The following is a 144,179-nucleotide window of genomic DNA, read 5'->3' as shown; positions in this document are numbered from 1 at the left end:
CCTGGACACCAGCAGTGCCACACGTCAAGTCTGCTGCCCAAGTGTGGCGGGCTAGGTGGTGTTTGGAGTGCAGTGCTACACCCCCCCACACCCCCCAACCCCCCATGTGAAAACTAGCCCCTATGCATATAAAAGCCCACATCATCACACAGAATGATTTAATTTATCTTTGTGAAGCACCTTGCTGACAACAAGAGGCATTGTTGCATACGCAGCTCCATCTTTTTAAACTACAGCAGGGCAGAGACATCCAAAGCAACAGAAAATCAGCAGTATGGTGGGGTACTGGCATTGTATGTTATCTGCACACCTGGAGCAATACATCCTTTCCATTTACTCTGGTCACGCTGAAGGCTGTGTGATTTCTTGCCTTTAGTTTATTGCTAACAGCTAGTATTTCAAAGGCAATAATGGTGTTTATTTATTTATTTAAAACATGATGTGATAAAAATATTAGACAAATTTGATTAATAACAGAGGAGAGGACAAATAAATGTAAACATAGGCAAATACGTTTATTTTCTTAAGTGATTCATTTAAGCTTACTAATATGTCAAGAAATAGCAATGTGCCTTTCAAAATGATGAAGTAAACCCTATTCACAAAAGAAGTGATTTGGTCTATGTACATGTTTACCTGGAAGGGTGTGGCTACTATAATGTATGCCTGGCTGGCAAGCAGAGAGGCTTTTGTTCTGTAGGTCCTTTTAAAAGTGTCCTCTGAGGTAGGTGCACCTTTGCACCGGATTAACAGAGATTTCAGCCTGCTGCTTTTCTCCTGTTTTCGCTCTTGGATATGCAAAGCAACTCCAGTGATGTTTCTTTAGGTACTCTAGATATACCCAGTTTTACCTGAAAGCCTATAAACTATAAACTCTAGTAGTGTGGTTGGGGGTAAACATGTAAATGAGTTTAGCCGCTTACTTGTGAGATACAGAACACGGCATCATTTCAGAGACACCTTACAGTTACCCTTTTTTTTTTCACTGTCATGCCACTAGGGAGGCCTGGTTCCCACTTGGTACATTAGAAGGAAATACACTTGATTTACACCAGTTTAAATAAAAGGGCAGGCAAATTGTCGCCTTGTCAAGTCCATTCTGTGTAAAATTAATTTGCTTCTCTTTGTAGTGGAAGCTATGTAAAGGAGTTGTGTCTCCTTCTGTGGTCCTAACTCAGTGGTTGCAGTCTTTTCTTGTGCGTTTCCTTCTATAGGTTAACCCATTATTAATCCCATTTTGAGATTTGTCATGGACACTTAGATATCACACAGAACCCCCTATTCCCCATGTTGGGCATTATCATCCTACTGGTAACCAACATGCTTGAAACCTTACCCCCCTCAAACCTTCTCCTGTTGTTGGACTACCTGAATATTGTGAAGTGGAATCAATCCCTCCCTTCTTTTTTTCACTTTCACACTTACCCTGCTGCTGTGGTAGCCTAATGTAGTCTAGATGACAAAACTTTTCATTTCTGACTATATTTGTTTTACATCCTCAGGCCCTGTGTCACTCCTTTCCGCATTAGTCAGTAGGAGATGTCAAAAGATTGGCAAGGAAAGTAATTTTTGTCAGGCCGAGACAGAATTAATTACCTCAAATTTTATACCTTGCAACCCTTGTTACGCACTGCTATTCAAGGACTAGTCAAATTATGTTTGCAGTAACGCTGTGTATACAAATAAGGCTGTGCTCATTCCTCTCTTCCTTGTGCTCTTAAGTGCTGCCATTTAATTCAATTAAGCTACTCCTACATCACACGGGAAGTTTTGAAAGAAGGTTGCTGGGTCCTAGCTAGAAGCAAGGCTAAGTGGTTAATTAGCTGACTGCTATCACTTAGCTCTGAAGCAATCACTATTTTATTACTGAGTATTTGTGTCCAACAAACTTTCTGTATCCTGTCTGAAAACGTGCTCTCCAAATGTTTTTTAGCAATAACTCTCCAAATTGCGTGTAAGATTGCATCTGCATTCATTTACATGCACTGGTTTTCCAGGGTTGGAAATGCCTCAGGGACCTGCAAAAATATTTCCTGAGGTACCTTGTAAATAAATGTCAGTCGACAACATTCAGAAACTTGTGGTTTGAGAGCTCAACCAGATAGGAAAAGGATAATCAAAGGGATTGAAAAGGCTCGTGCTCAGCTTCCGGAGCAGAGGGCACCACAGCAGTGGCTGGTGCTTAGTTTACTTTAGGGATTTGACCCTGCCTTGGGTCTACAGGGCAAGGTTAGCCTGAAAATTAGCCTCGCTGGCTAATTGTGACAAAGAGTTGGTCCAGTGGGCTGGTGATAAAAGCGAGTAGAAAGCTGGGTCTGTGGCCAGAGTGGCTTGTTGGCAGTGCTCGGCTTTGGGAACCGCTGCTGTGCAGGAACTACAAAGATAAAGAGTGAAAATGAAAACAGCTTTTAAAGACAGGTGTCAAAGTGGAATTTTCTGTGCTTTCCTTTACTTCTCCCTTTAGTGAAGGCTGGTGAGTTATATAGAAAACGATACTTGGAAGACTCTTTCATACATATCTTACTTAGACACGCTGTTTTTCTGCCATTCTGTCTCACATGTGTAAAAGAAGCCATTAACTTTTGCATTCATTACTAATGACTGCACTTTCTGGACATGCTGGTGTTTGTATCCCCATTCTTCAATGTTTTATTACTTCTGTTTTGTGCTTCCCATATGTTTCCAGGGAGAATTCCCTTCTTTCTTTTACTAGTCTTGTTTCTGCTTGCTCTTTCTCTGTATGTCAATTAATAATGAAGGCTATGCCCGTGCTTCCCCTCCCTATGGCACAACGTGGTTTTCTCTAGCTGTCACTTCTCGTGAAAAGTAGGCCATCTACTGTTGCTTTCTAGTATGGATTACAGGTCGCCCAGCAAATGGCCATATCATGCGTATAGCTCCAGAGGTGGACTTCACAGGTGCCTATTCTCTTGTCTATTTTGCAGGCATATTGTGGTGCAAAAGTCTCCATAGCAAACTCAAATCTTACTTCTTTTTTTCCCTTCTTTGTGGCAGTAACCAAGACATTAGGGTCATGCGTTCAGCTGCCATAAACTTACAGGTTTTCAATTTGTAAAATAGATAGTGTTCAGTGTTCAGGTTTGTTAATCTAAGAGTTTTCCCCAAACGGGTGTTTTAAGCACCTTTCCCCTTTCCCATCTTCTCTGAAGTTAGAGGGCAGGAGATGACCAGTTAATGGTTTAGACAACTACTAGTAACAGTTTTTGTCAGTTTAGCACATTTTTGTTGTATGGTGGTTATTGGTTTGGTTTTTTGGGTGGTTTTTTTTGGTTTTTTTGCTGTGTGGTTATGAACAGAAAAGTGACTTTAAAAATTGAATCTTGGTAGTATACATTATCTATTCTCCATATGTCTTCTGAGTCATATCTGGATAGTATACTGACAAAAACAAGCTCTATGTTGTCAGCACTGTAAAACACAAAGAGTCACGAACAGGGAGCTGGCCCATCATCTGCCTGTTGTACCACCAGGTCAGCAGTTGGGTTCTGATTCCTCAGCTATTTTTGGAGATGCTGCAGAAGCTGAGCATCAGCAGTGCTTAACTTCTTGTTGAATTCGAACTTGCTGTGGGCATAATTGTTTGGACTTCGGTTTGATGGGGATGTTATCGTTAGATTAGGATCAGATGCAGCTATAAAAACAGCTTTTCTGGTCTGTAATTTTAGGTCAATGCTGGATATTTCTTCCTTCCCTTCCGGTGAAAAACTGGCTGAGGGAGTTGTAACGCAACATGATTATTGAAAAAAAATTTCCTTTACTTAGTCACCTATTAGTCTGAAGTCTGTAATCAAATATTTAGTACACGGTTCATTAAGAATAAAGCATGAATATAATATTTTTATTGTGTTCAGTTAACTTTTTTTCACTTTCAATCACATATGATTACTTAATGCCTTGCCTCTCTTTATGTTTTCACACAGAACTTTTCATTAACTTTTTTTATCCCAGCTTTAGGATAACCAGGAATTAGGAAAAAAAATAGAAATTTTCAGGTATATTCCCTTTTCTCAGTTAGAAATGAGATATGATCATAGTTCCATAGTGATTTTTTAAAATTTACCTACTTTACATAAGCACAATTATAGAATAACTCCATCTTCTTGAGTACTTGACTCTTTAAATTGGTCACTAACGGAGAGGCAGTCTTGCCCTGGTGTGATTGCTGTACAAAAGAAAAAGAAGGTAGCTAAAAGTACTTTTAGTAGCTCTAAGAATGACAAAACAAGGTCAATCCTTAGTGCTTTGTGGGTAGAAATATAAGACAAGTAGAGGCAACTCACTTTTCTTAAACAAGACATTTAGGGAACCAACTAAATTGCTGGGGGGTGCATATGAATAAGTAAAGCATCCATCCTTACTGATCTATCACTTGTCAGATGTTGTTTTAATTTGATGAGGAGGCCAATATCTGCTTATACTCTCACTCTCTGCCCAAATGCAACTGGAGAGCAGGACTTAACTCAGGCTGAAGTACTAGAAGTCAACAGTGGCAACATACCAGCTAAGTGCCAATATGGAGCTGTGACAAATTACTTCTTTACAGGCACATAAGAGCCATCTGATTACATGGGAAGGGACATTAAAAATCACCTCAGGTGGCCTAAATCTAAACTTAGTAAGCTAAAACCACACACACACACACACACACGTGCGCACGTGCACGCGCATACACACACACACAAACACACACACACACACACACACACACACACACACACAGATTCTCTCCTCTGAGGTGCCAGTGCCTTCTAGAGTTCAAGAAAGAAGCCTAAGACATATGCTGTGAGTTAGAAGAAATGTAATTCTGGAGGTGTTCAGACAGAACTGATGTAGTCAGTGATGATGGTTCCTCTCTAGTTTTCAGACTTAGACAAATGAATGTCATGAGCTGATATCAGGAGCTGCTTCTTCAGGCTGCCTTAACCACAGGCAGAAATTCTGTACCAGTTCATACTGCACAAGTTCCTTTGACTATGCAACTGCAGGGAATTAAGAATTCAACTGAAGTAGATATGCATTTAACCTATTTTCACACTACCAGATGTTGCTTCTGTAGCAACTCGTGATTTTTTTAACCTCAGGTATTTCTCAGCTTCTCAAGCAATAGAGGCAACGTTGCTCTTTCAGTTCAAAAGCTCAGTTTTAGGTACTCCTGATAATACTTCAGCATCTTTTGTAGAAAAGTACTCATGATTTAGGTGAGACAGTTTTTCCTGTGATTTGCAAGCAGTGCTCACCCATGCTCTTCACCTAAATTCCCATCTAAATCTAAATGTTCCAGAGACAGCTGGGCATTGTCACATACAGTCTGTACAACCTCTACATTCTGTAAATAGATATGTAGGTAGGTAAGTAGACAGAACTGCTTCTAGCATCAGTCACTGAGATGACAAGTGCTTCTCTGCAGAGTCTGGTTTACTTAGCTGACATAACAGGAGCTGATCTGTACGTAACTGTGCCAATGAAGGATCATCTTGTCTACACATTTCTTACAGCCTCTGCCTTTGCTCGAGGATATTGAAGGCTGGTGATAATGCAGTAGAAATGATATCTTGCCAAAATGCTTTGAAACCTTGCCCTACAAACTGTGCCCCCCCCCCCCCCTCCTTTTTTTTTCATAATAGTTCCTCTGGAATTCCCCAGCAAGAAACATACTCTTAACCTTCCCAGTGACATTTTAGTTGTACTTGGCAGCCACGAAGTTCATAAGTATTTTGGCTAATATTCTAGCCCAGCTGGCTATTTCTCTCCCTCTAGTGCACCAAGATTGATATCTACTCTTCTGATCTTCCTCAGACAAAGCTGGTATTATCGGAAAATCACCTTTTTTTTTCCTGCTTACTAATGTGTCAGAATTCAGAGATTCTCTGTTTTTTTTACATGCTGTAGGCTACTCTAGAAATAGACCTTTTTTTCAGCAGATTCTAAAAGCCTCAAGGCCATCCTGTCTTCTATTTTCAGTTTCCTTTCCAGGTTTTAGGGATTACCCTAAACCTACAAAAGACTATGCTTTTTTTTTTTTTTCCTAGTGATTCACTACTGTTTGAAAAGGCAGGGGTATTTTAAGACTATTTACACTGTAGGGTTCTCATCAGGCAAATGCAGTTTTGTTGATTTTGACTTTCCCAAAAAGCAATGTCCAGTGGATTTCCCTGACCCTGTGGTTTCTGTGCTTTCTTACACAGGATAAACATATTCAGATTCTTGTTCCTGTAAATGGATGACAGGTTGGGATATCCATTGTTATAAAAAATTTCTGTAGGTCAAGGTCATGGCTGACTTTGGAGTACTTTGCCCCAATAGTCTATTAGCAGAAATCTTGTTTAAGGACCGAGTCATAAAGGCTTCGTATGGTTTCATGTAAGTGAAGAAAGAGAATGGTTTTACTCTTATGTGGAGAGTAGCAATATCAAGAATATTCTTTTTTTTGCCTTTTTTTTTTTTTTTACAAGAAGCAATTTCAAACAATTTGGTCCACTACAGAATACTTGCTTAATGGATGCTGGAGAGGCCCTGCCATTCTCTATTCCTTTCCTATCTGATACAGATGAGCTGACTGTAGAGAGTGACCTCAGGGTTACTGTAGGCAACAGCGAAACGCGAAAGATTCATTTGTAGAATAAGTGTCTTCCACTGGTCTCATTTCACAGGACAACCGAATGAAACACACCAGCTACTTCCCTTTGCGTGAGGAAAATGCTCTCCACTTGCAGTTATCTCCTGTGCTTTCTGAATTAGTAATGGTGATGTAGGCCCTGATTCAGGGAAACACTCGTGCACTTATGAACTGTAAGGAAATACTCAAACCCTCCTGACCTCCTTTTATTAAGCACACGTGCTGAGTACAGATGCACAGAAGGCTCAGGCCTTTCTCAGTTAGCCTTTTGCACGGGAAGGCGGAGAATACCACCAGTACCAAAAGATTAATTGAAAAATTAAAACCATTGGCCAAGTGGAGAAATCTGAAAATAAGCACTATTTGGAACAAGAAAGCTCTGCACAAGCACATGCAAAATACTGGATCTTGGAGAAACATATCTGCCTGCCTGATGGCTTTGGATGAGTTGTTAGCTGGACACATTGGTGACCTACCAGGATTTTGTCTGGTTTTGGTCTAGATGCATGCTGTGTTTCATCCTGCAGCATCTGTTCCCGTGGTACTTGGATGTCTTGGCTAGATCTTCCAGACCTTGTTAAGAAATAGGACTTGTTGTTCTGCATCACTGCTACAAGGGACATCCCTCTCCAGGTTTTCACCCTTCTTGCCCCACATTTCAAGAGACCACATTCTTCAGATGCTCCCTTTGAACTTCTGTGTCAGCTGCATTGCTATGACACTACAGCTCATCAGGCTGCTAACCTGCACCCTTCCTATATGCTAGGCTGCAACAAACAGCCACTGTGTGTTGCCTCCTCATTAAACTGCCCTTTCAGGTCCAGTTCTCCTGCTGAGCTACTGAGAGAACACCAGTTTATTTCTGTATGGTTTGGTAATAAAGATGATGGTCTACGAGGTCTGACAATAGAAGCACCAGGCCTGTGTGAAAGCTTGTGTGTTTACCATGAAGGAGGAAATCCACTTTCCAAGTTGCATCAGACTTACCGACACAAGTAATAGAGCCTGAGAAGAATGGCTCTGCACGCTCCTCCTGGGTGCTTTTTGTTCAGTACACGACTGAAAAATGACCCTTCCTCTGGCATTTCCTACATTTTGCATTTCTAGCACGTCTGTGATCAAGATGAGTTTTTAAATACTGCCTACTGCTTTGATCACATATGCTTCTATGCTTTTATGTGTCCTTTCATTAGCTGGAAATAGTTTCACAACGTCTCTCTCAAATACTTTGTTAAACGGCTGACTTCTTATTTCTTAGGGTCATCTCAGTGGCGTTCTTTAGAGTGCCAGTGGTATATGACAAGAAAGACATCTTCAGAAATAACAATTACCAGGTTGTCTCAAATTTAATTATTGTCATAGAGTTACATCTTGGCAAATACTTTGCAGTCTCCTTCTGGCTGTGTTACTATCTCATAAAGCTTTATTTAGACATAGTTAGAGATAAGTTTCCTGAGGCTTTCAAAGCTTTTCTCTTTCTCTTTTCTTTTCTTTTCTTTTCTTTTCTTTTCTTTTCTTTTCTTTTCTTTTCTTTTCTTTTCTTTTCTTTTCTTTTCTCTTTTCTTTTCTTTTCTTTTCTTTTCTTTTCTTTTCTTTTCTTTTCTTTTCTTTTCTCTTTTCTTTTCTTTTCTTTTCTTTTCTTTTCTTTTCTTTTCTTTTCTTTTCTTTTCTTTTCTTTTCTTTTCTTTTCTTTTCTTTTCTTTTCTTTTCTTTTCTTTTCTTTTCTTTTCTTTTCTTTTCTTTTCTTTTCTCTCTTCTCTCTTCTCCTCTTCTCTTCTCTTCTCTTCTCTTCTCTTCTCTTCTTCTCCTCTTCTCTTCTCTTCTCTTCTCTTCTCTTCTCTTCTCTTCTCTTCTCTTCTCTTCTCTTCTCTTCTCTTCTCTTCTCTTCTCTTCTCTTCTCTTCTCTTCTCTTCTCTTCTCTTCTCTTCTCTTCTCTTCTCTTCTCTTCTCTTCTCTTCCTTTTCTTTTTTTTTTTAAACCTTCTTTATTAGAAAAGCTATGATAGGCAAACTGATGTCTTTCCCTTCCTCACCTTATTGCAAACTGAGGGAAATCTCCCCTACCTTTAACTATTGCTTGCATTAAATCTTGATAGCCACCTGTGAGAATTCCTTTTACTCTGGCTATTCTGTAACTTTGTGAGTTTCAGAGTGCTAAGGGCACAATTAGGTCTTCATCTTTACCAGAGTTAAAGTTGTTTATCTTGAAATCACACTGGAAAGCAAGCTAGTGAAAACTATAAAACAGGGCATAAATGATACTCTTTTTGTTCAGCCTGACTCATAGTGATTTAACTATCTATTTGGGATAAAATTTATATGAATTGCATATTTGAATTAATTTTATTTCATCAGTTTAACTGGAAATTTTTTTTTTTAAACTATAGTACTTTTAGTGCAGACAAATCTTACTGGTGATCTATAAATAATACTATTTACGTTAATTTAAACTCCCTGGGTACACATACTTCTCAATGTACTGAGTTAGTAAAACCTACAAGCCAAAGTACTTGGAGAAGTTACTAGATACTTCCCAGAGATAAGCAGGGGCTGACTTAAGTGTTTATTGATAAGTTGCTTTGTTCCTGTATTGCAATTTCAATATATCTCAGAGTGGCAGAGATGGTGGGTGATGGTATGTAACAAATCAGGAAGAGGAGGTGAAAGAGTAAAGTGGTATAAGAATCAGGTTGTTAGAAACTGAGAGAAAAAGATCTGTATTTAGGTGTGTATGTCAGAATTGAGGCTCGGAGGCAACCCTGAATTAAGATGTTAGCTCTGGAACAGGCTCCTTGCATCATGTCATGTGCCTGCTTCTGTTTCTAGCAGAGTCAAAAGGATGTTTCTAATATTCTAAATGAGAGTAGGACAAGCCTGGAACACTCCCCACGAAGCTCAGTCCTAGATGGGATGACTTCAAGAGTAATGGCCAGCAGTAAACCACACTGATACTACTTACTCAAGAGTTCGAGTGTGACCTTGGTGTTACTGAGCTCACCTGTCAGACTGAGCTTAAAAGGACTGCGTGCTGCCAGTCCACTGAGTTCATGAGAGCCGCCAAAACAATTGTGATATAAACCAAATGGAAAGTTACTGAAGCAAAATAAAAATTATTTCTGAGAGGTAACTTTCTTTTAGAACAGTTTCTCCTGCTCCACTTCCTTCTTTCCACACAGTAGAGGTCAACAGGGGCAGAGACAACCCTATTGATTTTTCTGATCTCTACAGATTTTTATTGCATAGTACTTAGGCAATTTTCTAAAATTTTCTTATGCTTCCAACATCCCTGGCCTGAGAAAGTTCAGCTTGGGTTTTTATATCAGATATTTAGGTCTGTTTCTTCCTGGAACACACTGCAACATGAAGGATAATGGTATCGGTATCACCCATACAAGTGAGACACGATTAAATAAGGTGGGACTTCTTCTTTCATCTGAATTATTTCAAAGACTTTTTTCTTCAACACTTAATCACCGCAAATGCCTTAACTATTTGTGAGGAAAACTTCCTTGTTGATTTTTAATATTCTTATCTTTTTGTTGAGGCTTGAGAGATCTGAAAACACATGTAGGACATTTAACAAGGGAATATCTGATATATAAAAGCAGCAAAGAAAACAAAGCAAGCAAAAATTTGCATGGAATTAATGTTCTTTTAGAACAGCTGAGACAAACATACCACCCCATATTTGCTTCCTATTCTTAAAAAACATACCATCCAGCAATGCTCAGAGCCTCCGTTCCAAATGATAATGGAAATAATATTAATGTGGGTCCTTATCTGAGACCTGCTGAAGTCAGTTAAAGGCCTTCCATTGATTGCAGGGGATATTAGATCAGACCCTTTCAGAACGTATTTTGGTCAACTCTTGTCCAACCGTTATTTCATATAGGAGAAATGGGGTTTATCTCCCTTCCACACTCCAGGCGTCTATCGGCAGAGTGACATCCAAGCAAGGGATCCAAACACGAGCAAAGCCCAGGCTGTCCCGATGCTGAAGTGCCAAGGGTGTGGCGGTGTTTAAAGAGCCTCAACACAATGACGCATGGGAAAGAAAGACAAGGAGGGGGGGGGGGAAATAAATCACAGAGCAAGACTGGGAGGTAAAGAAGTAGAGAGGAATAAAATCAGTTCTTCGGTTTTTCTGAACCAAAAATAGTCCCGTCATGTTAAGACGTGAGCAGGGGGGAAAGTACAGCCTCGCAGTTTTAAAGCTGTATATTGTTTTTCAGCTCTTACACAAAAGAGAATTTGAAAAAACCTGAAAAACGTTCCGGCAAGTTTCAGAGCAGGAAGGAGGCCATGCCAAATTATCGCTGATGTTCAGCCTTTACAGGTGTGCTTTCTCCTTCACCTTGATGGGAAATCCCCTCATTTAATCTCATAAAATGCAGCAGAATGATTGTAAGCAACTTCCTACCCGGTGTCCTTTTCTTCTGCTTTTCAAGCCACAGCGAGGCAACAGGAATTAAGACCCTGCAGGTTTCAGCACACTGGTGGGACCATATCAGCCCGCACAGCATCACAGGCTCTGGGGTTCTGGAGGGACACTGGCAACCCTGCACAGGGAAACACCTGAAGCTGTTCGCTGTGGCTCTGGATAGTTTTCTCCCACACTTCTAGAGGAAGCTTGCTTTACTCTTAAAGAACCACATTACACGGTGTTGCACTTCAGTAGGGAAGTGCTGACTGTAAGTGCAATGGGAATTTGGTTTATATCATTTTAGAATGAAGATGATTCACAGGGCAAAATACCTTTAAAACGATCATATCTTTTCTCCATTATATAAAAAGAACTAGCTACTAATATCTCCAGCTGCACATTTTACTGTCCAAAACCCAAAATGATCCAGAAAAAACAGAAGGGACAAGCATGACCCTAATGTATCACTTCTTAATCTTAATCTTAATTATCAGATGCCTTCAGAATATTGGATTTTTCTTTTAATCAGAAAATGCCATTCTGCTGCTGTCAAAATACAAATACATTTTTAAAATATTTATTTTTTAAAATATATTTTTTATTTTAAAATATTTTGAATCTTAATGGCAATATCAGCTTCTATGTGTTATTTTAGGGTTTTAGTGTAATTTTATTTTTATTTCACTATTTTAAAAAATCTTATTTTTTAAAAAAAATAAAATTTTACTTTTTAAAGACCTTTAATTACTGTTAATTTGATGTCTGTATTCCATTTAACATTAGAAGTTAAAGAAGAGTTTTTATTGCCCAACTGACATAAGGAAGCGGAAACATTCCAGTATTTTAGTGTTTCAATACAGCTGTTCTGGTGTTTCCCCAGAAACCATGGGGAATTTGTTTTATACAGCTACAAAAATGCAGTTTCTTCTTACCTGGCATTAAGCTGATACTCAGCACCATTTTCTTCTCAGTTTTTATGGGGTGCATATAAGATTAGATATTCTTCTTGTCTCTTGTTTTCATTCCTCTTACTCCAGTCATTCCCATCCTAACGCTACAGCCATAAAGCTGAGACTAGTCCTCTTCCCTGTGTGCTCACCCAACCACCTGCAACACTAGAGTTGAGATATTTTCCCCCTCCTGTAGGAGCTCAGAGTCTGGGAGACTGATTAAAAACCCTGTAGAGCAGGAAAAAACCCAAACCAAACCAGGCCATACTTTACTCTATATATGTTGGTGAGATAGATAGTATTTTTTCATTATTTATAAGAGGCAGAATGGGAGATCAATAATTCAACAAGAACATGCCTTAATTTTGCAAATGTACCACAAAAAACCATATACATCATAATATTTGGTAGCAATTCACATAGACATTGCTGCGACTTGTGCACATGCAATGAAAACATACAGCATAGTCCTCTGGCACTCCAGAAAATGTGAATCCTTGAAGAGCTTATTATAAATACAAAGAAAAATATTCTGTTAAATTGAATTTAGTCCCTGGACTTCAGGAGAGCAATCTTTGATCTCTTCTGGGACCTAATAGGAGCTATCCCATGGGCTGGGCTGTTAGAAGGGAAGGGAGCTTGTGAGAGTTGGTCAACGTTTAAACAGTGGTTCTTCCAAGCTCAGGACTGGTGCATCCCTATGAGTAAGAAATCAGGGAAGGGTGGCAGGAGACCTGTGTGGATGAGCAGGGAGCTCATGCATAAACTCAAAGGGAAGCCGAAGGTCCATGAATTGTGGAAAAAGGGTCTGAGCACCTGGGAAGAATACAGGAACGTTGACAGGGCCTGCAGGGATGTGACAAGGAAGGCTACAGCCCACCTGGAAATGAAGCTGGCAAAGGATATAAAGGATAGTAAGAAGGGTTTTTTAAGTATGTGAAGAGTAAGAGGACAACTAGGGATAATGTGGGTCCCCTGCTGAACGACGGGGGTATCCTGGTAATGAGGGATGCTGAGAAGGTGGAGATACTGAATACCTTCTTTGCTTGGGTCTTCACTTCAAAGACTCCCTCTCGGGACTCCTGGATCCTGGAGGGAAGAAAGAGAGTTTGTGAAATGAAGAGCTTTCCTCTGGTTGAGGAGGGGGTAGTCCAGGAGCATCTAGGTGGGATCAATGCACACAAATCCATGGGCCCAGATGGGTTACATCCATGTGTGCTGAGGGAGCTGGCAGAGGTGATTGCTGAGCCGCTCTCTATCATCTTCGACAGGTCTTGGAGGACAGGAGAAGTGCCTGAAGACTGGAGGATAGACAATGTCACTCCGGTCTTCAAAAAGGGCAAGAAAGAGGAACCTAGTAACTACAGACTAGTCAGTCTCACCTCTGTCCCTGGAAAGGTGATGGAACAGCTTGTTCTGGGTGCTATCTCCAAGCAATTGGAAGAGAAGGTTATGAGCAGTAGTCAGCATGGATTCACAAGGGGAGATTGTGCTCGACCAATCTCATAGCCTTCTATGATGTCATCACCAGCTGGGTAGATGGAGGGAGAGCAGTGGATGTCATCTACCTTGACTTTAGCAAGGCTTTTGATACTGTCTCCCATGGCATCCTGATAACAAAGCTGAGAAAGTGTGGAATAGATGACAGAATGATGGTGTGGGTTGAGAACTGGCTGTTAGGCCAAGCTCAGAGAGTGGTGATCAGTGGAGCAGAGTCTGACTGGAGACCTGTGACTAGCGCTGTTCCCCAGGGCTCGGTGTTGGGTCCAGTCCTGTTTAATACCTTCATTGACGACCCTGGTGAGGGAATAGCATCCACCCTCAGCAAGTACCCGATGATACAAAGCTGGGAGGAGTGGCTGACACGCAGGAACACTGCGCTGCCATCCAGAGAGACCTGGACAGGCTGGAGAGCTGGGCAGGGAGAAACCAGATGAGGTTTAATAAAAGCAAGTGTAGAGTCTTGCACCTGGGAAGGAATAACCACTTGTATCAGTACAGGCTGGGGGATGACCTGTTAGAGACAAACTCTGCAGAGATGGACCTGGGGGTCCTGGTGGATGACAGGTTGGCTATGAGCCAGCAGTGTGTCCTGGTGGCTAAGAGAGCCAATGGGATCCTGGGGTGCATCAGGAGGAGTGTGGCCAGCAGGTCAAAGGAGATGATCCTCCCCCTCTACTCTGCCCTGGTCAGGCCTCAACTGGAGTATTGTATGTAGTTCTGGGCTCCCTGGTACAAAAAAGACAGGGATCTCCTGGAGAGAGTCCAGTGAAGGGCTACAAAGATGATTAAAGGAGTGGAGCACCTCCCCTACAAGGAAAAGCTGAATGAACTGGGGTTGTTCAGCATTGAGAAAAGAAGAATGAGAGGGGATCTGATCAATATTTATAAATATCTGAAGTGTGGGAGACAAAGGGAAAGGTCCAGACTCTCTTCAGTGGTCCGTGAGGACAAGGGGCAATGGCTGCAAGTTGGAGCACAGGAAGTTCCACACCAACATGTGGAAGAACTTTTTCACAGTGAGGGTGACAGAGTCCTGGGACAGGCTGCCCAGGGGTTGTGGAGTGTCCTTCTCTGGAGATATTCATGACACATCTGAATACCTAACTGTGTGATCTGTGTTAGGGGACCTGCTTTGGCAGGGGGTTGGACTTGGTGATCTCTGGAGGTCCCTTCCAACCCCTACAATTCTGTGATTCTGTGAATTTATTTTATTTTTCATTGCTATTGTTTTTCACTTTTTTTACACCCAGTAAATGAAGTATTACAAATGAAATATTTGACTAAAGTGAACTTCACAAGTTAGAACAAGCCTTGAGAGAAAAGATCTAATAATTATTTTTTATTAATTTCCATCTCTTTAGATTTTTACTGTGATGAAAGCTATAATTTAAGATTTTTCACCAAAGGCCTGATCCAAAGCTTGTGAAGGGTAATAGGTGCTATCACAGTTTTATTAAAACTAATTAGCAAGGCTCCTGCATGAGGAGGAGCAAGATTTTGAGCATGGTAACTCAACTGAATTTTGCAAATTCAAGCTTCATGTTTTGAAATTAAAATTCCTGTTCATGCAAGTATAACCTGTGTACAAAGTAATGAACAGGAAACCGTGTGGAAATCTTGTTCAGTTAAATGAAAATATTTTTGTATGTAATACTTTTTTTGGTAAAGATTTTGCAATAGATTATAAAATGGTCTATCATTTCAATTTTCGCATTCTATATATTGATGTACTAAATATACAGGGCATTCTGAATTTAATATTTTAACTTTTCCTACCGTAGTGTTAGCCAAAATCTCAAGGCCTAAAATAAATAATGTGACTTAATTAAAACAGGTATTGTCCTAATCAAAACAGTGTATTTCAATCTGAAAAAAAAAAAAAAAATCTAATATCTACATTTTCCTGCTGATTTGGGATGAAACAAAGTCCTTTCAGGCTGGCATGGCTGTACTCAGTAGACTCTGGTGGGCCTCGTGCAGCTTGTTACATGCCGTGTGGCTTTTTCCTTTGTTAGCAAGGTGTCTCTTTTGCAGTACAAAATGTCTTATGGTGATGCCTCACAAGAGCATCTCTCTGTGAGCGAAATATGTTTCTGCTATGTGAATTCAAGCTGATTCTGACCAGTCAGCAGGAAGGAGAAAAGAGGAAGGACGCTGGTGCGGTTATGGTGTTAGCCAGAGCCTCTGGGGATGAAGGTGCATTTCCCTGTTTTGCCACAAATGGCTGTATTGGCCTCAGGCAAATTACTTAAAGTGCTGTACAGGTCCCTAAATGTTACTTAGGCAGCAAAGTAATACTTTAAAAAACACTGAAACCACTGCTGGTCCTGGACTGAAATTCATCAGGCCCTTAACCTTTGCCTCTCTCTGCCCATGTAAGAAATGCTCCAGCGTGGACATGATTGAACAGCTCAGTGCCTGGCTCATGCCTGAGCTTGCCTGGCCATAAAGCCATGGCACTTCTCCACCTTCCTCCCACAGGGGATGGGGCCCGCTTGGCAGGCTCAACCATCTGGGTCCGAGGCAAGGGGACAGTCAGCATCTTCACTGTAGATGACGGTCACACCTTTTGAAGTGAACCCCCTGACTGTAGTGCCCTGCTTGCTCTGCCCCAGTCTGTGGTGGAGTGGTGGGGTGTGCTCTCAGGTGGAAGGAAGGTGGGAGGGCATGGCAGGAGCACACCTTGTGCACTCACTCCTGTGATAATCAGCTTTCTGTACCTGCTGCCAGGCTACAGCCAGACACAACCAAAACCTCCTGAAATGTGTAGTGGGCTCGACGTGGGGTTCTCAAAGTCAACCATGTCACGCAGTAAATCCACACCTAATGAGCTGCTCTGCTTTCTGCTATAGACACAGAGTGGGAATTAGGTGCAGAGATGCCCAACTGTGTCCCTTTTGTATCTAACATTCAGTTGTTCTGTAGCTCAGGTCCCCACCCAGGAATGAGGATGTGAGTGCTCTTCTACCCATCCCGTGTGTAGTTACTGGGTTTTACCCTGTGGTTGTAATTTGGGTATTATCTTGCTTAAGCAAAGATTTTATGAAAAGGGAAAAAAAAACCTCTCTTTAAAAGATGAATGTTAAGCCAAATTCTATGCTTAGTTAAATACATGTAACAACCAAGATCTTACAATTGTCTTCCTCTACTTAAACTTTTGCAAAAAGAGTCAGAAAACCTGATAATCTGCCCCAATTTTCTTTACTGAAAGGCTGGCAGGTACTGCCCTGTTTTTTTCCAACAAGATGGCTGGGGAAGGATGGGAGCTCAACAATCTGTTTTCAGTGTCTTACAGACTTTTACATTTCCCCATTTTTTCTCAAGTGAACTCTTTGCCACACCTACTTTCTCACAGGTGTATTTAACTGATGTACATTTGACCTCCTTCCTCACCTCTTTTTGCACTCTGCCACTGTCAGGCAGTTAGTATGACTTCTCCAAAACTGTCTTTCTGTCTACATTGTTAAAATCTTTTCTTTTCATCCCGACTCTCCTGGTGGTAACTAACAAAAAAAAAAAAAAAAAGAAAAATAAATACAGCCTTTCTTTTATTCAAGCCATGTTAATTCATCTTTGATAAAAGCTTGAGGAAGACAAGACAACTGGAGTTTTTAAGCCCTATTAGCCAATGAGGGGGAGATAAGGATTTTAAGAGCTGTAAATGTAAAAAAAAATCATAACTAAAAAAGGTTAAGATTTTTTTTTTAATTTTATGCAATAATTCTTTGAGGGAGATGAAAACTGAAGTAGATGTCTGGCATGAGAATACTTGAATGGCTGATATCCAAGTGCAACTGACTTCCCAGGTTAGTTTTTAGCTCCAGAAAGTAAAAAAAAACCCTCAAAAAAGGCTAGGTACACTTTCTGAATACCAGTCAAAATTATTACAGTTGGTTCCTTTGGCATTCTTTGACTAGCTGAGAAAGATTAAAGATAATTTTTTCCACAGTTTCAGGGTTTTAGCACAGATCATGAATGAACGGGATTAAAACCAATCTTTGCTTTCCCTTCCCCCGCCCTTCTCCTTTTTTGAGAAGATAAGGTCTATATACAAAGTATCTAGCCAGGTGCATAGAAAAGCAATATATAGTTTCAGTATGAAAATGACCACCTCTCTACCTCAGAACCCTGCAACATATGCATTATACCACACAATCTGGTGTGTGTTGTGATTGCCACTTCCAGAGATGTGAGAGTCATACAAGCTGACCGTGTCCCTCAGTCAGTTTTGGTTTGGGCCCTTGGTTGCCTTTTCTGAATTGAGCACTGGCTCACTCAAAACCCTTGAACAAGTCACTTGGGGAAATCTTTTCTAAAAAGTCCCACACATTTTGGGTTCTTCTTTTTTTAGATAGCCTAATTTAGACACCTGCTGGTAAGTGTTTAAAGCCAGACAAGCGTAAACAGAGGCATGCAAAGTCAGTGAATACTTTTGAGCCCTTTCAGCCTTTCCCCTGTATGGCTGAATAATTTCTGGTGTGATTTGGGAGGCCCAGATGAGTTACATCAGGGCTAAATTGTAAAATTTAAGTTTGTATGTATAAACTTTGTTGACTTTATTTTTTTTCCCAGAAAAGCTGATCAAGATCTTCAAACTGCCAAGACTAAAGGTGAGTCCTCAAGCTACTCACCTGCCCATGACAATGCTTTGCATCTCTTGATCAAACATGAACAAGATGTACATTTGTTAGCTTCCATACCTTTAGACACTTAAGTTTAAGACTGACCTAAACCACTCACTTCAGACTGTTTATAGCCACAAGAAGTTCTGAATTGCAAATTCATTCAAAGATACTAAGGAAGATAGGATGAGAAGAAAACACATTTGGTGGTCACCTTTTTACTGCTGAACTTATCAAGAAACAGAACATTGAAAACAGAGAAATCCACAAGAAAAAAAAAAAAAGAATCTGACTCATTAGGGGGATGCTCTTACCTTCCCTATTGGTAAAAATGAATCACTTTTGTGTGTGAGAGCTAAGTGAAAAAAAAAATCAACTGTAAATATTGCTTTCTTTTTCCTCCCTTTTATCCTGTTCTTGCACGTACAGGCTGTGGTTGCTGTGAAGAATAAATGACATTTTCTGAAGTGATCTCCACAGCGGCAGAGTCCCCACAGCACTCAGACGCTAACCTGGAAGTTCATTTAGGTCCCCTTACTTTGTTCAGTTGTCCAGGATTTCAGCCAAATAGCATGAGACTAATTTTTAAGATTCAGCTGATCTGCCCTGGTACTAAAAGCCAGAATCTTACTGTCTGGGAAACTCTTGTACTCAGCTAAGTTGCAGGGGTGGTGTTTTGCCTAAGCAGGCTTTTGCATCGTTGATGCAGAAACTTTGTGCTTGCCATTTTAGCTCACAATGCTTGATTATGAGCTTAACAAAAAGTAAAGGTATGATTCAGTGACTAAAGGAAATTCAGCTTCTAAGTTTGACTTCAGTGTTGTTGGCCTATGATATAAGTATGTGATACGTGCCAATGTTCAGTAAAAAGAAAAGCAAACCCGACTCTATTGATTTATTTTTCCCAATAAAAGAAGCTATATAAGCCAGAAATGTGTATGTTTTTTTCTTTTTTTTTTTTAAGAGACTGCTATAAAACTGAAAAATACTTCCAAATAAACCAGCACCAATTTGTTCACATAATGCACTGACATATTAAGATTTGAACAGTTAGAGTCAGATTTGCAACCTCTTATAAATCAGGCAAACTTACTTTTTCCAAGCAGAGCCAGAGACGGTTTTCCTTCACTGAGCATCTGGACTACTGTTTTAAAATTATCTGAGTGTAAATTAATCATGAAAGTGTGGAGCCAGCGCCAAAAGACTATCACCACTAAAGTAAAAACAAGTGTAATTGTCAGATCATTTTCCAACCTCTTGTTGAAATGCTTCAGTAACTCTGCTAGGGAAGTGAGTGAGGTCTTCCAGAAGCTGTCCAAAAGACTTTATCCCCGCTCTGCGTACCATTAACACTTGTATTAACTGAAGTGGTCTTTAAATCAGATCCATAGATCCATATATCAGCTTTATAATACGTCTCTTCAAAATTCTCCAGCACAAGAACTATCCGTCAACCTCTTATTTAACAGGAGAACCAGGATGACTCCCAGGATTTGCAAAAGGATTGAGAATAAAAATAAAAACACATCTAGTATGCATTATGGATGTGACTAGGATACTTTTGGGGGGCCCATATTATCAGCACAGGTAGGGAGGGCACCATCAGAAATCTCCCAAGCACACAATACACCAATATTTACTTCTTTTTTTTCCCCTAACCATGTGATATTGTTGCCTCTCATTCAGTTTGTGAGGCACTCCAACTGGTCTCCAGCTTGTTCCTCTTTTTGTGTTTGTGGTATTTTGCTCCTGTACAGCATTGTGCAGGTTTCTTCTTTGATTTCCAGTGCACTACATTTTGAGCATTCTTCCAATTTAAAAATATTAGCGTGAACTCTGCTCCTTTTCACCAAAATACAAGTTTTTAAAAGTAGGATTTCTATTGTACTGAGCAAGTAATCATGGAGCCATTAAATACACCTGGATTCAAAACACCCATGGCAGAATTGCATCCACTTGAGACACTCTCTTTGGTGGGGAATCACTGATAAGTAGATTTAAAACCAATTTTTTTTCAGCTAACCTTATCTACCTCATAGTGACTATATCAATAGTCTGCACCCCCCTGAGAACACCATGTGGACAAGGACAAAGCTTTACTGCAGTTGAAATACAGTCTATCCTCTGCTTCTTCCTTCTGTGCTAGGTCTATTACCTATCAAAGAAATAAATTAGTTTGAAGTGAGCTGTTCTCAACACACCTTTGTTGCCTGCTTTTATCACTTTATTATCTATAAGGCACTTGACATGGATTGTTCAGTAATTCATTCCAGGATTTTTATAGACTGATTAGTTTATGATGCTCGGCATTTTCACATCTTCTTTTCTCCCTATTTAAAATGATTCTTCCCTTTCTCGTTGTCTGAAGCTCCCTTTGTCCTCCCCAGGTTCCCATAGGCAATCACTAGTTTTTAGGAAAGTATTTTGGTTAGTTCCAAAATCAGGTAATTTGGATACCTCTGAGTTTTGCTAGTTTTGCATAGAGTGATGGTCATCAAGCTCTGTTGGCTAGAATATAACTCACTTCTCTAAATATGTTCTTTAACCTGCTTTTCCTGTGCTCTGCCTGCTACTCTTCTGTCCTTGTCAAAATATCTCTTCTTGCAAGATGCTGATTGCAGTTTATCTTTCGTGTCTGTGTGTGTGAAGCCATGCTTACTTTCATCCTACACTGTGCAATGGATCTGTACATTGTTTTTGTCTTCTAATATGTTCACAGCTACTTTTTGTCTTGCCTTCTATGTTTTGTAGTAATTTAAATCTATTTCCCATCTGAGGTTTTCTGACTTTTCCCCACTTAATCATTCTTGGAAATAATGCTTATGAAATAATATGCCTTTCAAGAGTGCTTGCTGTAGCTGTGGAAATCCTAACCTGAAGGCCAGGAAATACAAGTTTAAGTACTACTTGCAAAATTTCAAAAGCAATGAAAATTAAAACAAATGGGAAAGAAACTGCAATCATTGTTCAAAAAGGAAATGACCTCTTAATCTCTCTCACAGCTGAAAACCTGCATCTGTACATTACATTGCATTAGGAACTAAAAAATACTCGATAAAATACTTATATTTTTAGTCTTATTTTTTTAATATAAGGATATTATAGAAAAAACATGACTGTTAAGAAAACAGTGTTAATATTACAATATTTTAAAACTTTTTTTCTACAGAAGATTATATTGTAGGTTTCGCATAGGGATACTGTAACTATATCATGAGATGGGTTGCACTGATCATGTAGCTGACCTAAAATGTTTGAAAAGTATCATATGTACTTCACAAACAGCTCCTGTGAATACTTATTGTCCCTTCTGTGATCATGCACCTTTCTCTCTTCTGTTTCGAGACCTAGGCTTTTCTAAAGAGGCTGTGTTTTCTTTTAAAAGCTGCCGTGATATGCCTTTGAGCATGTTTCATTTGCTGTTTTGACTGGCTTGACTTCTCATTTCCACAATGCAGCTGAATTACAAGTCTTGCATTAATTTTAATTCATCCTTTTGATAACATTAATAATAAAGAAGTCAGTCTTACCAGGGGTGAGGATCAAGGAGGATTAAGAAACTGAAGCATGTGGGAAGGAATAGAGCAAGAATCACGTCTGCCAGCTGGAAAATGAAAAGAGAGAGGAGTAGAAGGTGGCTCATGAAATAGAGGAGGATGAGGATGAAATTGGGAAGCAGAGCCTTACTGTGAAATGTCAGGCTTTCTGGGAATTCTCAAACTATAAGGCTTGCCTTCAAACATCCCAGCCTTCTCTTAGTGGCACTATGAGTATAGGCACTGCAGCTCTGGTGTTGATTACAACAGAGGAAAGTGCCTAACGTCATTACTGTACTGCATGAAATTGGGAGCAGGTCACACATGGATGCTGCGGTGAGATCATGCAATGTGAATCTGTGCTGGGGTTTGAATTGCTTAGGTACTCCAGGGTACCTAAAGTAAAAGGAGAGGAGCTTCACATGTGGGCTGCCTCATGGCCTAGCTCGAAGACCCTTCCTACTCATTCCATGGGACAGTGGTGGGACAGCTGAAGGAAAAGTTGCTTCACCTTCCACCTGTCAACACATCCTCCCCCAGGATCCTTCTGCCTCTCCTCTGGAGATATGTATTGAGCTTCTTGCCCATGGCCACATGCAGATTATTTTAAATGGCCTGAAAGAGCAGGACAATTGGCTTCAATAATGAAGCAAGTTGAGGACTAGCTATAAATTTATGGATGCCATTGTGGTCACATTAATTTGAAATACAGACCAAGTTGTTAGCATGTTACTATTCATAATGGACCTTTCAAAACCCTGAAGGGCAGTTAGACCCTGGTCCCCTGTGAATGGCAATGAGGGCTTAGATACCTCACTGTCAGCTGTACCTTCCTTCTGAATCACTTGCAGCATTGATAGAAAACTAAATTAGGGAAGAGGTAGACCAAGGAGTGTTTCAGGATGGAGTAGGAATAAAAAGGGGAGGACAGGAACAGCAGAACTTACCCACGTCTTAGGATTAAAGGAGTAGCACATTGACAGATGTGCTATCCACTATTCTGTGGATAGAAGTAATATTTTAAACAAAAGAGCATTTCATGTAATTGCAGGTTTCATGTGTTAAAACCGATTATTGCTTCATTACAGTGTTTGCAGTGTGGCTGGTCAATCTGTAGGTGTATATAGATATCCTCTGGAATTCAAGCAGCTTTTCTCTGACTTCTACTGTGGTGTTTAAAATAGTTTGATGGCTATTACTAAAACACAGCTTTATCATGCGCGCTGTTTAAGTCTGCCAAAATAAATGGGGATGTAAAGGAAAGAGAGGGACAGTGGCTGACTGAGTAATGTTCAAACTGTCAAATTCCTTATGAACAAATTAGCTGATCCTAATCTAGTTGACATTGGGAAACCATCCAGAATTTTTTTTTTTTGGAACCGAAAGAACAGCTTCCTTGGCTCTGATTACATCCTTCCTCACCATAGAGTGCTTGGTATGGCTAACAGAGAGAAGTCTTAGTCCTTGTCTTACACATCCTGCCTGTGCATCAATACAAAGGGGTCTGGGAAAGGGATAAGGAAAACCTCTTCACTGAAGGCAGCCCTGAGAGGAAAGCCTACAGTAGGCTGATGGAGTCGTGAGAAAGCTAAAGCATTGCTAGAAGGGTAAGCTAGTTCTGGGCCATTCCACCATAAAACACCAGACAGGATTTTGTTCCAATCTTTATGTTACTGAGCCTTTCCTGTCCCATCTACTAGGAATAATTATGTGCTCATATTTTGTTCTTGAACTTATTGGACTCAACCCCCTGGCAACAAATGCACAGAAGATAACTTCAGATGTGAAAGGCTTCTCTTGTTGAGTTATGTGAGCGAGCTGTGCCAGTTTTCAATTGTCACGGGAAATCTCTTGGTGTGCTTATGATGTACTTAAATGTGGGAGAGCTCTTCAGAAGTCTGATCTTCAAGTTTTGTTCCAGTTCCAGCATGCTGGTCCACCAGCTCAGCTTTTTGGTTGAAGAATGGACAATTTGTTACTTCAAATACCTTTGGGTTATAGATTAAAAATGAGGTTTGGCTAATTATCAGTGGATGGTTGCTAGATGCTGGGGAACTAAAAGGCCACAACCAGAGGGAAGAGAAGGAATCTCACGTCTTCTGTTCAGAAACAAAGGCAGAGAAAAAGAAAACCCTTGAAAGGGGAAAATTAAGAGTTACAGCAACCACATATTAGAGCTAATTGCCCGGACACTTTACGAAATCTGATTTCAGTGTGGGGGGAACTTAATTTGCTCTTGGCAACAGGGTAGAATGCTTAATTCAACTTAACAAAAATATGTTTTTTGAAAGAGGAAACAAGACTGACAGAATTTTGGCATGTCAACAAAAGGCAAGAATACAAAAAGAAAAGGATTAGTGAAAATGAAGATCAAGAAAGGATCAAAAATATATTGGCCAGAGTCCAGGAAACATTTGTTACATTTTATAAGCAACGCTATTCTTCCCAAGTGTGTAGAACAGAGGAACTAGCTGATCTTTACCTAAAGCGATATTGGCCACCCTGCGTGCTAATGAACAGATGTCCCCATAGGAATCAGAAAAGCGTTGATCTCCGTACTGTAACTGAAATATCATAAACTGCCAGGTCCACATGCATTAAAAACAAATGGAAAAATCAGCAAGGACTTGAACAATTATATTCACTCATAAGTAAACAATAATGTCTGATACCTTCAATATGTCACACTAAACTGGTTTTACATTCAGTAAATGCTTTTCCTGTCTCCTATTCCTATTTCTTACAACATAAGACACTTGAGACACTCCATTATATGACAAGACAGCAGGCTTAAGAGAAGGAGAATATTTTTTCCATACAATGTTCAAGTTTATTGTGGAAAAAACAGTGCCATAGGGTAGCAAGAAGCCCAAAATATTGATTAAATAAAAGAGATCAGACAAATCAGCACAGGATGGTTGCATCAGGTGGATTCAGATTTAGAAACCCCTAAACTGCTGATTGACTACATACCAGCATCACTTAGTACTCAGCATTGTTCCTCACATCCTCCCCTTAGCATTTTTCCCAGCAGCTGATGCAGATACCAAATACTGGACTAGATCAGTTTTAGGTCTGACCCAGTTTGAAATTTTCACAGTGTGTTCTTGCTTCCCTAAGACCTGATTGCCTTTCTGCCATATTTTTTCTAACAAATTATGAAAAATTTACTGATAGCTGTGATTCCCAGCTTAGACTTGTACATGCATTCCTTTACAGAGTCAAACAGAGTCAGACCAGGCTCAGAGTGGTTCAGTTAATAGTTAGCCTCTTTGATGCTATACTGAAATGGACTAGGAGTGTTGACATGGTCAGCAATGGTACAAGCAACAAATAAACCAAGACCAGCTTTATTTTCCATGTGGCTGCAATCACCGATGTATGCCTTGGAGTAGCATAAAAATTCAGAGTAGAATTACTGGAAGAAATAGGTGTTTCCCATTCAAAATTTTCATATTATCTATGTATAATAAGATGCAGAACGAACAGACTGAAGACATTCTTCTTGTAGTCTAAACTAGGGAGTGTATAATTTATTTTATTCAAATAGTTTATCTGCAAAGCAGATTAAACTTGAATAGCATTCCAAAACTATTCAAAATTATTCCAAAACTGTGCAATATCAATTTTCAAAAGCATTGCCTGCAAAATTTGTCTGGAAACCTTGGGACATTTTTTTACCATGATCAAGTGATTAAAGAAAAGACATAGGACAGAAGACTGTGGGAACTGTCAAGAGGAGCAGTAATTATGGAACCAAATCTTTCATTGCTAAACTCTGTCCACATGGCCACTGCTGAATGTGTCAAATTACTTTGATTTGTCTAGAGTCAAACAACCCACAACTCTCCTTCTGACATGGAAAAACTTTTAAATTTTTTCTCTTTTTTTTTTTTAATCTTTTTTTTTTCAGTTTATACTATGTCATTTGGAAAAGGATTCATGCTTGACTGGGAGGAACGTACACATACCTGAAAGAACCTCCACTGAGCTATTTTTATCTAAGCAATGATACTGGCATCAGCAAGTGACTAAACATTCCTGCGTAAGACAAGAGTCACTACTGGGAGGCCATGTTAGTATGAAACATGAAAGATGTAATCTCGTGGCATTCCAGTGATCTACTAGCGTGAACTCTGCTCCCTTGGTCCAGTTCCTAGGAAATCACTACCACCAGAATTACAAGTAATTTGCAGCTTGAGATGGAGCAGTCAAGATCTTGATGCTTTGTACTAGAGATGCCCTTCCTCGATACCAGGAGCAAGAAATATAAGCAATCTTAACCTGCCACACTCCACTAATATGCCTGCTCAGAGGTTTAAAAAGAAGAAAAGTAAAGTACAGGTTTTTGATATGAAAAGCTGCCCTAGCCATTTGTTTGGAAAAAAAAAAAAGAAAAAAAAATTGGAAACTAGAGATTGTTATCAGAGTTTTTTAAAAATGTCAGTGAATCATCTGAAGTCACTTGCAATGACTCATACTGTGGTCAGACTTTTCACATGTCAAGCAGACATTTTTCTCAAAGAAGACCTTCTGGTGTTTCTCTCTCTCTTTTTTTTTCAGTTATTCAGGATATTACTCTGTATTTAGTCTTCTACAGCAATCCATGGTGTGAACACACACAGTGACAGTTCAGTCTGTCAGACTTAGCTAATCACTTAACACTATGTCCTGCACCCCTTCCAGCTCAGCTATTGCAAGCTTCGAAAAGTCAAAACAAGGAAGCTGAATTCGCTTTTAGATTACCATTTTTTGAGGGAGAAATCTCCATGTAGGCACCCAAGAAACAGCGTGATTGCTGCAGGATGAGTTGTGCTGACTTCATCCCTTTCCCAGGCCCTGCATGCAGCTTCTCTGCCTCGTGCAACCTGGACCTCATCCAATGCCCGCTGAAGCCCACTCGCTTTTCACTTCACTTGAGCTTCAGATCTGGATTCTCTTGCAGAGTGTAGCAGCAATATTGTTTGCTGACATGGCCACCTATAACATTGCTGGGATGATTTTGCAGCAATGCTTAAACTCTTGTAAGTAGCAGGGTGCAGTTGTGCTCCAGACATCCTTCTTAGCTCCTGCCTCATTAACCACCTGTGCAATGACAGTTCTTAGAGGTTCAACAGCAGCTAGGTGGGTAGGATTTCACTTTCCTGTAATGCATGATTTAACGTGGTACCATGCTACTTCCTTCAGGATATAAGCCTAAACTCACTCCACCCCATTTTCAATAACACCTGTTAATTATTCAGTACATTTTTTTTTATTTTGACTGTACTCAGTCCCTGGGGAAGTGTCTTGCTGCTGATTTTAAACATGATTTTCCATTTGCCTTGGTTTTTATTCTTCTTTCTGTATTGCACATGCCATGCTTATTTTGGGAATTTTTAATTGTTTGAACTATTAGTGCAGAATTGTACCTAATAAATTTGATCTATCAATGGTCTTCCTTATACCTGCAGTCATGCCTGAGAGATGGGAACATGTATAATAAAAAAGCCAGAGAGTTTCTCTGAACATTTCTTCAGAAATTAAAGTATATTTGAAAAGCATTTTTAAAAGGTGCTGTAGATATTTTAAAAGAAATTTGTAACTGGTTAATTTTAAGGTAATTACTTCATTTTAGAGTAATGCTGATTTGTTGATCTGGGAAGAAATATTTTTTACCAGTACAATATAGTCTTTTACATAGAGGGCCTGATCTTTTACACAGGTTCAGTTTAAAATCAGTAAGATGAAAGCTGTGATGCAGTTTTGCCAGGAGTTGCCCCCACACTTCTCCCTCCTGGCATTCTTGAATTGAAATCCAAGGCTTTGCTTTAGGTTAACTAAGCACATCTTGGGGAGCATCTCCTGGGGCACCACAGCGTCTGTCTCTGCTGGGCAGACCAGCCAGGAGCTTGGGCTAACCTACAGCAGTGGCCAAGCTGACTCCCTGCTGCCCTCGTTACCTTCATCAATGCTAATCTCATCTCCAGGGAGTTTTGTCCTAGAGTGGCATGTGACCGGACTTGAGGAAGCAATCATTTTGATTCTACTCTTCTGGCATATTACAATAAAGCTGTGGAGGCATATATGAAACAGTGCAGTTTATGTATGTGCCCTCTCTTTCCTGTTGTTTGACAGACTTTTCATCCCTTGCTGACTCATTAAAAAAAAAAAAAAGAAAGAGTTGGCAGAGAAGCCACGATGGACCATGTGCCCCACTGGTGATAGCAAAGAAAAAACAATGTCTGGGACTGAAAATTTGTTTCTGCCTTTGTTTCAGAAGATATCTTTCATTATCAGTCTTTGCTTTGAAACATATAGTCTTACGATTAATTATGTTCAGTTTTGGTCATCTACAAATTTTAGAAGTCTTACTTTGGTAAAAAAATATATATAGCATATTACAATGCTTCTAGGACAGTTACTCTTTTTCAATTGGACTTGAGATTTTTGTTTGTAAGCTGGAGAAAATTGATAATGTTTATCAAAATGAAAGAATCAATTTTTCTGGATGCCTATACTACAAGCATGTAATTGTACACTGAATTTGTATATGCAAGTAAGCATTTGAATGTTTAGAACTGATGCATAAACATATCAACGTATTCCTTAGCTATTCTGTACACATTTAATTGCATTTAAAGATGGATTTGAGGCATTTACTCATGCATATGCTTACCGAATAGCCTACTGCATGTTGAATATTTCTAATTACAGAGAGGTTTTTGTGTATGTAATTAATAGGTGGTTCCATAAACTGCCTTCCTACAGATTTGAATCCTTTGTCCTTTAACCAATTCCACCACAATAGCCTGTGCTCAACAGCAATTCCTTCAGCACCTCTAGTGCAAAGGAGATACTGATCTCAAGGCTGACCTGGAGATATTGATGTGCTTGGTGGTCATCCACTATGTGCAGGTTCATTGGCCAGCAAGGCACGTGTTTTTTTTAACTGCTGAGTTCTCCTTTTTGGTCTACTGCAGTATTAATGTAAGATAGTAAGAATTCCAAGAAACACTTAGCATCATAATTATCAGTGAGATACTTGCCACACTCTGAAATTTCTAGTCTGGGAAGTGAAATTAGAAGGTATGGGGCAGGAGACAAACAGGAGACAGACCTCTGGGCAGACAAGACAATCAAATCCTCATTTCCTTAGGAAATTAAGCTAAAAAATAAATTGAAAATGTATGATGTTTGACTTGCAGTGTTTACTTTAAATTTTCAACAACTCAGGGTCTGGGGAAAACTCAGTCCTAATGACTGCCCTGGAACCCATGTCCTGGAAACTAAGTTTTCACTGAAAAAGCAACAACTGAAACAACAAAAGTGTTGCATGGTTTTACTGTTGCAAGTGAAACCTTCCAAATAAAGAGCAGAAAATAAAGGTTTTTTTTCTACTTAGTCCTAGAGAAAGTCAGATGTAATAGAGCAGGGAAATTTTAAAACCACATAAAGATATGGGCTATAAATACATTGTTATTGCATGTTTCCTCTGGTCTAGCCTAAAAGTCCTATAGTTCCATTGGCTTGGGTTCTTTTTACCTTGAAAATAATTTTCAAGACTTTAGATGGTTTTGTATCTTCTTGGCCTAACTTTAGCTTTTCTTGTCTGTCTTTTTTTTTTTCTTGTTTCTAGTATTCAGGGTCTCTTAGCACCTGTTGACTGTCTCATTTCCCACACTTTGTGTCATCATGTGATAATACCAGCTGAAGGGCTGCTTCTAAATCAACAACCACAAAGGCAGACTGTGGTTTTGAAAAAGGCACATCTTGCAGAGGGTTGACATCCAACGCTACTGTGATGCCACCTGCATCTATGTTTGAACTAGTCTCAAACGTAACATGAATCATGCCCAACTTTGTATGACTGTCAGAGGTCCAGTGTAGGACCTTGAAAAGAAAATTACCTGGCTTTATAGTTACTAGCTAGTAAAAAGGAATGCATTTGAGGCACTGAAGTCAATTACCTCTGTTAAGGTGATTTGAGGCCCTAGCCATGTCCTCACATGCCATAAACCCTAATCCTTAGCTCTTGTCCCAAAACTGAAGTCCCAAACTCTGTACCATATTCCCATCCTAGCTTGGGATCCCAGTGGCAGCTGTATCCCCAGTTCTTTTTGCTTGTAGCTGCCCTTCATTTCAGTACTCTGAGCACCTTCTTTCCTAAGACCTCATTCCTTGCCTTCAGACATATTGAGTGAAGAAAGAAGTGACATCTACCTACTCGAGAATAAAACTCAGCACTGTCATGACAGAATTCTGATTGGGCAGGGATAGTCAAGAATTTCCTCCTTCTTCCTCAAACAGCCAGATAAAACTAGGATGGTATCAGTAGGTATCTCTCAGTGTTCTATCTTGTCTTGAAGGGTTGAGACTTCTCACATTATTACTTTTTGCTAGAGGGTATGATGATTTTTGAAAGAAAAGTATTCCCCAAAAGACCCCCAAACCATGAGAGACACTGAAAAAACCCAAAAGATGCTGATACAAATTTCAAATACCTTTCTATTATCCTCCCCAGCAGTCAATGCCATAAAAAATAATATTATATTCAAATTCATAGAATCATAGAGTGGGTTGGGTTGGAAGGGACCTTTAAAGGTCATCTAGTCCATTTCCCCTGCAGTAAGCAGGGACATCTTCACTAGATCAGGTTGCTCAGAGCTCCATCAGGCCTGACCTTGAGTATCTCCAGGGATGGGGCCTCCACTACTTCCACTACCATACTGAAAGGTCAGCTACAAGTAAATCTTGATTTTGGCCCTGCCTGTGCTTCAGAAATAAGGTTGATTTTAAAACTGCCTCAGGAGACAACTGTATAGTTGTGACCAGTTTGCCTCCTTCAGAATCATCCATCTTTCCATAAATACTCAGGATTTTAAATTCTCAAAATGCTAACTTGCCTTATTATTTATTACATTTCTTATGACCTAACAATTGTATGCACCAAAGTTGTGGCTGTTCCCTCACACATTGGTTTCATTTGCAGTAAAACCAACCTACCATCAGTCAGGATGGACAATTCCTGTCCATTTCCTCAGTACGTACAGTCAGCTCAGCTAGACATTTGCTAGGACAGCTACCACAGCTAGGTTAGCTGTTCAGATAGCTACCACATCACATATTTACTTGGGGAAACAAACAGGAAACAAAATACACCAGAACTGGGATGCAGGTTGAAACTGTAAAAGTACACATTTCAGAGATCCCGAGGCCCCCAGACTGCAGAACAGTGTACTAGATAAGTTTATGAAACACACAGTAATCAAGACAACTAGAAGGGGGGAGTGAAATGACAGAGAAGTGAACTGCAGATGGAGAAACCTAAGAGAATGGCTGCAAGTTTAGATAAAGGTCACTGAGCTTTTTTACACTTGCAAATAAAACAGGGTCAGAGCTCATACTCATGCACCCTTCTGCAGCTGCTGATACTTTCAGTATTCTAGTACACTTCCAAGCACAGCTTTGTCCCTTGCCAACTAGCACTACTACCCTGGAAAATGTGTGGGCATCACCAAGTGGACCTCATGTTACATGAACCTTTCCTGTTAGGAGGTCTGAATAAAATTAATCTGATTGGGGTGGGGTGGTGGGGATTTTCGGACCTGGATTCAAGCCATGTCATGTGTCTTCTGGGCCAAAGCGCAGTCTCCAGTCTGTTTTACTTTGAAGTATAAATGAAGCCCAAAAGACCTGTTGCAGAGAGGGAGGCAGAACAGAGTGGTCAGGCACTTTTGAATGCAGGCCTCAGCCTTTTTTTTTTATCTGTCTTTGAAGCATTTACTCTTGAGATCAAAATAAAACAACGCAACTAAAAGCCATGCACCAATTCAAGTAAGAACTAATTCAGACACTTTACATAGGAGGCCAGTTTATGTGATAACATTAGTCTCTTCTTGATTTATAGTCTGTAAAATGAGCGGTATTCCTGGACAAGACAGAGAAGAATGTTTGTCAGAAATGAACGATAAACTCACAAAGAAACCCTGTACAGGTAAGTTTAATTCTCATGAAGATGACAGCTGCATCAAGGTTAAAGGTAGTTCCATTATGTCTGAGTGTGGGAGTGAAGTAGAAAATCAGCAGGAACCCGTGTGTGGGTCATAAATGAACACTGAGTATTGTCTTCACTGGTGTTACTGGGAAAAGCCTCACGGTAGTCACTGGCTATTGAATGAAGCATAATGAAGGGCAATACTTCTACTTAAACAAATCACGTATTATTCTTGATAGATTACTTTTTGTCTTTGGCACATGGACCAGAGGTTTCAGTCATCTTTTTGTAAATGTTTTCTTCCTTTTGTGGAGATCACTGTTTCACTTTGTGAGTTTTTTGAGGAGATGGGTTTTGATTTTTCAGAATCAGGTGGGCTGTGAGAACAGAGGTGGAAATACTGAAATAATCTCACTTTTGTTTCGTAGTGGGAGGCCTACAGAGAAGAACAAAAACAAGTCTCCTCAGCCCAGACAAGTTTAGCAAGATAGTCTGAGGTGAGAGTGTAACATATTCTCTGATCATCTGCAGGACACGTATTTGCTGAGCATAGAGCCCTTATTGTTGATGGTGTATAAATCCCCCAAGAGTCGTCACTCTGAAATTGCATAATGAACCACCCAGTGCTCAGTAGAACAAATTTACCCTGATGGAGACAGCTCTGAGAAATACTAGTAGGTGAAATGTGGTGTCCATGCATCAAGCAACAACACTTTCTTGCATACAGCTTTTCTCTCTTTTTTTCTTCTTTTTTCTTTTTTTTTGGATGGATGGTAGCTTATTTTCACTCCTTTATCAGAAGGAACTGCTGTACGTCACGACTGCACCGTTAAGACAATGGTCTTACACAGCTGCCTCCAGAATGAGCACGGTGGTCCAGCTTCCCTTGCCGCTCATGCCTTCCCTGCAGAGGACCTCTAATTCTTACTAGCAGAAACCCTAATAAAGGGTCATTATAAGGTGACATTTGCATGCTCTGACAACTGAGATCGACATCTTGAAGCACACACTTTTCTCCATTCATCGGCTGAGTTGTGGTTGTACAAGTCTCTGTGTACTTTGTTTTTCATTATCCCACAAGTTAAAGAAGGGAAACAGAGTAAATACCAAACAACTATCTATGCACTGCACAGGACTGGTAGAAATGACTGATTTTTAAGTAATGATTTAATCAGATGGCTTTTAAAAGGAGATTATTTTAAGATTTGGAATCTTTATTATTACAAATATCCCTTTTCCTTGAAGATTCAGTCATGGGGAAAATAAGCATAGAAGAATCCATTATTCCCTCCTTCCCTGGGGCTGCAATTATAATGTTAGGCCAGATAGTACCTATTACCTGCCTGCTTCCTGTTATTTTTGGAATGATCTTAAACAGGGTGAAAGTGCTTATTCGGGGTGTGGGAATAGGAAGGCTTTATTTCACCTCTCCAAATATAAACTCTCTATCAAGCCAGCATTATACATGATGAGCTAAGGACCAAACTCCATTGAATTTTATGTATATCTCACAATAATGTCAAATACATTTGGAAGAGACCCTAAAATAACAAGAATACATATCCTGTGGGGATCTGGAGGAGATGTTGCATTATCATTCTCTGCAAATGCTGTACACCATGTGGCAGTGCTTGCAAACAGCATTTTTTTCACTTTCTTACCCTCACAAAGTATTTACTGTTCACACAGTTAAGTGTGTTAGGTCTGTATTAGGCGTAGACTATAAATAGTCACAATGCTTATACCTTGAACAGATTGTTTGTTTGAGCATTCTCGTGGAATAAAACTTGTTACATCAAAGCAACACGTTTACCCATCCATGGGCTAAAACACTGCAACTTTCTCCTCAATGTTGCTGATGCAAAGAGATATTTGAGCTATATTGAAAGTCTGTCTGCACTTTACTTTTTTTGCTACTGATAAAAAGCATTGTTGAGTCAACTGTGGCTTTCAATAAGCAAGAGAGAACAGCATAAAGGTAGCAGTCTGTTTGGGTAAAACTGAACACAGACCTAGTTTTTCAGATTTTGCCAGTACTGAAGGAAATGGAATCATAGAATCACAGAATGGTTTAGGTTGGAAGGGATCTTAAAGATCATTAAGTTCCAATCCCTCTGCCATGGCAGGGACACCTCTCACTAGACCGAGCTGCTCAAGGCTGCATCCAACCTGGCTTTGAACATGTCCAGGGAGGGGGCAGCCACCACCTCCCTGGGCAACCTGTTCCAGTATCTCACCACCCTTGCAGTGAAGAATTTCTTCCTAATATCCAATCTAAATCTCTCCCCTTCCAATTAAAACCCATTCTGCCTTGTCCTATCACTTCAGGCCCTTCTAAAAAGTCCTTTCCCAGTTTCCTTGTAGGCCACCTTTCAGGTATTGGAAGGCCGCTATAAGGTGTCCCCTGTGCCTTCTCTCCTCCAGGCTGAACAGTCCCATCTCTCTCAGCCTGTCTTCATAGGAGAGGTGCTCCAGCACACCACTCATCTTCGTGGCCCACCTCTGGACCTGGTCCAACAGTTCCATGTCCTCTTTATGCTGGGGACTCCAGAACTGAACACAGTACTCCATTTGGGGTCTCACGAGAACAGAGCAGAGGGGCAAAATCACCTCCCTCGACCTGCTGGCCATGCTCATTTTGATGCAGCCCAGGATACGACTGGCCTTCTGGGCTGCATCCACACATTGTCGGCTCATGTAGAGCTTCTCATCCACCATCAATCCCAAGTCCTTCTCTGCATGGCTGTGCTCTATCACTTCATCTCCGAGCCTGTATTGATGATGAGGATTGCTCCAACCCTGGTGCAGGACATTGCACTTGTCCTTGTTGAACCTCATGAGGTTCACATGGGCCCACTTTTCCAGCTTATCCAGGTCACTCCGGATAACATCCTGTTCTTCTGGCTTGTAAACTGCACCACTCAGTTTGCTGCAATCCTCAAACTTCCCAAGGGTGCATTCAACCTCGTTGTTGATGTCATTGATGAAGATATTAAATAATACTGGTCCCAGACAGATCACTGAGGGACACCATTTGTCACACCTCTCCATCTGGACTTTGAGCAATTGATGACTACTCTCTGGGTGCGACCATCCAACCAATTCCTTATTAACTGAACAGTCCACTCATCAAATCCGTATCTCTCTGGTTCAGAGGATGTTGTGGGGACTTTACAGATGTCCAGGGAGACGACATCCATTGTTTTTCCTCTGTCCATTTATGTGGTCACCCCATCCTAGAAAGCCACTAGGTTGGTCAGGCAGGATTTGTCCCTGGTGAAGCTACGTTGGCTGTCATGAATCACTTCTCCCTCTTCCGTGTGCCTTAGCACAGCTTCTAGTAGAAGCTGTTCAATGATCTGCCCAGGCACAGAGGTGAGGCTGACAATCCAACCATTTTGACTTCCCTCAATTATTATTTTCCTTTCTTCCTGTATATATTTTTCTTGTGGCTGTATTTTTGCCCTCCATTCTCATTTGTTTGTTGTTTCCCCAGGTTATTTGCAATAGAAAAACTTCCCCAAAAGATTTAATGAGTTCATTTGGTGCTTTGCAAGCCTGGAGCTTCCTGAAGCTGTAAAATCTCTAACTTACATAGGTAAGTGATGCAGTTTTCTATTATTTCACACATAGCTTGGGATTCTCCTCAGAATGAGTGCATGATGTAAAAAGACAGGAAAATTTGTTACTCTGGGCCTACATCTGAACAGAAGTTTCTTTTTAAATGTATTACAGTTCCATTTGGAACCAAAGGGGAAACTTTAAATCCTGCAAATCTAATGTGCCACCACATTAAAGGCATTTCATTTGAACATTAATTTACTTCAGGAGCCTACAGAAGTTATACAACTTTTACAAACGCAAAACTGCTGTAAAATTAAAACTGGACTTTTAATATATTTACCGTCTTTTGGTTGGTCACAAATATGTACATGTTTATATCCACATTTGACATACCACTGTTTTACCACTATTGCTCTATGTGTCAGTCTTGGAGAAGAACCATGCTGTACTCAGTTGCATAAAAAGATAAATATGATCCTTTTTCCAAAGGGCTTATAACCTGAGATGAGCATTTTTTTTCTGGTTGAAGAATAGCTACTTTTCAACATTCAAGTTTGTTTTGTTTTGTTTTGTTTTTTAAGATCCAATGGATCATAATCAATCTCCTTTTCCTCTGCTTTTTGAGAGGTGATCATTTTTCTTGATATGCACTCAAAGATAATGTGTCAAGCCTGCTTTAAAATACTGGAAAGCGTCATGTCTTCATTGCAAGGTGAAGGAAGTCTTGTACAAGTACAAAGTCTTTGCTAAGCCCCTATATTTTGTAAACTGGCAGGTTCCCTCACCAGCCATGGAAAAAAATCCGGTACCACACCCATGCTGCTTTAAGGTCCTTCCCTCAGGCACAGTTTATTGTCTGAAACACAAACCTCACTACGCAGCACAACACAAGGTTATTTCCCCTGACTAAAGCTACCCCAAGGGCCCCTACAGCCAGGACTCAACGGATCCAGCTGAGTTTCTTGGTCCTTATTAGGACTCACTTGATGTCTTCCCTTTTGGTCAAATGATGGCTCGGGACAGGCCGTTTCCAGCGCTCCTTTCCCACCTCCTCAGGCTCAAAGGGGCAGCCTCTCTTGCTTCTGTTGTTGTTCTCCTCCTCTTTGCTATGTTTTACTTTTTTTGTTGGGTTGTTTTTTTTTTTTCTTACTCAATCTTGTGTTATCACAGATAACATCCATTGACATTTTCTCACTGCCTGAGAACGCAGATAAGACATTTTCTATACCTATTATTATCTTTTGTTGCTCAGATCATGGTTCCTCTAGCAGTAATAGGGTGTCTCTCTGAAACAATTTACTCCACTGGAACTCAATGTACAATTCTGCAGTTTTGTTCTACCCAAATCCTCTCCTTTATATGTATTGTTGGTCTGGTTAGTGTCAAATTGATTCATGAAAGCTGATGCAATTATCTCTATTGACTTTCATGAGGTTTGGACCAGACCCCAGATGGATTTCTATAAAAAGATGACCAGAATCTTTTACTTGGAGAGTAGAAATCTGCTGTAGCTTTTACTGAGAATGACATGAGGATTTCCACATGAGCATAGCTGAATTAAAATGAAGTAGGAATACTTTTTGGTTTCTATTGCTAATAATATTTCTACCGATCCTGCCTGTAACATTTCCAATCAGTCTAAACCCAAGTTAAGCGACCAATACAGAGTGCTGTAAATTCTGATCTCAAATTTATGAAATCCAGCAAAGCACTGAGGTATCTATCTAATGTTCCACCAGAATCAGGCTTCTAAATGGCAAGTAGATACGAAAATTTATTGCTATGGAGTTAAATTAATTCCTGATTAAATCTCATTGAAGTTTATGTACCTTGACAAATAAATTGTACAGATTTAATTCATCCACTTCTAATACTGCTGAGTATCAATTATTAAACTGTGAATAGAACTAATTCCGTTAACTCCTGAATATCCTACCATTACTTTAAGTAATGTGAATAGACTGTGACTCTTCCCATTAAATACTCCAGACTCCAGGAACAGATTCTGCCAAATAAAACAAATTGTTCTACAAACAGAGAAGGGATGAAACCTGGATTCCTCTTTATTGTATCTGTTGTCCCCAACCACTCTTCAGAGCAGTGACCAGAGCTGTCTCTATCTCTCTGTGACATCATCATCGGGCCCATACTATGGCTTACGGGAAACTGCATATACACAGATCATGCTACAGATGTTTTTCCATCTGAAGGAGCATTAATATGAGTCTCTTGTATCTCACCACTGAATTTTATGAAGATTGAAATAATATGTGAAAACTGTTTTTCCATTGCTTCTACAGAAATTTGAGAAAACCCACACCCAGATTACTGAAGCAGAGGGGAAATGAACTTAATTCTTGATTTCCATGAGTGCAGAGCAAAGCGAGGTTTTGTTGCTCCAGGGATCCACTCCATTCAAAGGTGATGTAGTTATGTCAGATGTGTTAGCCTCTTCTGAGGTCTGCAGGAATGACTGGTGCAAGGTACACCTGACTCAGTATGCAGTCTCGTGGGAAATTGTTTTATCCATAGCAGAGGGAGAGAAAGCACCGTTTCTTCCACTGTGTCCATGCACAATTTGGGGAAAATGACTTTAATTCAGTTAATGCTAACTGAATTTGGCTTATACTGCAACACCGTTCTGTCTTTCAGGGAATTCACTGCAGGGATACAAACATAAAAATATGTGGACTTCAACGCAAAGATGAAAGCTCATCACGTCTCCAACCAGCAACAAATTCACGTGAAGTAATTACAATTTTTAGCACATTAAGTGGTTTTATGTAGTTAACGCATCCTCAGCACTATTATAGAAAGTGAGACAATAAACTTTTCAGAAAGGGATACTGTGGAGGTAGCATAATTTTTAAATAGAACAGCTACATCACTTAAACTTTTGACACTAGTATTAGAACACTGATTCATAAAGCCTGAGCCCTGCTTACATTTTTATAAACAGCATGGATATGAAGACTGGGGAGATGAGTAAGATATCTCCAGTTAAACTGAAATCCTGCCATCACCCACAAGGTAGCTGCTGCAGCACCCTAAGACATGTTCCTTTTCGTAACATACGGTGTGGAGACTAAGGAAGCTTGGCCTGGTACTGTTTTTTTAATTGGTGTTTCTCCTTCACGCTTTGTGGGTAATGTTTTCCTATTATCAAGGTCTTGCATATTTTCAGCACCCACCCAACTCTGTGGTATTATATGTATTTTTTAAAGGTCTGAGTGACAAGTACATTGATATAAGTGAATCATCAGTCTGCAGGCATAAAGTTTTATCAGATTGGTTTTCAAGTAGATTTATAAATTTAAGACACTGCATCTGCCATACAAGATTAGCTCATGGAAGATAGGACATTTGTTCTAATAGGGAGTGATAGAATTTTATACTTTAAAAATATGAAGCAAACTAGATAGTAAATGAGCATCTTGTTAAGTAGTTCCTGCTTATCAGATAAAGTAAACAAAACTGAACTAAAAGGATATAATTGTGCGAGATTAGGCCAAGTTTCCATTCCCTGATAGTGTCACTGCTTTATGCTCCAGAGTACATCTGACTCCAGGATACGCAAAATACAAGCAGATGACAAAGCAAAAGAAGCAAAATAGAAGAACCTCCGAAGTGCATTACTTCCTGTGACTGCAGGATGAATTAGCAATACCTGCTACGGGATTCTTCAGTCTGCAGTCCATGAGAATTGAGACATAAAGAGGGATTGGAGAATTTAATGTAGAACTACCCCTTTAAAGTGAAATTCTGAGGGGAAGAAAGCAGGGAATTCAGTCTAAAGTATAGTATCAGTCTGAACAAAGCCACATTTATTATTTGTCTAACGATGCTCCCTGTCACAAATAATATTACCACGTATGTCTTTCCAGCCTGACATATCCCAGTTTTACAGATGCAGTTCTGAGTCCCATGTGCAAATGAATGTGATTCAGAAGAACTCTGCAGGTAGCAGACTTCTGTGGGAGATGAGCAGAGTGTTTCCCTGACCCAGTGGCCGTGCCATCAGGATACCTGTAGTTTACCCCCTATGCATCACATAAAGGTAACCGAATCTCAGGCTGCAGATCCATGCAGCATGGACGAGGGGCAATGCTCCACAGTATGAAGGGGCAGCAGGCTGTGCACACCACCAGTAAGGCTGTACTCAACATGAGCCTAAGGAATGGAATGCAGCCGGGATTTCTCTGTCAGAATACCCCACAACTTGCCCACACCCTGTGTGTGAGTCCACACTTCAAATAAAATGGATACATATTCATTGAGTTTGCCATGGCTTCAATTAATAAATGAGTATCATAGAATCATAGAATCATAGAATGGCATGGATTAGAAGGGCCACCAACCTCCAGGCCTGGAGCTACACAAGGTTGCTCAGGGCCCCATCCAACCTGGCCTTGAACACCTCCAGGGACAGGATGTCCACCACCTCTCTGGGCAGCCTGTTCCAGCACCTCACCACTCTGTAAAAAAACTTCCCCCTAATATCTAATCTAAACCTTCCCTCCTTTATCTTTAATCCATTCCCCCTTGTCCTGCCATTGTCTGCTCTTTTAAGAAGTTGATTCCCCACCTGTTTATATGTTCCCTTCGGGTACTGGAAGGCTGCAATGAGGTCCCCCCGCAGCCTTCTCTTCTCCAGGCTGAACCAGCCCAGTTCCCCCAGCCTCTCTTCCTAGGGAAGGTGCTCCAGCCCTCTAATCATCTTTGTGGCTCCTCTGAATCCTCTCCAACAGTTCTACATCTTTCTTGTATTGCAGGCCCCAAATGGATGTATCCAGTATCTTCTGGATGTCTTCTGAAAGACTGAGTTTATTCTTCTGCTGGAAATCCTTGATGTGTTTTCCATGTGTTATTTCCCCCCACTCCCCTCTAGGGCAGGGTTTTGGGGTTTTGCGGTCAGTAACCAGAAAACTAAGTCCGTAGCACAGAAAACAAACCCAGAGTATTTCTAAGATAATACTTAGAGCTTTACAAGCTGCCTTCCCAGAAAACTAACTATAATTACAACTCCTGCCAGCAGATATGTGGCAGCATTTGTTTTTAATTTAAGGTCTATATGAAGAGATTGGTAGTGGAATGTCCTGGTCAGATCTGTATCACAGGTTACTTTATCCAGAAAAGTGAGAGACTTTTTAGACTGCTTTGGTTTGCATGTGTGGATGCTTGTGTAATGTTTTTTGAAAGGTATTTTCCAGAATCTAAGTTCTTTTTTTCCATCGAGGCAACAGAAAAAGAAAGATCCCGCTGGTGTTACTGGAAGCTTCACTGCATCCTTACCTCCAATAAATATACCTCACCACAGACTTTATTGGTGAAGACTCAGTCTATGGTGGTAGCCAGGATCCGTGACAAACTTTTTAAAGTGCTTGCTAAATTTATGTGCACAATCATGTACAATAGAATGCTGCTACTACATATATATGTGAGTCATTATTATATGCTTTAGCACAAACACATGCATCAGTCATAATGACAGCCTTCTGCTTTGTCTCTTCCCTATGTCTGTAGCTCCCATTAATTTATCCTGCCAGTCACCTGTAATAATTAAAAGTAGATTGGATCACTAACATGAAGATGTCCATACCTGGCAGAACTTTTATATAGATTTAAAATACTAAATTTAAAATTCTTGTCATCTACTCAAGTATCTGAACTGTTTGAATCGTGTAAAGGTTTTGGCTTTGTGATTCTTTCTTCTAGCAGTGAATTTTACAGTCTAATTCTGTGCTGAACGAACAACCTTTATCACTTTAAAATCTGCCTTTTTTCAGTCTCAAGGAATTTCCTGTTTTACTATAAGGGAAAAAACAATGGCTATTTATGAGCCATCCCCAAGTACATACTTTAGTCATGTACTGCTTTATACATCTCCCCTGTAAGACAAATTCTGAATCCCTTTGATCTTCCTTCATGCAAGAAATTTCCCATGCCCCTGATGATTCTCATCACTTACCCCACTCTGTGTCACCAGCATACTTCACAGACTAACAAGAAGTGAATGCCACTCTCTGTTGTAATCAAATCTTCTTTTTTTTATTTTTAATTTGCATTCAGTGGCAGAAACAATTGATCAGGGATTTGCAGTGGCTACAGCTACCAATGCTCTTGGCAATTGTGCTTGAGTTTGAACTCCAGATCTTGTGGCTGCCGTGTGGCTGAAGGTGGTTCCCGTCCTTGCAGAGACCGGATTTCCCTTTCTGGGTCAACATTTGGGTCACTGCAGGTGAGAAGCAGTCTGACAGCCAGCATGGAGGCAGCAGGATAACAGTGGAATTTAGAATTGAGACCAAAATGTTTCAGGAAGTATAGGCATAGCTAAAGTCACAAAATACTGTATTCCTTATTCTAACAGTGAATTTACGTACTTGTGAAGAACAAATGTGTTCCTCACAAATGTGGACTTGGCTGTGTCAAGTTTACAGTTAGACTTGATAATCTTAGAGGTCTTTTCCTACCGAAATGACTCTATGTTAAATCATCCAAATAGGCAACATTTCCACCTCAAATGGCCATTGCATTACCATTTGCCATCCACTGCCACCTAGCATAGCTAGATCCTGTTGAAATTGTATAAAGTCTTGACTAACATAAATCACTAACTTGCAGGCAAAACTTGTTGTTCTGCACACTGATCCATACTGAAAGAAATAATAAATATATTTAATGAGCTCATTCATACTGTGGAAAATTGGAGGTGCTTGCTATTTACCATATGTACAAAATGATCATTTATTAATACTCTCTGCTTTCTGAGTTCTAAATCAGCTTCTGATCTAGACGGTGTCATTTTAAACAAAAACAGACATGAATTTATTGGCTGCAGTTCTTTTGATCTAGTCAGATCATTTATCAGCTGGAAAAGCGCTTAGTGACATTGATCATATCTGCATTTAAAAACTTAACACCCAGAGCGTACATCTGGAATTATGCTGGGGTTTTTTCCCAGATGAGGTCTTGCTTAACTTAACTTACTTACAGAAACAGTATTGAAATAGACTGACTGTTTCTTAAGTAAGAGCTTTAAAACCTCTGGGTAACTTCAGTTGAATTAAAAATAGCATAATTTAAAATGATCTTTTGACTTTCTGCTCACCTAAAATTAATTATTAAATATTTTATGAATTGATTCTTAGTGTTACAAGAATAATTTAAAAAAAAAAAGTAGTCCTGGGGCTAGCAGTGCCCAGGAAACTGCTGAAAAAAAGTCAGCATTATCAGCTGGTTTTAGTTCACTTCTTAATGCAGACGCCTTCAAGTAATATACAACGACAGTGGGCAGGAAGGAAATGAATGTTCATAGAGTTTACCAGAAGTGACCTGGTTAGTCATTCCTAGGTCAGGGCTGCTGGAGCCAGATTCTCTGATGGCGCTCCAACTGCTGCAGGAGGAGTAGCGTTTAGCTATGGACTGCTTTGCAATCAAACAAGTACCTCCAGTGAACCTTGCACTCACTTACAAATAGTGCTGAAGAACAGCTAGGGCTTGAGGACTAAAACTTAGTTATTTCCTTAAAACATCTACATACATCTCAGAGTTAAGGAAAGGCAAGGAATGGTTGGACTCGATGATCTTCAAAGGTCTCTTCCATCCTCGCGATTCTGTGATTCTCTGAATGATCACAGTGTATTTAGAACTCTTTGGAGATGCTGCTGTGATATGAAATACCTGTGCTTCTGCATGAAATTGTTGTTCTTGGCTTTTTTTTTCCTCAGGTCTTCACCTGCTACACTTTAAATAAAGAAAAAGAGCAGCCTTCCAAGTTCAGTGTTAATGCCATGGAAAGACTACATAGTGTATCATCTCCTATGCTGGGCTTAGATCATCTTTATACTTTTCACAGAATCATAAGGTTGGAATCACAAGGTTGGAAAAGACCTTTGAAGATCATCAAGTCCAACCATTCCCATCCTATGATAAACCATATCCCCAAGTACCTCATCAACCCTTTTTTTGAACACATCTAGGGGAGGTGACTCAACCACATCCCCGGGCAGCCTGTTCCAGGCCCTTTTACAACTCTTATTTATTTTATTGCTTAAAATACTAATTTCAAAATCTGGAAAACTATGTTACATTTAACTATCAAGCAAGTGAGTGTGGGTCATACCTGTGGAGGTTGCAGTCACTGAAAGCCAAGAGTGGTTACACAGTAAATGGGAACGTGAAATTCAAACATGCAAATATCTATTTGGCGATTTGTGTAAAAAGCATGAATAGAATGGATAAAGGAAACATCCTTGCAAGAGAATGGTCAGGTGTGAAATATGTCACTACTTCAAAGGAGAAAATGCTAAATTTACATGATCAAGATTTGCTTGAGTTTTTAACATTTGAAAAATGGAATCCAAGTAATATTGGAAGCTAGAAAGAGTGCCATTCCCAAAGTGAAGCTGTTGGGGGCAGAATGGCAGGATGCTGTGAAGGTTGCAGCGCTACACTATCTCAAGGTACCTCACTAAAGGCTCAGGTAGCACACGCTGGATTCAGGTTTTGAATTCTGAAGTGTGTCACCCTGGCCACTTATTATTAAATCATAATGTATGATAGCAATTCTTCACTTTTGTATCTTTGACCCATATCAAGAGATTGGGACAGATAAAGATCAACACAACTTCTGTCAAACCTCTGCTGTGGAGAGCATGTGGGTCACTAAAGGTCAAGAGGACACCAGCATTAACTAGAAATCTTTGTTTCCAATTCTATTTTAATCTTAGCACCATGTGAAAGATACTACTGAGATCCTAAGTTTGTGCAGCTGCATGTGCTGATCCGTACAAATTAGTCAGAAATATGCAAATAGTATAAGGAAACAATCTGTACATTTGCATAAAACTTCTAAACTAACACAAACTTTGGCTTATGTTTAACACACCCTGCCTCTGACAGTGACCAGGAAGGATGTGGAGTTGCAGATAGTGACAGTTTTGGCATGTGGACCATGATGAGACAACGGTTATGTGGTAGTTAGAGCAGTGGGGTATGTGTGTGTTTGTAAGGACGTGTCGCTACGCGGTGGGATATCAGAGGACACCTGGGGCATGCAGGTGGCTGGAGGATGCTGGATTGCTGGTGTTGTCAAGACCAGATAAAAAGATGGTAAATAAAGTATTAAAGGTTTTGAAGATGGAGACATCTGACATGAGAAATATTAATGGAAGGTCTGCTTTGTAGGTCCCAAGCATAAATAAATGCAGGTATCTGGAGAACAATGAAGGGCATAGAAGCAACTGAATGTGTCAGAGCTGGAAGCACTGGAAGGGCCTCTCCACTCTCTGATGCTTACTTACAGTCTTCTCTGCTTGCCTTTCTCTCTCAGACCCAGCAAGAGGAACGGCTGTAGGGATCTTCCTTAACTACCTGAGCCTCTGGCACTGCAACAGCATTTGCAGGATGAAACTTGGGTGTAGACCATAGAATCACAGAATATCCTGAGTTGGAAGGAACCCATCAGGATCATAGTTTGCATTTACTTACAGACACCATTTAATCCTAGCCACTAGTTATCCAGGTCACTGGATTGCAATGGCTACGGGTCACCAACCAGCCTGGTCAAATCGAGCTATTTCAGCCTCAGAAGTGAAGAAAGCTTGTAAGTCATTTCAAAGTCTTTCAACCCTACTTCTGTGGATGTACACAAATACGGGAAGTATTTTGAGAGTGATTAATTGAGCACACCTGGAATTTAGGCCATCCCAGAGTGCTGTGCTGCCACTGACGATGGACCTACTTTGAATACTTTTTAAATACCTCCGCTTAAGTATGTGCACGTGCAGCTGCAGCATTTCACCACATTTTGAGTCTGAGGTGCGAAAAAGGGGTTACACACCCAACACCTAGCCTGCACCCGACCGCAAGCTCAGCCTCACGGCAGGGCCTGCAGCCGGACCGCGGCACTCTGTGTGGCTGCAGAGTCCCTGCCGGGGGCGCAGTGCGGTGCAGCCCCTGCCCCTCGCAGGCCGGGCCTGCTCCACGCCGCCACCGGAGGCCGCGCGCAGAGGCCTCGCAGGGCGCGGCACGGCCGCGGCGGTCCCCTCGCGCTCTCTGAGGAAGCTGAGGGAGGCCGAAGGCGCGCAGCGGCGGCGCAGACCAGCTGCTGACTCCTCTCCTCAGCCGGGCCAAACAACGCCGGCGCAGCCACCAACGGTGACGTGGGCAACAGCCGACGCCAGGGCGGAGCGCGAGGAACCGCGTCCGCCCACCCCAGGACACCGAACGTCCAGAGAGCTGCCGGGCGAGGCGGGATATGTTGCGCATGCGCGATAGCGAAACGAGGGCGGAAGGGCTCCCGGCGCGCCTGCGCAGGAGAATTCTGCCAGGCCCGCTGGACACCAACATGGCGTCCTAGGTCCGCCGTGCCAGAGCCACCGCGGGGCGAGCGAGGCGGCCGTCGTCGCCATCATGTCCCGGCACAGGAACGTCCGAGGCTATAACTACGATGAAGGTAGTGGCGAACAGGAGCCGGCGGCAGAGCTGCGGAAGCCACTCAACCGCCGTTCCCTACGCGCCTGTCCTTTCGCGCACTCCCCCCCGGGCCCGCACGCTTTCCGCCGCCAGGCCCTTCCGCCCTGCGGGGGCACCCGCTGGCGTCCGCGGGCGGTCGAGTGTGTCCAGACACACACGGGTGGAGGGGAGGGCGTGGGGGGCTGTCAAGGGCGGTGGGAGGGGAGAAACAGCCCCCTCCCATCCGCGGGGGTTGGACAAGGCTCCGTGCCAGGCCTCGCCCCGCCTCCTCCCCCCCCCCCCCAGCCGTTTCCCGCCCGAGCGGAGGGTCGGGCGCACGTGGCCGAGCAGCGGGCGCTGCGCAGGGCCTCGTCCTGCTGCCGGGGGGTCCCGGGAGCTTCCCCGTGTGGTGACTGCGGCCCCGGTGCGCGAACCGAGCCGTGGCCGGGTTTACCTGCGTTACTTTAAGCTGCCCAAGTGACCGCTTTTCAGGCCGGTGGGAGTAACTTGAAACGCAGCCCGCATGCAATTGAACCCGCCCTTCTTTAGCCTTGTGAAAAGTTTGTGTCCCCGGTCTAACTAGCAAAGCTGTTGCAGGTGTTCAGCTATTGTAATAGATAAGGGGCAGCAGCTGTTCAATGTAGAAGAAATTGAGTTCTTAAAGATGAAGTTTAGCATCTAAGGAATAATCTTGTATCTGCAGGCAGTGCATTACACCCATTTTTCTAAAAGATTCCTCAGCGTTGTGTGGGGCAGTAGAGAAAAGGACATGTTTCTATTTGATACTGGTATTTGAAAGAATGCTTTGGTACAGGACCAGCTCTTTTGTTACTATCAGTTTATATAAAACAATTTTTAAAAATAGCTGTGCCTGTCTCTGGTCTGTTGCTGTTAAATGTGGACAAATGTGTGTATGTATTACAGGAGCACATATTTAGGTTTTGCACTGTGATGTTAGATCTGCATCACTTTCCCAAAGTTCCATGTAAGTCATGGCATCTGTGTAGCATACTTGGCAGGGTTTACAAGTGCGAAGTGACCTACTAGAGGCAAAATCTTTGGCTGGATTGGAGATTTACTGCTTGATTCTTCATCTTTGAGAGGTTTTCTTCATTGCAGACTGGTTGAAATGTTGACTTCAACAGATTCTCCGCCATCTGTGAAGTTGGGTGCCCAATCTGTAGAATTCCTTTTAATGTTTATACACTCATAGTATCTTTTAATGAGGCTGCTGAGTACCTAGTAATTTGGTGTATCCTCATGAATCTTTAGTTGCTATTGCATTTGAAATTGTTCTGTTACATCATATGTCAGGTTTGATTAGATGTATATATGTGTGTGGTCTTTTCACTTATATCATCTACTACTTTTGTAGTCACATACAATCATTTCTGTCCCAAATGAAGTACATGTTTATGTCATCTTTTCTTTTTTCTTTAATATAATGCCATATGTTCTTTTTATACCACATAAGATTCTGTAATGCCTTGTCTGGCTCAGTTATTTTTCTCCTTTCTAAAATAAATTATTTGTAGTGTATTTTTGTCTCCTTTCCCAGGAAGGCTTCTGAGTCCTTAGATCTTGTTGCCTTTATTTGGCCATATTGTATTTATGGTCTTGCCTTTTTGAGGTATCATGATCAGAACTGAATGTGATACTCCAGCTGTTGAGTGTGTTGGTGATACAGCTGTTGATACTGTGGAACACTTTTGTGGCTTCTAGTCTGTTCTCTCTAATTTCTGTAATTTTTTAGTAATTATTTTTATGGTCAGTGCAAGTTGAGCCATTTTCACTGAGGTGTTAACCATTCACACAAGTCACCTTGGAGTTCCTGACACACCCCAAGTATTGGCCAAACTACAAAAAGTGTTCTTAGCTTGAAAAAAACGTGTGTCTTTTCTCTAGACTTTTTATTAGATTAACTGGTCCTAGCATGGAATCAATAGATACAGTCAAAAAGTAGGTAACAATATGGTCTTTTTAAAAAGACAGTCAGGATACTGCTATAATATGTTTTGTTTATACCTCACACTTCATTTCCAAAGTAGCTTCCTGAGTCTGTCACTCAACTTCCTACACTTGTGCCAACCCTTGTAGGTACTGCTTTTGTTTGTTTGTTTCTTTTAAATTGCAGTGGATTGTAGAGTTAAGTTTGCTTTGATTTTCTTGTTCTATGTTGATCAATAAAGGAAACTTCTATGCTCCAAATTCTGAGCTTTTTATAAGCTGTGGTTCTGTAAATTAATACTGGATTGCAGATTTTTTTTTTTGATGGTAGCTAGGTTTTTTTCTCTATTTTAAAACTACAAACAATGTATGTTATTTGTCAAACTGCCAAGTTTATGCAATGACATCTTTAAAAATATTTTTTCAGGTATTATTAGTGAACATTACAATTTTTTAAAGATTTATGTAATGATAGGATTATTTTTTTTCTTTTTGGAGAGGAAGGATAGTTTAGTTTCTCTTTGTGTTTCCTAGTAATTTATTCCTGACAGGGGTTTTTTTTTTTAATATTGGGAAAGTATGTTGCCATGTTTAAGTAACTGCATAAGATTCTTGCTTGTTGGCTGAAAGAGTTTTGTTTGTTGAAAGGCAATTTTGAATTGTATTTTTGCTTTGCTGAATGTGAGGTGAAAGGTAAATATCCCCAAGGACAGAACAAGGGGAGAAAGCTGAGAAGTAGAAAGGTATGGAGTAGAGATTTGTAATGAAACTGTGTGTGATGAGGACTATTGAGAAGTCAAGCAGAAATACTGAGGGATGTCTCATGGTTCAAGATTTGTGGAACTACAGAAAGTTGTGTTTGCTCAGTAAGGGCAGCTTTCCAAAGGACTTGCTGAAGGAGGAGGTATGAAGCATGGCACCTCTAGGAAATTTTTGTCTTCCCTAATGAATGGAGTATTAAATGTTGAAATTCTGTTCTTGTAATTTCTTACATTGGTAAGTAAACAGTACTTCACTTCTGAAATACTAGAGCTGCATAATTTCTCCAAGTCTTGCATAAAAGCTACTCTTTGAATCACAATATTAAGTATTTAGAAATCGCGCAGACTAATCGTATTGCTTCTGCTTCATAGATTTTGAAGATGATGATGTGTATGGCCAGTCAGTAGAAGATGATTATTGTATTTCTCCTTCAACAGGTTAGTTCAATTGATTACATATAAGAATTGTCCATCGATTCCTTTGCATATATGTTTCTAGAACAAAACTGTTTAAAAGCTAGTGAAACTTTTGAGAAGTGCCTGGTGCCCATGGTTCTTTTAAAGTCAGGTAGCCTTGTACTTTTGGAAGGAAGTCAAGTCTGGGCACTTTTATATTTGTACAAGTGTGTTATTTTGGATAGTCAGAATGTACTTGGTAATGTAAAAACCTGGTTTATGGGAATGCATTGGTACACTGCGTATCTTTTAAAATTGTTAGTAGGATTTAGCTGAACTTAACAGTTGTGGTTCTGTACCTGGTAGTTGATGTCTTTATTGCAATTCTGAGTAAAGGCGGGGTAGGGAGGCTTCCTGTGGGATGCAGCACTTGTCCCCATTGGCTTCTGTTTTCACACAAGACCACATGGAGCTAATAAGCCTTCCAGAATTTGTAGTGTCACAAAGGAGGTGTAAAAAATAGTGATGCTTTGTGGTGAGGTAAGCTGTAATTGGAACAGCTGAGCTCAGCTGAATTTAACCTGACTGTAGAATGATTAGGTTGTCCTCTCCAGTCAAACCTCTGGTAAGATTATCAGTTCAGGGCTTACCCAGGTTTGGTGACTGTTTTTATAGCTGAGTAGGCCCTGAAAATAGTATGGCTGACGTTGATGTGAAGCTGTGCTACTGCAGTTAAACTAGGTTAGATCTAAATCTACTGTGACTAAATCAGAGTCCGTGACCCTTGGCTAGAGGTCTTGAGTTCAAAAGTCTGTTCCTCTGTCATCCTGCTGATTTTTAGATAAGCAAATCTAGGTGCATATTTTTAGTATTTATTGTCATGTTCCCTGGTTTAAAGTCAAGTTGTCTTGCATTCAATTTCTAAGTTTTAACTTTTAGAATTTTCCAGAGTTTTTCTAAGAATTAAGGTAGCCTTGTATTTTGTGACATAAATGTGAAAAATGTTACCCTTTTTACTCAAGTGCAAACTGTTAAATTGCAAAGCTTGTTCTTGTTTGTGCTCAGTAATTTTCCTAAGAATTCTTTTTACGTAAGCTTAGTTTATAAAGTAATCTGATCTAGCTTGTATAGCAATCTTTTAATAATTGCCTCAGCTATGGTAATTGAATATGAAATGGTATGTATTTGGGAAAGGGTTGCTAAGGCTGTACTACTTAACGTTTGCATATACTCTATGCTTTCAGTATATAATTCAGAGCAGGGGAGAATATTGCATAACATAAGGAAACTTGTTTATATTATACTTTGTACATTTCTGAGAGAGTTTAGTGATGGGGGCTCACGTTCAGCAAGAAGTTTTATCTGTGTGTGCCTTAATGTGTTGCTAAATCAGAGTGGAATTAGCACTTGAAAATTTTGTGTGAATGTACACTTTAACTCATGGGCTGTATTTTTAATGAAATTCCAAGAAGAGGAGAAGGTGTTGAACTCCGTTAAATCATCAGCAGTGTGATAGTGCTGTATGGTAAAAGAAACATTGTTTTCATGCACTTTTTTTTTTAATCTGTGAGGTAAAAGTAAGAAGGTAAAAGAAGCTTGTGGAGTAAGGTTCTGAAGATAGTTGGCCATAATGGTTAATTTGGTATAGAAAATACTGTTTGTCAAATCTGGAGCGTGCTCTTTGAACTTTGCAGAATTGCTGCATGGATAAAAGGATATTGCCCAGCCTGTGGTTTCTTAAGGCAGTTCATGCTAGTATGTAAATGTTCTGCATGGTCTTCGGGTAGTAGTCATTATGCAGTAGTGTCCCACTCCCTCCTTGAAACCACTTTAGCAGGTTAGCATCCTACTTTTTTTTCCTAGGTATATTTTCTTTCAAAGGTGGAAAGATGGTCTGAATTTTTATTAATCCTTTTTTTTTTTTTACCTAATTCAGCAGCTCAATTTATCTACTCCAGACGAGACAAACCAGCAGCATTTGCTGAGCCATTAGAAGAAGAATATGGCTATGAAGGTACAGATGATACTGCTGATTATTTTACATCCAGTCATCAGTTGACTGAAGTTGATAGAGGTAATTATAGAAAATAAGTCCTTCTCAGAACAATCTCTTAGAATTAAGGATTTACTAAATTATGTTAACTTAATTCTTGTTACTTGAATGACACAACTCACAATATTGTCATCTTGTAGAACACCCTCCTTCATGAGCATAGCTTCACTGGTGATTCTTCAAGTATATAACTACCTTTTGTAACTTTGAACGTGTTTCAATGTATGCAACCTAGTTTCTTGTTAGAAATAATGAGTTTTGGTATGAAATTCAGACGTAAGAACAGCTGTTCTCAGCCCAAGTATCCGTGTAGCGCAAGGTCTTGACTCTGCAAATGGATGTTTAGGGAAGAGTATTAGAAACAGAGTATTTGTACAGTGGTCTGTTGCTGGTTTTGCATTCCAAATTATGGCAAATAATAATATTTGAAAGGCTTTCCAAGTGTGGAATTTTCTTGAAACTGTAGCCAGTATTTTTAGCTGTATCCTCTATGAAGTTTTCTTACTGGGTTTAAATTTATTAGAGTTTGGTTTCCATTCAGGTCTGCATCTGTGAGTTCTGTGTTACAAGCAGAGTTCTGAGCTGAGTGATTGGGGGAAAAAAAAATCTTTTTTAAACTTGCTGCCTGATAGCTTAACTACATGATTTGTGAAAAAGATTAATGAGTCTCTTTGTTAAGTTTTAATAGTTAACTTAGTTTTTAATGTTTTGGAAATAGTCTGCATTATTTTTACAGTGTTGATGAGCTCAGAGTAAAGTGTGTTGGTGGATGAATGCATGAATGAAATATGGTATTTAAAACAAGTTACAGAAAATTCAGAAACAATAGAAATAACTGTGTCAAGTGAATTGGCAGAAGGTATGGTAATGCATGGACATATGGGTAAATATGGTAAATAAAGTTAATTGGGGTGTGATATACAAGTTTTTACAGCAGGAAATAAGAGGACAATTTGAAAGAATCATCTTATGTGTGGGTACAGGTGATCTAAGGCAGTAAGGTACCCTGGCTTTTCAGAATGCTTTTGACAGACTTGGATCATTTAAGAATTGATACTGAAACAAGAAGAAACGTAATATTCTGGACTAAAAAAAAGATGGAAAAGAAACCAAGAAATAACCAGTTCTACTGTGAAAACAGCAGTGGTCTGACAAGACCTGCTGTGTTTCATGCAGTGTGCAGCGTTGGCCATTAATACAAAATCATTGATTGTAACCAGAGTTGGGCAAGATTGTCTTTGAGCATCGGTTAATAAAATGGCCAACCAGCACATTGGCAGAGACCTGCACAGTACTTGTTTTGCAGAGCACATGTCTGGGGAACATTGGCTTGCTATTTTGGTAATGGATTGAGGCTGCTGATTTAAGTAACCTTGAGGAAGTTGGAATTCTGTGGTGTTGAATACTTCTAGCAAGCTTCGTGAAACATAACCATGTTTGAGGAGTGTTCAAATAAAGACTTGAGTTGTCATTCTGTTGGTCAGTTCCTGTTTTCTAAAATCTGAACTGTCAGAAACTGTGATATTCAGGAAAATTTTCTTCTGCTCACTTGTATTTGTACATCTGATCATCACACTATTTCCAGTAAGTGGCAGCCTGGGGAATTTTCAGTCTCTTTCTGTGAGGTCAAGACTTAAGAAACTTACCTTAGTCAAGGCTTATACTAGTTGCAGAAATGTGCTCCAAAGAAAATTGATTTTATCAACCAAAAAACGTATTACAGTTTTAGGAAAGGTAAAGACTGTAGGTACTTTCAAACCTTGCATGTTGATTGAGGCCCCTGAAACTGCTGTTTTGCTTTGGGTGTTAATTATAGCACCTGTAAACACTTAAAATGTCCTGTTCAGTGGGATTCCATGCTGACTTAGTAAATGACACTGGATAATTTTAAGGTGATTGTTTGTATTTATTCTGTGCAGTGAAGACAGCTAAATTTACATCATCAAAGTGTTTCTTTACAGTCTTAATATTGAAAGATTAAGTAGTAGTGCGTTATAGCAACCTCTGAAATCAGTCGAATATTCTGCAGGGTTTGGGGGCAAACTTTATCGTGGCATTAAGTGGTACTGAAATAAAATTCTTAAGTTTTAATACCTTACCAAGATAGTTTTCTCCTGTTTTTGTTAATGACATGTCTGCTGCTAGTGGTTAGGCTGCTTCAGACTTTTTTTTTTTTGTGTTTCTACTTCGTAACAATAGTATGTCTCTTTTAGCCCGTCTTAATTCATGCCTTGACCAAATGAGAGAAGTTTTGGCAGAATCTGTACCAGAGCAAACAATGGTGCAAGCAGTGCTGGATAGTAAATTTGATGTGCAGAAGGCTTTGGATCTTGTGCTTTCACAAGGCAGTAAGCAAAATGTGAAGACCAAGAACGAGGACACTGTGAATGTAGGAAAGACAGCAAAAGGTATACTTCTATTTAATTGTTTACATTTGAGATGATTTGTTTCTACGTACAGTTTAATTTTGGCTTTACATGCTGTAAAGACGCTTGCTATTGCATTAGTCATTTATTAGAAAAATTAAAAGTCCAGCTTACTATTCTGTTTCTGTGTTGTAAAAACATTTGAAGGAAACAGTAGCTTTTCTTGAGCTAGAAGTCAGAATAAAACTTTAGTGTCAGCTTAAATTCAAACTGCAACCATCTGCAGTTCACAGTAAATTTCTGATTTCTAATATATGAATGAACTGAATGAATACATGTCCTAAAAGTTGGACAATATCTTTAAGATTTATATACTTCCATTATTATACATCTCCAGTACCTCTCTTTTTTTGGTAGTGTCCATAGGTAACTTTCTTACCTTGGTTTACGTTTAAGTCTTTGTAATCTTTAGTTGTATTCTTTGCTGATTCTTAAAGTTTCTTAAATATTTCAGTAGATAGCTGTAATTTAGTTGTAGAGTATTGCCTATCTTTGCATAACACTTAGTAATTAAATGCCTTTTCATGTTTTTTTCTTGATTCTTTGTTGCTGCTGTCTACTTTATAAAAATGGATATTTTGTCACGACTGCTCTTCTATCTGAAAATTACTGGCTATTGTAAGGTAAGGAGACTTACTTTCTTGTTCAGAAATGTGTATTGATACAGAAAATGTCCCTTCTGCAGTAGAAAATGTTGCTAATAACACCAACAAATCTGGGTTTGGAAACTTGGCAGCCAAAAGTGGTTTAGCTTGTTACTCTCTAATTGCAAATGACAAAATGCTGCTTAATGCTGAAAAATCCAATATACCTACAACTGAAAGGAAAGGATTGAAATCCTCTTCACTTGTGTCATCTTCTTTAAGTGATGATTTGTGTAAAGGATTGTTGTATGAACCTGTTGATAAACAGGTAGAGAATCAACTGCCAGAAAGTGCTAATGCAGTAAGTGCGATTCCTGACAGTGAAGATGTTTACTTTAGCATAGGAAGTAACCCAGCTGGAAATGACTCCTGTAAGAAGTTGGAATGCCAGGAAACACAGGACTTGAAATCCTTGATGATGCAAAATATAGTTTGTGATTCTCTGAGTCCTGAAGAGAGCATTCCTCTTGTTCCCTCAAATACTTCTGGTTGTAATCGTAATGCAAATTTTTATAGTCCTCCATGTTTAACAAGCGCTTTAGGAAAACTGGCTCTTGATAATGAAGTCAGTCATACTGTAAATAGAAAGAATGAATGTCTGGGAAGTCTTTCTTCACTTATGCAAAGTAGAAAACAAGAAAGCTCCTCTTCAGACACGGCCGCTCTGCCAGTGTTAAGGTCTGGAAGTACATCATTGGCTGACTTACTTCAGGAGCACCAGGAAAGCCGTGCTAACTACTGTTATTCTTTGGCCGACCTTTATACCCATTCAACGGCAAGTCTTGCTGATACGAAACTGAGAAGCTCACCATTATCACAACTAGTAAGGCAATCCCAAACTTCAGGTGGGATGCCAGAGCTAACAGGATCTTTGTCTTCTCTAGCCCTCTCTAAACCTTCTCCGCTAAAGGAAGTTAAGAATTTATCTCTCTCGGATTTAATAGCAGAGACTATTGAGGTAGATAAAACTCAACAAGGGACAGACGTCCCCATGGTCAGTGTAACTGAACCAAGGCCCTCTACAAGGACCTACATTGATTTAAGTGTCCTTGTAAAAAATGCAGGTGTATCTGCAGAACAAAATGTGATAGGACCATCAAATACCTTAAGTTCTGAAACTAAGCCTTTAAAAGAAAAGCAAGAGAAATGTTCGGATTTTGACAAAGCATATAAAAAACCCAAAAGAAGGCTTACTTGTAGGAAGCCGGATTTGTCCCGTCCATGGATAAAGGTACTGCGTGCAAGACCTTCCGCGTTTGCTTTAACCTTGTGTCTCCGTTACCCTCCGAAAGGTTATAAGCGGCGCACAGTTGGGACGCATAAAGCTTTCCTATACAGTAGGCAAGTACAAGATGTAAAACCCAAGGAAACTGGTCCTGTACTAGCCATAACACCATTTGACTTCAAAACAGCATCTCCTGATGATATTGTGAAAGCTAACCTAAAAAAACCTTTTACAGGAGAGTAGGGGAGGGGGAAAGGAAAGAATCGGTGTTTATATCTCGGTATATGAAATACATAGGACCTATTTATAATCCAGAATTGATTTTTAATTTTTTTTAATTGACATTACAGTTCTCACTGTTTGGTAACAAATTTGTATGTGAACTTTTAAGCAGTTGCACTGAATACCTTTATTTTTGCCTACTTTTCACTGACAATTTAACATCTTTAACTTTTTCAGTCCTGAACTTTAGTGTATATATATTGCATGTACAGAGTTCTATAAACACCATTAGACTTCTTGAAACATCTCTCTAGGTGTTGAAGATACAGATCATTGGGAAGAACACTGAATTATCGTTTTGTAAAGTAATTCAGTTTTGCTATGTGGTGCGTAGTTTGGGTAACGAGAACCTCAGTTTATATTCCAACTGTTACATTAAATGTTCTTAAAGGTAGATTTTTTGATAACATATGTTATTAAACTCAGTCTTGTAATTGGTATTTCCAGCCAGTGTTGGTATTCTCTTTTATCTTTATACTGAGTACAATATTACATCAGAAATACCTTCAGATTTTAAAAGCTTCACTGACCTCAGGTTTTAACAGTTGTAGTCGTGATAGGACATGTATAGCTTTTGATAGGACCAAATTTGTAGGGGAGCAAGATTGTGGCGCCCCCCCCTCTCCTCCCTTAATTCTGTAATTGCCTCTGAAAATGTGACACCCAAAATTTTAAACCAGCTCTTTTGTAGGTATATACATTGCATGTATTTCATTAGAAGTTTTGGTAGGGTTCCATGGTTATTTCTCAAGTCTTTCAGAAAAGTATTGGAATTGTTTCACCTTTAGCATGAGAGTCTTTGCTCAATGGAAAAAAATTAATTGGGCAAAGCCTGAGTACTGTTTATGTCGTCTCTTGTCTGTTTTGAAGACAGCTTCCTTCAGTAATGGAAATATATTCTCTTGCACTGTTTGCACCCATTGCTGTTACTTTCTATCTTCATGTGGAAGATCAGAATCAGGACATTCTAGACTTATTTTTTAGCCGATACTTACTGGATTCTGGTGCCTCATTAGTGAAGTTAGTAACTGCATGTGTGTTTCGATCTTCCTTTCAGTGCACATGATTACTTTTGAAATATTTTCCAGTGTCAGTATTTCAGAACCTGAACAGCAATAAGTGCAATAAAAGTACTGCTGCAACTAGAAAAATGTTTGTTCATATACTACCATACACTTATTCACAGTAAACTTGGCAGCTAGTGCACAACAGTAATTTTCATAATTTTTGTTGAGCGTGTTGTATAAACAAGAAGACAAAAACTTTATTCCTGACTTCAGGTTGCACTACAATTTTGTTTCTAAATAGAAATAAAACATGTTCCAGTGCTCTCAGGTACAAATTCATTGTTCTGTATATTTTGCTTGTTGGTCTGGTTGATGCTATTGTCATTTAGGACTATGAGCAATGTGACCTCTGTCCTCTTGAATGAAATCAATGTTTCTTACTCTTATTAATAAAAGTTTTATGTAATGACCGTACTGCACTGTGTATGTTCTAGCTGTCATGTAGCCATCTGCATCCTTAACTATTTTTAGTGCCTTAAATCATTGAAGTGTAAATAACGCAATCCAGTGTACATACAGTGATCTGATAAATTCATGAGGAGGTGCATAATTGATTTATTTCCTCAGAAGACTTCATGTAGAAATCTGACTGATAGTAATGGTATACTGCTTGCTTTAACTAGTCTTAATAGCAAATTCTACTTTTTGAACCATATATTTTTCATTGATAAGTTTCTTTCTAGTTAGTCTGAGTATTCCCACTGCTTAAAAGCCCAAGTGTTTTTTTTCCCACTGAGGAAAAATGTCATATTTGAAGAATTTATAATTAAAGTTCACTTTTTAAAGTTCCAAAATGATGTGTGTTCTTCTAATAGAGGAAATTCTAAATTTTAAAAGTGAAATATTGGGACAAAGTTTAGTGTGGTCATGCTTGGTATATTGTTATGTAGTTTTGCTTTCTCATGGTCTTGTTTCTCAAATACTCGAGACCCTAATTAATTTAGGTAGAGATTTCTAATACATGCTTTAAAAAAAAAAAATCATTGAATAGTTTTGTTTTCCCATCTAAATTTTTTCTCTTAACTGTTATTCAACTTCTCTTTGGCTTTGGTTTGTTTTCTCATTCCTCTATCTGTTCTTCTTTGCATAAAGCTTTTTTGCATTTTCAATAATTTTAGAGGCAAACCTGGACATAGGCCTAGATGTGTGTCCTGTGGGTTCCGGTGGGAAGTGTGTGCAGCAAGTAATAGGTGGCAGTGGAGCTCAGGTGTATCATAGGATTCATGCAGATTAAACTTCGAACAAGTGATTGAAGCCAAAGGCATCAGAATTGTATGTTTATTGTGGGTCTTACTGTGGGATTTATACCTTAGTAAACAACTTTGGATCTTGTTAGGTAGCTAGATTTTCATATATATATATATAGTTTTTCATTTGCATTTGCCTTGGTGGTGTTAATGATCTTGAAGAAGCAAGTGTATAAGGAGTAGGGGACTGATTTTTCTTCAGATTGCAATCCTGAATTGACCCCTGAATTAGTACAAACATGCAGGCTGAACACTCCAAAGGTACCTCAGTGGTGGATAAACCTGAGTTCTAGTTAATTTTCTGCTGAAATTATTTTTTTGCCATGCTTGTACAGTTATCTTTTTATAAACAAAAGTTAATGTGTATATTTGCTTTTAAAATCAAACAGGGTTTTTTTAATAGCTTCCTTAATTATTGCTAGATTTCCTTACAGAGAACGAGGTTAGTATCATTTGTCACAGGATTAATTTTGTTGGAATACTGCATGATAGTATGGTGTATGGCATTTTTGTATAAGTTGTCTCTGGCTTCTGCACTCAAGTGTTTCTGCCTAGCAAATGTTAGAATTCATGTTAACTAAAGTTGTCTACTTTATGCTTAATACAGTGATATTACTGATGTTTATATAAACTTTTTTCCCCCATTTTGCAAATAGTGTAGCTCGTTGTGTAATGCGGGTAGATGTGTTCTTTGTTTTGGGATTCACATATTTACATTGCAAAGTACTTGTCTCTGTGTTTACATATGGACAAAACCAGATAGTACTAAACTGCATACACATACTACTTCTGGTATTCAGACTGTATACTCCTAAGGTATTTTGTACATTAAATTTGTTTTGTACATAATTTTTAAGTGGCTGTTAAATATTTTTAATATGAAATTGCCTTGTGGACATTGCTTTATGTACCTAAATAAAATGCATATTCTTCAAGGACTGACTTAATTACAATTTCTTGTTAACTTACCTGATAGAAGCAGAGTTGTGATTGAATGTTCTGTGATTGTATCTGTTATGGAAATAGGCTTCAGTTCTTGTCTAGGTTTGCACGGGCATGCTTCTTTCCATGGAAGATTCCTTTCCCCAAAGTAAAGCAAAAATTTGAATCTATTAGTGTCTCTTCAGATACCATATTGAGGCTCTGGTTTGCTTTTGGTTAGAAATGGTAAAGGGGTGGGTTTTTTTGTAGATAATTGGTAAAGGGTTTTTTTTTTTTAGGTAATTTTGACAACATTTTTAACCTTTATTTGTGTCTTAAAAATGAAAAGATACCTGTGAAATAAGAAAAGAAGCAACTGGCTAAAGTTCTCGATTTCTCTGTTACAGTAGAAGTTAGAGCTACTACAGTTCATTTCTTAAAAGCAGTGTTTTTAATATGTCTCTAAATACCTGTTCCATTTTTCTCTTTAATGTTTCCTTTTTTTTTTAATGCTGATTTCTAGGTAAATTGGTTTGGGGAAACCAGGGAAATTGAATGTCAAAGTATGAGAAGGGTAGGAAAGTAACAATCCCCATTGGGATACCAAAAATGATTAATGGTTTGTACCACTTTGAATGTGATTTAAAGTAATTATATTTAGCTGTTCTTTAATTACAACAGAACAGACTTTTTAGGAAAGTATATAATGTTTAGAGTATATATAGTATATAGAATTTTAAAAGCCCCATGGGAATAAAACTTCAGATAACTTTTTTTTACTCTTTATTCAGAAATAACTATATGAGTAATTTCTCATTGAATTGTTCAAACAGTTCTCAGGATCTTAAGCTTCAGAGGCAGTAAGCTGCTTGAATTTCTGAAACTACTACACTATTTCAAAATATTACTTCTAAGAGACCAAGTAGTACAGTGAAGTGTTTGCGATTTCTTCTTTAGCCCTATTTCCTCTAATCATGTAGATCAGATAAATTTTTTGGTAATTGACCATTTCTGAAAAGCTACACTTATGCAGAAAGTTAAAGAGCAGCTACTACTGCAATGTACAGAATGAATAGCTAACCAAAATATTTGTATGGTGATAGGATATACGTTGTTAGGAAATGTATAAGGTTTTATTACGGTACCTTTACACAGGTTACGCAGCCATTCACATCTCTTTCGAAAGTGCTCAGCCTTTAAGTCTTGTATTAAATGTTGATTATGAATTTCAGTTGAGAGGAAAAAAAAACCCCAAACCCCAAAAGTTTCATCATACTGTAATTCATGTGTTAAAAATAAACTTCCAAAAGTGCTGGAAGGGGATGCTTCTCTGCTTTTTTGTTTCTGGGATAACTTACATACATTTTTGTTTGTTTGTGTGAAATGTAGACAGCTGTTAAACTCCTAAGTAGATTTTTATGTTCAGTTCCCTATGTCCCCAAACTGCTATTTAGATTATGAGGAAATGTCGTTAGTCAGATTCATCTATGCATCTGTGTGTGCTAATAGTCTTGATCTTAGAGGATTTTCTGTGGGGAAGTAAGAAGCTTCTTTAGTGAAACCGTTATGTTTAGTCTGCACTAGAAAACAGTATGATGAAACAAAACTTGGAGTCAGTGGTGATACATTTATTTATTTCTTGGAGTGAGTTGTTTTGGTAATTTGTTTTAGTAAGTAATGTAGGTGGTAGGGGGATGGTTGGACTAGATGATCTCGGAGGTCTTTTCCAACCTTAATGATTCTGTGGTATTCCCAAATTACGAGTTTAATGGACCTCAGTGGGAATGGGTCTCTACTTTAGTATTGCTATACTATACAGCCAATTGCTCCTTTATACAGATGGTTGAAGTATATGATTTTACCAAAAGTAAATGCTAATTGCAGTTTTTGACTTTAGGTGGTGGTTGAGATGAACGATTCTTAGGAAATTGTTCATGGTTTTCTGGTGCCTGTGTCATCATGGAAGTGTTCTTTATCTGGTTTGCAGACATGTTATGTTGTAGACTTAAAAATGGCCCATTAAAACAATGGTCAGTGACTTCTGAGGTATGTCTGTGGCTTGTCAGTCAAATAATTGGTTGGGATGGTTGTTGTTATGATTCCATTAGAAAATAACCAATTGCACTTCTCTACAATTTTTTGGTAATAAAATGACCAGAAGATGACAAGAACCCGTATAATGGTTGTAGACTGCAGAGATTAATTAAAATGACACATTTTGGAAGCACTCATGAACAATTTGTTAAGAATTAAATACTTGTGAAAGTTGGCTTTTTATAATGAGAATATGAAGATTTCAGAGAAGAGTTGCTTGTGAAGTATTTACTCAGCATCATGTCAATTTATGGAGGTAATAGTTGGTAAAGATGGACAATTATTTTATTATTTCAGTTGGCTATTTTGAGTCTTTTCATTCATAAAATCACAGAATCGTAGGGGTTAAAAGGGACCTCAAGAGATCATTGGGTCCAACCCCCCTGCCAAAGCAGGTTCCCTATAAAAATGAAGAATTAAATCTTAATTTCTTTCTATGTGGTGACATATGTTCTTGACGTACGCAACATTTCTCAGGCATCCTTTGCTTGATCTCAGCAGTGGGTATTAGTGGTGTTCCGAGACTGCAATTTGAAATGCATTATTATGAGAAGTTTGCTTTCACTATGGTAAAGAGAAGCAAGAATTTCTGTTTAATGAAATTTAGCTGATATTTATGCTTTCTGTGAAAGCTCAGATTTATAAAAAAGGTTCATGTAAAAATGATACCCTGTTAGTCAAGAGGACCTGTATTCTATGCATATTTTTAACTTCTGTGTTCTTTTTCTTGCTAAAAGACATTTTCATTACTTTTTTGCCCCTGTTAATACTGCAGAGCAAGAACTAATCGGTGAGCCAGATTCTGTTCCTTTTCAGGCACCATTAATGGAGTTGTTAACCACTTCATGGCACTGAGATTTTTCATTTTAGTGATGGATGAGCAGGAAGGAGGTCAGTTGTCTGTAAATGCGTAGTCCTGGCGGGAAATTAAAACTGCTGTGAATGGAGCATGTTTAGCGTGATTGCTGTTGGGGTAGCAAGGAATCAAAGTTTGTTGTGTTGTTTTTTTTAATGAAGTCATTCTCACAGTGTAGCTGTCCTTGTGGGAGCACTGGGTATTTCGTGTTATGGTCATTTCTCAGGAATAGTGCCAAGAACAGGGCCTTTAGAGAGCTAGATGTATACATATTTAATAAGAAACAAGCTTCATAATAAAGAGTCAAAATTGAAAGTAAGGCATAGGAAGCTGAAAAGCCTTACTCATGATATGCCAGATAATCAAGGAATAGAGTGCAGGTCTGAAGCTCTAGTCCAGTGTCCTCAATATTGGTCTGCACAGCTTTGCTCTTGATAGAGAAGTAGCTATTTCTTCGATGGCATTTATTTTTGATTTGTGATTCCTATTAATACTGCAGGTTTTTGATGTAGCTGTTAAGACGGTGTGGGCAGATTCAAGAATGCAAGTCACAAGTAAAATTAGTTAGGTTGTATTTTCTTAATGTTGTTGCTCTTTCCATTTTCTAGAATTCTTTTTTTGCCTCTCCTGTATAAATATCTTCCTTACACCAGTAACAAATAAACCAAAATCCTGGAAACATTATCACAATGTGACTTCATGTAATTAAATTTTTCTTTTCACTCAGTTGAATGCAGCAAAGTTTGGTTTTGTTTCAGAGTGATTGGCATTTCTCAGTCCATTGACAAATACTTACATGTCTTCTGTCTCTTAATGCCACAGTGATATACCAGTTGCTTCTTAGTGCAGCGTGTCAGAATGCAGATTATTGTGCTTTAACACATAAAAGTCTGTCACTTCTGCTTTGTTTTTAATGGACAGGTGGAGTTGGGAGTCTTAAATGAAAAAACAGACTGGTACTTTGCGATTTTATAGGGAGAATTCCAAAGAAATCCTGGAGGAGCAAGCATGCTGCAGTTCAATGGTGATGTACAAGATATTTTCATGGGCTTAGAATTTTTCTTCTATTTGTCATACGAGGCTCTAATGCTACAGTTTGACACATTTGCAAATCCATTATTTATCCAGGTAGCTCAGAAAAAAATGTCCCCAAATTCAAGTGGCTGTGCAAACTTTCCAGTAATGTGACAGTTCTCAAATGCCCGCTGCAGTGATGAGAGCCCGTTGTCATTAATGATACTCAGATATGGCAGGTATTCAGTCTGTGACAAAAAGAATGTGTTATTTACTGAATGGAAATGTTTGAAATCTGACATGACTGATGATACAGTTATATCTTAAATCATGGAAAGTAATGAGAATTGAAGACTTCCGTGTTTTGTGTAAGAAAAATATATACACAGACTTTTGAGTTACTAAATCTTGACACTGAGATACGGTGTGGGTTTTAGAAAGGAAGTGGCTTATTTCAGGGAAAAATGTGTCACCAGCAATGAAAAGCTTTTTAAAATCCTTTGAGATACTTTTTTGAGATTCTATCCTCATGCATAGTGTACACCTACACTGGAAAAAGTGACACTCCAGGCTTTTTCTGTGTTTTCTTTTACGATCCTTTAACAGTAGTTTGGTTTACTTTTTTTTTTTTTTTTTTTTTGGACAGAGTGTAAACCAATACAAAGCCAATCATTTTCATAGGCGACTAAATCATGTGTGAAAGTTGGGTGTTTTGCTTGGAAGCTAAAGGAGCTTAGAGAAAACTAAAAATGATTGTGTCCTTTTTAGAACTTTGAGCTTCCTGAAGAACTAGAGATTCTTCAAGCTCTACTTGTTCTTAGAGTGGCCTTCTGTCTTGGTCCCTCCAGGTCACAGTAAAGGTGAACATTTTGGGGTTTTTGTGTCTTTAGAAGGTATAATGAAGAAGTCACCAGGTTCTCAGATGTGATTGCTGGAGTGCGAGGAAGGTATGGTTGGAGTCACTATTTTTTTAAATCCTGTTACGTTTTACGGATGATTGGTTGCTGCTGTAGTGCTGTTGTGCTGTGTTTGAACATTGCAAGTCCTACCTGAAGGTTGTACTTGAGTACACAAAAGCAGGGCTGTTGAGGATGCTGAGGCAGTAGTATTTCACTCTTGCAAGCCAATTCACTTCAGCTCTAGAAACTAGTAAGACAACTAAACATAGAAATACAGACATTTCAAATCCAAAATTGTAGGGGCAAAAGAAACTATTGAAAATGCATCAGTTACTGATGAAAAGGAGCTTGAATGCTAATGGGAAACACGTATAAAAATGTCTGTTTATGCTAGGTGTCTTTCACTAGAAATCCTACTGCTTCTTTCATGTAAAATTTGTGTTATCAATACCTACTTCACCTCTGTACTGTCTTTGGATGTGTTTCTGCAGTATCATACTTACTCTGTCTGATTCAATACTGCTAGAAAACATGAGTTGCATAGTCTACTGTATGATGCTCCATACATACCCACAGAAATGCCACCCACCCACTAGTTCTGTGCCTCTGTTTGCACCTGAACTGGTTTGTTCTTGTGTGACAAAACATCTGTTTTTCATCAGCTTGGCTTCTGTATTACTGTATAAAACTGGCATTTCAGTTTTCAGAGTGGATTCATAGAAATGACTACGGTACCATTTTCCTCCTTTCTCTTACACTTGGGACACTTGAAATGACCATTAAACCTCTCATGAGTTTATTGTCAGAACCTCTGGTAGAAATTCATGCTTTAAATGTCAAAAGCTTGGAAAACTAGTTAACTATAGGAAATACCTGTGTCAGCACAAGCTATGATGCGCAACTGGCAGAGACACCGAAGACTTTGGTCATTGATTCAATTCTTCTTCCATATTTTTACTGCATATAAAAGCTCAGCCTAAATGGAAATTTTGTATGTAAAAAATTCCAAAATATAAGTTGAAGTTATTTTGGGTACTCCTTGTTTGAGTCCTTGTTACCGCTTTTTGTGGTTTTAGAATCACATTTTCCTATTTTCAGTGTTTTCTTCTTCCCTATTGCAGACCCACATAAACAGGAAAATGACTAACTTTGCTTATCAACTAAGCAGGGTGGTGAAACTGTGTTTACACCAAGTGCTACTGAATGTTTAGGTTGGAAAAAGGAGGAAAAGGGCCGCTGAAAAGTTTTAAGTAAACATTTTTCAAGGCAAAAATGTGATTTGAATTGTATGCTGTTAACTGTTTTTCTGATAACATGTACGTAACAAACTCTTGTAAAATTGTGGATGCTGTCTGTGTGCTTGCAGCTGCTACTGTACATGAGAAGTTTCTGACTCCTGTCTCACTGTATCAAGGAGGAGGAAAGCATTAAGCGGTGAACGTGAATCCCTGCAAGTTCGTCCCTAATGACACGATAGTGAAATGCAGTGCCTCAGACTGGTGAACGCACTTTTCCTAGCATTTATCTGCATCTGATAAATCTTGCAAAGCTTATTTAAAACCTAGGGGTTATATTTTACTATATTCAGTTTTTCTTTTAAGCTCAGATATAATTACTGATCCCGCTCTGTCAGGGGGGTTGGACTAGATGATCTTTGGAGCTCTTTTCCAACTCCTGGAGTTCTGTGATTCTATGTAGCTTTTTATAAATCAGTTCTTGTGTCCAATTGATTTCGACGGTGAGCTATGTTTCACATCACATCTACGCAACCACGTGGTGGTTTTCAAATATAGGTCTCCCTTATGCAGATTATGGTGATATTCACTCTGGTTTTTTTCTAGATTTAATTAAACAAGTTCATCTTTGATAACTCTGGAATTCAGATATGTTTGGTTGATGCCAGAGAAGTTCATATGAAAATGTGGAATAAAGAAATTTTCAGGGTAATAATGTATGTAAATAATGCATGTGTAGGTAAGCAATGTAAGTAATGTAAAATAGGCTGCAATTTAGAAGGGAAAACAACTATGGAAGTGAATGCGTTTTTTACATTGAAGGGTGGAGCAATTTTTAGACACTTTACCTAAATTTAAATGAAGAACTGATTTTTATTTTTTTTAAAATATACTTTTTGGTTCTCAAATGTATGTTGCTGTGTATGTCAAGTAGCTTAGTTTTTACCTTGCTTACTTCAGCTTGTCCAGTATCTACATCTTGCAGTGGCTTTCCTGATAAATACAATTACAGCTTAATAATAAGTTTTTATATCAGTTCGCTGCTGGAAGCCCTACTGTCAGCTTAATCATTTAATTAATGTTAGATTTGCAAAATCCCTAATAATGCCCATTGTTACTGGTAGCACCCATAATGTGTTTCTTATGGAGTGATTGTACAGTGTGATGTACAGTAATGGTCTAGGAAAACTGCCTCCTGTCTTTTCAGATGGCTTCAGATTTCTCTCTCAAACTGTAGTAACAGATGTGTGAACTCGTTTGCCTTTTTTTTTTTTTTGGTGCTAATACCTTGTTTTTAATACTGCATACAGATTCAGTATGCTTGATCAGCCTACTGCATTGATGCAGCTTGAGTTTGTTTTGCAAGTTAGATTCAGAGATCTTTAGCAGTTTCACACTTAGGTTTCAAAGATTCTTTGTAAATGTGTTACTGCTGACACATTTAAATAACAAAGAATGCTAAAGCTATTCTATATAATTTTTAATAACCATTGCTTCCTCTGCATTTTTTGCCCTTTCTCAAATGTACTCTGTATATGAATAGGGCAAGATAATAGTGTGGCAAAGTGAATCTGTTTATTTAGGAACTGAGCAGAGAGTGCCTTCTGTTAGAATTAAAGGAAGCAACAAAAGTAGATTTTGAAGCCTGTTGATACTGGGGAGAGAAGACAAAAAGAAAATTCGACAGAAACTAGCTAGAAGACAATTGTGGCAATGAAGTACACCTTAGTAGTTTCAAACTGCTTTATCTGAAAGCTTGCATCTCGAGATGTGCTTTGAGAATGTTACTATCTTCTCCTGTTGATGTATTTAGTTATTATTTGTCTTTTGTTAAAGGCAGCTGCTGTTGAGTAGGTTTGTGTGTGATCTATTGAACTTTCATCTGTGTAGCACTGAGGACAAAGCCGAGGTTGAAGTCTTTCTTTTTTTTCAAAAGGCAGGAGTTGCTCAAGTTTCAGGGGTACATACAGAGAAAAGTCCTTTACAGCACAGGGATATCTGGAAAGTGTAGGAGCTCTTGCTGCTACACTTTCCTAGTGTGACAGCTGGCTACATCAGAAAAACTGTGCTGTGAATCTAGTAGTAAGATAGAATAAAGTGCTGGTTCTCTAGAATAATCATTACCACTCATGGTCTCTTCCAGTAAAGAGCAGTCACACATGGAATAACACATCTTCATATGCCCCATTGTTATGGACATAGTACCCAAAAGTGATAACCGATGAATTAATTTCTCTTTAATTATCTTAGATTGAATTGGACATGAGAAAATGTGTGTAAACTTTAGTAGCATTTCTGAAATTACTATTGAAGACTTGTTGTGAACCTACAGCTAATTTTTTTTTTTTTAAAGCTACTTAAGTTAGTTAAGGAGTAATGGAAAAATTGAACTTGTGGCATAACACACCACCTCTCAATCTGAAATCTTGAAAGAAATAAGGAGAGGGAAAGCAGGTACTTGATCAATTTAGTTTTTAATTTGGAGGGGAAAAACACAAAAGAAAAACACCACCTTGTTAATTATTTTGCTTGGTTTTGATAAGTGTATGTGTTTTGCTTCATTATTTTACATTTAGTCCTAGTAAAACGAGTACTATAAAAGGTGTATGTTCACTCAGCAGGTTTCCTTTGAACAGATTGTGTGAAATGTTTAACTTTACCTAATTTACATTTGCAAAGGAGAACAATGCATTTTTAATGCCTTTTGTTTCCACCTTGTCCTTTCTTAACATTTATTCTTTCTGATACATGAAAAATGGTAAAAATATTTTAAAATAATAAACTCGGTTAACATATCATTTACCTTTATAGAAGGTTATACACTTTCAGTAGCTTCTTAAGGTTTGGGTATTAAGGGACTGGTTGGAATAGCAACAAAAGAGGTAGGATATTCAAGGTACAGTACCTTTGAGCTGTGATGTTTTGTAAACCTCTGTAAAATACCCTATCTCCCACTCTGTCCTCCCATCTTTTAATACAGCTTTTTTTTTAATCAGGGGCTTATCAGATGCTTGGTCTGGAAGTTCTGTATTTTGGGCTCATCAGCTGCCAGAGGTACCTTTTGCATCATTCCATCAGCTGTGTTATTACTTCATGTGAGCAGACATCTTGGTTTTTTCTTTAACAGTTTTATTTGCTGTAGTTAGCTAGTTATCTTAAGGCATCCACGTGCACAGCTACAAACACTTGCTCTGAAAAAAACCCCTTTCCCCATTGTCTTGGAGGGCACATGAGTAGACACTGTTCTGTACAAGACTGCCTTAAAAAGTGAGAGTACGTGTTAGGTCTAACATGCTTGTTCCTATTTCACTGCTTTATGTTGTTCCTTTGGAAGCTTTTTTCCTCCCAGAGGAAAAGGAGTTGCTGTTTGATTTGGAGGCCTTGCATACAACACAGTCACTTCTGCAAAGCAGGCAAGCTTGTAAAGTGTCGGTCTTGTCTTTTACTGCTTTTATCTTCATTGGAGCCTGCCTTCCAGCATCATTATTTGCATTCTGGGGAATGCTGTCAGCTCTTTCCTTGCCAGTTTCCTTGATTTATTAAAATTGCTCATGGTCAAGAAACACCAGCACTAAATATTGTTCTATGACTATTCAGAAAACGAATCTGTCCGATCACTTTGGTCAAAACAATATCTTCTGATGATATTTATTTTGGGATCTAGGATAGCACAGTAGTTTTCACCACAGGGGGGTTGTCAGCAGCAACTTTTTGTTTGCATTCTGGATTTAGTTGTGGTTTTCAATACAGAGAGCTGCTGTACTCTCTGGTATGCCGTTTTTTATAAGTATTTTTTCACATGGAAAAGTTCTTTAACTTTTTTCATCTTTGTACCTTAGTATCTTTTTCCTCAGTAGCAATTTTCTGTCTTAATGGAAGCAGGGCAATGTTCTGAAGCAGTTCTTGTTGAGTTTGAGTCTCCATTATGGACTGTAGTATTTAACTAGCACTTAAGTATTAGTACCAAAGATGTGAGATGGGTCTGCTTTGAGTGCTGTGTGTGAACAAATATTGAATATCCCACACAAAGATGGTTGTTTTTCAAGTGGGGCTCACACCCAAAGCTGATTAATGGTCTGTAGCAAAATACTTTAAATTGGAAGTTGTAGCTTGTCAAAGTGCAAATATAGAAGCACCCCCAAGAAACTGTGAAGTTGCCTGAAGGTTGCCATGCTGTGAATGATACGTACAACGCCTGCAGTTTCTGTCCATTATAGTAAGGACTTTGTACCAAGTTTTACCAGATCTCAGAGAAGTGCCCCGACTACTGGCTTGGGAAGATGTCTCCATCTCTATTGAGTCAGAAGTGTTGAGCAAGGTGAAGATGATCAAGAAGTCAGTTTTGTCACTATGAAAAGAAAACACCCTTGAAAAGTCAGCTGTTCCACAACTTCCATCTTTTCAGTCCCATTTCTGTTGGTGTTCCCATACTGCCATTCCTACTGTTGTTACCTGTCATTTCCTTTCATCTTCTTTGTAGGTAAAGCTTTCAAAATTGGAGTCAGACTGACTTTGAAAAATATATAAGTAGAGTATGTCTACCTTGTCTTTTTAAGGGAAACAACCCACAGACTAAAAGGGGTCACCTCTGAGGATTTGGTATTTAGTTACCATAACCTTGAAAGCAGAAATGCAAAAGTCAGTGTCAGGGATTCAGTCTCCCATGTACTCATGAACATTTTCTGGGTTTTTTTGTTATTCAGTGCATTTGTGTTTCGCTTTACAGTAAGGGGCGTGTGTGTGTGTACTGTTTTCAGTGATTGCTGTGCTGGAGACCTTTTTTCTTTTGAATAGCACTCACATCTGTTGAGCATTTTTGATTCTGTGAAATAATGTCTTATGTAAGTCCCTAAACTGTTGGGTTTTTTTCAATAGTTGATAACCGAATCAGTTATCAAGAAGTTATTCTTTTGGTCCTCTGAAGCGACAGACCTACTCTGTAGTGTGCCCTATGCAGTGACATTGCAATCTGCAATCATGGAGGGGAATCAAGTAAATGTATTTTTTTACACAGGTCTAACTTTGCAGAGAAGTAAAAAAGGGAATGTGTGGACAAGTAACTTACAAATTTGCCTGACTTTTAAGAAAAACAATTGATAACCTTCTCCCATATACAAGTTGGGTCTCTGGCCCTATCATGGTCTGGTGGTGTAATGTCACCAGCAGAGTGTGGGAGAATTGATGGTAGAATTTATTGATGGTAGAATTGATGGTGGAATTTAGAGAACCTATATTAAATTAGATAAGGCTTTAGCTAATTTTACTGTGAAGTTCTTGCTACACTAAAAGTTTGCGAACTACAGTTTTCTGGAACTTCTGCTGAAAATACTTGCAGCTTCAACAAACTTAGTTGTGCAGGACTAGTAAGTAAGTTTTTTTCTATTGCAACTTGAAAAGGCCACCTCATTGACGTTCTGGAGAAAGTCTGCAGAATGGTTGTGGAAGAGTAGAATAGATATGACTTTATTTTTGTATCTTAACAGTTTACCAGTACACTTTTCTTGTTTCCTATTCTTCTTATACTTCATACTGAAGTAATTTTGGTGCATAAATGCAAATTGTGGATTGAGAAAGCTTTCTCTTGTAAAATGCCTTGCACCTTGTCAGTACAAGCAACGGGAGTGTACTGACATAGATAATACCAACGTGTGAAAGGCATGATGTTGTTTCTGAATTACCTGGATGTTATGCAGGCAAATAGCACCATCCTCTGGCATTATAATATTAAGAATTAAACGTGAAATATCCGTCTGTTATTTTTGGAGATTCAATATAATTGTAATAGAATGTACATATTGTACTTTCAGTTTTACATACTCATTTTGGACCAAGGCTTTAACAGAAATTCTGGTAATTTGCATGGACTCTGTGTATTCTGTTCAGTTAAGTGACTGGCCAAAGGGGATATCTTTTTAGGGTTATCCTGCCCGTAGTGCTGACTCTGCTCTTTACGTGACCATTTATGGTAGGAAGTTGCACTTCAGAAATACCAGACTGAGCTTTTTCTAAATCTCAGTGAAAGACAATTCACAGTCATTTAAGAAAAATTCGTTGAATTAGAAAATACCACCAACGACTTACGGTTGTGTGTGTGTGGGAGAGTAAAGGAGCTGTTATAGAACAACTGCAAGTCTTAAATTACCTTTACAGCAGAGTGTAGCTTCAGATACAGACTGTGAAGGGGCATCATTGGCATTGCTAGAGTGCAAAGCAATGCACCTCCCACAAATAAGGTTTCAGTAGTTACGGGATGAGTTGTAACGAGTTATGATTATGTGAAGGACTGGATTTTAGGCCATTTAACTATAAGCTATAGGTATGAGAAATACCGCAGGGACATTCTTCTAAAAAACTTCACGGATGACAAAGTTGATGTTTTGATTGTTGTGAATTCCTATTGGACCTTTATGTGTTTATGTATCAGAAACATCAAAAGAAGGCAGCTGGTGTTTGTGTAATCTCTAGAAGGAAAGAAGTCCCCCTCCACCCTCCCCCTTTGTCGGCCTTTCTGTGTAGCAGATCTCCGTTGTTGGCTTAGTGAAACTAGGAAATATTGAGAATTTTACTCCAGTGACAGTACCTTTGTTTCCCATAATATATTAACTGAATGTAAACCAGACCAATTATCCGGGTTTCTGGAAAGACCATACCAGTGGTCTACAGGTAGAGCTGAGCTACGCTTTCCTTTGTTGGCATGTGTTGCTTAAACATAACTTCGTAGAGATGCTGATTGGAGTGTCATATTAAACGTCCAGATATTGAGACATATGAGTCTAATTCAATTACAACTGTGAACATCGAGTGCTCACAGTTGTAATAGATGTTAATAAAAAGTTCTTACTATATTATACCGTTCCCTGAAATTTTAGGTTTCTGTGGGACATCATATACTCTAAACTCAATGAACACCATTCAGTGGAATGGTTATAATGAAGAGTCACAGAGAAAAAATAGCTATTATAGATAACACTAATTTTGTGTTGTTCGAGTGTGCATGGAATTGCTAAATAAGTCCTGATGGCCAAAAACATTCTATGGGAAGGTGTTTGTTTCAGGTAAGAAGAGCAAACAAATGCAGCAGTAACTGACTGCTGCGTTCTCTGTCCTTTGGCTTCAGTTGGGCAGGAAGTGTTGGTGACAAGGGAAGTGGTAAGGTTCCAGAAATGTTGGTGACGTTCCAAGCAGGAAAGAAAATGTGTTCTTACCTTGTTATATAGTATGTTCTATGCTATCCACTTCCACCTGGTCCAATGTCAGTGTCTGTGTCCTTCTTGTCCTCTAACTTGCTTAGTCATGTTCAGATTTTTCAGATTTTCTCTTTGTGCCATAAACACAGCATTTCCTCATGTCATTCCAGGTTTTTCATTGCAGTTCCAGTATTTCCTCCCTTTATCATGGCAAATGCCTTATCTAGCCATTCCCAGTTTCCCACCTGTTTTCTAGTCACTGGCAACAATTCTTTTCCACGTTCACTTTTTTCCACCCATAGTTTGTGTTCATTTTCTGTTCTGGTCCTCTCCTGCCTCCTTTGCTCATGTTTAGCTCTGTATGTAACTTGTCACTGACTCTGCGGCCTCTCGTTTTGTCCCCGTCCTTTCACAGTTTTTCCCTAAGTTAGGTTGTTAACTAATATTGTAAAACTTTTGTGGTCACTGTAGCTCTCATTTCACCTTCTCTATTGATTTTCGTTCTTGTAGTCCTTGTCTGTCCTTGTTAACCTGCTTGTCTTGCTGCTTGCCAGTGCTCACTATCTTACTGTGATTTTTTTTCCCCTCTTGCCCCCTAGTTTTGTTTACTTTTTTATAATTATCCAAGGCATATTCATGCCTCAAGTTAAGTGATGTGGTAGGAAGCTACAGGTACGGAGTCCACAAGAGAGGTAGGACTTGCTCTCAGTTGACACAACCAACTCCAGTCTGGTCAAAAATAGCCACAGCAGCTACATATTGAAGTATCTTGGAGATGTAGTTGTTAAAACTTAAGCGTGTACTAACTGTGTTCTGTGGCCAAATTGACTCCATTTTCGGAAGGTGAAAAGATCAATTGCAGGATTTAGTTTATACAAATAATACTTTCTTAAGGTGTCATTTTGAAAGTAAACCATTCTGGCCTTTTCCAGTTTCCCTGTTCTCCCTGCCTGCGGGAGGTGGGGGGAGTGGGGAGTAAGAAAAGTCAGCCCCAGGCAGGTACCTCATTTGAACAAAATTTTTGGACTAAAGAGTTGGAAGCACTGAAAGCGAAGCCTGAGCAACACGAAGTGCCAGCTAACTGCAAGGGGTGAGGCTGCCAGCCCTTCTGACTGTGCCTACTGCACATCCAGTTCCTGCAGCCACATGTAGTGACACAGACTCTTTCTGGAGCTTCAGTCTCTGGGTTGTGAGTTGTGCTCTTTGTGTCACGGGCCACAGAGAACTGGCCTGTGTTGGAAATACTTGGGAGTATCACTCAGTAGCCTGCTGTATCCCTCCTCCCTCCTGCTTAAAAACAAACCAAAAAAAAAAAAAAAAAGTTGTAGTCAGGTGCAAGTAGACATTTTTATTTTCAGCATTTTTCAGTGAAAATGCCTATTCCCAGTTTCATGGAGAAAAAAAAAAGTCATTCACCATCTGAAACTTCACAGAGAAGGTAATAGTTATAACAACAAGATGAAGTTACCTGGAAAACCCCTCACTGTGGTTTCTATTAGGAAATAACCTTTCTTTTAAAAAGAAAAAGTTCAGAGTTCTTGTTTGGAGAATTGTTTTCAGTAGTATCTTCAGAATGGCTGTGTCTCAGCACTGGGAGGTGACTTAGCAATTTGTCTTTTCCATTATTTTGGACTGTTGCGTTCTTTTTGTAAGTGCTGTGGATGTTTGGTAGCATCCACTTGTATATTGTGGTCCATAGTAGTATGTCGTGCATTTTCTGAAACATTGAGTGTTTTGAAGTGGTACAATTTAAATATTAGAGTAACATTTTATTTTGAAATGTTTTCACATGTGGTATTTTTATTGGAACTATGTGGTTTTTCTTTACTATCAGAGCTGCTCCTTGGAGTCCTGGTGTTGCTAGGATCACAGAAGAGTGGGAGAGACTTCTGCAAATAAATCAATTTTTCCTTTCCCAGTTAATCCCTTACTGGTTTATGTACTTGTATAGGAAAGGATTCCTGTACTTTGAACTTACCTCTTACATGTGCAGCAGACTTTGTCGCTGATGTATTGCATCCTAAGAAATGTAAATGCTGGGCTATAGGGACAAGTGCAGAGCAAATTATATGCTGGCACAATATTTTAAAGGTTAGGAACTCTAAACTTAGGCAATCTGATGTTCTAAATTTGGTGGTTGTGTTGTCTACTGGTACATGGTTGAGGGTCCTGAACTTACGATACTACTCCCAGACAGCACTCTGATGATTTGGTAGTACCAATTACCACTGCCACTAAAGATCCAGGGTGCTCAGTGGAAGTTTAATTCAACTGTGCTGTGAGTTACTGCAGTGTTGTACAGCATTTTGTAGAATTTGATCATTCAATAATGGAGTTGAATTCTTAAATAAAATATGCATCTCTTTAATTTCACAAAGGACTGTATTTCCTTATGTGTTTCCCCCCAACCCACCCCCCGCCATGTGCTGTGAAATTTGAAGGGAGAAAAATACAATTCTGTTGTTAAGGAAAGTGAAAGGTTTTAATTAAAGGCAAGGAGCTCACAAGTTTGATAGCATAAACAGAAGGATATTGAACATCAGAAATTTGTCAGCTGGGATATGTTACATACAGCCTTTTGCAGTAGCTGATGAGAGTGATGGATGGATGCATTGGAAGTGGCTGTAAACCCACACAGGTGGGCAAATTGGTGATGCATGTTTCTGAGCATGAAGTTGTATGTAGTCAGGCTGGCATATCTGCAGCTCGTTGTCTTGTGTAATCCGTATTTGATATATTTTCACAACCTTAGGGCCTTGAAAAGAGTTTCAAATTGTAGCACAGCCTACAGGGAGGGCCTCAGTTTTTCAGTTTGCTTTTCAGACAGGACTGTGTCTTGTCTGTGCTTCTGTTGTTACTAATACACTCAATAGCTGCATTGCTAGTACTGTGTGCAAAGAATATTTATTTTTTTTAATAATCGCTCACAAAACAGGCTTTTGGAAGGAGTTCATGACTTGGAACACAAAAGCAGGGCACTGTCTCTTTTTCTTTTATGCAGATGGTGGCTGTTGCTCTATAATTGATTGACAAAGGTGCAAGTGACTTGCTTGTGGTTATATAGAAAGTCTGTAGGTAGAGTAAAGGATGCAAACCGTATCTTCTAGATCAGAAGACATGGTGTAGCATAGTATTTTTCCATGGCAGGGTTGGTTTAGACAGCTCTAGGAAGACCTGCTGAAGTCAATTCTGTCTACCAAGCATCAAGAGCATCTAGACTCCCCAGCCCCTTTCAAAATTGAAAGAGTATGCAGCCTCCTTCTTTAAGTACTCACACCACTCATGAGAATCGAAGAATCAATATAAACTAAGTGCATGTCAGTGACTTAAAGCTTTAAAGAAAACAAATCTGCAGTCTGGCCAGTTAGTTAGCACCTTGGAGGTGCACTCCTTTGCTGGTGCTGATATACACACAAAACAGCTACTAGCAGGGTCTCTTTTTTATCTACTTTTTCTTCCTGTCCTGTCCCTTTGGTGCTTGTTGAAAAGGTATGGCTGTCTGAACAAAGCCAGTTTGCATTTAAATACCCAGTCCTAGTATGCCAATATCCCTGCTTCACTTGCTATCAAGGTTTCTTACATGAGGTGGTGATTGTTTAGCAGACTCCTGTTGTCTTTATGCATCTCTGAAATACCTGGGAACACATTGGACTGGCAATCAACTCTACCACATACTGGAACATAACTTTAAAACCTCCAACAGAATTAAAGACCAACTTTTATCTTCCTGTTACTTTCAGTGTAAGTATACAAACAAACAAAAGCTGTTATGCTTGATAAAAATAAGCCTAAATAATCTTTTAACTTGTATGTTTAAATTTTTTACAGGTAATCCTTACAACCGTGTTTATAAAGGAAATCCAGAATTTAGGGAGTTGCAACTGTATCATCAACTGTATATCACTTTTGCTGTTCCAGCTTGAATACCCAGAGAGACTCCTGTGATTCCTGCTTATAGTTCTGTGCTGTTTTATCAGTCTTGAAATAATTTATTGTGCTATGAGATCTTTGGGGTTGGACTTGTAATAATTTTGAAGTTACAGCAAATGCCATTTGTAATATTTTTTGAACAAATCAAAAGACTTTTCAGTCAGGAGACCCAAGGGCAGTCAGAAGAAGGGTAAAAGTGCAGAATAATAAAGGGAAGAGGACTTTGATTGTCGTCACACACTGCTGTAGTTGTGCTGGAGTAACGTCAGTGCAGGTCTCTGGCTGTTCCCTTTGGAATTAGGCTCATCCTAACTTAATACTGAGACAAGGTACATCAGTGGATGTTTTGTTTGTAAGAGTGTTTGGCTCATCTACACACAGCTTTAGTCTAGATCCTCTAATCAGTCAGTGCAGTCTGAATGCTGCCTATCTGTCTGAAAACTACTTTGTTTAAAATAGGCTAGAAGTTTTGGGTTTTAATCATTGTGAATTGTGAAAACCATCATGCTGACAAGCCTTTATATTTTTATTGCTTAAAAATGTGTACTTTCAGTTTTTATGGAAGGAAAATGTCTCTTTTTTTTTTTTTTTAGTGTTGTTAATGAATTGCCAGACTTTTATGGAGTGTCCTCTTCTTCAACAAAATCTCTTGCTCTGCAAGTTGATACCATTGGCCGGTTAATGCCTATACTTGCATGTGATCCACTCCTCTATTTTTGCTTTTTTGCAATGCTAGAGTAGTGAATTGTAGCAAGGGGTTATTGGGGCTTGTTTAGGAGTTTATGCAAGATGTACCTGTCTTTGTTTTTATTTTATGTGTACTCTTGCTTTAGGAAACGTATTGTCACTGGGTTACTTCAGTATGTGTTTAGGAATATCCATATGGCAGTAAGCATGAAGAACTTTTATGAAGCCTTTCTTGGCAAAAGCTTATGCACCTTTTATATCCTTTCCCTTCAGGGGTGGATTTTCCTCATAGCTGCTCTTGTCCTAATCAGGTTGGGTTTACTGCTCCTATACTCTTTCCAGGCTTGCAGTGCACTTCAGTTGCTATGGGATGCTCTGCTTGTTGATTAAGAAGCCCTCCTTTTAAGAACTGTATCAGCATTGTACATGGACTTCCTTTTAGTTCCAAGGTACACTCTGAGGATTTGCATATGATCTGTTAAGTGCAAAATACCTCTTGCTTTGCCTGCAATTTATCATGCAGTTTTGTCTGGTGTCCTTATAGATTAGCTAATTATATACTCCTTTCCTGGCCTTGCGTCCTTTGTAATGAAGCACGTAATTATTAATCTTTAATGGTGCCTGAAGTGCACAAAAGACAGACTTGGTCCTTATCTCAAATGTGCTGCTTGATTTTGTTGTATTTGGAAAAAAAGTCATTGAAGTCAGAAAATTATGTTTGATGCTTCTCTTGGTAGCATTATTAATACTTCTTAGGTTGTCTTTGCATCTACTTGCATGTCACCGTTCCAGGGTTATCTCATATAGTTTGGTTTGTCTTTACACAGTCCTGGTCTCCTTTCTCATTACACCTATGCTGAAGTGTCAGTGCTTTATAACAATAAATAAAGAAAATCAACACCCAAGTTGTCAGTGTTGTCAATGAACAATTATTTTTGATTTTGGTTTTGTTTCTTCTTTACACTTTTAATGTTTCCTAATCTTTCTGTTTAGATTTTTGTATTTTCTGTGTTAAATACTTGATTTCATTGAATGTATTTTGTCTCCTTTTACATTAACTTCGGATCAGTGTCAAACATTCCAACAGTATTTGTACAGAGTGAAACTTTATTTCTAAATTGATTGGAGAAGATGCATCTTGTCAATCATTGATGTTTGATTTTGGATCATACATAGAAAATACTGATAATAGATTGCAAGTTTTAGGATATAAATTGTTATCTTGGTTTCTTTCAACTAAACTTATTTCAATTTCATTGTGTGTTTTGTGTTTATTGGTTCCTAGCAGACAAATTTCAAGCATGGGATTCTCTGATAATTAGCTGCAATTCAGCTTTCAAATAACATGTAAAACATTCATGTTTAACTAGCAGTTGAAGGTGATGGCTGCTCCAGAATTGTTCAGTGAGAGTTGAAGTGGAAAAAAGCATACCAAGTTAGCAACAAAAGTGATGTAAACTTAACTGTAATTCAAACAGTTTAACTATTACAAAAAATGTTGTAGGCGATCTGTGTAGGAGCTTGAAGATGAAACAGTATCTTTGTGCTTAACTAATAGTCCTTTGCCACTTACCTGAGATTTCTGTATTCTGAATCTGTGCTGTTTGTCAGTGACATCATTTTTTTTAATTGTTGTAAGCCATGATTTGTGGTGTTGCCTTTATTTCTCTTACTTTTTTTCCCTTACCTGTAGTGTATTTGATACTCCGCTATTAATAATACACACACAGACTACTCCCAGATGTCTCCAGGCAGCATAGAAATAAAATACCAGCAGTTAAAACAAATGAGGGAGGTGAAGACCAAGGCATCAGTTAAATAAGAATGCCTCAATTTTTAGTTTAATGTTTTAGAGAAAGTTGTACAACAGTTTTGTTGGTATGCTGTCTGTTACAGACATGGCTGTGGTATTCTGTTTCCTTACCTGAACTCTTCAGTAGCCTTGACCACAACTTTATATGTAACCTGTACTACAGTGTGGTCCTGTGTGGCTGTCATACTTTAAAACACAATAAAGAGTTAAACTAAATGAGTAGGACCAAATTACTCCTACAGTTTATTTTACAGTAGTAATCTAAAATACCTGCGATTAGCTTGTTATTTGAAATAAATACTCAATTCTGACTATTGAAATTGATCTATTATTGGAAGAGTAGGGGAATTTTTCTAGTTTTATGTGCATCTGTAGGAAAAGATTGTTTCAAACTTGCAGTTTAATTCTGAATTGAGGTTATTGTTTTGCTTTCCTGTGTGTGTAACATCCTTCAGAACATAAGGTATAGCCGCTGTCACTTATGCTGTAGAGCTGGAAATCTTTGTCCTTGAAGTGAGGAGGGGTCCTAGTGTGTTAAAGACAGAATTTGTAGAAAGAAAAGAGCCAGTTCATTTCTTTTATTTCAACTCACAGAGGTTTTCTTGTCATTTTTTTTCTTTTTACAGCTTGACAAGAAGCACTAGAGTGCTGTTAGTTGTGAAACTAGTTTCATGAAATTCAGAATGAACCTTACTGTAATTGTGTTTTCATTTAAGTTATGGTAAAAATCGATACCTTTAAGTTACTCAACTCTGATAATTATTTCTAAATAACCTTTAAGTTAGCTAGCTTAGTTATTGCCTAGCTTCTTCAACTTAGATCTGATTCTAGGTTTCAGGGAAGGCCTAATAGCTCATGTGTAGCTTGTGCTGCTAGCAGTACCGGTGGTAGACAAATATTTTAACCTTGCAGTAGCCTTAAGTCTCAACAATATAAAGGCAAAAGGAGAAAATTCTAAGTTGGAATTGACCTCATGAGCTAGTGAGCAGCTGTGAAGTGTTTCTTCATCCTCATATTGTGTGAAATGCTTTTGGCATCCTGCAGAACTGCTGCTAGTAAAGCTCTTGAATGGTGTTGTGTGAATGCTTGGAGATATAGATGAGATTTTCACAATAATATGTAACTGTAGATTATTTTGATTAAATGTGTAACATAAGTGAGTAAGACACTGAAGTGAGAGAAATTCATCATCACAGACTGGTATCTTTGGGTTGAAGAGAAGTAATGTAACTTGTTAAACTTTATTATTTACCACCTGATAGTAACAACCTTAAGATCAAACTTACTTTTTGTCTATTACTAGGAAAATCAAGGGATTCACAGTCAGCCAGAATGGAATCTGAAATTGTGCCAAAGGTTACCAAAATGACAGTGTCTGGAAAGAAACAATCTATGGGATTTGAAGTTCCATGGTAAGCCAAGCCCTCGTACATCAAGGTACATCAGCAGCTCTTCTTTCAGACTGATGCACCTGTAGCAAGTTTTCTTCTTCTTTTTTTTTTTTCTATTTTTTACAGCAGTTTTAGTGTCACTCTCCAGAAGTAACCATCTCAGCTTCTTGTTTGACTCAGAATTTACTTTCAGGAGATGGTACCTCACGTTTTGAGTTTAACAAATCCTTTCACTATGAATAGTGCAGAGAGATTTCAGCTAGTCAGAATATTTAAACATCCGCTTCATAGAATACTGAACTTTCTTGGGGTTCGTTTATTTTAAATTTAGTTCTCTAAGTGGAATTATGAAATCAATAAATCTTAACTGTAATTGCTTGTTCTTCAAATGAAGTAGTACATTTAAGAATAATTTATGGGGAAAACAATCACTTATGGCTATATTTTGCCTTCCTCTGCACCTTTTATTAACAGGTGTCCAGGGTACAACTGTTGTAGAGAAGAAACTGGTCCCCTTATGCTTTAGCTAAATTAGAGTGGTTGAACAGTAGTTCTAATTTTATCCTGACTTGGAACTGTTGGGGGGGATGTCTCGTGAGAGCTTGAAAACAGACATCTGGATCAGTGTCTACCTACAGCAGTAGCCAACACTGAGTAACTTAAAGAAATATATAAAGACAAGGCATGTGTGTTGGAAATATAGTCCTTAAAATGTCATTGCGTATGTTGTTCTGTGGCCCCCTCACCATTACTTTTATTTATTAGGCTGCTTCTGTTAAGAATGGCTAATGGATTGTTTTTACTGGGATATGTTTATGCTATTTTTGAACCCAATCTTACAATTGCCACCTAATCTGTGGCAAGGAATTCCATAGCTCATCCTCAAAAGAAAAATCTGCAAGTCTAAGCAGTGCCAACAGCCCCGCCTCATCCTGCAGTGTTTGTAGTTCTGGTCTGGAAAGCATTTTCAGTAGCAAAAGGACAGCACAGTCCTTTATTTTACAGTGCCTTGTGCATGTTTGATACAGTGGAAAGCAATCAGCTTTGTCTTTTAAGCACATTTAATACAAGGTGCGAAGCTGATGTCATTACTCCCTTTGTACTGTTGAATGCCGTTGCTGAATGAAAGTGATGTGTCTAACTTTTGGGGCACAATAAGTTCCAACTGAAAATTTTCTTGGCCTTTTGAAATCCTCTTTCTGCCCTGTCTGAGATTTGCAATGTATAAAAGGCAACATACTGTGTTTGGGTTGGGTTTGTTTTTTTTTCTCCTCCTTGCCTCAATTAATCTATGACTCTTAGTGTGACAACTGGACTTGATCATGAAATTCCTGTCAATGTCACGTCTTCTCAATGTCTTGGCTTCTTCATCTGGTGTTCATGCTACACTTCTTATAAGAAGCTGGAGTTTTTCATGGGGTCTTTTGTGAACTAAATGCATTTGGATAAAAGCTTATGCAAAGAAAGGAATCTTAAGTAAGTGAAAAAGATCTGCTACCTAGCCCTGGATAGTAGTGATTTGGAGTTTTTAGCTGTAATAATGACTATCTAAAGTGTTCATATAAAAGAGTAATTGACAAATTTTGTATCTTTGAATTCCTACTTGGTAATTGCCAGACACCTTGTGTATGTGTGCTCCATATGGAAGGACAACATGAGAAGAATGCCTCCTCTTCTGTAGACTGGAGTAGTTCCTGGATAGGGTAGTGATTACTCTGTCTCTGATGAATGATGGCTGGCTCCAATGTGGTTCTCAGTGACTGCTGCTCTCCAGGGATCCTGAAATAGTTTGTGTCATGCTTGTTGAAATTTAGCGGCATACTATTTTTTGTCATAGAAATGTTTAAGTCTTTGGGACGTGGTGGTAATTCTTTTAGATAAATCATCAGTCTTCTGAAGATGTTTTTTAATTCACCTCACTTATTTGGTGGTACTGCTGAAATAATAATTGAGAAAAAGCCTCTTTTGCTGTAGAAATTGGATGCACATTAGGCATTTATCTTTAAGTGGGAAGAATTGATGAGAAGTGATTTGTAAGAGATGAGGTCTGGAGCACAGCCAAACAATGAATATGGAAGAAAGCAGGATTTAAATTGTAAAGTTATCTGCATGTTTAAAGACTCCTGCTTCAGGGAGTCTGTGATGGCCTCCTTTCTTCTTTTGTCTTACAGGCTACTGAGAAGGCACTGCCAAGGTATTTACATCATATTTTTCCTTCTCTGCTGTAGGACAGTGGCATTTGCTCTTCTGATTCCTTTCCTAACAATTGGAACTTTACTAGCTCCTTTCCACAGTCTCTGCGTAAAGTCTGTGCTAAACACATTCTGTGGCCAGTAGAAGCACTATTGTTGTCTTGTAAGTTTGTTACGACTTTGTATGCACCCACTTCTCAACTTGAAAAGCAGAGCAAAACATGGAACCCCTGCCCCAACTCCATGCGTATCAGGGTTGAGTTTTTTTCTTCTGCACTTGTCTCCTGGGTTATTGACAGCATAAGGATGAGTTGTCAAGGGAACAGAATGAATCTGTGTTTATTAACACCCAAGAATGCCTTGTTCTTTTGACACTTTTCACACCCTTTTTATATTATAGTTGCGTTGATAAATACACTGCAGAAGGTTTAAAATAATACAGATTTCTAAACACATAGTTTATATCACTGACCAAATCACAGCATTGTAAATTATTCATAGCAGTTTGGATTCTAAAACACCTGTAACTTAGTCTTTGCAGTTTGTCCCTCCTACTATAACCCCCAAATATTTGTATGATCTTGGTGCAGACACCATTAGAAGGTGATTGTATAGATTGCATGAACTAGTTTTTGTTGTTACCTCATATCAGATCTTGAAGGTAGTTTATGGACCCTGGGGCCAAGCATTAATAAAAATAACCATTCCTTGACTAGTTATTCAGTCTTTATGATTCAATCTTGTCATGAGGCGTGACCTCATAATAATAAATGAATCTTACTTAAAATGTGAATGGATTATTAGAAGTCATAAATGACTCTGAGAGTTGATTGCCTTTGCTGGATATTCTTTGTGGGATTGTCTACAGAAAATGGAGTTAGCTCACTTCTGACAAACTGTTTTTCTGATTCTGTAGCAAAACTAACTACCAGCTTTTTTTCTTCCCGTTAAGTCATGAGGAAAGCCAGCAGAAGTTATGAGCAAAAAAGGGTGATTATTTTAATCAGACTGATCAATATTGTGTAATTAATAATTTTGAAAGAGGAAATAAATGTAGACATTCCTGTAATGACTGTAAGTACTCCGAAAGAGTCGGTTATATAAAAATAATTCAATACGCATCCAGACCAGAAGATTGAAAATAATGTTTAAAAGCTAAATGATGCAGAGTTAACCTTCAGCAGATAAGCTTTCAGGTGCTTCTTTGAATGCATGGTAGTGTGAACCTTTCAACAGTTGTGTGAGATCGAGTGTCTTGCAACATGTCTTGTAACAACATAGATTTTATTTCTTAATTTTCTAAGAAAACTGATAGAACTAGCATTTTACTCAGTTTACTTTTACAGCCCTTGTTGGCAGGACAACATAGGAAGTTTCTGGCTTGGCAGTTCTAATTTTGACTAAATGTTGGTCCTTGCCAGGCTTTGGTATGTCTGTTGTTCTGCTAACAAGAAGATGTGGTAACCTCTTTCGACGTTTGTGCCTGAATGGCTGGTGGTCAAGCTTTCTTGTGTACATGACCTCAGCGTACATACAAGGTGCTTAATGATTCTGTCCTTTCAAAGAAGGCAAGAGCTGCTTCATCAGTGGTTCCATGTTAGCAGCTAGCAGTCATGTGGCAGGCAGGCTCAAATGTTGGCAAACAGATCAGTTTTGGTAGTTCCATCAAGCTCTCAAAGATGCCAGCAAATGGGTAGGAACTTGTCTTCCTCCAAACTTTTTTTTTTTTTCTTGGTATGGTGGTCCAACGTAACAGAGACCAAGTTGGAACTTGACTGCACAAGGTGCTTGTGAGTGTAATTGACTTGTGTATACCTGCAGTAGCAGTCTGCTAGGTACTAGTATGTGATCCTGTATGCTCTGTCTTCTGACTGAAATTATCAAGTCAATGATTTTGAAAAATCTTAGTGGAAAAGGCTTACTGAAAAGTGTTTTCAGTGTCATTCATATTTTCATTGACTGTTAGAGATGAAGCTCCTTAGCCATTTTCTATGCTGGTGCCATGAGGAATGCCTGTCAGGGTCTTAGTGCTGTAACTCTCTCCATGTAGCTCTTAGAGATGGGAATTGTGCATTTCATCTGCCCATCTTCTGTTTAGGTACCTACCAGTAAAGGCTCCATTTCCCTGAAATTGGTCAGCAAAGAGCTGGACTTATCAAAGATGCTCTGGAAGTCAATCATACGCTCTGTCCATTCTGAGCAGTGTACTGGCTGTTCAAATACTGCACCCCTGAAAAAGTAGCAAGGCCCAATGCAATGATGGCTAAAGCAGTGTTTCACTCATTATTGCCCTAGTCTAGCACTTTTGCTTTGCCTTATCCAAAACAACCCAATATTTGTCACTTTTAAGCAGTCATATTCACAGTAAAAGCTATTTACAATGGAGAACATGGTTACTTTATCTTTCAGTACCTCATTCTTTCAGATGCTGTAGTTAGTGTTCTACCACTTGGCATCTGTCCAGTTTTTTATATCTTTACTGACATAGGCTCTGGCCTGTAAAAAGATCTGAGCATCTAGGATTAGATAAAAGACAGTCATTACCTAGCTAAACAAAGTACAATTTGGAAGCTGACAAATAACCTGTCATTCAAAATATATTTTTGACTTTTAAGGAGCTTGATGTGAGAGTCTTTGACTGTATTTTGGAAAGCTATAAAAAACCCATGTGAGTTACTGTATTGGGTGTCTGTGGCAGAGTTTTTTTGGGGGACGGGTGCTACAGGGGTGGCTTCTCACGAAACTGCCAGAAGCTTCTGCCATGACTGACAGAGTCAATACCAGCTGGCTCCAGGACAGACGCACTGCTGGCCAAGGCCAAGCCCATCAGTGACAGTGGTAGCATCCCTGGGCTAACATAGGAAGTGGGAAAAAAACAATCAGGAGCAATTACAGTCAGAGAGGTGTGAGAATATGTGAAAGGAATAGCTCTGCAGACACCAAGGTCAGTGAAGAAGGTGGAGGTGCGCCAGGTGCTGGAGCAGATATTCCCCTGCAGCCCCTGAAGAAGACTATGGTAAGGCAGGCTGTTCCCCTGCAGCCCGCAGAGGTCCACAGTAGAGCAGAGATTCCACCTGCAGCCTGAGTAGGACCCCATGCCTGAGCAGTGGATGCCTGAAGGAGGCTGTGACCCTGTGGGAAGCCTGTGCAGGAGCAAGCTCCTGGCAGGACCTGTGACCCCATGGAGAGAGAAGCCCATACTGGAGCAGGTTTGCTGGGTGGACTTGTGACTCTGGGGGAGGGGAGGGGGAGACCATGCTGGAGCAGTCTGGTCCTGAAGGTCTGCAGCCTGTGAAGTGACCTATGCTGGGGCAATCTGTAAAGAACTGTAGCCCGTGGGAAGGACTCCCATTGGAGAAGTTCATGAAGGACTGTCTGTTGTAGGAGGGACCCCAGGCTGGAGCAGGGGAAGAGTGTGAGGAGTCCTCCGCCTAGGGAGGAAGGAGTGACAGAGGCAATGTGTGATGAGCTGACCACAACCCCCATTTCCTGTCTCCCTGTTCTAGTGGGGGGGAGGAATGAGAGAAATTGGGAGTGAAGTTATGCCTAGGAAAAAGGCAGGGGTGGGTGGAGCTGGTTTTAGAAATGAGAAATTAAACCCCATCTTACTCTGATAACGTTTTGCTCAGTAAAAGAAAATACAGTTAATAGTAGTGACGTGTAAACACATTTCTCCATAGGTACACCTAAAGCAGTGATGACCACCTAGTTTTTGGAAATGAGGGAATCAAGTCTAACAAGCTGGACATTTCCTAGTTTTAATTTTTAGATCATAAATCTTGAGCCACTTTCTTCAGTAGGCTAACATGCTTGGACTGTATTGTGTTCTGAGATAGAGGAGAAGTATTTACAATGTAAATACATCTCTGCAGACAAAAAATTCGACGTAATGTCAAATATAAGCAGAGATGTTACAATGCGGGATCATGAATAAGTAGTTTTGTTTATAAAAATTGAAAAGAGAAAATCTGGGAAGTTAATTATGGCATACAGAGAGTGGAAAATCATCTCTGGACATGGAGACATTTGAATCTGAGATGTATAAAGCCGTTCCATAGAAGGCATCCTGCAGCATGGTGGTACTGCATGGGAAAGGGTTTCCAGTTTTACAGGGGAAGAAGTGCCTTCTCCTCGATTAAAGTTTTAAATACAGTATTTTGTAGAAATGTTCAGTACTACTGTAATATTAATGGTTTGTATATTGGAGTTTGCCATAATGTAATGTTGCCCCACCAGTAATAACTTCTGCTGTGCCAGCCTTGCTGCTTACATTGCTACCTTGCCAATGGAACTCTGTCAGGCAGTAAGAAAGCTTTTGCTTTATTGAGATGGTACTTAGGTTTTGGGGTTTTTTGTAGTCGTCTTTGCCATAACAGGTGAAAAAGCATATTTTATAGTCTCAGAAGTTTGTGTGACATAGGAAAATAGCCTCATTTACACATTGGAGAGGAAAAGAGTAAGGGAATAATTTATTTAGGATTGTTTACTATTGGGATTAATATGGTGATCTGTGTGAGAACAGGGTGGTAGAGAAGGGGAGTTGGACAATCTGAATCTCCTTAGTCCTAGATGCCTTGCTTTCAAACAAGCATAGAGTTGTTTGGGTTGAAAGGGGTATGTTAAGGACAAGTATTCCAACACCCTGCCATGATTAGGAACGTCCTAAATTAGATGAGGCTGCTCAGACCCCTGTCCAGTCTGACCTTGAATGTTTCCAGGGATGGGTAGGGCATCTACAGTCTCGCTGGGCATCTTGCTCCAGTGTCTCTAGCCACCCTCATTGTAAAAAATGCCTGCCTTTAATCTAAATCTACCCTCTTTTAGTTTAAAACCATTACCCTGTGTCCTGTGATGGCTTTTAATTCCACTGCTTTGAATTGTATTTTTTCCTTTCTGCACTGACCGGTATAACCTATCACAAGAGGCCCTGCTAAAAAGCCTACTCCTCTTTGTTATAAGCCTCTCCTTTAAGCATCGAAAGGACATAATTAGGTCTCCCTGGAGCCTTTTTTCTCCAGGTTGAACAACCCCAACTCTCTCAGCCTGTCTTCATAGGAGAGGTATTCCAGTTCTCTTACCACCTTCCCAGGCCTGCTCTGGACCTGCTCCAACAGCTTAGTATCACCGTCCTCCAGTGGCATCTCACCAGAGCTGAGCAGAGGGGCAGAATCACCTCCATTGACCTGCTGGTCTCTGTTTTTGATGCAGCCCAGGATGTGGTTGGCTTTCTGGGCTGCCAGCATGCATTGCTGGCTCATGCCCAGCTTTTTGATCCATCAATACCTCCAAGGCCTCTTCCTCAGGGCTACTCTCAATCCTTTCATCCCCCAGCCTGTACTGGTACTGAGGGTTGCCCTGACCCATGTGCAGGACCTCATACTTGGCCTTGTTAAACCTCATGATGTTCACATGACCCCACTTCTTGAGCTTGTCCAGGACCCTCTGAATGGCATAAATCAATATTTCTCCAAATTGATAAATGTAACTCATCTCTATATCATCATCACCCATTAAATTGCAGCTCAGATATGCTATCTACTCTTCAAACTATATTGCTGGTGTGTTCACAATAGAACGTAGCTGCAATACTTGTAGAGTATGTGGAAGCTGTTTTAGGACTGGTACTTGAAAGTTTACTTGGGCTCTTACTTCAGAGACAACCAGTTCTCTGGAGTTGATCTGTCCTTTGTCTCCCTGCTAAAAGAAGTGGCTGTGGGAAGCTTTGTTTATCTGCTTCATGTATTTTACAGATTATTTCTTATCTTGCTTTTCAGACAAGATGTTCAGAGCTGGTATCTATGAAGTTTGTATCCAGCTGCTTATCACTTCCACCTTTAATGGGCTTATCGCATACTCTTTGTATGGGGCTTACATGATAGTGAAGAGAAAATTCAATTTCTCTCCTATATTTCTATGGATTCTTTGTCATTTGTATTCCTTATGTCTTCTTTTTTTTCCCCTAGTGCAATTGCTGAAGAAAATGGCCATCCTAACACACCTCAGAAGGGACTGTTAACTGAAGATGCCGCTGTAGCTTCTGGGGTACTTGAGGCAGCCTCAAAATCTGTTCTTTCACCCCAAGTAGTGCAGTTTTCAGAAGAGCAGAATACAGTGCCTACTCCAGTGAAAAAATCGAGCAAGACAAAACCACAAATAGATGTGAAAGCTGAGTTGGAGAAGAGACAAGGGGGAAAGCAACTGCTGAATTTGGTAGTAATAGGTAATGCTATTAAATTACATTTTTGATAAGCATAGAGATTAAAAATTGTGTTGGTTGAAGCAAAATGATACAGAAGCAAAACTCTTCTTTCCACATAAGGGAAGTCTCAGTGTTTTCCATCACAGCTGCTTGACTGCTGTTCTTTGGAGGGAGTACATTCAGTTGTACATGGCGAGGACACTGAGGTTGACTGAGCTACCTTTTGATAGTGTAGTATAGTGTACTTTGGTTTGGTTTCACTCTTGCAGTGTGTTCTTTTCAGTTTGAGGCTGTGTATGGCTGTATGCTCATTGCCTGTTTCAGTGAACTGGCTCAGTATCTCTGTCTTACAGGACTGTAAAATTCTATGGATTGCCTAGGCAGTATTAACATGTGTGATTTTCATGTTTTAGTATTTTTCTTGTACTGTATTTAAAATATATTTAAAATATGTGATTTAATAACACTGATATATTTATTTATCTCCATAGGACATGTTGATGCAGGTAAAAGTACCTTAATGGGTCATTTGCTCTACCTTTTGGGAAATGTGAACAAAAGAACTATGCACAAATATGAACAGGAATCTAAGAAGGCTGGCAAAGCTTCATTTGCCTATGCGTGGGTCTTGGATGAAACTGGTGAAGAAAGAGAAAGGTAGAAATATATTTTAATAGAGTTACCTTTTTTCCCCTGAAAAAAACAGCAGTTATTACAAAATACTGATGTGCTAATAATGCTTTAGTAGAAATACTCTAAATGTTTGTCTTTAAGCATTTGTCTATAAGAGTATGTGTTATTAAAAAAGAAAAAAAAATCCTTGTTTTTATAAGACAGTTTTGTGGTTGTTGTATGGAGAAGTTCTATGTTAAATTTTTCTAGGAAAACGTGGAAAAATTATTATAAACTAAGCACTGAAATGTCAGTTCATCACATGTGACTTACATTGTATTGAATATAAAATTAGAAATTAATTACATTAATAAATCATATTTGCATTCTTTATAAGCTGCCTTTTATTAACTTGAAATACAAAATTTAAAATGAAACTTTATCATGTTGAAGAAGTAAGTCATGGGGAAGCAGAGAAGCTAATTTAGTAATTGTCATGAACACTGTAAGTTATATCCCTTGGCCTGCGATTTTTTTAGTATCCGACAGTTGTACATTTGGTACCAGACTTCTTTTCAGAAGATAAATTGTAATTATTATGGGAAAACTTTTCTGAATTGGAAATTTTGATTGATTCTGTTTTCTCTTTAATTTTGTTGAGGGCTTTTTATCACTGGAAGCAGCGTATTTTAAGTCTCTGTGCTAAAGTGAGAAGCTTTGTCCCTTAAAGGTATTGTCTATAAAGGGTGATGCCAATGACTAATCCATGTCTAGGTCCAAATCTGTATGGTAGATGGTTGCATTTGATCAGATGAACCCTATCCTACACAGTACAGTTTTCGTTTTCTCACTGTGATTGTTGGGTCATGGTCATTATGTTTGTGGAGTTACTACAGTGAATTCTGGGAGTTTGTTTCTTCCCAACTATTGCTGCTGAAAGGCAGCTCTAGAGGACTGCTTTTCCAGCACGCAGGTTTATTTTTGTGCAGGCTAAATCAGACAAAAGCTATGAAGTGTATAATTTTATGACTGCATTTGTAATGGCTTTATATCTCTATGAAGCTTTCAAAGTGATTTTAATGATCCATTGCATGTATGCTTTGTTTAAGGGGAGTGACAATGGATGTGGGCATGACCAAATTTGAGACAAAGACTAAAGTAATTACGCTGATGGATGCTCCAGGCCACAAAGATTTCATTCCAAATATGATTACAGGAGCTGCACAGGTAGAGATGGTCTAAACCTCTTTTTCCTATAGCATTATTATTTATAACTTAATCTGGTTTTCTTCTTTTAAAATCTAAGGTGAAATGGAATTGTTGCTGGTGCTAAGATAGCTTTGAGGTTTCATGAGTTTTCTAAACTTCCAAGAATGTTTGTTTAAAGGCAGTTCTTCTTTACTGGGGGGGGGGGGGGGGGGGGAGGGCGTTATCTTTTTGAAGGAGACTTCTATGAGGGCATCAATTTAAATACTAAGCTGCAATTTGGTAAAATCTGAGTTCAGGTTTTAAAGCTCTTCAAATGTGGCATATGTCTACTCAGGAAGTTCTGTGAAAGTGATCTTGCCAGTAAAGATTTTTAAGTGGTCTTGAGCTTAAAGAAAGAAGATTTGGAGAGGTCAAACAAAAGGCATTCTTATATTTAACAAGATCTTTTATATGGAGTGATGAAACAGCAATTTATGCAGAATGCATGTGTGTTGTCAATAGGACATCTGCAGCAACTGCATGCCATTTGCTTTAGGAGCAGTAGGTAAACTCAAAAGCATTGCACACTACCCACTGAATTCAGTACGGCGCTTACCGTTCTCATATAGGTTAGTTAATTTATGGAACTAATAGATCAGAAAGGGCAAGAACACACATTTTATGTCATGTAACCATGAATTTTTTCTACTAAAAGAATGCTTTTTCAAATAGTAGAGTTGATTCTTCAAAGTAGAGATTGGTAATCAGAGGGTTTTTTGTTGCTTGTTTGTTGGGTTTTTTTCTTCTAAGCTAAGTTTGTATGTAGAGGCTTCTGCTTTGTGTGCAGGTCATTAGTCTGAAATAGTTTTATCTTCAGACCGCAGTAAGGATGGGGTACTATTAGTATGATTTTACAGATAAGAGAATTGTACTGTAGCAGGACTCATTTGCTCTGTATCCTGCTGTAGCTCTGAAGCAAAGCCTGGGTAAGAATTTAGACCTTTTGACCCAGAGATTAAGTTGCAGGATAGACAGTTGCAAAGTGTGGCGTAGAACTTGTATAGCCATCTGTATTGGGTAGTGTATGTTGTAGGAAGTTCAAGAGTGTTAAAATCAGAAGTGGATCTTTAGTTTGAGAACAGTGGAAAATGTTGACTCAGCCATGCCGTTTGCTTCACAACTTCATATTTCAATCGTTTGTCTCCTTTGAGAAAAGTAATTCGGGCGCAGGCATTAAGAGAAGAATTGCAGATCCACCAGCACTTTTATCAGTTCAGCAAAAGATGGGGCTGGCCAAAAAAAACATGGTATACCTGTGTTCCTTTGGCCCTCAGTATGGTGAGGGGTTGGTCTGTTCTGAAGCCTGTTGAGGGAATCACTGAAACTTGGCAAGTTTCTGTTGCCTGTTACAGTAGGCTCAGCACTGCAAGCAATGGGTGGAAGAAAGCGAACATGGAAATGGCCCAGATGCTTTTTTATCACAGAGAATTCTGTTAGGAGGTGAATCCCCAACTGCTGTTGTGCAAAATGCAAATTAGCTTTATCAGGGTCAGAATCTGGCCTTTGATACATATGGTTAATTCACGTAAGTCCCGAGGTATGTTTTTTATAATTTATAATATACAGGATGTCCTTTTTTGAGGGAGAAGTTCACCACAATGCACTTCTGAGGCAAAGAGATGTGGGGAAATTCACCCCTCATCCTTTTCCCGTACTCACACTTGCTCAGTCTCTATATGAGCTCTGGGGATTTTGTGCCTAGGACAAGGCAAGGGGAATTCAGAGCCAGGACATTGTGCTTTCTCTTCCTACTCCTGGCATCCTGAGGCATAAGCATGTAAGGAAGGGGAGAAAGCACCACTTCTTCCTCATTCTCTTTTCTTTATGCTTGCCTCATCAGTCCTGTGAAATTGTCTAACACATGCCTCTTGACAGTGGTGCCTTTTTTATTCACCTCTGTTGCTTAGTACATAATGATGGTCTAACTGGCTGTTACTTGCCACAGCGGAAGAAGGAGATGAAATATAAGCAGCAACAAATAAGGAAAACAGCAAAATCTGTGGGGTTTTTCCCTGTGCTTAGAGGCTGAGTTTTGTGCAGTGCTATAGACAGTGTGATACCTATTTGCTCTTTATGGTGTGGCAGAGTTTGCCTAAATGGTAGAATAGGCTACTTAGTCTTCTCTACCTTGTGATTTTTGGCATGCTCCAATGTGAGTGGACTGTAAAACATCCACATCCAACATGCAGTCAACCAGTTGTCAGAGTTGTGTAGCGAGGTGATTTATCTGTAGTTTTTGCAGCTTCTTACTATGCAAGTGTCCAGACTGAGGCAGGGAGAACTGTGCTCATACCCGCTCTTAGCTTCTGGAGCGTGGGCCGCTTCTGTTTAGTTGGTGACTGTGCAGTGCATCCATAGTGAGTAGTTTGAAGAAGACAGGTTCTCAAAAACCAGAATTGGTTTGTGTTTAACAGAAAATGGTGGTTTATCACATGGGTGACATAATGCCATAATACCTCACCAAAGCAGTCGTGACACAGATAGAACTGAGGAGTTTCAATTACATTGGACATTTGAAACACATCAGGATTCCTCCAGAAGTAAAGTGTGAAATGTTTTTAATTGACATGTTTACCCAGATTATTTCCACCTCTTAACCACTTTTGTGGGTTTTGGTTGGTTTGGTTGGTTGTTTTGTCTAGGCTGATGTGGCTATTTTGGTTGTGGATGCTAGCAGAGGAGAGTTTGAAGCAGGATTTGAGACGGGTGGACAAACTCGAGAACATGGATTGTTAGTGCGCTCTCTCGGAGTGACACAGTTAGCTGTTGCAGTCAATAAAATGGACCAGGTACGTGCTTAATTTTTTCATTTAACTGAAAGGCTTCCATCTAGGATTGTGGACCCTAAGTTTAATGATCAATATTGTAAAACTAATAATAAATGTTTCCTATTTCTCAGCTCTCCCATGTGTTTAGACTTTACTCTTTATTTGTGAGTGTATTTTGAAAGCACACAGAAGGATAATTTTTGGTGCTAAAATTTGCAAGGGTGCCTACTTGGGAAAATGTCATGTAAGCAGTTAAGCCAGTGGCATATGCAAAGGTATCTTGGTGGTCATTCAGGTTCAAGACCCCAAGAGCTTCATTTAAGCTCATTCATGTAAGGTGTGTTAAATATGACTTGTAATTTAGATTATTACTGTGTTGTGTGTATGCTTGCTGAGTTTGAATTTTATGTAAGCTTTTTTAAAAGGTACTGTTCAAGTACAAATCAAAATAAAAGGGGCTTGCAAATTAAGTGGTGTGTTGTTATTGTTAATTGTGTATGCTCTTATGTATTCAACTATGAATCCAGGTGGAAATCTCATATTTACAAATGAATTGGGTGCTATGTGTAAAGAACACCTACTGGTACTACACAGTTGGTGACATACAGTTGTGTGTTTGAGCCATGGTTCAAAATCTGGTTTATTATTGTAACCTGTTTTCTATTTTAGGTCAATTGGCAACAGGAAAGATTTCAGGAAATTACAAGTAAGCTCGGCCAATTTCTTAAGCAAGCTGGCTTTAAGGTAATGTAAATTTCTGAGGACTTTGTTGCTTTGTTCAGGCATTTGGGTGGGATGATCTTTTCTTGTTATTTTGAGTCACTTTCCTGCTTGCTACTATGTACACATAGTATAGCAAATAACTTTTCTAACGGATAGGGTGTACCTTGAGCCCTAGATAAGGCTAGTCAGTTCTTCACTGCTTTTCCTGTCATCATCTTGGTTTGGGTCTGTTGAATCTTTGGGACGCTTGCCTGATTTGTAGTTTCTTTGAATTGTTGTCTCTAAAGCATAACAGACCAAGAATCAGCTATCTTGATGTTCAGAATTACATGCAGTAGATAGTTTTATACCAGAGCAGGTGTCAATAAACTCGTAAGAACATTCCCCATTTGTCATTCTTCGCTGTTCTCACATTTCTTCAGTTCCAGCTACCGTCTCTCTTTGGACTGGCTGTGGCCTTCTTGAATTCCATATGCATAAGCCATCAATTCAAATGATGCTTTGCCAGTCAGGGAATTGGAGTTTCCTGAACTCAGTTTCTAGCTGTTAAATTTTCTATCAATCATGGTTATGTAGTTCCAGTTCTTCATTGTAGTGCTGTGATCAGGCAAGAGGTCTGAGGGAAATAGCCCACTTCCCAGAAGGGAAATGGACCCACTGAGTAATCTGGCTTCTCCAGGGGAAATACAAATGTGTGAGCTGGTCTCTTACAGCTTAGACATGTAATATTGGAAAAAAATGCACCTCTTGCTTCTGCTAGAAGATACCATTGTTAATTCATGCTTAACTTCTTTTTTCTTAATTAGGAATCAGATGTGGCTTATATCCCAACGAGTGGCCTTGGGGGTGAAAATCTGGTCACAAGGGGTCAGTCAAATGAGCTCACACAGTGGTATAAAGGAAAGTGTTTGTTAGAGCAGATTGGTGAGTGTGGTTTTCCTCATTTAAAAAATAACATACTTACTCTTGCATATGTCAGAACTTTCATTTTGGGGAAAATGTGTGACAGAGTCCTTGGAATGAAATATAATTGAGTTATCCCTAAGTGAGAAGTTGTTGAGTTAATTACTGAATACAGAAATTCTAAAAGGTTTTTATCAATTTATTTGCAGATTCTTTCAAGCCACCACAGAGATCAGTGGATAAACCATTTAGGTTGTGTGTTGCTGATGTTTTTAAAGGTTGGTAGGTTTTTAATCCTTTAATCATAATTTCACTGATATTTAACACAAGTTTTGAAAAAATTGTATAAAAATAAGACTTAAAGCAGGAGCTTTATGTGTATTGGTGGTCTTGAACAGGAGTAGTAAGTTTTCAAGCACTGTTCTTTGTCAAATTTTAGATAGTACTGCTGAAGGAGAAACACACTGGAAGAGAAACTGGGGAAGAAAGTCAGCATGACCAGCTAATTATCTGTGGGACGGAATTTGGGAATTTCTCTTCCCCAATCTGATTCTTATTGCCTAAATAAGTGTTCCTCAAACTAGTTATGAGTGTGACTGAGTTCTTTTACCTTCCACTCCTATATTTTTAAAAAGTCTGGTGTTTCTTCTATGTTCATTGTTCTAACTGTAAATAGTGGCAAATTCCTTCATTTTCTTACAAAAATTTGTGGGAGTGAAGTGGAAGAAAAGGGTGATGAAACTGTTGTAGCTAGCCAAGAATTTAATGAAAGGCAGCTAGCTGTTCTCTAGCACTAATTAAGATACGGGCAACAAGTAACAATAACCAGTTCTTCTCATTGCCTGGAGAAGATAGATTGCCTTGAGCCATTAAGGTTTTCATAGAAACTTGATAGGGGTTTTTTGGTTAAATGCATTTATATTTACAGATAATTCAGAAGAAAAAAGGTTTGGAACACATCCCATTTGAAACCTTCCACGGGGCCCTTGAGAAATGTTGCAAACTAAGTAACACCATGATTTGAAATACTATAAATATTTGTAATATTATTTTGGAAACTCATATTTAAAAAACCCTTTTACTTTATATACAGGACGTTATAGGGGAATTGCAAATAAACCACAGCAAAATACTGATGGTAATTGGAAAAATCAGTTTTGTACAGTTTTGATGTGGGTCTTTGAGAGAACCCTAGATGCTGTGCATGCCCTTGGTTTGCTGGCTTAACATACTGAAGCCATAACGTTAAATATTGAAACCTTGTATGAGACTTTACCATACTGTGTCACCACTAGTTTAATTATTTAGGCTGTCACTGTATTTTAATTTTTTTTTTTCATTTTGTGAGCTGTGGGAAAGTGTATTAGGATTCTTGATGGAGATCTTTCAAAATATTATCACAATTTTTTTGTTGCAATAGTCATTTTTGTGTTGAGCTAGGTTTCACAAAATGAGCAATTTTGTCTTTGGGATACTTGTTAAAATATGCAGAAAAATAATGGCTTTGGAATGGACTTGATGTGGGGTTTATCAGTAAGTGTGGCCTTTTAGGTGTTTTTAGACTGTTTTTTGCTTACCTTTTGATCTCAATACTTTAATTGACTTGGATGCCACTAGAGGAAGTAGCTGCGGGTATGAGTATATGAAGCAACAGTTCTCAGCTCTATTCCTGTGCGTGCTCAGGAGGAGCTGTCCATAGAAGAGTATGAAAAGTGAGAGTGCTGAGCATAGTCTTATGTAGCGTGGAAAACCCCTTTCTTTATTAAGGTTACCCACATGTTTGATTCATCTGCCTCAGCCTGTTGTCCTCCACAGCCCTCATAATATTCTATGTAGGCAAACATACCTCCTGATCCACGAGGTCCCTGTGAGTTCCTTCACTGCTGCATCAGTCCCCACTTGCCATCCAATGTTGTGTAGGGTGTGATGTGACTTTAGGGAAACCTTGACCAGCAGCCAAATCCCGAGGACAAAGAACATGACCTGGCAGAATCAGAGTACCACAATACACAGAAATTGGGTCTCTTTTCTTTTCTTTTTTAAATGCCCTGATTCTGTCTCCCACTGTGTATCTTGTGCTTGCGTTGATTTCACGAGGAGCTGGCGGAACTCGGTCCTTTGCAGGAAGCAGTTAGTGTGGGAGAGGGCAGCGCTTCAAATGCCACACTGATTTACCAAGCCAGAGCTGGTAGCAACATTGAAAAGAGAAATGATTCTTGCTTGTGTTTGGGGGCAGCTGGGAACCTGGGACCAGTCCACATTTCTGATTGCCTGCAAGTGCTTGCAGAGCCAGCTTCAGGTTCTCTTGTGTACTGTATTGAGGTGGTACTTGTACCATGACCTGGGGATTCTTTTTCTAGCAGGTACCTGCTGCTCCAGTTTTCTGATCTTTCGACACTGTATGTCATCTCTTAATTGACTACATTCATTTCATTTGTTGGAATGAATAAAGGACCATCGTGGGCGATGGTCTCTTCAGCCAGGTGACAGAAGATAGAACAAGGGGAAATGGCATGAAGCTGTGCCAGGGCAGGTTTAGATTGGATATTAGAAAAAAATTTTTTACTGAAAGAGTTGTCAGGGCATGGAACAGGCTGCCCAGGTAGGTGGTTGAGTCACCTTCCCTGGATGTGTTCAAAAAAAGGGTCGATGAGGTACTTAGGGATATGGTTTAGCTTAGGATAGGAATGGTTGGACTCGATGATCTTCAAAGGTCTCTTCCAGCCTTGTGATTCTGTGAAAACTGGGGTGATGTTTTCCCAGCTACATAGATCATAGAATCATAGAATGGTTAGGGTTGGAAGGGATCATTAAATTCCAACCCCCACCCCCTGTCATGGGCAGAGACACCTCTCATTACATTGGCCTGCTCAAAGCCCCATCCAATCTGTCCTTGAACACCCTCCAGGGAGGAGACATCCACCATCTCCCTGGAAGCATTCATCAATAACGATGATAAACGCAACAGAGCAAATTGGTAGTATGTGACCCGAAGAGTTGAGGTCAACTTGCTCTTTTGAATTCAGCTTTAAGTTAATCTTTTAATCTAACGTGACATACAGAAATACAAAGGTGTCTGCTTCTCACTGAACTCTAATGTTCAGCAAAAGGTGTATTTGTTGTTTGTATGGATACTGAAGAGGCTGTTGTCAGACGACTTCAGAGGACTTTTTTTAAAACACAGCTGCAAACATAATATTTCTTTAGGTGTGAATGCATAAATGTGCTCATGTACCACAGCTATGGAAATAAATTACATATTCAAGAGCATTAAGACATTGAAGAAGAAAAACTTTGCGGAACTTTTATTTGGAAATACTTAGGTCATCCACAGTTATAATAGTTGTTCATATTCAATAGGACTGAATCAATCTAGGACTTTCGAGGAGTAAAAGTAATATGCAGAGCGTGTAGGATTCTCACCCGGTTAAACAGTAAATGGCATAGGAATGTGTGCCTGTATGCATGAGAATTTGTATGACAGCTTCGGTGTGGTTTTTATATTTGTAATTCTATTGAGAAAGTGCTGAATTAAACAAAAATTGCTAGAAATTAGAGGGCTTAATCTAATATTGAAAAACTGAAAAATATTTCTTCACGTACCTGCATCTGTGTAAAGAAGGATATTTCTCCCTTAGTTCCGAAAAACATAACATCTACAGGTTTTGAATTTAGCGTTTCATTTTCATTATGATGCACAGCTGGCAAACTTGCAAGTAGTGAGCACTCTACCAGGAGGGAAAAAATTCTTTGTTGTATTATAAACTTAACTCTGCATTGCTGCAGGGCTAATTTTTGATGGGAAATTTATCTTATCATCGAGTTTTTAAAAATTATTACTGTGTTCATTACAGACCAAGGATCAGGATTTTGTGTGACTGGTAAAATAGAAGCAGGCTATATTCAGATTGGAGAACGACTTCTGGCAATGCCTCCCAATGAAACTTGCACTGCAAAAGGTACAGTCTTCAGAAGCGTGTTTACTTTCAGGTCAATGCTTGGCTAGAAGCAGTTACTGAAATGGTAACAGACTGTCAAACTGATACTAACTGTCAAACATAAAATATGAAAGCATAAAACGAATTTCTTTAGATGTGACTGTGACTGTATAAATATGTCTATGAAGGGTATGTGATGTCTTGTAATTTTTTTTAACCTTTTTTTACTATACCAGATATTCCAAATGTTAAAGCCTCATGACTTTTGACATTGTTTTATGAAGCATCTGTGAAAGCATCTGAATTCCAACAATGTCAATAAAATTATGCACTACAGGAATCGTTAATATGCAGCTGTGCTGTGGAGTGTTAGTGCTGTTGGGAAGTGTGAGGATGCCGAACAATCTTTAGAAATTAATCTTACGAATTAGATGTGAAAAAGCTTGAGAGTGAAGACTCTGCGGTTTGGTGTTCATGAGATTTGTCACCGATCCTTTCATTATATACAAACTTCCAGGATATATTTGTCCTGAGCAACTACAAAAGATAAGAAAATTGGCTTTAAATTTCAATATATTTGACATCCAAAAAGAGAAATGGCTGAGTCAAGACATTAAATGTTTTTCTGTTTCCTGATGAATTTCACTGTACTGCAGAGTTGGTTTTGTTTCATGTGGAAGTGGAAAGATACAATCATGATTTTCCAGCACTGGCCAACGAACAAAAAATTAAGCCCTTAAGCTCTTCACTGTGTCTGTTGATACAGTTACATGCAGGCACAGGAGTGTTACAATAATGTTGGTGAATATGGGTATTGGATCACTCTAGTCACTTTGCTGTTTTGGGAGTTGAGGAAGTAACATGGAAAAACATGTATTTCGCCTGAGTGATCCTCGATGGTACAATTCTGTGATGTTAATTTATTTTTTTTCTTTCATACAGCCTATCAAATGGCTGAAATGCAGGTGAAGGTTGGGGGTATTAGTTCATTAAGCATATATTATTTATATTTAATGAAGAGATAGTTCATCATCCAATATTTACTGAAGGCAATGTGCACATTAGGATTCTAGTTTTTCGTTTCAGGAGGCAGAGTTTCATTTGTTCTGTGAGAGTGACATGCATATATGAAATGTTTATCAACACTCTTTTTAAACAAAAGTACTTAACATGCTTCCAGGATGCTTTCTGGCATGTTTTTTGACAAGTGGTTTTGGGAACAGACTTGCAAATTGATAAATACGATCTGTAGCAAAACAGAACTGGATCCTATAACCGTGTGCTGTATTCATGAAAAGCGGAGGGGTTTTTTTCTTTCCTTCTTGGCGTCTCCCAGAAAGTTAAGTCAGGAGTGGTTAGTTTTATCCTCACCTGTCAGCCAGGTTACCTTTGAAAGTGATTCAAGTACATCACAACCAGTATAAAATGTATTTTTAAAGATGCTTTCTAATCATCGCGTGAACGGTGCCTTGAACGGAAGGCATCGGTTACGCTTTTTTATGAAAGAGTCAGCAGACCCGCTTAAGGTAAATGAAAGTTGACATAGTACCATTAAAGTATATGAAAGATGCGGTCTAGGGTGTGCGTGTGCCTCAAAGGATGGGTGGGGCAGATATGGAGATATTAGTACTACAGCGTTTTCAGGACTGCGTCATCTGCGCTGTGTGACAAGTGCCAGGGTCCCCTCTTCTGGCTTAAATAAAGCCATGGTATTGTGCAGGGTGGGGTGAGAAAATAGCGAGTCCTCACCAACGGGGGGGCGGGGGAAAGCTTCCTCAGGCATCTCAGTTAAAAAGCTTTTACTCTCAACCCATTCATACTGAAAATTGATGAGTAATGGTTGATGAAGCACAAATGGCCCAAACAGAGCTGTTTGTTTGTAGCTCGGAACCTAGGTACTTCACTGTGAGGTTCTGTTCTTACTCATTTCCAGGAATCACACTGCATGATGAACCAGTTGATTGGGCTGCAGCAGGAGATCATGTTAGTCTCACTTTGACCGGCATGGATATCATCAAAATCAAGTGAGCCAAACTGGGTTTCAGTATAAGTAACGGTTTGTTTTTAATGAAAAGCTTTATAACTATTACACTTAACAATCAGCGGTTTACTTGAAGAATGATGTGGCTACCAGGATATTTAAAACCGAAGTGATGCATATCACCTGGCTCGCATGTACAAACGTTGGAAACATCTGCTACATGTACAACGGCAGCCTCAGACGAATACTGTTAGTTTTCATACCAGTGCTGACACTGGTAACCTTCAGGGCGTTTTCCCTTAAGACTAGTCCTTGGACATTTTAAATGCTGAATTAAGTAAATCCTTACTGTTGAAATAAAACAAAAGATTTTTGGAAGAGGTTAACGAATCATAAATCATTATAACAAAACACATCCCAACAACTGCCATTGTGTAAGTAAAGTAAATCTGGACAAGTGGAACTGATAGAAACTTTACTTAACACAATTAGCTGCTTCTAACCTTTGGGTAAATGTTTTGCTGACCCTTTTTTTTTCGTTCTGATACATTCAGTGGGACACAGTTATCTCTGTCTGTTGCAGCCTATAGTTTTTGTGCTGTTAGCCTCAAGCTTTGAGGCAAGTGTCAGTTCAGGCTAGAAAACTGGATCCGTAATTTGTTCAGCCTTTTTATGTTCCAGTTGGACCTCAGACAGCAAACTTTCAAGCTACTGTTTGGAAAACTCGTTGCATTGATAATTTTACAACTTTATGCTCTGCTTTTAAGGGAAAAGTACAAGTTTTTCTGTATTGCCATTTGATAATGGGTGTGATGCTCTGTGGTAAATGGGGGGTGGAAAATTTTGTTCTACTCTGTTGAATGAATGCTTGAGGATCCCTTGATATTGTTCACCTTTTGGAGATAACGTTAAATTTTCAAGAAAAGGTACAAACCTTGAAGTCCTCTTGATAGTGATGAAGTTTGATTAAATCTGATATATATGTTATGCTATGTATTTTATGCTGTGCATTCTCTTCAGTCATGTTTTTCTGGGTGGGATTAATTTTCCTTTCATTTTAGGTGGCTAAAACTAGCCACTGAAAACGCTGTCTCTAGTCTACCGTATTGGCTTGTAACGAGCAGCAGCTTTCTTGTGACTCCAAGCAGAGTTTTTTTTCAATGAGTGTTGCTGAGAGCTTAAGTGTTTGAGAATCCTGATCAGTGTGTTCTTTTATCCACCAAAAAAAAGAGTTACAGGCAACAGCACCACAGTTTTGGGCACCCCACGGTATTTTGTTATTGATCTGGAACAATTAATCTCTGAATGAAAGTCTTAATTCTTCAAAGTACCTACGCACAGGAAACAGTGACATTTTTAGAAACTGATTAGCAATGGACGAAGTTGTTCACTGAACTAGACAGACCTCTTCATGCATACCCACAAAGTACTGTAGACATTGTCTAGGAATTGATTTCATTACAGGCTTTACTACAGTGTTCCTGAATTATTTTCCCTCCCCAGGTTATACTAAAGTGGTGTTGTCTTTGCTTGCTTCTCTTCAACGTTTATCTTTTTCCAGCACAGTGATTAACTTTTATATGTCAAGATATGCATCAGTTTCTCTTGTTCTCCTCTCTTTTAGTGTTGGCTGTGTGTTTTGTGATCCCAAGGAACCCATTAAAGTTTGCACTCGTTTCAGAGCTCGTGTTCTCATCTTCAATATTGAGGTTCCAATCACTAAAGGATTTCCTGTAAGTCTCTGTGAAAGTTCCTGTGTTCTTTACAGATTGCTCAGGACGTTTCCCTTCACTGTTTGACCCCTCGCCTCACCCCAGTGAGAGACATTTAGCATTTAGAAGTGGTTCTATCCCTCCAGAGGAAATTCTTCTGTAATTTGAAGGGGATGAGGGGCTCTTGTGGCTGCTTATGCAGTAAGTATAAGTAAGATAGTAAATCCTGGCATATTGTTACTGACTTTTAATACATAGCTGAGACATTTCAGAGAACTTGAGCTCCATCAGAGTCAGACTTGACTGTCCTTGAGAAAGCTCACACCTTGTAGGAATATAATGATGTGCTTAGTTGTAAGATACCTTTTAAAATATGTAAAATATAAGTTCATGCTGCAGAGCTGCACTGTGGTGGCACAAACAAAACACTTAAGAATGAAGAAATGTATTAATGATAAATTAATACGTGACCTTTATGTCACATCTGTAGAGATAACAAAGTAGGAACAGTTACTGAATATAAGGGATTCCTGTGAAAGAAGTTTTAAAAGCATTTGTTTAGAAAAAATCAGTCTAAAAGAAGCATTAATGACTAGACTTTCTGATTGTTGTAGAATGTTTCATAACTGAAAAAATATTTTTAGGTGCTTTTACACTATCAAACTGTAAGTGAACCTGCTACCATTAGAAGACTGTTGAGTGTCCTGCACAAAAGCACTGGTGAAGTGACAAAGAAAAAACCTAAGTAAGTGTTTTGAATAGTTAAAAATCACTCTGGAAATGATCTGACTTTTGATTAATATATGGTATATCAAGCAGGGTCTAGTAAGAAGCAATAGTGTGTTTATAAGAACATGCTTTCATTGTTTTAGTTGGCTTCGTGTTTAGATTTCAGAGCACTTTACAGAGTGTAAAACCTACTGCCCACTTGATGAATGCTGAGCAACTGAGGAATAAAATGATTTGCCTAACATCACTTGCAGAATTGGGAGTGAATCCTAGGTCTCCAGCCCTGCACTTAAAGGACTTTTTTTCCTTTTTCTCCCATTGTCTGTTTTCTTTCCCCACCCTGTAATAGCATGGGAAGCTTTGTGTAACTCTGGAGATAGGTTGCTGTCTAAAATAAACTCTTACTATCCAGCAGTTGAAGAAGATGAGACTTGAAGAGTCTTCCCATACAAGTTAAACTATGGAAACTTACCTTTTAAAGCTGTATTTGGGTAGAAATGTTGTTTGATATGTACAACTTGACCAGAATAATCCTTTTCTAGAAACTGCACGACTGAAACTGATGCTGAAAGGTAAAGGGAGGAAAAGTAACAACTTCTACAGAGCAAGCAGTGAATTGGCTCTTTAGTCATTGGTTTTGAAACAAGAGTTAATTTTGCTAGATGTGAAAAAATGGGTATTAATGAGATAATTAACTTCAGAACAATTTGCCGAATGTTCTGGTGGATACTCTTCTCTAATTTCTGAAGAAAAATTTTTAAAAGGTATGCTCCCGGGCAAGTAAGTTTTCAGCCTGGTGGTTTGGGGTTATGTTGAAATCAAGGTTTGATCATTATACTTTTGGCTTTTTTATTTGATGTTTTTTCCATTTATTCACTGCCCTTTCTTTAATTTGTAAAAGAATATTTTTATAATAGAGATATCTGCTTATTTACCTGCAGGCTCTTGACTAAAGGACAAAATGCTCTAATAGAACTACAGACTCAAAGACCTGTTGCTCTAGAATTGTATAAAGACTTTAAAGAGCTTGGGAGATTTATGTTACGCTACAGCGGTTCCACTATTGCTGCAGGAGTTGTCACAGAGGTATGGCATTTGTGTAACAGACTCTCTGTACCATAAGGGTACGGTGTTAACTTCCACTTAGCATTTAGTTTTTATGTTTGAGAACTGTTTTACACCCTGTGGCCTAAAAAAGTGAATTTATCTGCTGAAAGGGAGACAGTGCTTCAGCAAGACAGAAGGAAAACTTGCCAGGGTTCTGTTCAATTTATTAGGAGCAAAAATTACATACAATATGTGAATGATATGAGTTTCAAAGTTTTAACATACATCAGCCTTTCTGAAATCTAATTGCCTGCATAAATAGACTGTATGTAGTCTGTGAATAAGAAGTGTCTGTCATTTTTACTGTGGCTAGGTTGGGTTCCAAATCTTGTTCTGATAGCATTAGAGATAGTTGTACGTTAGATGTCTATAGATGATGTCTATAGATACTTTCTGATCCTCTGTGAGAGGAAGCAAAGTCTGTGGGGCGAAATATAAATGTTTTGCCTCCTCTTAAGAGCCGAACACATGAATGCCCATCTGTCTGTCACCTGAAAAAAATCTTTACTATGATTTTGGGTTAGAATTTAATTTCTGCTTCTAGGCCCGAGGAGAGGAATTTAGTCACGTTAACCAAGTTCTGGTACTGAGAGTTAAAGCTGAGTCATTTCGTGTCAAAATTTGGAACTGGAGGGTGAGAATTTCTGGCTTCTCCTCCTGTGTGCGTAGGAGTGATGTGCTAGGCCTGTCAGCGGCTCTGGGCCTGGTGGAGCTTTAAGGCTCTTAACAGTTTCTCTGCCCTTAAATAGGTTACAGAATTAGGGCTTTAACTTGAAGTGAACGGGCTCCTGTTTAGATCTGTGATGTCTAGTGTTTGTAGAACTGGGGACTAAAACCCCTTTGGTTGGTGGGAATTGCTGTTTTAGTACTTGTGATCGTGTTCCAGAGAATTTCAGAGCAAAAGGAATTATTTTTTTTTCCACAGCTAACTATATCATGTTGAAAAAAGCTGTGATCGTTTTCCATTTAGTACTTCATTTTTCACCATAGGGTTTTTTCAATTTGCATATATTTTTAGATTAAAGAATGACAGTGGTGCCAGAACTTCCGCCGTCCAACCAAAATGCAATATCCAAACTTCTGTTTAAGAGTCCAGTTGCTTCAGTTGAAGGAACCAAGTGCAATTAACTGGAGAGAAGATGATGATGACAAAAGTTAAATCATGTGAGACGTCTGGGAAGCCCTTCATCGGTCTCTCCCACTGCAGAACAAGATGCCAACTCATGAGGAACTTCTAATGTTGCACTTCTCGATCTCAAGAATCTCCTGTGTTTCTCCATGTGGAATTTAGCCCTTAGAGAGCTTGATGGAAAGAGCATAGAAAGTTCAATTAGAGAAGAAGATGATGAATCATCTGAAACAAACTCCTTACTTCCAGATAAAAGTTGTTTACATATTTTCTTTGATTTGCTTTTTTTTTTGCTGCACATTAATTCAGTAAAGTAACTTTATTGGTCTAATATATTTTTAGGTTTCAGTTGAATGCATATTCTGAGGAGGGGAGGAAGAAAAAGAAGTATTTACTTTTGGTTTCAAGAGAATGGCATGTGGTATTATTCCAGGATTGTTTTGCCTGTCCCGAAATTTATTTAAAAACAGTTTTCTTTTGCTGTGTAGCGGAAGCTGTGCCAACATTGGCTAATTTTATTTTTTAAATTGTAAGAATAATAAAATAACTTGGTCTGAGCATAATTCTTGTCTCCGTGCTCCTTTGTTGTTTAAACGCTTCTAAATTGTGTTAAAGCATTCTTTACTTTCCAGACCTCAGAAGTTTCAGAGTAAACTTATGAGTTAAAATGTGAAACTGGCATGAGACTTGTCTTTCTGTGGAAATAATTTCAGTTTTTCTCACGTCTTCCTCAGTGCAGCTACTGCGCGAACACGTCTCTCATCCAGGCTCGGTGCTCTTTTGAACTGAAGCTGGCAGTTTAGTCTTGGGATGTATGTGAAAGACTGCTGTGCTTACTCAGGTCTCAGACTCCTTCCTGCCCTTCACTGAGAGGGCGGGCGAGATGTCCCAAGCTGAAAATGGGGTCTTTCTGCCACCTCCAGCATAAGCTCAGGACAGAAACACTTTACTGCAACTTCCAAGATTACTGGGGTTTTAATTGTTTTTTAATAGGAAGTGTGGGAGGACCTCAGATGTTGTAGGACCTGTATGCGAGTGAAGGGTGGAAACAACTCCACTCTGACCATAGTTAATAGTGCAGGGGAGGAACTAAATTACTCTGTTCAGAGCATCAGTCACTGGTTAACCGAAATAAAGCTGTGCCCTGTGTAGTGAAGATGACAAAAAGCCTATGAATGTAGTTTAGTTCACTTGTGTCTGGTCCATACCAACTCTTCCCATGTGCTATTTTTTGGTAGGTACCTTCAGCACTTACGTGCGTTAGCTACAGTTCAGCAGGTAACCTGCGCTTGGCCATGTAGGCAAATTGTACTTCTGACTGCGTGGACGTTGTAGGAGTACCAGTGCTGCTTCACATGTAAATGACTTGTAAAACTTATGAACCTGAAATATCTGAAAACTGTTAGTGCCCAACTTAATGCTTATGATTTTTTGCTCTTTGTTGTGTCTTTTTCTAGTCCAAAAATTGCATTTAAAAACTTGCTCGTTTCAATATGCTGGCCATGAAGGTTTCAGTGCGCTGCTTGGATTCCGGAGATCCATACTGCCAAGCTGCTCTGTTGAACTGGTTCCACTTGACTTTGCCTTCAAACCTTCAAGATATTTAGGTTGCTATTAAGTCAGGGGACAGTCAGAAGAACGTGTCTTCAGTTTCAAGACTTCAGTCAATTCCTTACTGTCTGTGCACAAGGAAGTGTGATGCGGGGTGAATGTCTGATAATCCTCCTCATGCACCCCACATTAAATTTTGTGGCTCTGAGTGCTGTGACTACAGAAAAGCTACTGTATCCTTTCCCAGTCTGTAGTTTGGGAGAGCCGGGGGTATTGCCTAATCCAGTTTCAACATGACTGCACTACCTTTCAGTGCTGATTTGAACTCTGCCCACAGGCACCGTTTGGTCAATGTGTAAATGATCCTGTTGTGCAACAAAAACATAGCACCTTTATTCCATCAAAGTGTGTTTGCCTGTCGATCCACAAGAAACTTGATGGCTTGGCAGCGGTCTAGGGTGCAGAAACATCTAAAATGCTGCTTGAGGTGTTCACTGTCTCCTCTTGGTGCTGACATACTGCTCTCCAGTAGGGATGTGGTGGGTTGAATATCCCTGAGTGTACACAGGCGGCATGCAGTCTTACAGCAGTTTGATAAATCTGAGCATTCGCTCTTGGAGAAAAATGTCTTTTACACAGCTTTTACTGGGTAGTTCAGGGAAGTTAAAGAAGAACCTAATTGTAAGTAATGGGCTTCTCTATGGTAAGGTGGCTTCTGTTGGAATATCTATGGAAGGGAAAGCATGAAAACTGATGTCTTGCTGCTCATTTAAAAACTGGATTTCTGACAACTTACCACAGAGTGCACCAGGTAGGATTGTTCTCAACTGTTTCGAACCGAAGAGCCACTCTGCTGCTTGTACTGTTTGATGTTTGGGGAATATTGGTGTAAAAAACCCAGAGTTTCTTATGTTTAAAGACTTTTGGCAGAAGCAGTGTTTTTGGGGTTAAAAGGAGAATCACTGATGGTGACAAAGCAGTGAACATGAGCTGTAGACATGCTAGTCCAAGTGTCTACTGATGCTAAGGAGCAGGTCCTTGGCTAGGATTTTGGGTCTTGAATTATTTTGGTGTAAAATGTCTTCAGACTGTAGCTTGAAAAACTGGTATAGGGAGAAATTTCCCTGTCAAATGTTTTGGTTTTTTGTCTTCCTTTCTTCAGTACTTTAGTTCCTATAGACAGAGGGGAGATGTTTTCTGACAGCTAAGCTGATCCTGCCTCCCTGCTTCAACTCCTAGAAACGAGCCAAGAAATAGTAATTTCCCCCTCCCCACTGCTTCCTCTTTTCTGCTGTAGCTGCCAGGGTTTCGGTGACAGGAAGGCAGAGGGAGAGAGGAGGAGTTCAGACTCGCTCTGCAAATACATCCAGAACTGCTAATCTTAAATTGATAACCTAGCTAAGAAAAATAAATAAAAAAGTCACAGGTGAAGCAAGTGGCTTATGATGGCTCACTCAAAGGCTCTTTTAGTGCTGGAAAACTTTATAGCTGGCAAATTTGTTCCTTGTTCCTCCTACATAGACTCCTATAATCCGTCCACCGGAGATGTCTATTGCAGGGTGCCAGACAGTGGCAAAGAAGAGGTGAGTACTACCCAAATGTATGACGAGGTAATAAAGTTAAATGCAAGTTAAATTAATGCTTTAAGTGGGAGAGGCTGACAGTGAGAGAACTGAAAAATGCCATGGGCTTTAATGCTTAAATGACTGTGTTCTTGATTGGATTGTACTGCAGGGCGGTTTAATCTATTGCCGTGGCAGTGAATAATGGTATTTTCTACCCTTTGCTGTTGGACAGTTACAGGCTGGGTCCTAGGCTGGTGTAAGTCAATAAATCTGCAGTGGCTACAGTGGAGTTCCTTCATCTCATGTGGGGAGATGTCTAGTGTATAAGTTAACAGTAGTCAGACTGGCAGTAAGTATAAATAGTCTGGAAGAGAGAAAAGATTGTATTGAACTCCTCTGTGAATAAGCTTAGAGGCACCACGTACAACTAAACATGGTCTTCCTGAGTGTCTTGGTGATTTGCAGTTGCCATTTAAAAGGACTTTTGGCTTGCTGGTTCTACCTTGAAATATGCTGAAAAGCTTCCAGCCCTCTCTGATTTTGGTATTAGCAGGTGGGTATGGGGTGGAGGTGATGAAGTGACTGCAATGCGCACACGCTTCCCTTACAGGGTGGTCTGTCCTCTGCATCACTGTAATGCGATGTAACTCCTGTGTGCTAGTGAGATGAATGTCTCCTGGTACCTTGTACATATTCAGGTGCGGACAGGCGATGTGACATTCATCTGAGGAGCTGCAGTTTCATTGATGCTGCTTTACAAGGGACCTAGGAGTGCATGTCCCAACACAGTGTGTCAGTTTTACTGGAGAGAGAAACCTCTGGAAAAGCTTAGATAAAGCAAAGGGCTTGGCAAATATTGACAAGTAGTGTATTGAATTTTTGAAACTTTTTTTAAAACAAACTGCTACTGTGCATAGCTGTTCATTTGCATTTCACCCCTGTTGTCATCTTTTCTCTCTGCTTCTCTCAGCAGAAACCTTTGCACTGTAATTTCAACTGGGTAAATATTTGCTAGATGCCGGTGATCAAGGGTTAAAGAGTAACAGGTTGGGTTTGCTAGAATACGTCTGTGTATGTTCATTCCAACCCTAATTATACCTGAAAAGACTGCTCTTTGATGTGCAGGTGCAAATCTTCCTGTTTGTTCATTTGCAAAATCATGAAAACCAGAGAGATGTGAGAATGCCAGAGCAGCCTAACAAAACTAGGCTGCTGGCCATTCTGGAGCTATAGCTCACATACATTGTAAGAGCAAGGGCTTGTCTCTTGGAGCTTTCTGAGTTAGTGGTTGTGTGTAGCAGCAGGAAACCAGTTACAACACCTGTGAAGTCAGCAAGTGTTAATCCTGTCTTTGGACAACTGTACAAGAAAGTTGGGCTCTGCAGAGCTGGCATCTGCTGCTGACTGAAGGAATATGTGGTAGGAGCAAGTGCCATTGTGTACTATTGTGAGGGTACCTGGAGCTTGTGAAATAAGCCTTTAGGCCCAGGTTCCACAGAGGGCTCGAGATAGGAGTTTGTAGCAAGGCTCAATGTTGGGAATTTTTTCATGGTTAATTTTAGTGCACGGTTAGAAGTCAGAGCAGAGACACTGAATCTGTTGCTGACCCTGGAATTTAACACCAGGTCAGCTGAAGAGGCTGTGTCAGCCAGTTTCTGCAAAATGTTTTTTAGGGGTTACAGAAATATAATACAGAAAATGTTTCTTAGAAGTTAATTTGTCCTCATGTTAGATGTCTTTCAGTTCCAAACAGCAGCACCAAAGTGAGCTGAACGGGTGCTCTGTATCTCCAAAAACAGGTTGGCGAAAGCTAATGAGTCCTGGCAAATAGCTCCTTAAAAAGCCTCTCTCTAAAGAACGTTCATCCTATGCATCATCCCCTGGGAGAGCAAACATCAAGTCCTGAGGGCAGCTTGGAGTATTTTGGTATCAAAACCTCTGAAGATAGCTCTGGATTTGTGCACTCCTCCTCTGTCTTGTGCAGAAGAGGAAAGCAGAAGGAAGTGTCCCAGACACAGTAGTACATCGGTGAATTCTTATGCAAGTTTTCTCTATGGCTTGACTTTCTGCCTTTTGCTAGTCAAACTAAGTAACTGTCTAACCTTTGCATGCTCTCTTACTTCTCTACAAATCTTTCAAATTTTTTTTTCCCTCTTGCTTTTCTTGATTAATCTACTGCCACTTCACTCCTTCCTTTGCTGATATTTTTTTTTCTGCTGTCTGTGAAAATACGACATCTTCCTTATTCTAAACCCACTGGAGGGTTAAAAATGCAGATAGCCTTAACTGCACACCAGCCCTGCCTTGTACACAGCACCTGGTAGGAAAAGCCGCAGAGGAGAGGACGAATGAGAAGCAGCACCACAATGGCACCTAATGACAGGAGGGTGGAAGAACAGGTTAATTAGCACCGGTGGTATGATTTCACAGAGGGTGAACCTTTTTGGGGTAGCATGCCACCTGCACCTGACTTGCTCAGGAAGCTGCAGTTCCCCTTTCCCAGGCTTGCTGTGGCCCTGCCCCAGCTGTTGGGTGGCTGACAGCCTGCCATGCCAGCACCTGAGCAGTAGGTTGTCGAGCTACAGTAGAAAGAGTCTGAGCCTGGCTGATGACCCATGTGACCTTGTGCAAGTTGGCTTATTCCCACCCTGGTCTCTGTACCAGTATCATTCAGGCCCTCAAACTCTGGTCCTTGGTTTTAGGGAGACCCATACATTTTGATTTGTGTGGGGGCAAAAAAACCCAAAAAAACTTTTCCACCTGCTTGAACTTTAGTGTCCTTGTCAGTAAAACATCACTGGAGTGCCTATGGGTGATTTTGTGATGGGTTTTTGTAGCACCCATTGCAGTCTGAAGGAATAAATGTGCAGCTTGGTTTTGTGGAGCTGATGGAGTCTCCAGTGACGGCATGGGAACCAGCAATGTGGTAACATCAGGAGAGGTTAAACTGATTAAACTTACATCAGCATCCTCCTAGTTACTGCCTTGGGCAGATTTCCAAAAACAGAAGATGGAAAACCAACTAAGGCAGCTTTGGCTAAAAACCCACCTTGGTGCATATGTTAAACACTGGAAACAAGAAGTGACCACAGGAAGCAAAAACTGGGAAATAGGGCACTAAATTGAAATAAGGAAGGATGCTGGTAAACAGACCGGGAAAAAACATCAAGAAGGAACTGCCTGTAAATCAATACATGCAGGTAACTTTCATTTAAGAGCCCGGAGGAAAAGATTGATGGAAGAAAGTGCTTTCTGGGGAATTTTAATCCCTTGAAGCCTAGCTTGCTTCAGAAAACCGCTGGTATTCTGCCACTATGCAGAAAGGTCAGGCTGAGGGATTGTGCAGTAGTTCTGTACATCTCAGCCAAAATACTGGCAAACCTGGTACGCGTGGATGTGGAGTGCATATAATGTTCTTTCATGCTGTAGATTGTTAGGTGTCTGATGACAGAACAGACTAAACACCAGGAGTTTTAGAAAGGAGTTGGTTTGTTGGGGTTTCTTTAAGGTGAGTGTGCTCACAAGTTTCTAGTTGTGATAGCTGTGATCAGATATAATTAAAAATTTTCTCCATCTATTCTGTAAACATCTTAATCCTTGTTTGAACCAGCTGGGGGGAAAGGGAGGAGGAAATCAAAGGCTAGTGGGGCATTATACAGCCTGTTCCTTCCTCAACCCCTTACTTTCATGATTGCCCAGTGTGCCTGAAGTGCCATGTTGAAAGGACTGTGGGTGTTCAGACTGATACTGCATTTGCTTTAGGAGATTCTTACACTTTCACCCTTGAGAAACAAGTTTCTGCATGGGTCCGGCCAGTGGCACTTGCTGGTGCCAGTTGACTGATCTGGCATTTCCTCCAGGCCTGGAGGGTTGCCCACAAGGACTGTAGACTAAAGCAAGAGTTAGAGTGAAATAGACTACCAAGGAAAGCAACCAAATTGAATTATGAGATAGTGTCTTAAGAAGATGAAAATGGAGAAGCTATCAATAGTCACAACTCTGACAAGAAGTGGTCTTCCCAAAAACATGATCTGGGTTATTAGCCTCTCAAATGAGAGTTCATCTCCTGATAGCTCGATACTCTTCCTAAAGCCTTCTATTAATATTCACCATCCCTCTTTTCCTTTGTTTTTTTTAGGTGGAAGCTGCTGTCAAAGCTGCCAAAGCTGCCTTCCCAATTTGGTCCTCAAGAAGTCCATTGGAAAGGTCTCAGATCCTGAACAAATTGGCAGACCTGATTGAACATGACCTGGAAGCATTTGCACAAGCAGAGTCAAAGGACCAGGGTAAAATCTAGAACTGTCGATCTCAAATGTAGCTTGTCTTGCTGAATATTGAAATGGAGGGTATGGTCCAAATTTTCAGCATGGCATGAACAGTCAGTGCAAATTGGAGATGATGTACGTGAATTTTGTAGAAGTTGCTAAGTTTTCATTCCTTGGGCATTTTAGGGGTTGCTTTTCAGAGTTACAAAGCACTGACTTCAGCTGTTGCATAGTTGTGATGCAATACTGCAGGAGAACTGTTGTCATTGACTATGACTGCACTGTGCTGGGGATTACTTGAGCTCAGGTCAAAAGATGTTTCCCAAAATACATGCGAACCACAGTGTTCAGAGTTTGAAGGGCTGTTCACAGTGGTGTTTAGATGAGCTGTTTGTCACCCGCCTGTGATAACACAGCAGCGTGCTTGGTTTTGTTTCAGGAAAAACAATCACTTTTGCTAGAACAGTGGACATCCCTCGGGCCGTGTACAACTTCCGATTCTTTGCCTCTTCCATCCTTCATCACACGACAGAGTGCACCGAGATGACAGCCGTGGGCTGCGTGCATTACACCTCGAGGACACCTGTGGGAGTTGGTATGGCATTCCTGAAGTGCTGAAAAGCTTGGTAGGGTGTCTACCTGGATAGTTCAGCAAAGAAAGAGGATTTTTCCAAAACTAACGTTTATTGTCCCTGGATCGCGTGCTAAATGCAACTAGCCTGCTAGTGTGTGAGCAGCTCTATGTAAAATCGGTTGTGCTGCTTCATGGTAAAAAGAATGTTTATATTCTGCATCTGGAATGTTGTGTGCAGTTCTGGGCCCCACAGTTCAAGAAGGACAGGGAACTACTTGAAAGAGTCCAGTGCAGGGCCGCTAAGATGATTAAGGGAGTGGAACATCTTCCTTATGAGGAAAGGCTGAGGGAGCTGGGCCTCTTTAGCCTGGAGGAGTCTGAGGGGTAACTTCATAAATGTCTATAAATATGTAAAGGGTGAGTGTCAAGAGGATGGAGCCAGGCTCTTCTCAGTGATGGCCAGTGATAGGATAAGGGGCAATGGGTGCAAGCTGAAGCATAGGAAGTGCCATGTGAATATAAGGAGGAACTGTTTCAATCTGAGGGTGACAGAGCACTGGAACAGGATGCCCAGAGAGCTTGTGGAGTCTCCTTCTCTGGAGACATTCAAAACCTGCCTGGATACGTTCCTGTGTGATTTAGTCTAGGTGATCCCGCTCTGGCAGGGGAGTTGGACTAGATGATCTCCAGAGGTCCCTTCCAACCCCTGGCATTCTGTGATTCCCGGTAGCGCTCGCCCTCAAGGTTTCTCCAGAGTGTCTGTGTGGGTAAGCGCGTACTGCTGCTGCAGGTTAGCGAGGTGCTCAGGAGCACAGAGCTGCTGCTCAGGGCACGGAGAACTGGATCCTCCTCTCCTTTGGGGAAGCAGCAGTAGTAGTTTGCGAGGTGATGTTTCTGCCTGCGACTGGAGCATAGACGGGCAGCTGAACGGCTGTTCGTTGGGACCTGCTGAGCTCAGCCACTAGATGCTGCTAATGCTCCAGGAAAAGCGGCTGCCCTGACACGATGGTTCCGTTATTGGCTGTTTCATCAAAATATACGTGAATGTGCTGCTTTTGCACTTTGATGATTTAGCGAATGAAATTGTCTAACCTAGAGGATCCATTCGGAAACTTTTTGGGAGCAGGGGAGACCGTGAGCTCTTCTGGCAAAGCAGCTCTCAGAAGGAAAAGTCTCTGGCTGCACCTGCCCCGTCCAAGAGCCACCGCGGCCCCTGTGGGCGGTCACGCCAAACGGCCGCAGATGTTCTCGCTGTTTCCTTTAAATACGGACAGCGAACATATTCCCAGAGATAATCTCTGAAAAAAATCTGGTCATCCGGAATTTGTAATTTGTGGAAATTATTGTAATTTGTGGAAATAGCAGTTTGGACACGGATGAGCTTTGGCACTCGTAAGTTAGGCTAAATTTATCAGCGAAGTATGCCCTATGTGCTATGTGTAGTCTTCTAAAATGAGGGAAGAAAAGCTCGGAAGAGCAATCTAAGCTAACACATTGGCTAACATTCCAGTTGTCAGGGCCTGGAACAGGCTGCCCAGGGAGATGGTGGAGTCACCTTCCCCGGATGTATTTAAATAAAAGGGCAGATGAAGTACTTAGGGATATGGTTTAGCATAGGATGGGGATGGTTGGATTCAGTGATCTTAAAGCTCTTTTCCAACCTTGTGATTCTGCAATTACCTTCACCTGCTGTTTGCTAACACAGATTAATACCACAGCCTGTTGATGTAAATGATTGTTATGGCTAACTTTGCATTAATGTTCCCAGGAAACACTGAAAAGCTTCCTGCAAACAGAAGATTCTGCCCTGTAGAAACAGCAAAACTTATTCAGAGAGCTCAGCTGATCACTACTAGATCATTTGCACAAATCTTTTAAAGTTATTGGCCTGTGAGAAATGTTTCTAGCTCCAAGCTTATGGTACAGTTGTCTGGAAATAAAAGCCAGATTCCCTTCATAAATCTGGATTGTGGTGTAACTGCTTGAGGTGAGAGAAACTAGGTTTGTCTCACAGCAAACTGAACTCCTGTCCTTTGTGGTTTTGCTTTGTAGCTGGCTTAATCAGTCCTTGGAATTTGCCACTATATTTGTTGACATGGAAAATAGCTCCTGCCATTGCATGTGGAAATACTGTGGTTGCCAAGCCAAGTGAGATGACATCAGTCACAGCTTGGATGATGTGCAAGCTCTTAGAGAAAGCAGGTAAGTCCTGTAGCATGCTAAAACGGGGGAAACTGGGTGAAAAGGCTTGTCTGCACACTGTGTCTTTGTTGCAGAAATCAGAAAGTCATCAAAGACTTTGGGAAAGACTGTTTGCTGTAGCTGAATGCTGCACTGGAGAACAAAAAGCTCTCCCTATTCTCATTCTGTCCCAAGTCTCCACCACAGATATTGCCCAGGTTTTTTCCCGCTATCTTCTCATGAAAAGTCTTCATGTGCCTCCTGCACTATACTTAAGGATGTCCCATGTCTGTGGTGCCAGCAGAGGAACCATGAGTGTAAGAGAGCATGAGAATCAGCTCTCAGTGAAACCAGGAGGGCAACTGCTTCTTCCATGAATGGCTGAAAGCTGTTTCTGATGGTGGATGCCAGGCAGGCTTGACTTATCAGTGAAAGTGGCATTATTACCTTTGAACATATGACCCCCAGACTTATTAAACATCAAGCATTTCAAGCTCCTACAGAAGTTAAGGGTCAGTCTTTGTCACCCCAGAAACTACTGGTAATTTTCTACCTTCAGGGACACAGCACAGTGAAACGAAACCTGCGGAGCAAAGGAAAGGGTGCGATGACTGTGTTCCCTTCTTCCCATCAGGAGTACCCCACGGGGTGGTGAACGTGGTGTTTGGAACGGGTGCCAAGGCAGGAGAAGCCCTCGTCTGCCATCCCGACGTGCCTCTGATCTCCTTCACGGGAAGCACGCTGACGGCGCAGCGGATCACGGAGAACAGTGCCCCGCACTGCAAGCGGCTTTCGCTCGAACTGGGAGGCAAAAACCCCGCCGTCATCTTTGACGATGCTGACTTGAGCCAATGCATCCCCACGACCCTGAGGTCCAGCTTTGCCAACCAGGTGCATCCCACCCCTGTGGTGTACAAACCTTGTTAGCAGTGGGAGGTGTGCATGCAGCGTGTGTGTGTGTGTGTGTGTGTGTGTGTGCCATGCACTTGTTTTAGGGTTCAAATCCTAAATTGTCAAGGTCTGTTTTGTTATTCAGTGTGGTGAGCAAGCCCTAAGTAGAAAAATATAGAAAAGGTTTAATTATTCCACAAGCAGGGAACGAAAATAATAAGGGGCCCTTCCTAGTGCTCTCCATCAGAAGACAAGGTGTCATTACCACTCTCAAAATAGATTGTTTATCCTTTCTCCATGAGCCAACTGCTTTAAGTCCCACCCTGCAAGTAAGTGAAAAACTTGCTGATTTGCTTGAATTAAATTAGGAGGCTCCTCCTAAAATTCTGCCAATGTGCCTCTTCCCTCAATACCAGTGTCAGGAGAAATCACCAAAGCCAGGAAACTTTGGTGATCCAGAAAAACAGCTTGTTATCAGAAAGGGATTTTTGGGAAATGAAGACTGAGACCAGTAAGACTTGGAAATCAAATGACCTATGAAAAATGGTGGAGAAGGCAACGTGTAATCAATAAAAAAAAAAAAATCAAATTTAGTTGTGCTATTAAGTCACTGCATAATCCTGTTGTTGATTCACCTTTTTCTTCCATTTTCCTTTTTAATCTGGGAAAAATCCTACTTTTCATTCTTGGTGAAAGCAGGATGCAGGGGCACAAGTCTCATTCTGGGATGTGACTCATTATACTCACTAATAGTACAAGTGTATTATAAACTAACTTATCTTTTTCTTGGTTGCTTTTTGCCTGTTTTTTGTAGGGTGAGATCTGTCTTTGCACCTCCCGGATCTTTGTTCAGAGGGGCATATACAGTGAGTTTTTGAAGAGGTTTGTGGCAGAGGCTAAGAAGTGGAAGGTTGGGAACCCCTCAGATCCTACAGTCGACGTGGGAGCACTAATAAGTAAAGAGCATCTGGAAAAGGTGATGTTATGTGGAGTTTTCATGATCCCATCTTTTAGAGGGCTATGAAAGGAGACTCCAGAGGTGTGTGGAAAGTACCATGTCCCGTCCAAGATTAGCTCTAAGGGATGATGATTCGAAGCCTTCATAAAATACCTCTTTGATAAGGTTTCTGGTGCCCATGGCCTGGGATCACGATTGCCCTGAAAAAATCTGCTCTGCAGGGAAAATGGTTTAAAATGACAACCAGTATTTCTTCCTGTTTGAAGTGAAATAATTCAAAAAGGTTAATTCTAAATCCTGAATTTATACTAGCCAATCTCAGAGCTCAGCAACGTTTTCATGGATTTTAATATTGCATTTGCTAAGGCTGCTCATTTGCCTAATAAGGTAGTTGACAAGACAAAAGCCTTATTTTTCAATTGCTCTGGCAAACTCCAGGTGATACAAGCACACAGTTACTTAGGGCCGCCTGCAGTAATTTGGAATTGCGTTATGTGTGGAGGGCAGCTGAGAGAGTGCTCAGTTAAACTGTCTGCTTTAGTGGCTTTTATGAAATTAATTTTCCTGGTGTCAAATTGAGTTCAGGAGAGCAGATGCTCACATCCCAGAACTGTCTGACACAATTGGTATAAACAAGAAGCAGATCAAAAACTGCAGAGAGAGAAAAGCAGACCTTGCCATGCTTCCTGGCCCCTCATCAGGTTCTCCAGGCCAATTCTGGAGAGGTGGAAACACCCACTGACCAAGGTCCTCTGTGTGTGGCACCACAGAGGACATCTGAGTCTAACCTACCAAGGTTGTTAAAAGAAGAAAAAGAGAAAGAGAAGTTCAGTGATACCTCTGTGGTGGTTCTTTAGGCAGAGAAACCAGGCAACAATTTCAGGACAACAGAAGTAGGTCAATAGCATGTCCTATGTGTTCAAGGTAGCATAAGACAGCAGCAGCCACAGAAGCAGCTTTAATTATTTATTGATGAGATTTTCTATAGCATTCATGGCTTCATCATCCTAGTGGCATGTAAACATTCAACAAGCCTGCCTGTGAGGTAGGAAAATATTACTGATCCCTTGGAGTAAATGCATGAACCGCAACCAGGAATACATGGCAAACTGCCCAATCTCCTGGAAGGAGGCTCTGGGACCACTTCTGTTTCCAACAAAGAAACATATACACTGTTGGTAATACTCAGCAAGAAAGGCCAGCAATGTTTCCTGCTAGGCTAGGAAGTGTTTGGAGGGAAAGAACAATTGTTTTACAGCAAGAAATACCCAGCCTTACTTTTACAAAAGCATAGTAATGAAAGCTAGAGAAATGACTGTCTGTTGGAAGGGAAGAAAAGGGAGCATGATCCAGCTGGAGATACTCAGGGACTTCTGTTGATGTGCCCAGACTGGAGAGGTGGCCTCTCAGGATTTGGTGTCCTTTAGCAGTGACGTTTTCTTGCTGCTTCCTCAGGTAAGGAGCTACGTGAAGAAAGCCCAAGCTGAAGGAGCCAAAGTCCTCTGTGGAGAGGGGGTGGATTCCTTGGCTCTCCCAGCTGACAACCAGAAGGGCTATTTCATGTTGCCCACAGTTATTGCAGAAGTCAAGGATGAATCTTGTTGCATGCAAGAAGAGATTTTTGGTCCCGTAACATGCGTGGTAGCATTTGATACAGAAGAAGAAGTGATTGAAAGAGCCAACGGTGTGAAATACGGCTTGGCAGCCACCGTGTGGTCCAGTGATGTGGGACGTGTTCATCGGGTGGCACGAAGACTACAGTCTGGTTTGGTGTGGACCAACTGCTGGCTCATTAGAGATCTAAACTTACCATTTGGTGGGATGAAAGCCTCAGGCATAGGAAGGGAGGGAGCAAGGGATTCCTATGAGTTCTTCACTGAGGTTAAAACCATCACAATAAAGCACTGATGTGTATTAACAGATGTTTTTTAGAGTGAAATAAATGACAGTAGTTTGCATTGCTATAAATAGCTTTCTGGAACACAGACTGTGTGGCCACATTTTTCCTGAACTTTGGTCAAGTAATATCAATGACAGCTGAAAACAGTCACCCCAAATGCTAATGCTGAATGCAGCCTTTCTTGTTAAATGAGATCTATACAGGCTAAAAAATCAACTCATCCCAAGCCAGATGACTTGCTTGTCTTATGGGTCCTGAAGCTTTCTGAGTATTCCTGTCTCAAAAATCTCTTCTGCTAAGGCAGATTGGAGAAAGGGTGATGGCTGTACCTGTGATTGCTGAATTACCTTGAGGGACAAAGTGGTGAGCATGCTGTGAGGCTGCTACTCTAATGTATCAGCCCATTTCCACTATACACCAGTGTGCACCATGCACCAATCTATACTGCACTTCACTGATGTCAGACACAGTCTAATGCTACAGTGCACAAAAAGCCTGAGGCATTTTCTTTAATCTATTAAGTGTTGCTAAACCATGGAGTCCTGAAATTCTCATGATAGATGGAGACAATAAATGTTTTAATTATAACCTGATTATGGTGTGCAGCTGAACCATCCCAAGATTGTCCTTTGACTATTTTGAAATTGCAGCATTTTGTCACTTCTAGGCCTTAGTGATGGTGTTTTTCTCATCCCTGCACAAAGATTCAGCTACAACAGTGTCATTTTTCATTAATACAGACTGGAAGTGACTCCTAAGAAAACTGTTGGAAACATTTGTCGCCAAAACATGAACAACGGGTGACTTTCCCTCATTCATTTGCAGAGCTTTTTTTTTTTTTAAATCAGATATTGCTCACATTCCACAATAAGATAAAGTCTGATATCTATTTTTCACCTCCTGAGATGGCTACATTGGTATTGAATTTTTACAGCAGCCCTTATCTGTTTTTCAAGTTTTGAGCTGTATTTCATAGTGAGCAAAGTGTGTAGAGTTTCATAAATGCCTGTGTCCTGAGAAGAGATGACTAGTTGTGAGACATTTTTTCAGGGCTCTTGGGGGCAGAAAAGGCACCTCTCAAATAAAATAAAATTTAAAAAAAAATGATGAAAAAATTTTTACTTATGAGATGTGGAAGAATGAAGTAGCAAATTGCTCTGCTGTTACTCTGCACATCAAAAAGAAAATACTGAGAGAGATTTGGGGCTAACAGAAAATTCAATTTTATTTTTGTACAGTTCACAATATTCTTAGGGGTGTGGAGCTATGATATGCTGGGCTCTAGTACCTTGTAAAACTGATGTGAACAGTCTAGAGGAGTCTCTAGGCCTTCAATATTACCCCATACCTTTATTTTGGTCTCTCTAATTAAGATAGGTTTTTTGCATAATGTACCTTCAAAAGCATATTTTCTAGAGAGAATTTGGTCTTTATTTTACAGAATTTGGCCAAGCTAATGCTGGGATTTGCACTTTTCTCAGTAAAAACAAAAATGCCAAGAGAGTGTTTTAAAGTATGGCTGCAGAAAGGCCTTATTTTCTCAAAGTGTTTTTTGTGAGAGGAGCCGCTGCAATAAATAACGGTGATGTCCTTGCCTCGCGTGAGCGTGTTGTGCCAGGGGCTGCTCTTAGGGGTCTTTGGTGAGGGGTGGGGTGAATCCCACATCCCTCCCAGATGCCACTCCAGAGTGACCTGCCCACTGGGAGCATTTGATATGTGTGTCCTAAGTTGTCTGAAAAGCTGAATTCCTCTTTCAGAAAGCTTTTTCCAAATAACCTGTGCCCTAGAGCTGAGTCCTGAGTGTGTGATGAACCTTGAAACCTCTGGATCCACCCCAGCTGCAAGGCAGACTTACCAGGCCAGCAGATGGGAGCCTTGGTCACCTGATGGATTTGGTACAAGTACCCTTACCTGGATGTAAGTTAAGGGAACACATAGAAGTGATAGGTGTAGCAAATGAATGAGGAAGCACAAATGTCTTGTTTTAAAACTCCGTTTAGGTCAGTTCCTGACCATGTGGTGGCAGCAGAAGGCCTGTGATGTGATTTGAGGTTTTTTGGTGACCCAGTCACTCATTTTGCTGGGAGAGAAATGAACAACCCCATCAGTGCATGTTTTATTATGCAAGTTATGGGGTTTTGTTTGTTTTGGGGTTTTTGGTTTTGTTGTTTTTTTTTTTTTACAAATCCTGCGTGGAGGAGAAAAAGAACCCAAAAGCTGTGAAACGCTTCATTAGTTTGGGGGGCAGGTGTTTCCAGCAACAGCAGATGGGACATTACTCAATTAGTAGCATTGGATGGCTTCCCCACCTGGATCTGGTCTAGGTTCATTTTAATGAGCTGAATTTTCTTTCAGGTATTGATTTTGGCAAAGTGTTAGATATGATGGGAGATTTCTGTATATGTTTAATGTACAGGAGATAAAAGCCTGTGTGTCATCTATGTATTTCTGGCACAAGATATCTAAGTATTTATAGAGAGATGGAGGGAACAGAGCTCTGTAGGATCACCAGATGAGGGGCATGGAGATGAGATTCAGGTATATATTTACACACCTGTCTCGGTGTTACCCAGTGGGGACATTTCTTTTCCTTCCTCTAGTAATGGGTACATCATGCATTTCACACACCTGCCTCTGCCTCAGGTCCTTGCCCCCAGGAGAGCTTCTAGTGGCTGTGGAGGTGACATGAGAGAGGTTACCTGCATGGACCAGGAGCTGTCTGTGGGGAAAATGAGCTCTCCTACTTACCACGTGCTGTGAACTTCCCCATGTTTCCTTTAATCAGACTGACATGTGTGGATAACTGTCATCCTTCAGACAAAGCAGTCGAAGAACATTTTCCTGCAGATGATGAAGGTGTCTGTTGCAGCTGATTTGCTTCTGGATTTTCTGCTCTTGGCCCCAGAGTGCTGCAAAGAGGATGTCCTGGAGGACACGGCAGGCTGATCCAAGGCATCAGGCTGGCGGCTCTCGTGGAGCTCTCTGGGTTACGTGACCTGGAATTTTCCAACCCATCAGCAAGGCTTTTTTTTTTCCCTTCTTTTTTTCCTTTTTTTTTTTTTTGACTGCCCTGGCTTGTGCCTGAAATCCTGTGGCCATTGTGAGGATTTGTTTAATTACTGTTATGTAAAGCCTGAGTTGCTCCATCTGTTAATTCTTACAGACAGAGCAAATACAGTTCTGTTTTACACCAGAAGATTATTTCACTGGTGTGAGATGATTATTTGGGTAGATAGTAATATATTTGCTATACTTTACAGCTCTCAATTAGCACAGGGTTATTTTTGTTCTAATTCAGATCTTTTCTTAGCATGTTTATATCCTCATCCAGCTATTGTATAATGCTTGAAAGCAGCTTTGCATAGAGAGACTTGAGGCATACTTTGGAGAGCAGCATATCAGTTCTAACATTTATATTCAAATCAAGCTATGTCCCTGTTCCCAGAGTGCTTGTAACTTAGGCAAAGCAAGAAGTATTTCTAAAACTCCCAGGGATGGAAGTGGAATTCAGACCTGACTTTTTTGAGCCAAAAAAAGTTTTATGCCTAATTTAACTGTGCAGAACTAGAATGTAAGCTAGGTAGGCTAGTTCTAAAACCTTAGCTTCCAATTTCCCAGCTTCAGGAAGCTATACTTTAAGATTCAGCTTCACAGGTGGAGTCAAATCTCTTACATCTGAGACTTTCCTACTACAAACGCACACACACAAAGGCAGGGCGGGGGGGTTGGGGGCGGGCGGCATGGTGGAATCCTGAGTGAACTGTGAGGCCTTTTCTCAGGGCTGAGGTATGTTTTTGCTCACTCTGGAAGGGTGTCTGCTCAACACCTGTCTCAGCTCTAGGAGGGATGCCATCTGAAGTGTCCAAGTACTTGACTTCAAGCTTCTTATTATGCCTGTGGATTTTCTGTTCAGTGAGAGAGTGAGGAAGACCTGGGTCTCACTTTCCACCCTAGTTAGTAGTTAGGCATGCTGTAGAAAGCTAAATGTAATGAATACAGGAGACAGAACAGTTGCAGGAAATCCTGGTGAGGGGGCCATTTTCTTCATTGAATTCTGCCCCCCTCCTTCCTCCAGGATTTGTTCTTACACCTTGAGGTTGATGCTTGTACTCAGAGGACTTCAATGCACCAGCTTTGTTGTTCTAGAATATAGAAAATCCCTATCGGTAACACCTGTACTCCAGGTGAAGAATGGTGTGTAACAACAGAAAAGAGGAAAGTCCTCTGGTATTGTAACTGCATTTTGATGCAGCTAAAGGCTAGTTATGCATCCAGAAACTGTGTGTGTATGGTGCTGCATCTCTCAAAGGAGCAGTCAAAAAGGATTTGGAGATCATGTGAGAAAGCACAATCAGTGTGAGAATACCAGCTCAGCCAAACCAGCCTGACAGAGCAGAACTCAGCATGAGCTCTGATGCTTCATTGCGATTAATGGGGGAGCCAGCATGATCCCAAAGATGATAAGCAAAATTGTGCTGAAACTACAAATAATTTTTACCTTTATAGGTAGTATTACTGTCATGTTTCATGTCCATTTCTGATCTATTTAAAGGATGTGAAGGAAGGAATATTATTCCAAATTTTGACAAAAGTCTTTCTAGTGCTTGACTTGGACCTTGGACCATTTGTTGTGACATCCCTTGGCTTCAGAAACATCTGCTTTACTAACACAACTGGTGTGTGTGCATGGATATATGTACTACTGCAGGGAAGCCATTACAGGGGTCAGGGGTGAGTCCAGTGGGGCAGATGCACGCTACTGGGATGGTATTTGGAAGAGCTAGTTTTGTCTTCTAACATGCAGGAGGTGGTGGAGCATACCTGATAGGTGTCCTCTCCCTTGTCCATGGCACAACCTGGCTTATGGGACAAGGTGTCCTTAATCATTTCCTAGAAAGCACAAATGCTCCCACACAAGGCAGCACAAATGCCCTGAAGGGGCTACAGCCAAGGTTTCTCACCTGGTTGCAACCATTCAGTCCTTCTCCTGGGCTTTGGGAAGATGTCCTGGACCTCGCAGCTTGTCTCAGGTGAGGGCAAGGAAGCCTGGTCCAAGGAACCCTCTGGGACATGAAGAGGTGAGAGGGAGATGCTAAGCTGCAATTGAGACATAAGCACTTGTGCAACTTTGCCGTAGGCACGTGGGGCTGTTGCACGGTTACGCACAAGATTAAGAACATTCCCCTCCGTATGAGAGGTGTTGTGGAGTGCTGAGATACAATAATGAGGGGCCTCTGTGAGTCCCCAAAAGAGCAAAAGGCTTCTTTCAGACTCATGCTAATGAGAGCTATCCCCTGGTTTCAGAGAAATGGAAGTAATTATGGACCATTTATTGTGGAGAAGTAAGGACACGCATTCATTCACAGCATGCTGAACTTGTCCAATTAACTCTGAGCTCCTGAAATAATAATGAAAAGATTATGCTACCATTTTAGTAATTGAATTTTCCCCTCCTTTGGGAGCAGTGCATATTAAAGTGAGAGTTTACTCTCGGTTACAGAGAGACTTCTTGTTTTTTTTCAAGTTTGGCTGACCCAGTGCAAAAGTCATGCAAAAGCCACATTTGCTGCAGCTGTAAAACAGCATTTTCAAGAGTTGATTTAAAAAAGGAGCATTTCCTAATCTTGCCTTTTTTTTTTTTTATACTTGGTTTGTTTACACTTGGTTTGAGCGAATTAACCATGTTTAAATTGCTGAAAATGTGAGCTTTTGTCCTCAGGAGGAACGCCAAAATGTTTGTTGGTGGGAAGAGCAGAATGCCTGTTTGAGATTTCTGTGCTAAAATACCCATTTTTTCACATGAGGACTTGTTAGCTGAAAATAGGTAATTTCAGTCCTGCTTCGTGGCTGTGTTTCAATCACCCTTTTCTAAGGAGATACCAGAGCCAGTTCTTCATGTAGAGGACATTGAGTGGCTTTGATAAGATAGTCTTAGAAGTTTGATTAGGAAATTGCCTCCTTCCTGTCCTCTTTTGTTCCCAGAACTGGACAAAGCTTTTTGAGAATGGAAATGATACTTTTGTAGTCCACAATTATATTCCTAAAATATTTTTTTTTGCCCAGAGCTGTCAGTTTTGCTGTTTCAAATGCACAGCATGGAGAGGTGTTTTTTAATCATCAAATGTTTCTCTTTACTTTGTGGCTTTGAGTTATATGGGACATGGGCAACAACCAGCATCCTGCAACAGCCACATGTGTAAGAGTTTGTTGGTGATTCGAAGAGAAATTTTCTGTTCCAGCACTGTGAGATACTTCTAAATCAGTTAACCCCCCCTGCAATGAGCTTCAAGCTGTTTCCTCTGTGGGTGATGTGGTCTGAAACCTTTCTTTGTGTTTAAAAGATAAATATGTGTATGTATGTGCTTGTACATTCAGACATGTGGCTTCCATAATGTGGTGCTCCAAGAAAGGCAAACTAAGTGATTGATCCATGTTCTTCCAAAGAAAATCCCACTTTGTTCTGAGACCTTACCTTCCTGTTCGTCTTCTTTCCATGAGCAGCCTAAAAGAAAAACAGTTTTTCACATTCCTGAGCTCTTTCCTTATAGCACAACCTGCCATTTATTTATTTATTTGTAGTGCTTAACGCCATGCACTTGTCTAAATAATAAAATTCCCTTACTTTAAAAACAAGGGTCCAGGGGAGGTCACGTTCCTCTCAGCTGAGTACAAGGCAATGCCCAATTTTGATCATCAGCCGATGGTTTGTTTGGTCCTGGTTTTGCTGTTATCCTGCCTTGGACTCACTCTCCAACCACAGGCCACTTTTCCCAAGTGGGTTTAGAACATTTTTTACGAAAGTGCCTTGTGCTGCCTTGCCTGAGAGATGTGGCTTTTCACCACTGTGGGAGGAGAATCATTCCTCCAGTCATTCTCCCTGAGGTAACTGCTAAGTTATTGCAGTTTATGGAGTTTGGATGTGAAAATGGTAATGTACTGTCCAAGGACAAAAATCAGCGAGAGGTGCATTTCTGTCTGTTTTTAAAATATGCTTGATCTTTCTTTCCTTCCTAATTAATATTTGGAAACGAGCGTTCATGAACTCAGATTCACTTGCTGTTTTGCTCCTAGATACCATTTCTCAATGGTGCCTCATCAGTGATGTGAATTATTCAATGTACATACTGTGCTTCAGAAAGAGCACTTCTGGCTGGGCTGCTGTGTGCTCAGACAGACACAAGAAAAGATCACCTTTTGAGAAACCTGTCAGAAATCTCCTGTATTTCAAGCATCAAAACTGTGAGCCCCTGAATGCTGAAGAAAACGTCAGAGTGTTCTAGCAATGTTTGCTCTAATGTCCCATTTGAGCTGCCTGTCAAAAATAAGTAGTGAAATCAGAGCTCTGACTGAGTTACAGCTTGGAAATACCAGTTGCTAAACAATCCCTGAGGCTCCAACTAAAACTCTGATGAATAATCCTATGAATGGACAATATTTTTTGTGTATATTTTCTGTGCAACATCAATCTGGTTTTTATGGGGTTTTTTATACCAGAAAAGATGCTTTCTAGTTATCTGTTCTCAGCGCTTCGTTCAGAGGTCTTCCCATCTTCAAAGCAGCATACGAACTTTAGCTAATTAAGCCTCTTCGCACATCTTGCATCTGGAAGTGTAAAGCACTTTTCATCTTGCTGCCGAGGCAATTTATGGACAGAATATACTCTAATACCCGCTAGATATTTTCTTCAAAGGGAGTTGAGGGTGTTTTTTTTATCTCATGCAGTCATATCCTGAAGGGCTTGAATAACCTTGCTGAAGAAGAAAGTCACTTTGGAGCGGAAAGGCAGAAGGCTTCTGGCTGGAATTTTCTTGCTTATTCCTTTCTTTGGTTGTAACGTGGTTTATGTGGCCTCCAAGCATCCTGGAAAATGTTCACTGCTGGAACTCAAGGAAAAAGGTGTCAGCTGGTGTGTGCTCTGGCTGTGGTATATCTAACAGGGGTGAGTTAGAGCAGAGCTGAGGTAGCCAAAGAAAGAGTTAAAGCTTTTGGTGCGCATTACTAGGAGGTCAGACTGTTGTCATTCAGGCAGACTGTCTGGGTAGTTTATTTCACTGTAGGTGAATCTTGTAAATCCATCTGTATACCTCTCCATCATAAAACAACCTTAAAGTAATTGCAAATGGTATTTATACCACAAGATGTAAAGAAGCCAGAATGTAAGTGAGAACTAGGCTCAGGTGGTGAAGCCCAGAAAATAATAAAATAAGATGGGTTTTAGAGGTGGTGTTGGCTTTTGCCTTTGAGAGCACTCCAGTCACATACGCAGGGAAAAAGCTACTGCTGACACTCATCCATGCGTAGGACAGGAAAATCACAAATCTACAGCAATATTCTAAGCAATACTTAATTTTCATTTGAATATCAGTGCCATGAAGTAGTGTAGAAACTTATTTGAACCTATTTTGGTTTAAGGAAACAGCCGTTAAGGGCTGGACCTGTACTTCATGGAGCTGCCAGTGGGATGCTGTCAGATTTTGATAGCTCTTGAAAGAGCTGTGTTACTTGTAGCAAAGTCAGACCATTTTTGTGATTATTTCACAGCATTATTTCTCTTTTCACGTGCAGACTACTTAGCTATTCCCTCAGTTAAATTTTAAAAATGTGGTTACTCAAAGCAGTGAATGTGCACAGACTAAGCCCTGCATGGTCAGAGCAGCAGGAGCATTAGACATGCCAAATCGGAGCTGTGCTGTTTTACCTAAAATGGAAGCTGCCCAGGGTTGCACAAACATCATTTGCTTTCTCTGTGTGGCCCTGAGCAATTTGCCATGCTCCAGATAGGTCTCATTTCTGAGCCTGCAGGTCTCCATGCGAAACACTTGACATCTGAAACAGCAGGAATGGTAGTAACTCTTATTTCTCTGTTGGGAAGAGCGATCTATACTTTGTTAATGGAAGGATGAATGAGAGAAGTGCTCTCTGATCCTAGGGAGGAGGACGTAAATGGGTATGTCTCTGCCGTCAGAGGCAGCTCTGCTCTGGATGGGTGAGCATGGCTGTGGAGCTCAGACCAACCCTGACGAGCTGGGAGCTCTCAGCCCATTCTCATTACTCTGCCTCAGGTCATCGCAATAGGAAGTTTGGCCAAGCACAGTTTAGATCTGCAGCTCCTGCTTTTAATTTTCCACTTGGAGCAGCGATTCTCCCCTGGAGTGGGATGGGGGCAAAGGTAAAGAAACAGCCATTCGACTGTGTGACCAAAGTATTGTTTAAAGGTGACTGTGTATTATCCTGGATCAGTGGCTGTTTCATCCCATGCCCCCCCCCCTTTCCCTCCAGAAGCCCCCCCAAAAGGTTAATACAGTTCATGTTCTTAGACAGTAGTCATGCAGAGCAGCACTGCACCCTTTCCTCAGGATGTGTCCCATGCAGTCTAATCTTTATAAAGACCACGTCCTGAATTGGGAGGTGAGGGTCACATTGCCACACATGGAAATGAGAAACCGTTCCTTACACTTCTTGCAAACATCAAGACTTGAGTGATGAGCTCTGTGGAAAGGTGAGGGGAATCTCCCCACCCTATCCACGGACCTTTTGACGCCGCATTGTGTGATGTGAAACATGTTCTGCCTTGGGTGATAAAAGGAGTGCTGCTATTTCTGCTTTTTGGCACTGCAGGCTCCCTGCTGCAGGTTTATGGTGATAAAAGGGCTGTGAGCTGCTCGGACAGAGCAGCAGCAGCGGCGGCAAGGGAATGAGGCAAGGCCTAGCGCGCCGTGCGGGAATGAGGAGGGGCTCGTGCTGGTAAGAGCGATGTGACACGTCCCCACCTATTCGGGAGAAGAATTATGGGCAAGGTCACACATTCTTTCCTCAACAAACACTCTTGTTACTTTGAAATTACAGTTTCCAAAAGGGCATTAGCCTTGCTCTGTGCAATCTTAAATAATGGCACTGAGCTATTTTTAGGGCGGTGCTCTCTTTCTACTGTAAAGTGTTTGCACTGAGATTATTTAGACTCGTTTCCTCCACCACCCCTAATTCTGAGGAAACTGTGGGGAAGTTATGAAGAAATGCTGGTACAATCAATAGCCCAAGAGACCTAAATTTGCTCCTCTACAAATGGAGGCAGATCAGGCGGCAACTTCTGCAGTAGCACCTCAACTCTACTCTGCTAGGCCTGAGAAAAAAACACTCATTCTCAGCATCCACAGAATCCGGCGGCAAAGGTGTCGGCAGCCTTGTTACTGCTGAGGGTTGGATCCATCTCATTCACGTTGTGCTGGTCATCAAAAAAGCATCACGTGATGCAGCACTAGCTTTTGAGCTATGGTGCTAACTCCATCCAGGACTGAACCAACAGCTAACAAAAGGTCCTGAAGTTTGTGACTGGCTCCGAGGTTCTGGGAAGGTGCAACAGAAATGTCATTGCTGCCAAGGCAAGCAGGTGTGTATACCTGTACACATACAGACACTGGTTCTGCACAGCAGGATTGCACTGGAATCTTTGCAGTTTCCCTTCTGACAAATGAATCTCTTTTAACCTCTGAAGTGGCAGCGTATCTTTTGCTTGATACAGTGGTTAGCTACTGATGGGTGTATACCTTAAATCCTATTATATGGCAATTCTTTGCAGTAGCCTGGACCTCATTTGATGCTGTTTTTTCTCCTAATTGAGGTCTTAGAGAGCAACTGAGCATCTAAACAAACTACTCACATTTTTTTCCACCCCACTGAGGAGCACCACCCTGCCATACAAGCACTCTTGTAAGACAACTATAGTCACGTTTGAGGTGATAGGGATTTGAGCCACAAATGGTGCATTTGGGCAGAGCTTGACTGGTTTATGCTGGTTACCAGTTTGACTCTGTTCCTCTGGGTAGTTCAGAAGGGATTCTACCAGGACAAAAATACACCACAGTCTGTTTCTACACCCTTGCCCACTTGTGTCTGCAAGCACTTGTGAAGCTGAGTAGACTTACAGAGTCAGATTCACCAAAGGCTTTAGATGGACAAGGCAAGACCTTTGTGCCTTTTGGACAGTGACATTTTATGTTGCAGTTCCCCAAGCCCTGCTTAGCCACCACAGAAAGCTGCTGTCCTCTCTGTGTTTAGCATCAAAATGTTCCAGGTTTCTCAACCCTTTTGCATGTGGGTCTAGAAGCATCAGTTCTGCCTCATGATGACCTCACCAGGCTCTGAGTGGGAGAGGGCATGAAACTCCCTGGTAAAGCTTTCTTTTTCATACATTCGCTAAAGGTAAATGGTAAACAGAGCTGGTAAAGGAGAGCTGGGTACACAAAACTTTTATTTTCTTGCTTCCAGGACCGCCTGTCTGATTTGTCTAATGGAACTTAAAAGTGGTTTATAAGAACAGTGCCTGCAGTTGTTGTAGTAGGAACCCAGATTAGCTCTTCCCTGGAGCTGAGGCATCACTTTCTCTTTCTTTGGCCTATTTATCCATGCCCAGCACTATGGAGTTTGCTTTGCATCTAAAAATTTGGAGTCACTATGCCTAACTTGCATGTGGGTGTAGGTTTCACATGGCTTCTTTAATGTTTTTGAAAGGTTAAAGCTGAATGGAGAAAAAGGTGTCATTATCAGGGGAAAGGAAGATCACACTTTTCCTATCGCTCTGTATCTGATTGCCTGCTCTCTCCTTCCTTTTTTGCCCTGCCCAGACTATGAATAGGGAGTTCGGAGGTGTTTCCTGCAGGCCAGCTGCAGTCTTGTTGCTGGAAAGGCTCAGTTGCAAGTGAAGAACACAGGCTGGATCAGAAGTGATGAGTTACTAGTGACTGATCTAAGCTGATGGGGGAAAAAATGACTCCTCGGTGAACTGGGTTAGCTCCCAGAAAAAGCATCCATCACTTTGGAAAAGAGATTAATGGAGTACATCCAGCAGCAGTGCTGTCCAGCGGACAGCAGTTTGCACTCCAGCCACCGGATGAGGCGTTTCGTTGTGTCATCGTGTGATTATTTATATCTTCCGTCGGCTAGCACATTTGTTTCCCAAAAGCAGAGTGGGTGTATGATTTGATATTTTTTTATTCTTTATTAAGTTCTAAATATAAACCAGCCCTGAAGGGTGTGTAGAGCTGTGGTGCTGATTGATTTGGATGGGATGGGAGGAGGCCGAGGAACTCCCCCTGCCCGCAGGTCTCCTCTCCTCAGCATTCACAAACTTGTGAGCCAAGCAATGAATTTTCCTTTCCGCCTGGCTGCTGTTCATTTGAGGAACAGTTTGCCTTAGTCTGCAGAATTCAGACCATTTGATAGCTGTCCTCTCAAGCACCACAAACTTTATCAATAAAATAATTTGCAGTGTCGTGTGTCCATGATTTTTGCTGGGGCAAGCAACTATTCTGATAGTTATAAGCCTCTTCGGCAGCACGTGGCAAGGAGCAGTAAGTTTATGGAGTGTTTTAGTAGTGTTGTACTGCAAAGTGATATCTTTGTGAACCAAAGCTGTTGCTAGCTATAGAGAACTCTTCCATCTGATCATTTATATCAGGAAAGTTCTCTCTGTTTTCCCTTCTTTTCTCAACAAGGTGGGGTGTTTTTCAGTCTTGTATGAAGCTACATTTCAGTCTTGTGCTAGTTGATGTTTTAGGCGTGAAGAATGATGGGCTACATGTGTAGAAATCTATGTTTATATAAATTAAAAAGACAGTAGATGAAACAGTCCTGCTACTTCTGCAAAAGCTGGTTAATATCAAAACAAAAAGGAATATTAAGTTCTCATACCGAGTCCCTTAAAATCACTAAAAAGTATGGAAGGTCTGTGGCTGGAGGACATCCCTAGTTTTGAGCAGGAGACCCAGGGTTTGTGACAAATGGTTCCCAAGGCTTCCCTGTGTGCCTCTCAAAAAGCAGTTTCCCTGCAAGTAGCTCTTTTGGACAAGGAAGAAATACTGGTTTCCCCCTCGTAGCCCATTGATCTGTATCATAGGGATATTTGTCCAGTGTTAAAAACAGTGAAATACTTTTAAAATGTTTTAAAAACATAAATAAGGGTTTAAATAGTTACCTGAAACTCAACATCTGGAGCCAGATTTTGATTCTGATATTCAAAACCTTTGTTCTCGTTTTTTTACCACAATGCTATCCCTGCCTGTTTTACCTTTGCCTCTGCAAGTTTGAAACACTGAACAGTAGAAGGAGAAATCACTGAAAAATCACCAGAAAAACTGCTCCTGTGAGGGCCCTTTGTCCCTAAGGCCTTAGGCTGGTTTGAGACCAGGTCCAGATGTATTATACTTTGAAACATCAAATTTTTGGCAATCTGCCTGAAACAGATATGAAGACATGCCTCTTAAAATGTTCAGGCACCTCCAATAGCAGATTATAATTCTGTTATGTTGTGGTGTTTTTTTCCAGCTCCCCCTGGCTAGGCTGAGGCTTAAACTGGTATCTTTTAAGTGGAAGGGTATGAGTATTCAGAGTTTCATAAGACCTGACTAACATCATGGAGCACAGAGACTGGGCTTTACAAACACAGCCTGGCTGGAGTACAGCAAGTTCAGTTACTGCGCATGAAGTGGTGCAGCAGTATGAAAGAAGTATGTGGGGAAGAGCAATAAACATTTAATCAGCTGAACACAGGAACAATTTAGGTGATACAATTGATTTTATGAGATAGTGGTTTTGATAAGTCCAAAAATAGGTAGCAGAGCCAGAAGAATTTTCCACCCATGTGTTCCCATTTCAGAGCCAGCTTAGTTAAGGAGAGTTAAAGTGGCTTTTTGGATTCACTGTGAGGTAGCACTTACAAGCACTATTCTGTCTTGGTGCCTATTTATTTTCTTTTATTAGCAAGTGATTGTTCTTTTACATGACAACTGTCAGAATAAACACAGATTCCTTCAGGAATATGCTGTGGAAAGTATCTACCTTTTTTTTCAGCTATATTCTTGGAGGCTTCGTGCTTGCCTCTTGCTATGGGAGCTGTATCCAAATTGAATTTCAGGGCTGTTGTCTGTGCTTTGCTTGTGAAGCAGAGCATCAGAGCATGCAGAATTCCATGATACACTTGGGACCTCACTGTTTCTGTTGATGTTGTCTTTTGTAGCAGCCTGTACTGAGATTACATATAAATCCCGTATGCTTTTGATAGCAAGACGCGGGTAGAAATGATCCTAGAGTGACGTCAAGGAAAGACATCTGACATTTTTCTCCCAGGCACATTCACTGAAAGGGCAGAGGGGACAGCTGAAAGCTGTAAAAGCCCGACCGTGCTTCAGCTGAGTCATAGGGACACTGTTGGGGGACTGAGTTTTCCTCCTAAAATTCCCAAAAGGCTGTTCAGCACCAGCCTTGAGGCAATTCAGAGGTCAGAGGTTTTTCAGCACAAAAAATAGTTCAGAAATTTGCACAAGCTGGCTTGTGACCGTCAGGTCAGACAGTAACTTCTCCTTTCCTAGTCTCTCTTCATTAGTAATTTGTATTTATTCTTTTCCACATTATCTATTTCTTCCTTATGGTTAGTTGGGGATATTTCTCTGCTTTCGGTGGACAAAGTGATACCATATGTGTTCTTTGCTCTATAAGGTACTGACAGAAATCAAATGTATATTGTACACAACAAGTAAACTATAAGCTTATGGTCAAGGACTGGATATCCCTTCTTATACCTGCTTTGATGGTGATTAACATTTGCATAATAGTCTATTAGGTGTTTGTTTTTAAGGAGGTGAATACAAAGATTTCCTGACCAAGGCAAAGGTAGTTTCCTTGTTCTATGGTGTCATCTTTGAGTTGTTGTACCGGGAGTCAGTTTTTTGTTTATTCTGCAGCACTAAGTGGTCTTTGAGAGCGTGCTGTACAATCATTCCCTTGGTGCTGCTTGTCAGCCCTAATAAAGACTCGTTGTGGTCTGTTGAGCCAACAGGAAGGACATTAGTTGCTAGTAAAACTATTTAATTCTGAGAGCTTGAATCTTCATTTAATAATCAAAACACACTGCCTTCCACCACAAATGCTGATTGTTGCCATAGCAGCTGTATTGTACTGGGGGGAGGAAGGGGGTGGGGGGGGGGATGAAATGTCTCTAGACTGACTTAACCACAGATTTATTTTTTAAAAAGATTCTGACTGACCTCAGACAAAAACTTGTATGCTTTAATTTAAGTATATGCTTAAATATCTTATTAGAGTTGAGGAGCTCTCAGAGGTATTATTACGCCCGAAGACAAAAATCTTAAATTTAGCTGAGCAGAGATGCCTCTTCAATAGTCCGTTGCAGCAGTAAACAATGGAAGCCATAAACTGGCATTCAAAGTTAATAACCTGCAGTTAATGCCTGCTTATTTCAGAATTATATTTAGAAACAGTGGAAAATAAGGAGCTTTGCTGGAGTAGAAATATAGGACACAATTGCCAAATAACGTGAGAAATAGCAAAGTTATTGCACTAGTCAAGCAAGAGCATTGCTGTAATGTTCAGTGAAAGTTGTTCTTCCTTGGTACCCTCTCAGCTGTAGACATATGAATAGCTTCACCCGTGAGAAGTCAAGCTGTACTTAATCAAAGATATTGATGGTAAAAAGTGATGAAACCGTGTCCAGGGTACCCTTGGTGAATTAGTGGCCATTGCCTCCCACTTCCAAATAGCTGTTTCCCAGTATGCAGGCTACCCATGTGTAGTCAAGTTCATGCCTTGAGCCTGGGATCTTGATATTGATACCTTCAGGTGTGCCTGACTTTGTCTCGGCCTTGCCTTCATGCCAGGAGCCTGATAAACTCTCCTTGATTAGCCCCTGGCATGAGTGTCTTTTTCCTGATTAGTTTCCTCACATTCCACATTTATCTTCAGAAGTGGGTTTTACAGGAAAGTGCCTTTGTTACTTCTAGGAAGAGTCTCTACACATGGAGAGTTAATTTTAATCACTACTATAGGCAGTGCACCCTGTGCATCTTCTCTACCCCTGAAAAGAAATGATTCCTACCCGGCAGTAGATGGTATAAGTCTGGTCCTTGCCAGTAAGTAAATTGCCTTAAACCCAGTGTTGTACCGAGAGCCTTGCCCATCACGCTGGATGGGAGGGATGTTTCAGTGCTCCTGCACACAGTGTACAGGTGTACAAAGGGGCAGCTCAGCTTTCTGGGAGGTGCCAGAAGAGGGAGTTCCACTGGGGCAGGATGCAAATGGGGAAATAAAGGTATCCATTGGGGGGGTGCTTGTTATGTCACTGGGAGTTGAGTGTCCTGGAGACAAAGTGGGAAAGCATGAGCTGATCCCATTCTCACTGAGGCTGTTGGGATTTTTGTTAACTGGTTTCACCGAGGGCTGATGCACACATGCTGGGTGACACTGTGTATCCAGGCAGAAAAAACAAATCTCTCAGCCATTTTCTGAATTCAAGAAAGGTTCAAAAAAAAGGGAATTATTTCTAAAGTGGTGTTTGGAATATCTGCTGTGATCTAGTTTAATAATTTGGGGATATGCAAAGTACTCTATGAAGCATAATGAACTAATCATCCAGCAGACGTCTGGAGTGAAAAACATACGATTTCTGTGTTACAGACAGGGGAAACTGGGGCACAGAGAAGATCAAAGATTTAGCTAAGCCCTTTGGTTTCATTTTTAATTAATGCACTTACCATGTACAAAATTAGCCAGTTAAAAAAAGAAAGTTGTGTGGAACTCAGCTACAGAAGTCAGAGAAATTGGTTTAATTAAGCAGAGTTATATAAAGAATGTACTGATCTCCAAACCTTCCAGCAGTGTATTTCAAACATGGTGCAGAGACATCAAATCAGCTTGTTTTTTGTGCTGGCTAATATTTCTTTTCCACCTCACTACACTACTCAAGTGCCAATGTGATGAAGTGATGACACTGCTACTGCTAGAAAAGCCATAATAGAATAGAACAAAGAAACTAGTAAGGGTACAAACAATTATCTTGAAATTGCAGTGTATTACATTCAAATCCATTAGCTCAATGATCTTGAATGCCATCTTTTGGGCCTTTACAGCCTAATTCCACTGCCTTTAGCTTTGTACCTCCTGATTTACACTACTGTGTGCGGGATTGCCTGTACTTGTACTTTGACTCTGGTTTTGCAGTTGGAGGGAAGCTCGTTGTTTCTAGGCCAGAATTTTAATATCAGAAACTCACAGGGCAGTAGGGGCTTGAAGAACCTCGTGAACTTGTTTGGGCTTTGCTTCTGCTTCAGGCTAGAATAATTTCACCTGCATGTTAATTAAATTTGCCCTTAAAGACCTCTGATGGTGGAGAGTCCACAGCCTCTCAGGCACCCTATTCCAGTATCACCTGTACTGCCAAAATGCTTTTTGCTAGCATCCAACCTGAATTCTCCTAGCTGCCAATGAAGGTCATTATATCTTCCTCCTGTCCATGGTAGAAAGGAAGATCTTACCATGTCCCTCCTATTTCCACTAGATTTTTATGCATTGCTAGATTATTTCACCCCATGCAAGTCTTCCTCATATGTCATACTTCCTGTTCCTCCCTTGTTCATTTCTTTAACCACATTTCTTCCCATACTTTGACACTCCTAAATCCCAGGCTGGTAGGCTAGTCCCCTTCACTCATCTTCCTCTCAATTAGTAATAAAGAAGCAGAATCCTCTTGAGGCTAGTGGTGTGCCCCAAGGGTCAGTGCTTGATCAGGTCTTATTCAACCTATTCATCAATGATCTGGATGAGGGGACAAAGCATACCCTCAGCAAGTTTGCTGAGGATACAAAACTGGGAGGATGAAGAGTGGCTGACACATCAGAAGGCTGCACTGTCATTTAGCCAGATCTGGACAGACTGGAGAGGTGAGTGGGGAGGAACCTAATGAAATTCACCTAAGATAAGTGTAGGGTCCTGCACCTAGGGAGGAATAACCCCAGGCACTAGTACAGGTTATGGGTTGACTTGCTGGGAAGCAGTGCTACAGAGAGGGACCTGGGAGTCCTGGAGAACAAGCAGCTCTCCGTGAAGCAGGAATGTGCTCTCAGGCCAAGAAGGTCAATAGTATCCTGGGGTGCATTAAGAAGAGTGTCGCCAGCAGTTTGAGGGAGGTTATTCTGTCCCTCTACTCTGCCCTTGTGAGGCCACATCAGGAGTTCTGTGTCCAGTTCCATAATTCAGAAAAGACAGGGAACTACTGGAGACAGTCCAGCGGAAGGCTACAGAGATGATGAGGGGACTGGAGCATCTCTCGTATGAGGAAAGGTCGAGGGAGCTGGGGCTATTTAGACTGGAGAAGACTGAGAGGGGAACTTATCAATACCTATAAATATCTAAAGGGTGGATGTCAAGAGGATGGGGCTAGACTCTTCTCAGTAGTGCCCAGTGACAGGACAAGGGGCAACTGGCCCCAACCAGAACACAGAAAGTTCTGTCTTTAACATGAGAAAAATCTTCACTGAGGGTGGGAGAGCAGTGGCACAGGCTGCCCTGGGAGGCTGTGGAGTCTCCTTCTCTGGGGATACTCAAACCCTGCCTGGATGTCATCACTGGAACAGGTTGCCCAGGGAGGTAGTGGAGGCCCCATCCCTGGAGACATCCAAGGTCAGACTTGATGGGGCTCTGAGTGACCTGATCCAGTGAAGATGTCCCTGCGTACTGCTGGGGGGTTGGACTAGATGACCTCTAAAGTCCCTTCCAACCTAATGCATTCTATGAGTCTATGATCTCAGGCACTGGTTTTATTTTAAAAAAAAAAAAAAATAGCCAAAAAACCCCAAAATCAAGAAAACCTATTCTCATGACTGGTCAGAAAAAAACCCCAAACCAACAAAAAACAAACCCACAAACCCCACGAAATTAGGAACAAGAACAAATTGAAGACATGGAAGGGACCAGGAGCTGTGTGAGCGCTCCAACATCACTCATAAAGTGAAAAAGTTTCAATTTATGGCCCCCACTGGCAGTGCAAGGGGCACAAGGAGGCAGAAGGGGATGAGAGTCCCTGGGCTGCCTGGGTTCTGCCCGCTGCCACCCACCTGCATCTTCTCCTCAGGCTCCATCACAGCCCCGATGTGCCCCCGACCCCCCGGGGGCTGTTATTTAGCCCAGGAGCTAATTAAACCCTGGGAAGAGAAGCGTCGGTGAGGTGAACCTCGGCGTCACCTGCCGAGGCTGCACTGCCTGTCACACGGGCCTTGGGGACCCTTAGAGCCAGACTATCACTGCGCGCTGCCCGGCCTGAGGCTGGCGAGATGCTGGGCAGCCGGGGCCAGCTGCCGAGGTACCATCCTGAGGGGGGAGGGGTTTGTGTGGTTGGGTGGTTTTGGTTGTTGGGGGTTTTTGTTGGGTGGTTTTGTTTGGGGGTTTGGTTTGTTTGGGCTTTTTTTTTTAACCTGGAGATGTAATTTAACGGGTTTTTCCTTTTTCCCCTCGAAGGAAGCAATCACTAGATGGCAGTGCATCACCGCAGGACAAGCCACCTCCCTCTGTCTCTGGGATGGAAGAAAGACATTGCCTACTTCTGTTTTCCTCTGCTTTCCATCTTAATCGGGGGGAAAAAAAAGAACCCCACAAAAAAATCCAAACAAACAGCCCCCCCCCTTCCAAACTGGGTCTGTGACAATAAAATGCACTTTAGCACAGTTTCCCAGTCTAGCTTCTGGAGCTCTGAATCATTTGCCCATGGGATCTTCTGGTTAGAATAATACACTTTACATGACTGATTTTCATACTTTGTTCTTTTAGGCTGTTTCCCTCTCCCTGCTGTCACCAATGCAATAGACTCAAAAAGCCTGGTGGATAAGGCCAGGTTGGATGGGGGCCTGGGCAACCTTGTCTAGGTCATGCCTGGAGGTTGGTGGTCCTGCCTGTGGCAGGGGGGTTGGAATTCTACGATCCTCAGGGTCCCTTCCAACCCATGCCATTCTATGATAAAAAGTGGGATTGGGTGTTTAGTTTAAGATTAAACTCCCTGAAACATGGGTGATGTTTGGGAATTCTGATCCCCAAGTTCTTAAAACAATGAAAATAATAATAAAGGGATGTGCTTAGCTACAGGGACATACATGGCTAATTGGGAGCTGCCCACTGTCACATGAATCTAGATATCTAAAATATTGCTTTTATGTGCTGCAAATATCATTAATCAGAAGCTTGACCAAAATTAGCTTCAGCCACCCAGCTTGCAGAGTTGGGCTGGCTCGTGACTACAGAGCTGACTGCAATAGTTCAACATTTGTATACTTTAGTTGGGATCCATAAATTCACTTTTGACAGGAAAAAAAAAAAAAGCCGAGTAAATTGCTGGGAAAAAAAGAAAAAAGCATTAAAATGCATAACATGTTTACTTTGGTCTGAAGCCTACCAAGGTTTTGGTCATTTCCTATCGGCTCAATGAACCTTAATATACTAGTGTTGCTTTCTTCAAGAAACCTTGCCAAGTAGTAAGTAGCGCTTGGAAGGAGTGGGTGTCTGAGCTCCTCTCTGCAATTTCAGAGAGTCACTCCTATCATTGTGCTGTTCTCAGCAGCTGCTGCTGTAGCTGCAGCACATTTACAGGGGGCAGAAATCTCACTGTTGGGCGGGAGACCAGCCTGTCTATAAAACTTGCGAGAAGCTGCACTGCACACAAAAATGTGATTCTTGGCCTAATGCTGCTCTAATCCTTTTTTGTGCTGCAAGACCTTTAAGCTGGAATGTATGTGAGTGTTAAAAGCAAAAGCCTTATAAGGAAAGGTGCCACAACTGTGCCCAATTTCCTCTCCTGTTAAGGGGGGTGGTTAGGCTAGAGCTGCAGCCTACTGATAATGAAGGATGGCAGATAAGCTTTGTCAAATAATTCATGCTTGCCAGCAGTCAGTGGACATAGACTTTCATAATTATTTTATTGCATTTCCCCTTTAAATTCACAAATAAATATTTATTGCTGCGAGATCTCATTGCCATTGGAGGATGTGATACTTCTGTATGCTCCAGTCTCTCCATGGTAACTGTAAATGGGTCAAGCATGGGTGCAGCCGGGCACACAGCAGCTATGGGAAAGCAGCTGCAGGAGTCTGCCCTTACAGTGACCTGTGTTATCCTCACCTGGAGCTCCCACAGATGATGCTTCCAAGGACAGCACTGAGTGCTGCAGCCAACAAGTATCGTGGAAAAGTTCCATTTCATGGTCAGTAAACCTCGAGCATCCTCTGGATGTGGTTCTGTTGCAGGCTCTGTGTTTGGATGCTTGGTGTTGCACAGACCCATGTGATTATTGCAGGTAGGTGATGGTGCTGCCCCACACCGGTGCAGAGCTTGTCTCAAGCTGTGTTTCAGACCCACTACAGAGAGAGAGAGGGCTAAGGGAGTCTCAGGGAAGTGCTTGGGGGAAAGAGAGGATGGTGGTGAGACCGTGGTCTGCAAGAGAGGGAGGAGAGTTGCACAGGCACAATGAATGCTTCGAAAGAAATCTAAGTCTCAGTATGTTGGGATGCAGATAGAACTCACTGAGGGTAGAGACATGCAGAGAAGCAGCAGCAAGGAGGGGTGTGCTGCTACCTTGGTGCAAGGGTACCTTGGCATTTGGATCCCACATTGCATGTCTTGCGAGGCTACTTGCCTTCCATGTGGATAAGCAGTTACATGGCTTGAAGTGAATGTGATTCAACTAGTGCTGCAACTAAAGTGGACAAGATGAAACAAGAATGGCCCAACTTCACACTATTGTGAGGGTAACTCTAGTCTGATTGTTGAGGGAGAAAACCCAGACATGCTTAGCCATTAAATTATAGTAGTTCTGGACAGATGAAACAGAGGCATGCATTTTGAGTTTTGTAACAGGGACACTGAGGTCTATTCCCAAGGCCAAAATGCAATTTGTATTTCTGAACATCTGCCTGTGGAAAATGGGGTGGGGAACTCTAAACCTGATCTCTGGTGCCAGTAAGTCTTGTTACAGGAACTTTTCATTCCCACAGTGGTCTTGATCGTTTAGTGGCGGGAATCTTCCTTCTCTGCTGATCTGTGGCATGAGGTGTTATGTTTTGTAAATAGTACCTGTCATGCAATAGGATCCTAAAATGCAAATGAATTCTCTAACAACCATTTCAATTGTTGGGGTAAGAAGCAGCCTTATTATCCTGTTAGTACTGGTGTCTGCTAGGGAAACTGATGTCCAGTCAATAGTCCACATTATTGTATCTTGGTCAGGTATACATGTGCCAGGAAGAAGAGACACTGATTATCACTTCCTGGAGGTACAACTGAGTTTCTGTTCATCACTGGGGAAAAAAAAAACAACTCAGCCAATGGCAAGGACAGACCTAGTGCAGCCATTAACACAAAACCTTCACATGGAGAAATAATGTTTTTGTCTCTGGCCATGTTCACATAAGCAAGTAATTCTGTGCAAAAGGAACATATGGGTAGACTGGGGCAGATGGATCACCATCTAACACATTAAAATTGTTATTGGTTTGGGTATTTTACTCAGGACCAGGTTTAATATGGTGCCCTACTATCCCCATTTCATCTGTGGTTTGAGGCTGTCTGAAGTCACTCATTTAGCCACATACTGTCTCCATCATGGACTGTGATGGTTTTGGTGCATAGATGGATGGAGGGGAGCTTTTGGCTGAGTTTCCTTCACGGACAATCTATTTTGAATGTGCTAAAATCACTCTGCCAACCCAACTGGCAGGTGGTCAACTGGGACAGTAAGTGCTTCACTTCAACACTGAACCAGAAGGGCAGTATGGGAACAACCTGGTGATCACAGCAAGAGTGGGTTGTTGGGGTCAAAACTTCTGGTGTCTAAGTGGAGACTGTTTTGTTCTCAAGTCATTAAAAATTCAGCAGGGAGCTAGTTCCTTCATCTGCAATATTGTCTAAATGATCACTTAGCTCACCATGGCAGTTAATCTTCTTTCTTTCTAAAATACATGTCATGACACAATTGTTAGATCATTTGCCCTCAGGATGTTCTTCATACTGTTTTTCTAACCTGTTAGCACAAAAATCCCTTCTCTCTTGAGTCTCTAAACACATAGGTGAACTTGTCTGACTCATACATGCTCTCTTGTTCTTCAGCATCATGCAGCGATTAGAGTTATTTTTTTCATTTAAGGACAGCTAAGGACCATTATTTCAAATGCTTGCATTCCTTTTGGGTACAGAACCTGAGATACATGGAAGCTGGTTTTGGAGGGGTGTGCAGCAGTAGCAAAGTTGTTCAGGTGTCTGTAGCTATACTGCTTTAGCACTTCTGAATGTTATCAACCACTAAGTTAAGCATTCTATTTTTTTAAAAAAATAGGTCTACAAATAAAGAAGTATCTCTTGATTTTATTCAGCAAATCTCAGTATCACATGGTCTGTGGCTGCCTGAGTTTATTTAAATTAACCTGTGTCATTGTTAGTGGCAGAAAAGGAGAAAGAAAAGAAAAGAACAGCTGCTAAAGAGATCAGTGTCAGTATTTTCAGTTCAGGGTGGTCGCCTTAGCCTAGCAGCTTCTCAGATCACTCCCTCTCCACATTTGCAGCTATATATAGTTGAGAGTTGCCTGAAGATAGCAATTACTTCACTACTTCCTCTTAACCAGCACAACTTCTCCCAGTGTAGGATGAAACAATCTGGGACTCAGTGACTTTACTCTTCTCTATACTTAGTCTTGTCTCCAGTATAATTCAGAGCATCTCAGAGGTGGCCCCTGTGCTGTAGTCCAGGGCAGCATGTGCAGTAGAGACCTGATGCAGACCACCACATTGTAATAATTTTCACAGACTGCTCAGCCTTCATCTTAAACTTAGCTAGTATTTTTCTCTCTAATTTCTGCTGAACTATTTGAGTTTTTCAGGAGCTCACTGGTCTGCTGCTTAGATACCTTCTGTTTTCCACATTTGATTTATTCAAAGCGTTTTGTTCTTTGGCAACACAATTCATTAATAGTTTTTTCTTTCACCTTTATTATGCCAGGCTAAAATAAACTAATTTCTCCTTGTCTTCTTTCATGCAGAATGTTTTCTCTTTCACCTGAGTAATTTAGTTTCCCCCTCCCCTCCCCAAATCTCCTTTGATGCATGGTGGATTTTGTTGAGTGCAAGTTGCTGGGATTGTATGCAGTGTTGTAGTGCCTTCTGCAGTGGCAATAAAAGTACACTCCCACCTTTTTGGGGTGAAATATCTTTATTTATGCTGCTCAGGGTTGCTAGGTTTTGGCATTGCTTTTATAGTTACCCTGAGAAAATAAAACATCTAGGTCTTTTACTGACTGTTGCTTCCAACTGTTGCTTTCTTGATAAGATGGAAAGACTGTGATTATTTTATTAGTTTGCATGTATTACTTCTAAATCAATCTCTGTTTTTCCAGTCTTCCAGATCAGACTCTCTGGGGTGATATTCCTCCTCCCCATCAGCAGAGATGCCTTGGTTTGTGAGCAGTGACTCCCAGCTTTGTCAGCTGTGAATTTCATTACATTATTATTATATTTTTGGTATCAAGAACAATGATAGAAATAGCAAAGAAAGATTTGTTCAAAGGCCATGGGCTGAAATAGTAATTTTACTCTGACTTTACACATCTCTTCTGTGCTGTCTATTGGTGCATGCAGGTTCCTTACCAATGAAGTAATTCTCTTCTCCAGCCAAACCTGTTTAGTACTCTGTGAAATGCTTTTCTAAATTAGATTCATGGAATCAGTGTTTCTGAGGTTGGAAGGTATCTCTGAAGAACTAGTCCAACCTGCTGCTCAGAGCAGGGTACTCAGGGATGCGTCCACTTGGGTTTTGAATATCTCCAAGGAGGGACATTCTGCAACCTCTCTGGGAAACATCTTCCAGCATTCAAATGCCCCTATGAAAAACAAAAGAAGATTCTTAGGTTTAAAAGGTACTTCTGTTGTTTTAGTTTGTGCCCACTGAAGCACAGTGCCCACTGGGCAGCACTGAAAGAAACCTGGCTCTTTCTTCTTTGTTTCGCCCATCAGGGGATACATATTGATAAGACCCCTTTGAACTTTCTCTTCCTTGTATGAAGAATGCTCCAGACTCTTAATTACCTTTGTGACCATCCACTGGGTTTGCTCCAGTATGTCCATGTCTGGTACTGGAGAGGCCAGCGCTGGACCCAGCACTCCAGCTGTGTCCCACCATGGCTGAGGGAAGGGGGTCACCTCCCTCCACCTGCTGGCAACACCTACTAGGGCACATTTTCTGCAAGGGCACACTGCTGGCCCTTGATCAACACAGCATCCCCGCTCTGTGTGCCCAGCCCACTCTCCCTCACGCCCCCATTTTCTTTTCTCTCACACTGCTTTCCAGCCAGCCAGTTCCCAGCCTGTGCTGGTGCCTGGGGTTGTTCCTCCCTAGCCACAGGGATTTGCATCTTTCTGTTGGCCCATTTCTCCAGCCTGTTGAGGTCCCTGTCATGGTGGGTTACCCCTGGCTAGCTACCACATGCCCACCACTCTGT

The 144,179-nt window shown here is 40.3% G+C and overlaps 2 protein-coding genes across 2 annotated transcripts; both read left to right on the top strand.

Moving 5' to 3' along the window:
- The first annotated feature begins 45,574 nt into the window (after positions 1-45,574).
- Positions 45,575-105,544, top strand: HBS1L (HBS1 like translational GTPase). Its single transcript, XM_084262604.1, has 18 exons — positions 45,575-45,666; positions 48,746-48,811; positions 50,706-50,843; positions 53,036-53,230; positions 79,653-79,761; positions 87,896-88,152; positions 88,623-88,788; positions 89,853-89,970; positions 92,634-92,780; positions 93,429-93,503; positions 94,289-94,406; positions 94,595-94,663; positions 98,240-98,344; positions 100,257-100,347; positions 101,929-102,037; positions 102,661-102,761; positions 103,687-103,831; positions 104,871-105,544. The coding sequence occupies exons 1-18, from the start codon at positions 45,624-45,626 to the stop codon at positions 104,880-104,882; spliced, it is 2,064 nt and encodes a 687-aa protein (XP_084118730.1). The 5' UTR covers positions 45,575-45,623; the 3' UTR covers positions 104,883-105,544.
- A 2,335-nt stretch (positions 105,545-107,879) lies between these two features.
- On the top strand, positions 107,880-119,459 carry ALDH8A1 (aldehyde dehydrogenase 8 family member A1). The gene is made up of 7 exons (XM_084261668.1): positions 107,880-108,115; positions 112,236-112,383; positions 112,802-112,957; positions 114,989-115,138; positions 115,752-116,008; positions 116,823-116,984; positions 118,422-119,459. The coding sequence occupies exons 1-7, from the start codon at positions 107,975-107,977 to the stop codon at positions 118,872-118,874; spliced, it is 1,467 nt and encodes a 488-aa protein (XP_084117794.1). The 5' UTR covers positions 107,880-107,974; the 3' UTR covers positions 118,875-119,459.
- The last annotated feature ends 24,720 nt before the right edge of the window (positions 119,460-144,179 follow it).

The sequence above is a fragment of the Gallinula chloropus genome (assembly GCF_964237585.1).
Source record: "Gallinula chloropus genome assembly, chromosome: 3".
In the NCBI taxonomy this organism is placed as follows: Eukaryota; Metazoa; Chordata; class Aves; order Gruiformes; family Rallidae; genus Gallinula; species Gallinula chloropus.
This window is presented reverse-complemented; position numbering and strand designations above follow the sequence as displayed.

Excerpts from the sequence above, each read along its gene's own strand:
- HBS1L (XM_084262604.1), top strand. The coding sequence starts at position 45,624 with ATGTCCCGGCACAGGAACGTCCGAGGCTATAACTACGATGAAG. Across the intron at positions 92,781-93,428 it reads CAGTCAATAAAATGGACCAG|GTCAATTGGCAACAGGAAAG; the intron begins GTACGTGCTTAA and ends TTTCTATTTTAG. Across the intron at positions 94,664-98,239 it reads TGTTGCTGATGTTTTTAAAG|ACCAAGGATCAGGATTTTGT; the intron begins GTTGGTAGGTTT and ends TGTTCATTACAG.
- ALDH8A1 (XM_084261668.1), top strand. The coding sequence starts at position 107,975 with ATGATGGCTCACTCAAAGGCTCTTTTAGTGCTGGAAAACTTTATAGCT. Across the intron at positions 108,116-112,235 it reads CAGACAGTGGCAAAGAAGAG|GTGGAAGCTGCTGTCAAAGC; the intron begins GTGAGTACTACC and ends TGTTTTTTTTAG. Across the intron at positions 115,139-115,751 it reads CAAGCTCTTAGAGAAAGCAG|GAGTACCCCACGGGGTGGTG; the intron begins GTAAGTCCTGTA and ends TCTTCCCATCAG.